General features: G+C 40.9%; 4 protein-coding genes across 9 annotated transcripts in view; 3 read left to right on the forward strand and 1 right to left on the reverse strand.

Moving 5' to 3' along the window:
• The window catches only part of QSER1 (glutamine and serine rich 1), a 44,247-nt gene extending 6,888 nt beyond the window's left edge, over positions 1 to 37,359 (forward strand). The window contains exons 2-13 of one of the 2 annotated variants that reach the window (XM_030239955.2): positions 9,471 to 9,580; positions 10,801 to 10,965; positions 14,270 to 17,968; positions 20,857 to 21,152; positions 22,194 to 22,310; positions 22,944 to 23,077; positions 24,385 to 24,596; positions 26,157 to 26,294; positions 27,565 to 27,662; positions 31,391 to 31,543; positions 32,635 to 32,730; positions 33,308 to 37,359. In XM_030239955.2, coding sequence (XP_030095815.2) covers positions 10,827 to 10,965; positions 14,270 to 17,968; positions 20,857 to 21,152; positions 22,194 to 22,310; positions 22,944 to 23,077; positions 24,385 to 24,596; positions 26,157 to 26,294; positions 27,565 to 27,662; positions 31,391 to 31,543; positions 32,635 to 32,730; positions 33,308 to 33,448 — 5,223 coding nt within the window. In that variant the 5' untranslated portion in view covers positions 9,471 to 9,580; positions 10,801 to 10,826 and the 3' untranslated portion in view covers positions 33,449 to 37,359. Of the gene's footprint in view, positions 1 to 9,470; positions 9,581 to 10,800; positions 10,966 to 14,269; positions 17,969 to 20,856; positions 21,153 to 22,193; positions 22,311 to 22,943; positions 23,078 to 24,384; positions 24,597 to 26,156; positions 26,295 to 27,564; positions 27,663 to 28,119; positions 28,244 to 31,390; positions 31,544 to 32,634; positions 32,731 to 33,307 lie in introns of those variants that run through there. The other variant, XM_030239957.2, reaches the window with a different exon arrangement.
• A 10,578-nt stretch (positions 37,360 to 47,937) lies between these two features.
• On the forward strand, positions 47,938 to 56,060 carry DEPDC7 (DEP domain containing 7). The gene is made up of 7 exons (XM_050975896.1): positions 47,938 to 48,047; positions 50,343 to 50,730; positions 52,266 to 52,396; positions 53,316 to 53,505; positions 54,269 to 54,483; positions 55,540 to 55,682; positions 55,872 to 56,060. Exons 1-7 carry the CDS (start codon positions 47,975 to 47,977, stop codon positions 56,058 to 56,060), a joined length of 1,329 nt encoding a protein of 442 aa, XP_050831853.1. The 5' UTR covers positions 47,938 to 47,974.
• Positions 56,061 to 58,601: 2,541 nt separating this feature from the next.
• On the forward strand, positions 58,602 to 70,180 carry TCP11L1 (t-complex 11 like 1). 5 transcript variants are annotated; one of them, XM_050975861.1, is made up of 11 exons: positions 58,629 to 58,658; positions 60,473 to 60,645; positions 61,859 to 62,024; positions 64,206 to 64,338; positions 65,559 to 65,679; positions 66,362 to 66,582; positions 67,604 to 67,740; positions 68,177 to 68,370; positions 68,679 to 68,860; positions 69,492 to 69,664; positions 69,869 to 70,180. In XM_050975861.1, exons 3-11 carry the CDS (start codon positions 61,871 to 61,873, stop codon positions 70,102 to 70,104), a joined length of 1,551 nt encoding a protein of 516 aa, XP_050831818.1. In that variant the 5' UTR covers positions 58,629 to 58,658; positions 60,473 to 60,645; positions 61,859 to 61,870; the 3' UTR covers positions 70,105 to 70,180. The 5 variants fall into 5 exon arrangements, with proteins under 5 accessions (XP_030095840.1, XP_050831818.1, XP_050831819.1 ...); XM_050975862.1 differs by lacking the exon at positions 58,629 to 58,658 and adding an exon at positions 61,340 to 61,422 and having other exon boundaries at positions 58,840 to 60,645; XM_030239980.2 differs by lacking the exon at positions 60,473 to 60,645 and having other exon boundaries at positions 58,602 to 58,658.
• Positions 70,181 to 73,294: 3,114 nt separating this feature from the next.
• Positions 73,295 to 121,325, reverse strand: CSTF3 (cleavage stimulation factor subunit 3). The gene is made up of 21 exons (XM_018921975.3): positions 121,143 to 121,325; positions 112,146 to 112,247; positions 111,921 to 112,016; positions 88,987 to 89,019; positions 88,511 to 88,608; positions 87,079 to 87,145; positions 86,948 to 86,982; positions 86,713 to 86,839; positions 84,189 to 84,266; positions 83,844 to 84,006; positions 83,275 to 83,384; positions 82,767 to 82,883; positions 81,574 to 81,648; positions 80,281 to 80,424; positions 80,082 to 80,184; positions 78,596 to 78,665; positions 77,212 to 77,407; positions 75,616 to 75,769; positions 75,133 to 75,227; positions 74,940 to 75,000; positions 73,295 to 74,001 (listed from the first exon to the last, which is right to left on the reverse strand). The coding sequence occupies exons 1-21, from the start codon at positions 121,170 to 121,172 to the stop codon at positions 73,799 to 73,801; spliced, it is 2,157 nt and encodes a 718-aa protein (XP_018777520.2). The 5' UTR covers positions 121,173 to 121,325; the 3' UTR covers positions 73,295 to 73,798.
• Between the last annotated feature and the right edge of the window lie 6,613 nt (positions 121,326 to 127,938).

Consider the following 127,938-nt stretch of genomic DNA (forward strand, 5'->3'; position numbering starts at 1 on the left):
ATTTTTTTTTAGGTCATGTGTGTATGCTGTTTTGATCTGGGTTAATACTTGGTTTTGTTTAGACATGATCATCATGAAAGCTCAAATCAGTATCAGGGGCATATTCAATGAATTTGTTTAATATAGTGTAGCTTTTCCTATCTCAAAGTAAATGCCATGGAGCTGTAACTATATTTCTACAGTTTGGAACAATGCACATTTTCTGGTTGAAGCATTCACAAGCAGCTGGGTTCATCTGGTACTTTCAGCTAAATAGTGACTTGTGGCAAATGAAATGATAGCCAGGGTCCCCTTTGTAAGGTTAAAAATGTAAATTTAAACTTGTTTTAGGATGAGGAGAGCACTTGTGAAGAGGTAGAAGATATAAATTCAAGAGCTATGCTAATTTTCCTTATAAACTTGGTTAATAACACCCTGTGGTGCTTCCTTTCATGTAAAGGACTCTTTGCTGCTGTGTTTTATGATGAACTGTGTTGTTAACACGTTAGATCTTTCCCGGGCACACCTCCTAAATTGGGATGGAAGTGGTGTTAGTCATAGGGATACTTCTTGTTATGAGGCTGAAGGAGCTCATATGAGCTGCTTAGCCCTTGTAGTGTGCTGTGGGATGTGGAAAACAGTGTGGACATGTGGATGTGCTGGGAGGCTTAGAGCCCATCTAATGGCCCTGAGTTTTTGGCTGTAGGGTGGCAGGATGTGTGACCTGAGATGTGGTCACTGAGGAGCTGCCCCATTCTATGCCAGTGGCTGTGGGCCATGTAAACCACTGCTCTTCACAGGGGTGCATTTTAACTTCCCAGAACCTGGAGAAACTGCCTTTTTTCAGTACTGGAGACTCAGTGGTGAGGGCTGTAAATCAGAGTGGGTTATTCCTTGTGCCTGGCTTTCCCTAGACTGAAGCACAAGGTATTCCATGGGTTCTGGAACTGGAAAGTGCTTCGAGGTTTGGTAATGAAGGGAACCCACTGACAGCATAAGATGGCTCTGTCAGTGTACAGCACACATGTATTTCACTTCTTACCTCTTTCTGTGACAAAAACCTCAGCTTCAGCATCATCCTTTCCATCCAAATGGAAAATAAAGGGCTTAGTTAGAAATGGGATATCAAGTATTCCTGTAGTACCCTAGAGGTAAGACTCGAGCTTGCCACAAAATACAATGCTGTAATAACTGGGAGGATGAGGGTTGAAAAGCTTTTCAATAGGTAAAATGAATTGTGATTTTATTAAGGCTCTGATGTGGCTAACCCACATCTTGAGATAACGCTCTGCTGATTTTTATATTTTGAAATAAAATTTGTTATTAAAAGTAATGGAATCTTTTTGTGTGTATCTCAGCTGTAATAGAGGATTGTGCTGTGTGTTCAACCATTAGTACTGGAATGATCTAGAGGAGAGTTTTGAATATGCCCCAAGTACACTTTTGACAACAGAATAGCATCACATATCAGAGAAAAAGTGTTAGATTTCCATTACTTCTTGTTGCAAAAATCTTTTGAATTTGTAAGTAAAACTCTAGGAGAGAAATATTTATAATTTAAAAAATCACAGCTATTCTCTCTATGCTGGGTAAAGCAAAAGTTCTTTCACAGAGAGAAGGTAAGAGAAGAAGATAAATAAATAAATGTAGTGACAAAATAATCCAGTGTCTCAAAAGGCAAGAAAATAAGATTGCAGATTTTAGAGTGGTGGAAGCTACACAGACCATAATGGGACTCCTGTTTCTGTAGGCACTGATCGAGTAGAAGCTGTCAGGGAAGATGTATGAATCCCCAAAACACTGCTTGGCAAACAAATGTCTTAAAATTATTTCTGACCCTGCCTTATCATGCAAATTGGGAGGAATGTGTTACAGTGTCTGTTTAAATGATACTTGTCTTAATAAGGACATCAATGTTAGTCTTGAATATTCAGAGCAGGAAAATACTGAAATCTCCTTTCCAGACCTTGAAATCTTCAAACGTGCATCAGGAGCTCTAGACTGACATTGCAGAGTAATTAAATTTTATTTTCTTTTTTGTAAGCTGCAGAGTTTCTCTTTTGGTTAAGTTATGAAGGTTTTTTTGTCAAAGCTAAGAGAAGCAGTTCCAAATTTACCAGTTCTGATTAAAAAAAAAAAATTTTGTTATATGTACTGCATTTCAGCCATAAATAACCTCATAAAGAAAGCTGGTTTAGATTACATGCATTAAAAAATGACATAAAGTAGTTTGTCCAGTCACTTGTTAGTAATTGAAGTTGAAGTTTATAAATAGCTCATTTTTATCTGAATATTAGTTTTCACATACATATTTTCAAGACCGAGTTTAACTGATTTTTTTTTTAAACATATTTATATTTTCTTTGTTGTTAAGAACTCTGCAGGTTACTTAATCAGACAAGCCAGCACTTGCACTCAGGTATTGAAGTCCCAGTAAGACTATTTGGGCTTTCCTGTTTTTCATTTTTAAAAGGATCAAGCAAGGAGTTCAGACATATTAACATGGGAATAAAAGGGAGATGGACCTTTTGTGTTGTAAAATCTCTTTATTCCCTTAAGATGTGATATACATTCAGGTGAAGAATCACAGGAACAGTGTGAACTTTTGCTTATTGAGGCAGCTCCCTGCATGTAATTTTCTACCTCAAAATCTATTTCTTAGAAGCTCCTTATCTCTGCTCCTAGAAAGCGAGGAAGTAATGAGAGTTTCCTCTCACAAGTACCTCCAGGCAATCCTTGGCCCATATTGTGGCAGTCTCAGCCATGCTCTTGGTGACTCTGCCTCTGAGTTGAACGGGAAAATTAACATTATAGCTTCATTTTTAATGAAAGAATGGAGGGTGATTGCCTTTGGTGTGGTAGGATGGGATATATTCTATACTGGCTCTGTAGTGTGTAATTGCATTAAAAGGGAGAATGTGCCATAACCAACAGGCAGTGGAGCTTGTCAGTAAAATGCTGCTCCTCTGTGCTTTGCTGACTTCCCTCAGTACTGCAGTCTGATTCTGTATTTTCCATCTTTCCAAAAGTCATCTACACTTAGTCATAATACTTAAAAATATTGATAACTATTTTTTCTTGCTATAATAGAAGAACAGGCTAGGCAAATGCTAAAGATGTATGCTGTTCTTAAAAGAATGCATTATGTACCTTGAGGTATTATTAGTCTGAGATTATTTTCTTTTGATTTTTCAGCAGTGGACTTTATTTTTCAAGTAGCAATTTTTTTTCTTTTGTTTCTTGCGGTGTGGGGCAAACATATCTGTGTGCAGACAATCTCTGTTTTTAAATACAGCTGCAAAAAAATTACACCCCTTTTCATTTTCCTTCTTTCACTCTCAGATCTAGGTTTAAAGGCAGAAAATTGATTTCTGGGCTAAACAGATGAATGGGGATACAATTCAGCATCATGGAGTCACCCCACAACATGTGGACACTGCAACTGTTCTGGATTGTTAAATATTCTTTCTCTTGATGCAAATATGATGTTAAGGTTTGCCTTGTCTTGTATAATCTAATGAGAGGATCAAGGGAATTAGATGCAGGGAGTAGGCTGGTTTCCTATTTTTCTTGAACCTGCCAACATTTTCAGGCTTCAACCCAAATTTGTGTTTGCACTGTCTTCCCCCTCCGTCCGGTATGTCTGTGGCTGGGAAATAGAAGTGAAAAATCACATATTGTATACATTTAAAAAATATTTTGCACTGAAATGGATTTCTGGGCTGAGAAGGCATTTGTTTTCCTTTGGAATTAATTATTGAGACATTCTCCATTTCTGTTTTCTGTTGTTTTTAAGGGCTTTCTGTGCTTTTAAACCTCCATAAGTGTGTTGGACAGGAGTGACTTGTTGTTACTAATGGTATTGAACTCATTTAAGCAGCAACTTTCTTCCTGGGTGACTCCCTCCTCTGCTTCTTAGGGTCATGGCTTTTTTAAAATACAAGATTAAACCTATTTCTGGATTGAAGTAATCTACCTGTAACATTGCTTTTAAATTTTAATTTTATTCTGAGCTGCAGATAACCCCTGGGTGCTGAATTACATTCTAGCTTGACTGTAGCAAACAGGGAACTCTTGCTGTTAGAATGAGCAGCTGAAGGGCCATTTACCCTCCATTTCATCTGTATTAAATTCAAGTGAAGTTTTCAACTAATGCTCTTCCATTCTTTCTCCAGGAGATGCTTGAGTAAAGGCAACATAACAAAGAGAAGGATTTTAAGAAAGTCATAAACATTGTATCTAATATTAAAGCTATTATTCTAATAATATATTAGAATATTCTATATATATACTGTATATATAGAATAGATGTTATAATATAGATATTGTAATTAGATATTATAGATATTAATATAGATATTATAATTAGCTATTATAATATCTAATATTAAAGGTATTAAATATTAATCCTAACTATGTACTTGCCAGCAGGTAATACAACCTGGAACTGCATTTTACACATCTAAAATCAAATGCAGTGGACAAAAAGAGATGAAGCTGTGTGTCAGTTTCTGTGTCTTCTCTTTTGGATGGCATTTTTAGTGTTTAGAAGTGCATTTGTCGGATTTATGGCTTTGCTTTCTGTCTCTGCATGGAATTTGCTATAGCACAGCTGAAGAGCTGGTTGGAGAGAGATTCCTTTGCCAAGTGTCTGAGCTTTGGGATAGAGAGGGAAGTTTTAGTGATATTCCCCTATTTCACATATATCTCAGGTATGATAAAATGCAAAGTGTGATTTCAGTGGTATTTGCTTGCCAGCACGAGGCTATCACTGCTCTTTTTCATCTCCTTTGTGGCCATTTCATTAGAAGGGGGCTGTGCCAAGTCATCCTCTCACAGGAGCTCTTGTTTTCAGTAAGGCAGAATGGGCAGACAAAAATGAGATCAAATTTCTGCTCTGCCTCAAATCTGCTGTCTTGTGTGCATGCTGGCTTGGTGACTTTTGTTGTTTGGCCTTGGTTGTTTTGGTCTCAGACTTGTGCTGGGGCACTGAGTTCCCTTCTCAGGGTACCGGCAGCACCTCTGGGGTCTCCTGGAGCCAGGAGTTCCCTGTGCACCCTCTTGCCTTGTAGGTGTCCAGGTTCACTTTGAGCACAGCTCTGAAAATGCTCTGGGATTTAACCTGGGGGTTCCTTTATGTGAGAGGCAGGAAGTACAAGTGCCTAAGGACAGGGGATTGCACCCTGAAGAGTTCTGGTCTGCTTTCCATGTAAGCATTGTGAGTTTCCCTAGTACTTGAATGATGGCTGTTACTGACCTAAACATTACCCAAACAACCCCCCCAGATGAGGCACCAAATGAGAAATAATCAATCAACCTTAAAACTTGATGAGCTGTAATGAAGTTTACCCAGAAAATAAAGTAAAAAAATGAAAAAAATTGCTTAATATTTAGTAAAAGGAGTATCATTACATGGAAAGGGTACAAAGATACTTACTTCAAGTGCTTGTTTTCTGTTTCTGCACTTTATTCTGTATGGATGCCTCAGAAAGCATGGTTATTTGAAGAAAGTAAAAGAAATAAAAATATTTACTTGTATGTCCAGTGTTTATTGCAGCTAAATTTTGCTTCCATGTAAAAATGATACTTTAATCTGAGTTTGAAGTTGGGAAATGCATCCCTCACTTGTGTGAAGCATAAACCTGATAATTGCCTTGGCAAGTGAGGAGGGTGGTGAGTGCAGTGGGACTCGATAACCTTTTGCAGATGGAGACCTGAATTTGTATGAAACCATTGGATTGAAGAATGCTTTGAAAAGAAATGATCGTGAGAATAGCAATGCAAACAGATGTGTGAAGGGTCAGTTCCTGACAGATTTAATCTGGGCTAACAAAAAGGAGTTGTAAATCAAGGTTGAGGTGTTTTAGTAACAATGAAGTGCAATGACTGTACCATTTTCTTCCAGAAATTTTTCTGGAGAAGTAAAAATCTTCAATTAGCCCAGCTGATGCAGCTGAAAAAAAACCAGATTAATACTTGAGTCATTTAACTTCCATTGTCATACACACTTTTTGATTGCATTATTACAGCAATGACAAATCATAATAACTCTTTACAGGAAATCTCTTACATTTAATTTCAGAGTAATATTCATCTTTTCAATGAAAAATACTTTGGGGGAACTATTTCCAAATTTGTGTGCCAAATTAATATTATTTCCTAGCAGTAATCACTCCATTGTGCAGTTCACTAAGACAGTGGAAGTGGGAAATCACTGAGATAATCAGTGATAAGGGCCAAGTGCTTTTGGAGCAGTGCATAGTAAAGTACCCAGTAATGTGAATGTTTCTTCAGTAACTTATCTGACATTTCAGGACAAGTAACAACTTGCACAATTGTAACAAACTTCCAAACAAGAGCGTGCAGAGCTCGGTAGCTATAAGGAAGTTTGCCATGCTGGATGTATTTTTGATATGTGAATTACATGCTGTGTAAATTCATCAGTTTAAAAGTCAAATTTTATAAAAAGAAACCTTAAGGCAGTAATCTCTCAGATTGCCACGCTTGTTTAGGATAAGCTTATGTAAACTGAAGGCATGTATGCAAGGCTTTTTGAGATAAGAATCTACATTCCAGCAAGCAGTAATTATACAATAAACAATTAACTGTTCAAATAAATACAATGTTTTTTATTGAAAGACAGATTCATTTTTGAGGTTGCGGTTGCATTAACTATGAGCTGAGAGTTTGTATTTAAAAAAAAAGCACCATCATATACTTAGAGTGTTCAAAGATAGCCAGCATTACTGGAATTTTGAGGTTCTAGTAATTAACAATGTTTCTGAGTGCTGAAGTCTAAGGGTTATTTTGTATCCCAGTGCTAATTCTAGCACCCTCCTTGTTACAAAGTCTTTGTCCAAGTTTGTTTTACAAGTTACTTTTATCTTCCTGAGAATTCTGCCTCTGGTCTGCAGGCTTGTGTTACGGTGTCTCCTGGTATTTGTGTGTACTGTGCCTGCCCTTTACAAAAAAAAAAAAGGTGTTTATTGTACAGGAGTGTACTGGGGAGAAATTAATCACAGTCTTGAACAATGAGAAGAAATAGAAATTGAAAATAAACAAACAAAAAACCCAAACAAACAAAAAAACCCTTGCAATAAATTATTTAATTTTCAGGTGATTAATTAAAGTTCATCCACTTTTTGCTGATGACCTTTTGTTTTTACAATTAAAGAGGAGGAATGAGGTGATACTGCTTGATGTACTGTACTGGGTTTGGGGTCTTGCCTCATCTGGAAGAGCTTTTGGTGCCAAATGTAGCCCCAGTTGCCTGAACACCACCAAAGTGCCTCTCACCCGAAATACAGAATGGGAAAAGGAAGCTGTGCTGCTGCAGGACTTTAGAGTTTGCCTTTAAAATGTGTATGAAAGAGAAGTCAGCACCACATACTTTTATATAGGTAAAAGCTTTAGGTAAACTTGCAAGAAAACCTAAATTCAATCTATTGCTGTTGCAGGAAAGTTTCCACAAGCTCAGCATTTTTGTGAGTGAAAATAATTCTTGTGAGCAATCTGCCATGCTTCAGTTTAGAAACTTATTTTCTCATGTAGTGCTTTTTTATTTCTTAAAAAGACCTGAAGAAAGCTTCATGTCCCTGAAGTTCTATGTTTGGGAGGTTTTTTTCCAAAGGTTTTTTTTTTGCAAGTTTGTTCAAAAACCCCCAACTACCTAAAGTTTAACATTTTATTCTTATGCAAATACTTGCACTTCAATTGGCTTTATTACTTACATAATGTTTTGTGTGTAGAAAACTGTTGCAATTTTTTTTTTGTCTGGAAATAATAGAAATTGTTTAATGCTGTAAATAAAAAAATTATCTACAGTGTCATGCAATCACGTCTGCCAGTTGTCCATAGCAGTGATGCAAATAGTTAGATTTCAGTCAGCATATAATAGAAATCAGTTGCTGATGCAGTGTTGAACTGCACAAAGATCTGTCCTCTACAGCATAAGCACAGGGATCTGCTGACTCTGAATTTAGGTTTGGCAATTCTCTAAATTGCAATTACTGCTGTGAAAGGTGTTAAAGTGCTAGACAATGAGCACAACTGAGAAAAGCAGTAGCTGAGGTTCTTTGTTTTTTCAAAGGATTTTGGTTCATTCTTTAGGCTTGTGCTGTAGCCTGGCATGCTGACTATAGAGCATTGCTGAAGTGGAAAATACATCCCCTGATAGTGCATCTCAGGCAGGAAAGTCCTGCACAGACAGGCTCTTGCTGGTTCATGATGTGTGCAGGTCACAATGCTCTAAGAGGCTCATCTGCCTCTTAATGAAAATGAAGCAAAGCCAGCAGTGTTGCCAGTTTTTATATGATTTGGTGTCTTCTATAAATGTTTCCCATGATGTCATGATTCCTGGCATGGAGAGTTTAATTTTTCCTGGTGCAGAGTGCCTGCCCCTCATCCCTGGGGATGAAAGATAAGGGAAGTCTCCCTCAGTGCAGGCAGCAGGGAGGGCTGTGGCTTTCCTTGTTTGGGTTGCTTTGGCATTTGTTTACACTTGAATTTTGAAATTGAAGCAGTCTCACATGTGCACTGGAGTAAGTAGCAGAAACCTATAAACTTGGTGTCCAAAAGCAAGAAGAGAAACAGGTAAATGGTTACTTGGTCATGCTGGCCTTCATTTTCTTCCATTTGACAGGTGCTATGGAGAGCTGAGTCTGGGGAAGCTTGAAAGTTTGGGGATTTTGTTTTGCTTCTCTCTCTGTTTTCTTTTTAAACTGGAAATCATTAGGGCTTTTGGCAAGTTCCTAAGGTTGCTTGGTGTTTAGATTGCATTTATTTCTTTTCTGCATTATTGGTTTTGCACAGACCCAGACAATGTATATTTTATGTGTGCTTCCATTAAGCCTGATTGAAACATCATGTTCATTTGGGTGACTCACTTAAAAATGTTAAATAAAAGCTGGGAATCATTAACTTGCATTTAATGCTAGGAGGTCTGAAGATGGATTTGTCACTTGGTAGTGCTTTCACTGTCAATTTTATTAAATTGTACCAAAAGTACCAAAACCTTTTTAAAAACTATTGCTCCTACAGCTTCCTAGTTATTTCAGCTTTTTAAGTAAATGATGTCCTGTAAGTTTCAATGGAATTAAAAATGGAAATGTTAAAGGGGGCATGTATTCATAGTTATCTGCCTTGCAGACTTGCTATCAGTAAATCATTACAAAAAGTGCCCAGTGAGTGTTTCTTACAGTTGAACTCTGTCTTTCTGACCTAGTCCTTTATAAACTTTTATGTGGTCAGCTTTGATTTTTGTAGGGTTTTTCTCCACCCTAAACCCTTTGGCTTTTTAGGTTTCAATAGTACATTTTTAATCTGCTTAACTTTTTTTTTTTTGTGATATTCTAGCAGAACTAGATCTGTCTGATCTTGGGCTTTAGTTTCCCTGTTTTTCTGTAACTTTTTGGCTTGTGATTGATACTTCATAATTGTTCTTTGTTTCTATAGGTGTACACTCTGTTTATAATGTTTAATTTCTTCCTTAGTTTAAGCTATGGAGGAGGACATTCATCACATTCAGAAACAGACCTTCACAGACAGACATACACAGCTTCTCATCAGCTTCCTGGATACTCAACTACCCAACATCCTGCTGGTAACTGTCCATATCATGAGAAGACTGCTTAAATAGCTACAGAGGAAAAAGAAAAAACAAACTAACTGTTATGTGATTTAGATTAAAGTCAATGAGTTTTATAATCAAAGGGAATTTGTCATATAAGTGGTGGCAACTGGTATTAGAGAAGCTGAGCGTGTAGCAGGGGGTTAACAGTTTTTAGCTTTTTATCAAAATGTTGTAAGTAGAAGGGAAAATATCAAGGGAGGGTTTGCTTGGTATGTTGTTTTTTGAAAAAGCTGCACTTATTTTTTAAAATACAGCTCTTCAGGATTTGGCCTATGCATGGGGGCAAACGTTGTGTGCCTCCAAGCCAGTGGCAGAAATGCTGGCAGCTCCTCCAGACTAAAGCAAACAGCAGAACTGATGTGAGCTGGAGCACTCTGCTGCTATACTGCCATGTGCACACTGAAACGCTGCTGGGGAAAAGTTAAAATTCATTTAAAATGTAGCAGTGGCTTAGGCTGTGTTACAGCTGCTTTGGGGTCTGTCTTTGATCCTGATGAAATCCTGTCTCTGGATCCCCCCAGAAGATGGGGCTTGACCTCTTCATGCTCACTTTGCAACCCAGCTTCCAAAGAAAGGTATTTGAGCTCAGGTGCTGACTGTATTCTGTATCTCCTGGCCAGGTCCTTGATCAGGGTGATGGAGGATTGGAATTGCAGTCTTGACATAATCTCAGTTACTCAATTCCCATCGAGCCTCCTGCTATGGAAAGGTCTGAGCAATGGGAAACACATGGAGGTGTTTGTTGAAACAGGGAATGCAGCCAAAACCCCTTTTCATGTGCCAGTCCTATAGATGTGTCCAAACTTCCATAAGCTGCCCAAAAGGGAGACCTGGATACAGAAAAGTTGGATGTGTTTCAGGAGGAATTCTGAATGTTTAACCAAGTGAAAATGGAACAGTGACTCTTCAGATAAGGAAGGCATTTTGCTGGTGTACCTAAATGCTGTTATAAGCATCCTATTTGACATACATTTAATAATAGGTTTTAAAATGTATATTGAAGTTTCAATTTACAGTTGTAACACTGCATAACAATTTAACACAGGAAATTCAATGTACTTTATTTTGCTAATGTTTCATAAGATGGGGGTTTTTAGTGAATTATGAACATATATCTGTTATTTGATTTTGCTTCTTTGAAGTTCATCTGACTTATCTGTTTTGTTTCTTTTCTCTCTGCTATCATCTAGGTCTTTCAGGAATATTTGATACCAGTATGCACAGTGCTGGAGGTAACACTAAAGAAACTTCTTCAGTTATGAATTTTCTCTCTGCTATTGAGTCTCGCACTGCTCAGGCAGTCTCTTCAGGATCTACCCTTTTACCACAATTCAGGGCTCCTTCCTGGCAGACAGGTGAACATTTTCTCTTTAAATAAATTTTGTCATTGTTGTATTGAATGTTTGGAAGAATTTGAAACAAAAATATTCTGACTAACTGAAAAGGCTGCATGTTATCTACCTCTTTTACATCTCCATATTTAAAAATTTCAAAATCAATGAAATTATGTTAGCAAAGGATTTATATGAGCAGAAGTTCTGGTTGTTTAGAAGGAATTTAGATACATAGGATATTATTCTGTCTGACAAGTCAAATTTATATCCCCAGCTTTGTTTGGAATTAGGCTCACTAACACTTTAAGCATTTTCAGGCACATTCCCTGTACCTCCTAACAAATCTTTCAGTCTCAAGCTCTGTTCCCTATGACAGTTCTTCTGTGCTATTAGTACTAAAATCTCTGGGTAGCTTTGGCCCCTTTGTACACAGAAGTAATGAACAAGGTGTTCCCAAAAGGGTCTGAGGTGCATGTCAGATAGAAATAAGGGATCTAATTTACAACTGAACAAACGTGCCATCTCTTCTGGCAGACTGACTGCCTTCCACAAACCTCCCCCATCTGTCAAGCCTTCTGTGCAGAGCAGGAAACTGCAGATTTTGAGCTTGTTGTAGATAGTCACACCAAGATAAGTGTTGCTACTGCATCTGTGGGTAGCTTCAAGTTCTAGTTAATCTTATGGAGTGATTGTGCAGCTGTGCAGTGAATTGGATCTATTCACTGATCTAGCAGAAAATGTTTGAGTGGCTTTTTTCCTTTGGTGGGATGGTTTTCCTCTGTATCAGCAGGCTTATCTGTGTCTCAGTGCAGCTGTATGATTGCTGTTCTGATTTGGGGAGGAGGCACAAGGTAACCAGAGTGGAGCAGTCCTTTTGTTGATAGTTTGCGCTCGTTCTGTTAAGGGTAAGGTGCAGCTGCATTCTGTGAAGAGCTGCTCAAAAAGTTGAGACTAGAGACTATGGCTTTTAACTCACCATTGACAAAAGCAGATGTGTGGGAGCACAGATGAAGATGCACACTGTAATCTGGGCAAACAACATTCAAATAAATCAGTTGTGAGTTTGGAGTTATGATGACCCATCCTCACATCAGAATGTCAGCTGGGAAGAAATCTTTTTTCTCTTTGTCCTAGCATTTTCTCCATTGCAGCCTGTCTAACAGTGAATTGTGAAGAAGGGGGAGACATGCTGTGGGTCAGGTTTGATGTTGGTACTGGTGATTGGGACACTTCTCAGTACTCATTACTAAGAACTCATTAGTAAGCCCATTTCTCAATACTATCAGTTCTCTGAGTTTTCTGTTGTCCTTTAATACTTTTGCTGCTTTTCTGTAACCCTTGATCCTCCCAAGTGTCTATTGAGAGCTTTATCTCCACAAACTTCTTTGAGGGAAAGCAAGAGCTCTTCACTCTGCAAGGTGACCTGTTTTCAGAAGGTTTCTTACTTTGGGGTTTTCTCCAAACCCCCCACTGCTGATTTTGGGGGGAAAAAGGAAGAACATTGTTATATTTGTCCTTCTAAGTGTTCCTTTGATCTGTGTTCTCAGGGTTCTGATTTCTTAAGGTAGTGAGGGTGTGTCTGTGCATGCAACTTAGTACCTTTGCCATGCCTTTTGTCTGCTCCTGAACAAATATTAGATTATAAAGCCCAGCAGTTCTGCCATAGTAGTGCTCCTGTGATAGGCTCTTGTCTGGTTTAAGAAGTTACGGGTATTTGGAAGGGTTTTGATTTATGGAAGAAAAAGGTAAAATACAGGTTAGATTAGAAATTACCATCTGCAGTTAACTGGTTTAAATTCTTCCCTTTCTTTGAGGCTTCCAGATGGCCCTTCCTCTGTGTTAGCAGTAGGGATCAGTAAAAGAGAACCCAGTTGTACATGATGTTGCAGTTTTTTAGAATGGGGGGGGGAAAAGTGCATTAAAACACTGATTATGCTTTCTCACTCAGAAAGACCTTATTGTTGAGTAAGGAAAAATACCTTGGCATTCCTTCACTATCACATCTCTTCATATCAGTTTGTCTTGGACTGAAAGGGAGAAACAAAGAATTTATTTCTCAGCTTCACCTGAAACTTCAAAAGCAATTGTATGATTAAGTTGCAATCAGCTTAAGATGACTTACTATATTGTAAAATGAAATATTTTTTTAACTGAAGTATTTGTTTCAAAACAAGCTTTATTTACTGGGAGTTTTTATTTTTTTCTTGAATGGTGCTAAGCTAAAAAGTGTTTTAAATGTGCAAGAAAAATCTAAAAAAAGTCAAATCATTTGACTGATTTTATTTTTTTCTGATTTGCATACCCTGGTAAATTTCCCAGAGGAAACTGATTCCTTTGCAAAAATTTTAACCTTCTCTGGGAATAAACTTGTATTCTTCACTTTTTTTGGTAGACTTTTGGAAACAGTACACAAACTTCACCAGTGTCTGCAAATTACAGGGTGAAAAGCAAGGTGAATGAATACAGGGTTACAGGGTGAATGATATGGATCACTGCTCTAAGCCTCAAAGCTTGCAAGGGAATTTCATACTCCTGCTTCATCTGGAGTAGTGCATTCTGTTGAGAAATTTTGTTTCAGCTAGGGTGTCATACCAATGGCTGGATGCAAATAAGAAATATGCTTTTCATTTGGGTAGTTGCTACTGCACCATGCAGATAATTGCTGTCTGAGGATATTTGGGACTCTGACTTCAGAAAGCTTACAAATTATATTTACTGCTTGTACTGAAAGTCAAACTCTTCCTTTAAGAAAATGAATTGCAGAGTGTATAGACCATTAGCTAATTCACCGCATGCTCTGAAATTTTTCCCATAAAGTAAGTGATAAAATTATTGGTGAGGGTAACTCCAGGAGATGGGATTCCTTTTTAAGCTGTGTATGTATGACAACAGCTAAGATGTAATTTTGCCTTTTTACTGTTTATTAAAGGTGGCCAGGGCTTTTGATCAGCTTACTGTGATGTTCTTTTTAAACTGAAATAAAAACTAATGAAGAGCCTTCCATTTCAAAGCAGAATTGATCTTGTACAATTTTTTAAATCAACAATTTGCATCTTAAGGATATGAAGTTTTCCCTCAGCAGTTCACTGCAGGTGTAGAGTTTGGCATTCTAAAAAAACCCTGCACTTCCATTTTGAAAATTACCCACGATAAGTGCCTCCCTATATGTTTGGGTTTTTTTAAAAGGGTGATGATTCTAAAGAACATTATATTTGTAAATGCTGTAAGAGCTTGCAGTTAAGTGACTTATAGAAATGCAATGTTGCTACTTTTAAAGCTCTCTTATACTCCTTTTTCCTCCTTGTTTTGTTTTTGTTTTTTCCAGGTATGCATTCCTCGACAGCCACAGAACTATTTGTTACTGGAGCTTTGCCAACCTCTGGAACATTTCCACCAACCTCTGCTTTGTCAGCGTATCAGCATCCCAACACCTTCAGCAGCAGAAACTTTGCTACTACCCCTTCTCTTACTCTTCAAGATGCCACTTTCAGTGCTACATCCAACGGTCTCTTAAGTGCCCACGATCCTTTATTACAGATTAAAACATCCCAAGGCACTGTTCCAACCGCTTTGACATTCGAGCGCCTGGGCAGCTCCGTTCTGAGTACCAGTGTACCCCCCCAGTCATCAACGTATCGTTCTGCTCAAGAATCTGCACCCCATCTTTTGCAGCCTCAGTTCAGTTTGTTGCCTTCGACCCTTGGAGGAGCCCAGCAGGTGTCTCAGGCCTACAGCACATCTGTCTTCACTGGTTCCACTGCTTCCATGGACAGAGCACTTCAGCGAGAATGTAGTGTTATTAAACACCACCAGCGGCCTTCAAGTACTCAGTCTGTCCAGCCTCAGCTGACTGTTTCACAGCATTCCTTACACAGCTATTTAACAAGTACAAGTGGAGTTAACTTTCAGGATACATCTAGGCACTCGGCGTTATCCTGCAGTCCAGTTGGAGATGTTACTCAGGTGAGCAATGGAGCACCACAGCAGAAGACTTCTCAAGTCACAGTGGAACTTGCTCAGTCGTACACATCTGCAATTCCATCGCCCGGTTTTCCCTCTGCTTCCAGTGCAAAAGTGAAAAACTGTTCCATGAAGCAGCCTCCGAGGTCAACAAAGACCCCCAAACCTCAGAGTGTAGCTCCCACTGTGCAGACACAAAGCTATGCCAAAACTGCACAAAACCAGAGTTCTGTCATTACAGGCCAAGCACAGATCTATTCTACAGCACAGCTCCCCAGCCTCTTGTCGGTCAGTCAGTCCCAAAATTATGTTTCATGCCAGGCTCAGAATGTGCCACCTGTCAGCCACTCACAGGATTTCTCATCCAGTAAGGTTGAGAAGCTGCCCTCACTGTATAAAACATTGACTTTTTCTGGCCAATCACAAGCTATTACTTCTGACAGTCAAACTCTAAGTTACTCCTCAGAGGAACAGGTTTTGACCTCAGTTCCAAATGAGAACTACTCTGGGCAACTGAGGGAACTCTCTTCAGTCAGCCAAGCTCAGAACTACTCTTCTAGTCACTCTCAGGGTTTATCTCCAGTTACCCAGTCCCAAGTTAATTTTTCATCTCAGTCACAAGTTTTAGCAGCTGTTAGTCCTTCAGAAAGCTATTCTTCAGGGCAGTCCTTAACATTAACGTCGCCTTCTCTTTCCTTTAATGCCTCTCCTCGGGTACAAACTCTTCCAGCCTCGAGCCCTAATCAAAGCTATATTTCTTTACATTCTTCTCAGAACTCTCAGTCACAAGAATCCTCCTCTCCGCAGTCTCAAAAGTTTTTGCCATCTGTCCAGTCTCCTTTTGCATCCCCAGCTCACTCCCAGACGCTGCAGAACAGCAGACCTTCCTCAGAAACAAAGTCCTATGTTAAAAGGAAGTCTGACTCTAACTTGTACGCCTCGGCGAAACAGGAGGAGGAGTTATCAATGCAGGACATGCAGGCATTGCAACAGCAAGCTAGTCTTGAATCTTCCACTCCAAGCCTAACAGAGGAGGAGATCAATGCTCAGGATGCATCCTACAGGGTCTCAAAAGCAAATGACAGATACTCTCAAAGTGTAATCAGAAGCAACTCTCGTCTTGAAGATCAGGTTGTTGGACTTACTCTTCAAGGAACAAAAAAAGATGAAAGAATGGTCAGTTCTGTGGAGCAGCTTTCCCAACACATTGGCCATATCAGCAGCCTAAGCCATGATATCAAAAAGACAGCAAATTTAATGAGACCAGCACAGGGAGCTGTGAGTGCTAAGGAACTAAACCAGCAGCATTCCCTTATGCATAAGGTACATGACAGTAAAGCTCAAGAGCAGCAGGGCCAAGTCATTAGCACGCCACCGCAGGTGCAGCCTCATGCTTTAAGACATGGTCATCAGCTGTGCTTGCCCAGTGCACAGGTACTGCTGGAGTCAACCTGTGACTTGCAGATTCTTCACCAGTCAATCCTGCAGTCGGGTTTGGGACAAGCAAAGGCGTCACCGCAAGTGCAAAGAATACAGAGTCCTCAGCAGGTGGCACATCCGTTCCTTCAGATGGATGGTCACATTGTTCAAAGTAATGGGGGACATTCTCAGCACCAGCTTCACAGTCAGAATTCAGAAGTAATGAAAATGGACATTTCTGAGTCTTCAAAACCACTACAGCAGCATTTGACAGCAAAAGATCATTTTACTCAGACAAATCAACATGATGCAAAAAATCAGTTTGTTTCTCTAAGTTCGATATGCTTCCCAGAATCTATGCTTCTCAGCGATGAGAGGAATATATTATCCAATGTGGATGACATCTTAGCAGCAACAGCAGCAGCCTGTGGAGTGACACCATCTGACTTTGCCAAATCAGCCTCTAATGAAGAGGAAATCCAAACTGTTGAAAATAGCGAGGAGTCTAAAACGCAGTTCCGATCGCTGGATTCCAGACACGTGTCTTCTGTTTTCAGTGCCTCACCTACTGTAGTTGGAAAGCCAGCAAGCAGAAATAATATTTCTCTGAATGGAGGCCAAATTACTCTAAATCTTACCCCAGTGTCAACAATACAGACAAAGGCTGTGAACCTGGATCAGCAGCACCTTGAAGCTTCTGATCAGACTGTTCCAATAAGAATGACCTCTCCCACCCTTGGTCCTGGTCAGGAAGAGCAGGAGGCTGTTCGAGTGAAGAAACAATCCAGCATCAGCCACGAGTCTGAAGAAGATAATGATGCTTCTGTTGATGGTACACTGAATGCAAAGGAGACAGAGTTTGTTTCGAGTGGTAGGAGCCTAAGTGAGGAAAGTGCTCCGTCGGAGAATGATTTTAATGTGGGTGGTGATGATGGTACAGTAGCAGGTAACCAGTCAAAGGTTCCATTGCAGCCGCTGTCTGTGCCCCAAAGTGCAGATGGAGCCATTAATAGAACTGAAGAAGAATGCCAAGACTTAACCCAAGGGAACCTTCAGAAGAAAAAAAGCAAAGGAAAAAGCCAAAACAAAAATGCTGCAGAAGATGACAGTGCAACTCAGAAACAGGTAAAAAGAAGTGGACAGTGTAAACGTCAAAATTCAAGAGGAAATGATGCATGTTTCACATACTCTTCTCCTGTTTCTGAAGGTTGTTATGATACTTACCAACATCAGGAAAGAATGAGGCAAAAAATTAAAGAAGTTGAAGAAAAACAGCCTGAAGTCAGAACAGGATTTATTGCATCTTTTTTAGACTTTCTAAAGTCTGGGCCTAGGCAACAGTTTTCCACTCCAGCTGTACGAATGCCAAACAGGACTAGGAGACCAGTCACACAAATAGTTCGTGCCCCTTGCCTGCAGCCCTCTGCAAAGCCTCAGCCAGCAGCAGCAGCACCTGTGGCTGCTGAGGTCAGTGGAGAAAGTCCAACCAAAAAAGCCGATGAGGAACTTAAGAAAAATTTAGAAACGCTGCCTTCATTTTCTTCTGATGAAGATGATTCTGTGGGTGGTAACCATGACCTTCAAAAGAGCATCTCTACTGCATTGTCAGCCCTGGATGAAACATCTGACAAAAAGATCAAATCAGGTAAAAGGGTTGCTACAGGTGCATATGTTGAAGGAGATTTTTGTAGCTGATGGGACAAAAAAAAAAAAATTTATCTCTCTTCAGGTAAAGGTTTTAATTTGGTTTGGTTTTGGCCACAATTAATAGTTTTCTTCAAAAGGTGTATTGACTATGGACTAAAATAGTGTTTTCCACAATTAGAAAATATGTAAATAAACTTTTTCATGATACTTAAATAGGACTAATGCCAAGAAGTTATTTTAGCCTGGAGTTGGAATAATGTGTATGTTCTCTTCGATTCTGGCTTGAAACACTAAATATGATTTTCATCTGGGAACATCAACAAAGCATGTCAGAGGTTCTAAACCTATTTTTAAAAAATTCTAGCAAGGGAATATATTAATAATTGCCATCAGCAGGAGATAAGTTGTTGCTAGGTAAACACACATTTTCTGTGACAATGAAGTTGCACTGGATACGTGTGTGAAACAATTTTTGCTCTTGTAAACTGCACTCATTTACTCCTTGTAAACTGCTACTCCTGGTCCACGGTAGGAGTCATTTGAGCCATAGTGATCAGGGGTGTTGTAGCTCCATGTGTTGATAGGTTACTAACAAAAGAGCAAAACCTGGGAAGGATTGGTTTGGGCAGGGAGGGGCAGGCAGCAACCACTGATCACAGTAGTAATTAGTTTTTCACACACTTTTCAGTTTCAGTTGTGTTATATCCATGCTGTACATCCATGTTCAGAGCTTTTAACTGATGGTGCTTTGTTTGAAGTATTTTCAGCATACAGAATATTTTTGCCTGGACAGGTCTCTTCAGTTAAGATTTTTTTTTCCCCCTCTGGTAAGCAATTAGAAACTATCCAGGCAATCATATAATTGTACTAATTCCAGAGGAATACCATTGTCTTCCAAAATAATCACAGGGAGAAAATGGAACATTTCTTCAACTCTTCTCAGGATTCAGAACCCGTGACCCATAAGCTGATTCTTAACAAGAGAGAATGAAGTAATGATTTCCCTTTTTAGATTAAAAAAGAAAAAAAATTCTCCCTTTCTCTAGGTGTGACATGATTTGCTGAAAAATACATAGCAAAATTAAACTTGAATTGTAATAATCACACCTAAGATACTGTGGGAAATCATTGCAGAGTATGTTGAGATGCTGAACAATGCTTTATCTTAATTACTATTCTGTTTTTTTTCTGTGGCTATTTCTATGTAATTATGTTAAGTGCATGCATTTCAAAAAGGCTCTTACAGAGAATGAACTTCCTTCTGTGTCTTTCAGTTGAATATATATTTCAAACAAGAAGCACTGATTGTTTTTCTTACCAGAAAGCTGAAATCTGGATAGTGCCAAGGCATGAGGCTCTTGCTGAAGTTTGTTAATTTTAGTAAGCCATTTCTGTGTACCATGTCCAAAGAAATATTTCAAATGTTTTTTTTTTTTGTTGTTGTTGTTGGGTGAGCATTTCCATTAGTGTTTTATTCTCAGTGATTTCTTTTATGATATTATTGTATCTTCTTTGGTATCCATAAGGATGTAATATTTGTCACCAATTTCTTGAATTCACCTTCCGGTTTTGTGACAAGATTGTTTGTAAAAGATGCTTAACAATGACATCTTCCTTTCTTGCTGGTGTTTTGCAGGTTTTCTGGTAATACCCTTTTCTGTCTGTTTTTGCAAATGAGTATAGACAAACAAATGCTAAAACATAGTCTTTTGTTGATAGTATTAAGTAGAACATGTACCTTTATCTGCTGTTCTGACAAATATGTAAATATACCTGAGCGACTCATAACGGTGTGGCTAATTAAGCTAGCTCTCTCCCACTGAAAAAATAGAACATATTTGCAATAATGTGAGGTGATGTATCTGGAATAGCACATTTCACATTCCAAATTAACAGTTTTATTGAGTGGATTTAATGAATCTTCACTTAGTTAGGTGTATAGCTTTTGTATTGACACATTCATGTGGCATTTAACTCATTTGTTTGGAGTTGCTTTTGTTAAAATATGTTACGTTATCCTTTGTATAATTTTTCAAGTGAAAAAGTCAACAATTAGCAGTGGTTGTAACAAAACTGTGAAGTGGTTTAAGTTTCCTGAGTGATATTAGTAATTGTGTTATAGTTAATATAACTTGATTTCTTTTAGATCAGCAAGTCGGTGTTAAAACTAAAATACATATAAGATTGTAAAGTAATATCTAAAAAGGATTCTAATTTTTTTCAGGTGGGAAAGAATAATTTTGAAAGGTGGGACTTCTCTTTGGCTCTTTGGAATAGAGGAGGAAAGGAATGTTCTTTTCCCTTCTTTGTTTTGTATCATCAGTTCTCATTGCTCACCTCTGTTAATATTAAAAATCATTAAAAATCATTAGGCTATTGCTAAAGTTTTAATCTGGAACTTCCAGTTACATTATCACAAGATATAAATTATAAATGTCCCAAAAGTCACACAGAAAATGTTTTCATATTTCAAGTGTATTTCTCCTTTTTGCAATCCAATGTCAAAAGATTTATCAGCAGATAACAAGATTCTGTGTTGTAACCTTTACTGCTGTTTTTGCTTATTGTCACAAAGTGCAGCAGTATTACCTGGTGATCATGTCTGTAACTATCAAATTGTTTTCCAAAGCATTCAGTTTTGTTAATTCCAGATGCTAACAGGTGCAGCAGTTTAATACAAACAGAGGTATATTAGTTACAGTATTCTGGTTTTGTGTAAGATTTAGTTGTGGTCAAATACTGCTTCTATTTTAATTCCTAGAACAGGTGTTTTTCCTAGAATAGTTGCTTTTAATATAAATTGTAACAGAAAAGAAGAGAAACCTAGCTCCATATTACATTGCTAATCCTTGACAATTTAACTGAAATTTGGATTTTTTTCTTCAGAAACTGAAAAAGTGACAGTTGTTACTGCTGCTGCCACCACCACCAGTGCTGTAGTAAAGCAGGAATCTGCACAGACAGCTGCTCCTGTAGGCAATGTGCAGGAGAAAATGAATCCAGCTGACCCCTTAAAAGTAGCTCAACAGGATGCTGTGACTTCAGAACAATTGGCAAAAAAGCAGGAGACTGTTGCAATAGAAGGATGTACTGATGAGGAGAATATGGACAGTGAAGGAGAGGGGATGTACAGAGAACGTGATGAATTTGTAGTGAAGATTGAAGATATAGAGACACTAAAGGTAATCTGAATATTTGCTGGGGGGGAAACACAGCACAAAACCCCTGCATATGAATTTAGCCTCAAGGAACTACCAGAGGAGGAAAGGCTGCAGATTAGTTTTCTCTTTCTATTCTAATATTCCCTGACTGCTGCCAAAATGCCTTAAAGGTGTCTTTCTAGTGCAGATTACAAACATGTTTTGAATGCACATGACCCATTTTATGCTACATACATAATAAAGTAAATCTGTGTGCTGGTAACCTCTGTTAGAACTTGGAATTACCTATTTGAATATTAAAAAGCATAAATTTTTCAAAGGCTCTTGACTACTTTTTCTTTTTTTTAAGCTAGGAGTAGACTTTCAAGTGAAACTTTGCAAAAGAACTTGAATGGAATTGGCTTCTGGTTCTTTGTAAGAGGTTCTGCTTTGTATTTCAACACGAAATTATTGCCATAAGCAACCAGTACAACTCTTCACATGAGTTTATGTGAATTTCCTTCTTGTCTTTGATTATTTGGTTTTGTTGCTTCACCATTTTAATTCTCTGCATGTTGACCTTTCCTTTTGTTGCTATCATAGCCAGCAATGTTCTTACTGTTAGAAAATGTCTAATATTTTTGATTATTTGTCTCTGTGCTCATCCTCTCAAGGTGCAGTTTTAAATTAAGTAATGCTGCTTTGTCACATAAGACAAGTGTTAACAGTTTGAAATATTCCCTTGTCACTTATGAAATGGATTAAGATACATTAGGAGATATTTTGAATTTCAAGTTTGTTAATTGAGGAGTCATGAAAAAGTAATCAGTGTTTGAGTACATTTTCCAAAAGGTTTATTTGAGTTAGTAGTTTGTGAGTAGGATCTACAGAAAATTCTCATTCAAGCTGATAATTACAAACTTGCCTTGATGCAAACAGGATTTAATAAGGACGGTGTTGGAATTTTGAATGACTTATTTACATTTTATCCTTGGCTTACTTCCTCAGAAATGTGATGCACAAACACATTTCTGGAAGAAAAATAAGCCCTGCCTTTAGCAAACAATTTTTCTGTTCTTCCAGGTTGCTTTGCAGACAGGAAAAGAGCCTCCAGCTATCTGGAAAGTCCAGAAGGCTTTATTGCAGAAGTTTGTTCCTGAAGTGCGTGACGGCCACAGAGAGTTTGCTGCTACTAACAGTGTGAGTCCTCAGAATTCCTTGGGAAGCCTCTTGGCAGCTGCTTCCCTTCATGCAAGGCTAAGAGACTAAATAAATAGAATGTGATTCTGGCATTCATTCGTAGCAATCATCCTAGAGGGGAAAAGCCCCTCTGACTCAAACTCTCCCTAAAGACATCCATGGACTGATTTTCTGCTTTCCAGCACGGGGTCTTTGATATCATTTTGAGATCACTTTGATATCTTTTGTAAAGGAACAAGTTTTCCTGACCAGAATAAAATCAGTGGAAAAAAGCTTGTGAACCAACTGCTTTCTGCAATAGGAGTGATACAGAGAGGATACAATTTTAACAGGCAGCCTTTTGCCAGGCAGATAATGCTTTTGGGATGACACATGTGGAGAATAAAATAAAGGGAAAAAAAAGAAGCCCAGAGTACCTCCCCTTACCTTATTTTCTTCAGTTTTAATTATTATCTGGAAATCTGATGGAGAATTTTGTTTAAATTATAACTGCTGTAGAGTGGCTTGTTGTATTTAAACATGGGGGAGTTTAAACTGATTTTTTTTTTCTTTAATATTAAAATTTTTACATGTTAAAACTGACAAATTTTGCTTAACAGAACCACTTGTGGTTTGGGTTTTTTCTCCTTTTAGTATCTTGGGTACTTTGGGGATGCAAAGACAAAATACAAACGAGTGTATGTGAAGTTTGTTGAAAATGCAAACAAAAAGGAATATGTCAGAGTATGCTCAAAAAAACCACGAATCAAGCCTGTGCAGTCAGCAAGGTATTTTATTTCAATTTTTTTTTCATTTTGCCATATTGTTTTCATATTAAGAACACACCTGTTGAAATAAACAGGAGTTATAATTTTCAGGTGTATTAATTGTGCTTTAATAGGGAAACTGAGAAGTGTCTGGTTTGCTTTAAGAAATTAAATATAAATTACTGCCTTGTCTTCCTTACTCTGTTCTGTTCCATAATCAGTTATTTTGGAGGTGTTAGGGTTCTACATGCTGTTTCTATGTCATCCTTTGCCCTACAAGCCTGCTAGTGTAATGATTTTAATTTTCTGTGTGTTGTTTTCTCATATCCTGTGGACTTTGCTAGTTAGGTAGTTTTTTCTGGATTGTTTTATTGCCCATTCTTGTCCTGCTGTACTGGAAGTAACATGCTTTCTTCACAATCCTGGGAAGTAAATTTAAAACCAGGTGTCCATGACAGTGCTCTTTATTCAGGAAAACACTGGAGTTTTAAGTCTAGTTTGCTCTCAAAGAAAGCAGTGCCATCAGATAATCAATTTTATGAAATAATCCTGTTCTCCTAAAAGTAGCTGTGATTTTGATGCTCCTTTTTTCTTGGGCTGTGGAAGGCTGTTCCAGTACCTGTTCTTGCAGGGCTCTGAAGCAACCCCCTCTTTTAACAAAACATGATTGTGATGAGCTCGTTGTGCTTCTGCTGTTCTCTCAACACTGCTTTTGGCTTTTCTTTCTGTTTGTACTGCATGTTGTATTTCTGGAGAAATCAGTCAGATCCCACCTCTGTGTGTGTTTCACTGAGCTCCATCAAGTGAGGTCTTTCAGCTTCCTCCTTTGGGGCAGGCTTTCCATTGTTCTCATCTTTCTACTGTCTGTTGTCTCCATGCATTTTGGTTTGAAATCTCCATTTCTGACAGATGTCTAGAATTATTCTCAGTGTTCCAGAAGATGTTCTGGCAATGTTTCTGCTGTACATATCACTGCTTTCCCATCTTGACAAAACTCTAACACTTCTCAAGATTGTATTCCCTGCCATGGTCTCAAAACTGTGTTGTGTTTTCAGTCCTAAAGTACAGAACTTTGTGTTTCTGGTATTAATATTCCTGTTTGTTTCCTGTTCTGAGGGGTGGGAAGAGAAAAACATTGTTTGGTCAAGTATTATTTCAAAAATACAGTAGTATATGAAATGGGTACAACCTAATACCCAGTTACAGTGAACTAAGTGTGTATAATCAGTGGGGAGTATATTCTGGTTAAATAAGATTATAGCTATTTTATTACTGCCAAAACTTGTGTGGTAATTATATTCATAAACATTCTCCTCATAACATTGCAGAACTATTCACTGCAAGCCTAGTAATAGCAACAGCAAACCCCCTGATCCACCAACACCAAAACCAGCAGCAACAAAAGTCTCTTCTGTGAAACCCAAAGCTAAACAGCCAAAGGTAAAGGCTGAACCACCACCAAAGAAAAGGAAAAAGTGGAAAGAAGAATTTTCATCTTCCCAGTCTGATTCTTCACCTGAGGCCCAGAGTGAAGAAGATGGTGAGTGAGATGCCATTGCTGGCTCCTAGGCCTTTTTGAACTTAACTGAGAAGAGTATTATAAAATTGCATTGTTTGATCTTGCACATTTTTCTGTGCAAGCCTCAGAAAGAAAATATAAAACCCAGCAGTGCCTTGCAAAATGAGTTTCTTAAAACTTTTCAGTTGCTGTTGGTGTTTAAGCAGATGTGTACAATTGAATTTATTTCAAATGTAGTTTATCTACACGAGTACATATTTTACCACTTGCTGTCTGTGATGGGTACAATTGTAGGAGGACAAGCCAATTTGTTTTTTGAATACATCTTAAGAATGAGATTCTTCCTTAGTTTTCCATTGCATCTGAATGTCATGTCTGAAAAACCATTCCTGTAGTGTTTGCCTGCGTGCAGATGTGGGCAGAAATCAGATGCTGCTGTTGTTTTTTCAGAAGCCAAGGAGAAAAAGCAGTTGACTTTTTGGCTTCTCCATTGCTTGTCTGAATGCCAGCTGTTCAAATGTAGCCTGCTGAGCAGATTTGCTATTAAGACATTGATAGAACATTGAGATTCAATGTTTGCAGGAACTCTCCAGGGAAAAAAAGGGATTTCTGAAGTTTACAATGTTTATAGGGGTTACCTGTGCTAGCAGATTTACAGTGCTTTTTGCAGGCTTCTATTTCCTGTATGCTTGAACAAAGCTGTGTATTGCTCCTACTTTATTATTGCTGCATTTCTAAAGCATCCTGGTGACTTTTCAATATAGCTACACTATCACTGGTGTACTGGCACACTGCCTCTGTGAGGACAGCACCTTTGAAATAATTTTCAAGCAAATTTGCCCAGGTAACACTCTCCATATTTAAGACCTCAAGTAACCTAGTAATGATGGTGGTCATCCCTGAGGGAGTTTAACAGCCTTGCACTGAATCACTGCAAAACCCTGGTGTCAGACATGGAGCCTATAGAAAGCTGCAGAATGCTTCCTAGTACTGATGTGCATGTTAAAATTGCTGACTATGAAAAAATAAAAGCTTCCTCAGAGTGAGCATAACTATGCCTGTATCTCTTCACTGATAATTTTTTTTTTACCTTTTTTTTTTTTTCTGAGTCTAAAAATGAGGTGTGATTGACTTCAGTGGTATGCAGGCTCCTAGGTGACATCATTAGTACTCAAAAATTCTTTTTCCTGTTGGATGACTTCAAATTTTGCAGTTTTGGGAGGTACTTACCTTGACATGAAAATTAGGGCACTTAGGGTACTTCACTTGACTGCAGTTATAAAATTATCCTGTTTCTCTGCACTTTCATCTACACTGTAGGGAAATGTTTTAATTCCTTGAAATAGAATCTAAATGCTGATAGTTAAAAATGCACAAATTAATATTTGTGCAATATTTGGTGTCTGCCCCTGTTTTTCACATGTAAGTAGTTTATTGAAATAGACTGCACTGAATTTTCCTCTCTTGGGGTACCAGTAGGGGTCACTTGTGTTTTAAGAGAGAAACCTTCTGTTTTGAAAAACACAAGTGTTTTTAGGATATTGAAGGGAAAAAAATCATTCTATGCTGTTGACTTTTCAGAGGTTGTACCTCCAGCTCCACTTGTTACTCGTTTTTTGAACACAAGAGCTATGAAAGAGACTTTCAAGAGCTACATGGAGTTGCTTGTGAGCATTGCCTTGGATCCAGACACAATGCAAGCCTTGGAAAAGAGCAATGGTACAGTATGTTTAACACTTATGTGTTCTTTCTAGACTTTAAGGTTAGCAATCAGTAAAGCAAGTGTTCTTTTTAAAAAAACCCACAAACATAACAAAATTTGAGTTACACAACCTCATCAGAAGAATCTACACGTTATGTGTGTATATATATATATTTGCATTATCTTTGAACAGTCAAAGTAACTTGGAAATATTGTTTTATCTTCTTTGCTGCATTAGAATTTTGCCATGAATGTCAGAATTGAGCTATTTGTTCCTACAGTTACTGTACTTCAAACCTTAGCAAAGATTTATTTAAAATTAGAGTTTCAAGTCTGCTTGCTTTCTTATGAAGAAATAGGCATATAAGTAGATATGATTCCTCCTACTATTAAAAATTCTGCTTTTTAAACTCTGAAATCTTGAAATCCTGATCAAAGAAAATTATATTAATGCACACTTTTTCTTTGAAGACAAAATATTTGGATTTGTTTATCCAAGTAGACTCCAGGATACAAGTCAAAACTCCTATTTCTCAAAATTTAGTAAAACATGTTCAAAGATAAAGGTTCCAAAAGATAAATCCTTTCATGTATTATTTAATTGCAAGCTGTTGTTTTGTACTATATTCTGTTTGCCTGTGTTTTAAAAAAATCTTTTCTAGCCTCTCCTCTCCTGCCTCTCTTGATCTCAAGATTTCAGACCCATGCATTATGTCAATAGTCCCACTAAAATCAAAGTAATTGACTTTATTTATAAAATGCTCCATATTGAGCTGTAAATTTTCATTCCTGGCCACATGCCTATGTTCAGCTGCATATTGTTCAATTCACAGTGGTTTATCAGATAACTTTTATCAGTATGCACTTTCCTCAATTTTTTTTTGTTGTTATAAATGCCAGCAGGACCATTCCTTAAAAATGGAATAACAAATATCAAAACCACCTACTTGTCTTAGTAAAACTGTCAGCTGTTTTACACAGAAGAGGATTATCTAGGAATTGGTGTAAAATTGTCTCTATCTTAATTTTTCCTTGCAGCAAGGGAAACTCAGAAAAGGAGCAGGATTGCAGTGAGCAATTAAACTTTTTACTGTCTACACCAGCTTAGTGGGCTGATCAAAAAAAAAAAATTTTTTTCTCTCACATTTGAAATTAGATTATTTCAATTGCTTTATTTTTTACTTTCCACATTGTATATTAATGGGTCAAAGTATGGAATGAATATGAATCTCATTATTGTGCATCTCTTAATAATCACCTGCTGTGGGTTTTTGATGTGTCTTTTAGATGAGCTGCTTTTGCCTCACATGAGAAAGATTGATGGAATGCTGAATGACAACAGGAAAAGGCTGCTGTCCAAATTGCGCTTGGATCACGCTTTCAAGGTACTCTCTGTCAAATTCTAGGCCTTTAAAAGTGCTGTTCTGGGTAAATCACTGGATTCATACCATGCAGGCACAGCTTAAAACTCATTTGGAACAGAAGTGAATGTGCATTTGAAAGAGATACTATGAATTTAGTGCTTGCATGTGGCATTTGGAGAACGTTTTGGGATGGAGGAGTTCATGCTGCAGAGGTGAAGTTCTAGTTTTACTCCCCATGCTTTCTGGTTCGTTCTCAAGCATTTTTTCCTTTAAGCTTTTCAAGTTTGCCAAAAGAAAATCTGTTTCCTGTCCTTCTAGAGCTTTTGGTTAAGTGATTGTGTTGCCTAAAAATAAACTTTTACGTGAAATAGCTGTGCTGTGGAGCAGATGTCTGAACCTCTTTGAAGTAGAGGAGTTTAAAACCAGGACAGAGGGATGCAAGAACAACTCATTTGTGTGCTCTTTCATGTATCTTCAGCATGGAAGGTTGAGAAAAGTGTGGATAACAAGCCCATATTACAGCAGCTTTGGCGTGGTAATAAAAAAACAGGTCTGGATGTGGCCAGGGAAGAGAGAAGCCGTACCATCTCAGTAGAGAGAAGGTAAACAGGAGGATAATCACTGTGCTTCCCACTGTTCCCACCCACCCTCCAAGCAATAATGCAGAGCTTGCAAGTGCAGGAAGGTGATGTTCACTCTTGTAGGTTAGAAAAGATCAGTTCCAGCTGTTAACCCAGCATTGCCAAGTCCACCACTAAACCCTGCCCCAAAGTGCCACCACATCTGCTGCACATGTTTCAGAGACCTCCAGGGATGGTGACTCCACCATTTCCCTGGGCAGCCTGTTCTAGTACTTCATAACCCTCCTGGTGAAGAAATCTTTTGTAATATCCACTCTAAATCTGCCATTTCCTCTTGTCTTGCTGCTTGGGAATGAGACATCCTTTTGTCAGTATCTGTAATCAGACTAATGATTTGTTCTTGTAACAGTTTTGAGGCCAACAACAGTAAAGCAGGCCTGGCTATGAACACCATCACCAAACTTGTTCTTTGCCTCAGTTTCCTGTCCCCCTTTCCTCTGTACTGTCCCACAGCACAGAGACACTTGGAGAAGGAGTGCTGTTCTTTTTCTGCTGTGAGCTTATATCTGACAACTAGGTGAGGAGGGAGATAATAACAGACTTGAAAGTTCTGCTCTTTTCCATCATGAAACCTTTTCCCCCATTCCATGTCTGGTAAATTCTGTGGGACATAGGGTGGCTTTGTTTCAGGGAGAAGACCACCATCAACCAGAGAAACAGCTGCAATTCACATGATTCTTGAACTTTTTAATGTTAGTTATGGTGTTTTCCCAACAGCTGAGCAATTTGTACCTCCTTGAACAGAATTGCTTATGGCTTCCTCCTTACTGTAAAAAGGCCTGGGGAGGGCTGTGTAATTTCAAATGCACAGAGCCTCAGAGGTAGCATGTGTTAACCCTCCATTTCTGTTTTTTTGTCATGGTAAGAATTTTGTGTTAATAGTTATTAATATAGATACCTCTTTTTTGACCTGTCTGTGCAGAGAGGATAGACCCGTTAAGGGAAGATACAAATTTGTAGAATTTCAGTTACTTTCACAGTACACAAAAAGTGAGAGGTCACACTTGATTTTTTTTCCCAGTTTAAGGGGGAAAAGCTATTATAATTCTCTGTAATACCAACATGAACTCCAACATGTAATTAAGCTGGAGTTCATAGTGAATACAATAGCTTTGCTGTGTGTTCACTTAGCAGCAGATTATGTATCACATCTCTGAAGTTAACTTCAGACTGTATTCCATCATGTCATCTGCAAGATGTTAATGGATGTAAGGAAGGGATCTGCTTGTGATGTCATCTGCAGGACAGAAAACCTTTTCTGTTTTTCTTCTGATGTGACAATGCCAACTTGTGACATCGTCGGGTCAATGTCTTGGATAAAAAAAAAATGCCTACTTGTTAAGAGAGTGCTTGTGTTGGTTAGGAAAATGTGTTTGATGCTCTTTAAGATACAGAAGGTTTCTGCTCCACCTTTAATGAAATAATCAGTTCAGATATTAGAGTTGAATGAGGCACTGAAGAAAGCAGTAGGTTAAAAGTATCATTTGTCATTCACTGATACCATTCAGTTTGAATGTTGTTACTGTTTTGTATTGATAGGCATGGATGAATTTAATACTGTTTTTCCACTGGATACAGTTAATATGGAATATGTTAGCACTGTATTCCAAACCAAAGCAGACACTGAAGTTAGCAGTCAGTGTTTGGTAGTTTTGCCTGTAACATTTTTTGTTCTAACAGTTCATTGCATCATTTGGGTAATAGTTGTTACAAACAAAATTATGAAATATTATTGTTGCTTTAGTTGAAGATCAATATGTGAAGCATCTCAGCTGAAATGTGTAAATTTCATCTGAAAATAATAATGGGGAATTTGGAGAACATTTTGGGATGTTCATCCAAAAGATGCAGTAATCACTAGTATTTACTTCATTCCAGTTCACATTTGTCTGGTGTAGGTCAGTGGTGTGGCCATGGAACTCTTCTCGTTCTTAGGAATTCTCCAGAGGAGGCCAGAAGTGGCCAGAGCCCCTTGACACTCCAAATCATCCTTGAGGAAGGCTATTATAGTGGATAGCAAAACTAAATAATTCAAACCTGTGCAAGTTGTTTCACTTTGGAAGTATTGCAAGGAAGACTGGATATGGACAGATTGGCTGGTCAAGGTTCCTGCTACCACTGTGCAGATGATTTAGTAGCTGTTTACTGAGAGGTTTGCTTAATAAAGTAAAAAATGGCTGGTATAGATAAAAAGCTAATAAATTATAGGCAGGGGAGGTTGTTGTAGTCAGGTACTGTTTATTAAAAGAAAATATAAAAATGGAGTCAAGCTCATATTTTAACCCAATAGTCCTAGTAAGGTCCTTAAGCTGCATTGATTCATTTTTCCATATGTGTATTTTTCTGCCTCATAGTGGAGTGTAATACAAAGATGTATGTTTATTTAATGTGAAACATATTTTTCAGGGCCAGATTAGGTAGCATAGCAAGACTAGTTGAAAGCAGCTGCTAACATAATGCTGTATTTGTTCAACAAAATTGTATTCAAATTTACTCATGCAAATAATGTAGAATTGAACCTGACAGAAATGCAGTTCACTCTCATGAGTTAAAATGTCTTCAACTTGGACTTTTTTGGAACCAGCCTTCTACTTCACTGTGCATAAGCTTTTCTGCCTTACAGATCTGATGACTTGCAATTAGTTTGTAATTTGCAAAATCTGGGACAAAACCTATGAAGATATTTAGGCATCCAATCCCCACGTGCCTGACTATGCATTAAATACTTAGAGATCTTCAAATAACTTAGCCTTAGAAATTCTTGGGTAGAAATGGAATGGAAAGCAATTTAGAAGTTAAAAGTTGCCCTGTGGAGCTTTTTTCCCCCCTCTCTTTCTAGTGAGAACATCACAGATATTTATTTGACATACAGTGAAAGGATCTGCTGGTCTTGAAAAATTACAGTAGTCAGGAGCAGGTGGTCATGCTTTCCAAACCAGATTTGGTTGTATAATCTGACAAAGACACTTTATCAGGTCCTTGTGGAAGAATAAAATTTTTCCTAATAGGCTGCACTCTAATCTTTTCAAAGAAGAAAGGCCAATTTATCAGCAATGTGGCCATTCTTGATTTTTTCATAATCCTTTGTCTTTATGTGCTCTGTTCAAGAATGCTTTGGAAAACTTTCCTGAACTGACAGTGGTCACTCGGGATTCCAAGACAAAGTGTGGAGGGACATCTGTGTCTAAGATCAAAATGAATGGTAAAGCTTACAACAAGAAAACACTGAGGGCTTCTAAATCAACCACTAAATCAGCACAGGTGAGTGTTCACAGGGTTTGTTGCTGCCACCATCTGACCTGTGCTGTGATAACCATGTTCATATCAAACACTGCTTCATGTGTTAGCTGCTTTGGTTGGCTGATCAAAATATAAAATCTTTGAGAGAAGTGCTTTTTCTGTAATGAGGGAATGTTAAAAACCAACATTTAAAGGAGTACATTAAATCATTATTATAACTCATATGTGAAACATGGTTTGTCAGCTCCCTGGGCTGTTGCTGGAGCAGCAACAATTTGCCTTCACCATTGTTGCTGTAGATCATAATAATAGGTCATATTATAATAATAACATGTATAGTAATCATGATAACAGTTTCTTACACTTGCTGCAGAGTAAATGATACAGTGGCTTCTAGATCAAAAATTTAATAAAAATAGTGTTAAGTCTGTAAAATCTGAGATCAGATAATACTTCTTAAAAATTGAGCTCTGTCTTGTTCCATTCCTCATTTTCAATGGTGGAATGAAGCTGTGTATCATAAATTTAAAAAAAAAATAAAATAACAAAACAACTACATGGAAGAAATTTGAGCAGCACATATTGTTTATTTCCATAGAATTCCTGGGGAACACTCTAACTAGATTTGGCTTGCTTAGCTTCATCTCCCTGCAGTAAATAGTGGCTTAACCAATGACCTGTACATATAGCTCACACTCATATTTCCTGCCAAATTAACCTAATTTTTAGGTAAGCACAAATCAGCTTTCTCAAGCACAAAGTCTATGTCTTTTGCAGTGATAGCCATCAATCTGGTAGAATAGTGGTTAAACTTTGGTAGTTCTTGGAGTACTTCTTGAGAAGGGGGTGTCTGACCCATTTTGGGTTTGCAGTGCATTCAGGATGGCTGAAAGCATTCTCACACCTGGTTTTGATAAAACCACATGGGAAGTGGAGATAGGAGATAATTATGATATAAGGGGAATCACAGTTTGCTGGGTATATCACAATAATGATTGGAATGAAGAGCTCAATTTCTGAATTGCTGAAAAAAATTGTTTACAGAAGAAAATGTCTGTCATGTCTCCTGGTAAATAACATGAATTTTCCTAAAATAATTGTTCTTTTTGCAGGAGTTTACAGTAGACCCAGAAAAAATACAGTTGTATTCTTTGTATCACTCACTCCATCATTACAAATATCACATATATCTAACATGTAAAGAAGAGGTAGGTATTGCTCTCATTCTTTGCATTCATTGAGGGAATTGAGTCCAACTTGAGAGTTTGTTCTCTCATTCTTGGTAAATGAGTATGGATTGAGGCCTCCTATTTTAATTAATTCTTTATGGCAAGCAAAGGCTTCACTGACCACATGGGTTGCCCCTAATGGGAGCTGCTGCTTAGAACATTCAGATGTGAGGCTTGCAAGATTTGTGGGATTCCCTGAAGTGTTCTTCTTTGTTTGTTATCCAAAATAAATGGAACAAATGTTATCAATGTATTTAACTCCTTGGATCTAAAAAGGTTTTTTTGGTCTTAGAATGCCATGCCTTTATTTCTTCTGCAAATCCTTGCTGGAAATATTTCAGGGAGCAGAAATACAAGAGTTGAGCTCTGGCTTAGTTGTTAAGAAATGCATTTTGGGGGGCATTACCCTTGTTTTTAAAACTTAAAGATTTTCTGGCAGAGAAGTTTCATATTTAACTGCAGACTTCTATAAAAATGAGAATTCTCCAATTCTGGCAGCCTAATGTGTGTGTGCATCTCTCTCATCTCTCTCTCCCTCCTTCTCTTTTTTAAATAGATTTCTTCTGTTCAGAAGACGAGTGCAGATCTAGGCCAGGAAGAGATCGTGCAGCTGTGCATGAAAAACATAAAATGGGTGGAGGATCTTTTTGAAAAGTTTGGTGAACTCTTGAATCGTGTCCAGCAGAAATGCTCCTAACAGAAATGTGTCCCAAATCCCACATTTTTCTACGGCACTAACCTGATGGAACAGAAAGCTCAGAGAGAGGCTCTGATTTCTTTCACAATGCCAGACTGCATTCTTGCTCGTAGCCATTTTTATTTCTCTTTATGGAACTCTGTGCCTTGGCTCCTGCTAAGGAAAAGTGATGCTGCCAAGGAAATCAGTCCTTTGGAGATGGAACTAAACATAAACCTAACCACATTTTTAACCTGAAGAGTTATTTTCGATTTTGTAAACTATTGGATAACTTAGTTTTATTTTCAGATATGTTTTTGACAAGTGATGAAGCATGCACTACATATACTTTTTTTTTTTTTAATTGCTCAACAGATAACAACACTTATAATACTACAGATTTTTCCATCCCTGACTAAGTGAGAGAAAAGTCAGCGTTGGTGCGAACTAATTTTTACATGTCTGGCCACCAAATTTAGAGTTTTGTACTTTTTGTGAACAGAGCTGGAGTGACATCAGTTTCTGCATACGTATATTGCCATCATAAAATCCAGAAATTTCATTATGCTTTATGGACTCCTTTTACTATTGTCATGTTTGGGAGACCGAACATGGAGTTGGTGCAATCCTATGACTGCTTTTGTGTCAAATTATATTGTAATGAAAGACAATGACCTTAACTATTTTCCCTGTTTTGAAGAAAAAAATATTTTCCTTTATACTGTGTTTTTTTTTTCTTTTGGAAAAAAAAATCAATTGTACATTTTATCTCACTAATAGTTGTATTTTTCACAGAGGAAATATTGTGGTTTAAAATTGTTACATGTATCTTTGTAATACACTTTCCATTGTTTTCAGTAAATCCTATTCATTTATATGTTGATTTTATATTGTAAACTATGTATCTCGAGGTAACCCTTTTGTTTATACAGGTTTGCTTCAGTGTTAACCAGAATAATGCATAATGCATACTAGACTAGTTTTGCTTTAAGTGTAGTTGTGTTAGACACTGCAATTATTTTCTGGTATGTGAAAATAAATTTCTTACTAAACTAGCACTTGATTAACTGAGAGTTTAAATGAAGAGCTACAACACTTTATCTTGGTCAACAAAGATTGTTGATTGAAAATAGACTATATGCAGTGTTAAACACAGCTTACATAATTGTTTGTAGAACTGGCAGTTGCAGAGCTGTTCTCTTTTTGGTGCCTTTCAAGTCTTCAGACATCTTTGTAGCTTTTCTCCCCCCTCCAGGTTGTTAACACTTCGTAGTGCCACTAGTCACACTCAGACAATGAATGTAATGGGCTCTGATCAGGAGAACATTTTCTTTGAATTTGCCAATAGAATGCCTTACTGAGTCATTCGGAATGGAGATGTACTCTGCTGGCGTCCTAAAAAAAAAGTCATGTTGGTCTTTTTTCAGAAAATGTCAAAAAAAAAAAAAACTTCATTCCTTTATCCTTTTACTGCCACTTAGTGCCTTAATTTCAGCCAAGAGAGCAGGGTTCACTATTCATTGGCCAAATGAAGTAATGTTCATTGCCATGTGACCTTTCCCCCATGTTTTGATCCTATTTAGTTGTTAAATATTCATTAGACTGTAGAACTATAAAGAGTTTAATGAATAGATGTGAAAATGAAATTATTTGATCTTGAGTAAGCAAATAGAGGTTTGAATATTAAAGTATGTACAGAATTTTAGCTGATTAGATTTAGAACCTTGTAGGATATTTACCATATTTCCAAAGCTTTTCACCTTAAAAAGCAATAATTCTCCTTTACAATTTGTGTGCAGACTACGATGAACAGAAATGGGTATGTGCCCTTGCCTTTTTTAAAGCCTCTTCCTCGTGGTTTTGCTTTAAAAAGGGAGGTCACTGTCGTGTTAATGACACATTGTGCTACTGCTGTGTCTGCAATTATCAAGGAGAGGAGGTGGGTTTGGGGTTAGGCAGAATGCTCAGATTGTTAGAGCAGTCATGGAGCTAATGAATTCCCACGGTGAAAAGAGGGGTAGCTGTGGGGGTAAGGAATTTCTATGGTTTCAGTCCCGTGAGTTTAGAGGGTGAAACCAAACAGCAGAGTTACCAGCCTTGGCAGCAATCAGACAAAGTGATTTAAATGTAAATGTGCACACTGGAGTAGAAATGTGCCTGGTACACTCTTCAATCACGAGTGGGCATTCCCAAATTTCCATCCCCCACTGGGATGGCTGGCAGAGGCTGGAGGTTCATGACAGGGAGTTACTTGCCCAGGTGGAGTTCTGTGGTCACGTTACAGTTTGGGAATTCCCAGTTTGTGGGTTTAAAAATCATGAGGATACAGACTGAGGGAACAGTGGAATCAGCTCCTTGATGGTGTAGCAAAGAGCTGGTCAGACTTTATCTCTCTCTCACACCCCTTCCTAATGAAGCAGAGAGTTGAGAGAGTTCTCTGTGCTTTTTAGATTACCACTACTGTGTACTTACTCTGGATTTTCTAATCTAGAAGTAGCTTTAGAAAGCTGCTTTCAGTCCTTAGAAGCTGAAAAAAAAGAAATGAGAGGCTTTTGGAGTAGCTTGTCCCTGTTTAAAAAGGAAGTAATTTTAGCAACAACCATTAAAACAAAAAAAGGGGGTGGGGGGGCAGGATGCTCTGCACTGCCATAGAAAGTGACCTGGCTAATTTTTGGCTGTTTTGTTCCCAAGGCCAGTTAAACAAGCACTGTGCCTGTGGAAAACAGGAAAAACTTGCCTTGAATAAAAGTAATTGCCCCAGACTATTAAAGATTAATATAATGGAGCTTCCATCTTTGTCTTGGGGTGCAGAAATGGTGGCTGGATTGTTAATTTACCAAACCAGAATAAGGAAAACCATGAAACTCTTGAGTGTGTTGAAGGGTCATAAATCAAAGCAAAGCTTTGTTAGTAGGATTGAACAGGTTTTTTTATACTGAAGCAAACTTAATGAAAAAGTCAATGTACAAATTACTTTTTTTGCACAAATACTTTGTTTTGTTGCATTTTAGATAATGAAGTCTGCACCCACACCTCGGATTTTTTCCCCTTGGAGTAACAGTGAGGTCTTCATCCCTTGATATGACAGTGGAAATTGAGCACTGATTTGACTGCAAGATAAGATGCACTGGGAAGGAACAAAGCCCTCCTTAGACTATGAATTAGCTGAACAGGAATGAAACAAATTGCATAATCATTTATTTGGCTTTTAATTCCACTGTTCTTTCCTTTAGTGTGGCATCCCAATTTACACTGGGTTTGGGTTTATTCAAATACAACATTGCTCTTAAAGGCAGGTTTGCTTTGAGATGCTACTCCTAAAGTTTTGCTAGCAAAAAATCAGACACAAATTGGATTGAGAAATTGTTTCTGAAAACAGCTGAGGACTTTAGGGTCTTTGAGGTTCTGTGGCATGTAATGTATTCATATATTGTCAAAATGAAATACTACTTTTTAAAAAGTCAGATCTTACAGGCTGTCTTCCAAGTAAATGATTCCCATAGGAAATATATTTTAAATATTATTTAAATATTTACTACTATTTAAAACAATTTTAAAGCAGGAAAGCTAATACTATGGTCACAAAATGTCAGTGTGTCACCAACCATTTCTTATTTCGTTGCCAGCACTTGACATTTGGTCTCTCTTACCCTATTATGAACCTGTGCATTTCACAGTGCACATTCTGCCATATTTTATTATTTAAGCTAATATTAACATGTCATTGGTAATAAATGCATGTTTTTCTGCATATCTGTTCTACATATGGCAAAAATGAAGCTAGGGCTAATTAAGAGACACTATGCATTCTTAGTCCAGGTTTTCAGGTGGTCCATAATACAATGTATGGAAATGTGAAAAAGGACAGTTTTGTACCATTCATGATGTTATTAACTAAACCCATTAAAGTGAAAACACTTTTTAAACAAAAACCTTATAATGCTTAGTCATTTGTTATTAAAATAATGAGTCTTGAAAAGTTAAGATTGTTGGAAGCAAATTGGCAATTTGGAATTTTTCGTTTATTTTCTGCTTGCAACATGGAGAAATACAGTTCTGTGGTTGGGTTTTTTTTTTTTTTTTCCATTATGTTGCCTGAACTGAGCATGCCTGGTTGATCTGGATTTTTTAGTTCTGGGTTCTAAATGTTCTGAATTAATTTGTGCAATGCAGCTGCCAGATCTTCCACTGCTGTGGTGAGCGAGGAGCCAGACTGTTGGGGCAAGAGAGAATCTGCTGCTGTGATTCAGGTGGGGTTTACCTGAACCTCAGACTTTTCATTTGTTCGCTTTCCTGCTGGACTAGAATGTCATCTCTGTGTACCATAGGGGAAGAAAAGGTGCTCCACAGAGTTTTGGGATTTTTGCCACAAGGAATTACCCTGGATATTCTTAGCACTGTTTTTCCCTCACACAGAGGGCTGAACCCCCATCCCATGCTGTGGATGTTGTCCATAAGATCCACAGCAACCCTTCTCTGAGCAACTTGTTTGCAGAAAAAAGAGGTTCTGGAGGCTGGAATTTTTTTTTTAATGGCCCTCTGTATAAGCTTCTTTCCAAACCAAGATGAATATAAAATGAGTTATTTTCCCATGAAATTAATTGTTGTTTTCTCCAAAAAATACTTTGAGAAGCAGGTAGGCAGAGAATGTCATGTTGTAATCCTGAAGACTTCAATGCTGTGTTTCAGATACAGCTTTTAATTTCTGAAGGGTTTTTTGGATTTTTTTTTTATTTTAATAAAGAAAAAGCTGAATGCACACAGCTTTTTAAAAAGGGAAAGCAGCTCTTACTATCAGCAGTTTGTGGGTAAGTGTCTTAGGCAATCAAAATTACTTGCTCTGCATTAGCTATTTGCCTTTTCCAGAGATAACCTAACAAATCTTTGTTTCATTTCTAGAAACTGAAGAAGAGAAAACTGTATTAAAATTCTTTTCATTTGATTTCTTACAAGAATACAGCACTAAATACAGAGAACAAGCTTTTTATAAATGAGGCAAAATAAATGGTGAGTCAGGGAAAACAGCAAAAAACATTTCAGGGCTGTACTCTCATTTGTCCTGAGTATGTCTTGGGTTCTTGCTTTTAAAAGTTCTACTGGGCATTTTCTTTTCTTTTTGTGTGTGCTTAATTTTGGTTGGTTTTGTTGGGGTTTTTTTAGTTACCTGATTTCCAGAGGGTAGAGGGAAGCAGCAGAGCCCCTAAGCAGGACTGAAAGAGCAGCTAAGGTCCTTCATTTTAGTTTTCAGTTCAATTTATGAATAAATGAAGTCTTTATTTACATGTGTTATTTGAAATTGTAAACTATATAATTGGGAATACATTTTGTAGCCTTTTCAGACTCCCAGAACACGTGATAGAAAGGTATTTTAAGTAAAATTATGTTGGTTTGCATCATCCTTTCCTTTCTAACTGTGGTGGCTGCTAGTGTGATTTGTCTGTGCATTATTTATGTATCAGATATTTTTGCTGTGGCAACAGAAGGTAAGTGATATGATAATTGAATAAAAGCTGGAGCATCAATGTTTTATTATGTGGTTAGGTCAAATGGGCAGCCTGTTCAAAGCTCTGGTAGAATGAGGATTTAGAGCTCTTCCCTAAGTAAAGCAGCTTTGGTGGCTTCTGAAACCTCCCAGATTTTTGTTGTTGGACAGAATGCAGAAATTCCTGTCCCTACAGCTTTCCTAACAAACAGTAAGGGAACACTTACTTGTTTCAGTGAGCATCCAGCAGCTTGGTTTAGAGGCAGTGTGACCAGTCACTGGACTTTGCACTGAAGGAGTTGAAGAGAGTGCTCACATGTTCTGTGAGAACCCAAGTGTTGCAGTTCTGGGACCAGCTGCCTTAAATAAACCCCAGACACCAGGTAACAAGAAATGCTCAGCCAGGGACTGTCACTTTCTCTTTGACATGAACTGTACAAGTTCCCTTTGAGTTTAGTGGGGTAATAAAATTCTGCAGAATGCTTCTGAGGACATTTTCCTATCCTAAACCATGGGCCTGGCAAAATATGGCATAATTGAGTTAGCTGGCCTCAGCACATTGTACAATATTATAAAAGGTGAATTATAGAGTCCTGCTTCTAACATACATAAACAATAAGCCTGATTCTCTTCCCTAGAGCATATGGGATATGCAGCTGTTTTCTAACAAAATCCAAATGGTCAAAATCAGGAATTCAGTTTTGCTCAGCAAATCCATTTAGAGTTCTTACTTTTCTCCCCCCTCACCCACTAGCTCCTGCTATCCCATGAAGCTGGTGCCACTAGTGAGTGCTTGTGGGGTTGTGCCTTTTACTGACCCAGAGATGGAGCAACTGAGAGCTGTTTTAAAAACTTTTATTCCATTTTCAGTCTCCTGTGCAGGGTGAAACAATACAAATGTTATCATTCACATCATCACAATCAGAAATTAACTACTTCCTAATTAAAATACATCATAAGTGTTTCTTAACTTATCAACTTTTACTACACCATGCTATAAATACCTTAAAACCAATAATCTAAAATTATCTCTCCTAACTCCCGCTACAATATGTGATGGTGTTCACAGGGGTCTTAGGATGAGGGAAGAGATGAGAAAGTTGACTCCATGTTTCAGAAGGCTGATTTATTATTTTATCATATATATTATAATAAAAACTATACTAAAAGAATAGAAGAAAGGATTTCATCAGAAGGAAGCTAAGAATAGAAAAGGAATGAATAACAAAGATTTGTCTGTGACCAAGGCAGTCTGGACAGCTGGACTGGGATTGGCCATTAATGAGAAACAACCACAGAGACCAATCCCAGATCCACCTGGTGCATTCCACAGCAGCAGAGAATCATTGTTTGCATTTTGTTCCTGAGGCCTCTCAGCTTCTCAGGAGGAAAAATCCTAAGGAAAGGATTTTTTTCATAAACATGTCGGTGACAACAATACATCTTTCATAGTTTCATAGTTCTATTTCTCTAAAATATCTAATCTTATTTATAAAACCATTTTTCAAAACTTGTTTCTTGTTCCATTTCTCTCTCAACAATGTCTGTCCTATTCCATAACGCTTCTAAGTCAGCATTTCTTATCTCCAAGTTTGCATACAATACATTCTATGTAAACCTTCTGTCAAACTTGAAGAATTCTCTACAATTTCTTACAAGAGCTCACTGGGGAGGAGGAATATGGAATTTGTCCCACAGTGAAGTGGTAACTTCACTGCTTCATGTGGACATCACTGCTCCCTCTGGCTCTGCACAGCTGTGACCTAGTGAGAGCTGCTCCCCTAATTCTGAACTCACCCAGAGCCCCTTCCCGTACTAACACGGGTTAGCGTTTTGTGATGCAAAATAGCGGACAGGAACGAAAGGGCCCCTCCCAGCTGGGCACAGAGTGACTTCTGCTACCTGAATTATTCACAGTGTCTGACTGCACTTCTGGCTGAGCAGGTTTCTGGCGTGCAGAGGACTCTAAGCCTTCACTGTTCTGAGAGGAGTCTTTGCATACTAAATATTTTTCTTTACCAGCCAGGTTCATGGCTTGATCAGGGCTATAAAATTGGTTGTGAGAGGTTTTCTGTATAGTGCAAAAAAATTTTTTAACATTAACAACTTAGGAATAATTAAAGAAATATAGGTATTTAAATTTTCTAGTTAATATGTGTCATAGTTTGACAACATGGTATCAGTGTAAGTAATATAATTTTCCTAGAAGTTAGAAATTTGTTATTGATTTTAGTAGGTGAATTTTAGGTTTTTAAAATGCTGACAGGTGCAAATTCTTAGTTAAATGACTTTGCAGCTGAAATTTCCTTATGATATTAATAAATTAATGTCCTATGTATGCTTTGGACCTAGAATGTTAGGATGATTATATTCTTTGAATCTTCTAGGTCGATCTAGACATATTACAAGTAGAAATACTAAGAGAAAACTTATTAACATACATTCCAGGATCTCTTTAATACACAGTAGCCCATACCTGAGACAGAAGTGTAATGTTTTCTTAGGAACTGTGATCCAGGCAGCAGTGCCAGGACTCATTTAGAGACAGCGGGGTCAGTCTCTGGTTACAGCATCTAACTGTGCTTGAAGTCCCAGGAAACCTCCACTAGAGGGAAAAGCGGGAAAATCCACTTAAGGCAAAATCTTTTCTCTTTATTAAGACTTGGAAATGGGGGCTTGTGACATCACAAGTGTGGTGAGGTTGCTCCATTCCCACTTCCTTGTGAGCCACCTGGAGGACCAGTGTGTGCCAGCTGCTGTGGCTCCTCCTGGAGTGTGGGAAATGGATTTGTAGTGAGCTCTAGGTCAAGAAAAGAGTATTGTCCAAAAAATTGGACAGTATTCTTTTCTTAACCTAGAGATGCGGCAACTGAGATGTGTTTTAAAAACTTTTATTCTATTTTTAGTCCTATGAGAAAAGTGAGACAATACAGATGTTGTAATTCACGCTATCACAATTAGAAGCTATTTTCTAATTACAAAACATTTAAAAGTGTTTATATCAGTTTTTTACTACACCATGCTCTATGTCTTAAAACTAATAATCTAAAACTACTCCTCCTGAGTCTTACTACAACACATCTTTCATAGTCCTATTTCTCTAAAGTATCTAGTCTTATTTGTAAAACCATCTTTTGAAACTCTTTTCTAACTCCATTTCTCTCTCAACAACATCTGTCCTAATTCCATAGGACAACATTCTAAGGTCAACATTTCTTATCTCCAAGTTTACATACAAATCCATAAGCCTTCTATCAAGCCCTAAAAGCTCAGTACAAAAGCAGCCCATGTTCCAGCGGGGGTCAGTGTGCAGCAGAGCGGCTCCGCCTACCCTGCCCTGCCCTGCCCTGCCCTGCCCGCCGTGCTCCCGCAGACACATCGCTATTCCAGCCAGGCAGTGGAAGGATGGCGCTCCCGGACAATGCTCCCATTGTCACCAGAACCTTCTGTCCTGGCAGCTTGTTCATTGTTCCAGGCTCTTCAGAAAGGCCAGGGTGGAATCCTTACAGATTTCACTTCATCCTAACGCTCCAGAGCTGCCCTTGAGGAGTGAGTGGTGAGTGCTCTCACCCAGGCCAGGTGTGCTCTGGAGCAGCCTCTCCGTGGTGGGGCAGGAGCTGTGGTTACTGTGGCTTCAGCGTGGCCAGATGGAATCACTGTATCCCACAGAACCTGCACCTATCCATGCAGGATGACCACAATGTAGGGAATAAAGTGCTCTGACTCCGTGGTTCAGGAGGCTGAACAATTGCTTTATTAAGCTATGCTATATTACACTAATACTATACTAAATTACACACTAAAGAGATAGAATACCAAAAAAACCCCCATGACTGTCTCCAGACAGTCACGAAACACTTGGATCCAATTGGCCAATCAGTCAAAACAACCCTCAGCAGAATCCAATTAACAAATCACTTTGGGCAAACAATCTCCATAACACATTCCACATGTGCAAAACAACAGGAGCAGCAAGTAGAGATAAGAGTTGTTTTCTCTTCTCTGAGTTTCTCACTGCTTTTCCCCTAGGAGAAATCCTTGGGAACTTGTGCCTGCTGCTCTCTGTGAGGAGAGCTGTGGCCACACTGCGCCGCCCTCTTTTGTAATTCCTGTGTAGATGGGAAATGGGACTAAGCAGAGTGAGTTTGTGAGTAACCTGCTCTGCATCCCAAGGGATGAGTGTCTGTCCTCTGCAGCCCGTGGAGCTCAGCCCCAGGCAATGCTCTGAGCTGCAAAAAGGCAGAACCTGTTAGTCAGTACTAAGGGAGATTCCCTGTGCCAGCTCTGTAATCCACCCTCGGATCTGTCCAGCTTGTCAAACAGCCCTTTGCAATCTGACATTGTGGGAATAGCTGTTCATGTTCTTAAACCCGAGATTACCAGAGAAGAGTTTTCCCATTTTTATAGGTCCCTTTCATTACTGAAAACCTTTTCCACTTGGCCTTTGGATCCTCAGGCATTGAAGTAGAGCAGATTTGATAATGCCCTGATAATTGTAGCAATTTCTGTAACAGAAGCTGTTGATTTTCCTTTCCATGAGGATCTCTGTGCGACAGTGAACCACATGCTGAACTTTAATTTGTCTCGACATTTGTCAATGGAATGGAGCAACATTTTAAGGGTTACTCTTTATAATGTACTCCTTTCATCAACTTCACCACTGTAGTGAATACAGGCATTGTTGATATTTAAGTGGGGAAAAAACAGAAGTGTAACTGTTCTAAATAACTGGAATATTTTTCTGAATTTTTATGGTAATTATTAATTGCTTTGCTTTTTCAGAAACAGAAACCATTGGGTTCAACAGATCCTGTTGACAATGGCAATAAATTTTATGTACATATACATTTAAGCTGTGTTGATCTTTAAAGCTTTATTGAAATCTAAAGAATAAAGTTTGCTATAGAAGAGAGAGCCTTCTGATGTGCTTGAGATGTAAGAGAGGCATTTGAAATGCAGAGTTCTATGTTAACCATTCAAAAAAGTGGGATCTAAATTCATTTGAAAATAAGAAATTGGATGGTATTGTTCTGCAAAAATCCCTCTTTATTTCCTAGTCAATTTTCAGTGATAAGTCACTATCTATTTTGGCATTTAAAATTTGAATAATAATTGGAACACTGAACAATTCTGGGTTTTAGAACAGCTTATGTTCCAGCTTTGGTGTCCTTCCAGGTTTTTTGAAGATATGAAATTAAAACTTTTTCCTGTGTTTTTTTCAAGAACACATAACATTTCCCAGTCACTTAACCAAGCGTTGATCTGTTGCAGATAAAACAGCAGCACCCCTATAGAACAGAATAGAACAGCACCCCTATAAAATAGAATTTTTTTCTATTGATGTGCCTCTTGTGTTTTTACTTTGTAAGGTCATATATCCAATTATTTCTCCTTTGTTATCTGGAAGATTAGTGCTCAGAATATCTGGAAATTGCAGGTGCTGCCACTTCCCCATCCTGGTTGGCAGCCCAGATTCCAGGTTCATGATGGGAAAAGCTTTTTGCATTTTGCATGCAGGTGTGCATCATTGCTCCCTTTGTGAGCTGCAGGTTATCATTTTGCCTTCTCTCCCTCCATCATCAGACAAGACCTGAACGTGGGTCTTTATCCTTTACCATCTTTATCCTTGAGCAAACACTTAATTGACATGAGGAAGTTAATCAACAGACATGCCTGAAATTGTGCCTGTTGAATTTAAATACTCTGTTTCTGCTTTATGCTTCTAATTAAACCCTACAGGTCTTACATGAGACTCAGAAATTCTTGAAAACTGAAGTTTTTAAGTTCTTCAAAACATAATCACTCTCTTGATCCTTTTGTAGCTGGTAGGAATATTTCTAGATGACCTGGAAATAAATGAAAATAGATTTTTATTTTACTGTTCCTTGCTATAAAAGTCCTTTATAACAGTTGAAAAGAATTTGACAAAAGAATTTGTGGAGTTTTGTTGGGGCTAGGACTTCTGTTAAAAATACATTGGTCTCTATTTTATGAAATAAAACGATTTTATGAAATAAAACTATTTTATTAATAAATTATATTAATTGTGTCTTTGTAATTGGCACTCTCTTGTGCATCCTTTGTTCAGCTTTATGGAGGTTAATTAGGGGAATCTGCTGTGGAAGGGGACACCAGTTACAGTGAGTTGTACTTTTATCCTGAGCTCTTTCCACCAGCCAAAACCATCCTGGCTGCACTATTTAAAGTAACTAAATAAAACTATAAACAAATTATTATATTGCCAATAATTATGTATATATTAATAATTGCATAAAAGTTTAACTGTACTTTAGGAAAGCATTTTATTATGATATTATTTTAAGAAATAGCAAAAGATGGCATTTCTGAGATACTGCCTGACCAGCCAGTATCTGCTGCCTGCCCCTGTCAAAACTGGAGTGTCAGGGCTGTGCTCACAGGCACAAAACATGAAGGCAAAGGCAGAAATCCAGGGTAGGCTGTTGATCCCCTGATGATAAAACACAAGAATAAAACCTTACAAACTTGTCAATGAGCAGCCCTCAGTGCTGTGGCTGTGGCTTGCTCTGTTCCCTGCAAGCAGTGTTTGACAAATCATTCTCCAAGGTAAGGTGCAAGGTTCTGATTGCTGCACCTCCTACTCCAAAATGTTTGTGGGTTTGAATTCTCTCAAGATTAGGTGAACCACAGCAGGATGATTGACTGCTTTACTTTATTTCAACAACTGTGCAGCGCACTGCAGCAGTTTTTAAAATAAAAATTAATACAGTATTTATTGTTTTGCAGTTATATTTTGGCAATGCATAAAAAATTCTAGCATCAAACTGTTGCAAAAGCAGGGAATAATTAAACAGTGCATTGTATGTTATTTTATTGGGTTCCTACTGGCACCTGTGAATCAGGACTACTTTTATTTAAACATCTTCCCTCCTTTCCCCAACAAAATCACTTCCTGTTAATCACTTCCTATTGTTCAGGAATCAAGATGAACTTTAATTTTTTTCCTACAGCTTGAATAGGTTCCTTTCTCAGTGCCCAGAGACTTAAGCCTTCCTTATCTGAGAAATTTCACAAAAACTTCCATTTTTAGAACTCCCTTTATCAAATACTGTACTCAGGCAATGAAACATGAAGAAATGTTTGTCTGCCACAAGTCTGTGGTACCCAGTTGCCTGTAGTAATTTTTCACAGCTTCAAATGCAGTGCATTGTCTGTTTATTTGCATACAATGCACAAACTTTCAGTGCCCTACCTGTAAGTGTGACAAATGAGGATAGAAGAAGGCTGCCCTGAGCTTCAGTGGGTAGCAAACATCCTGCATTTCCACCAGCTAGCACAGAATTTGATGTAGAACAGGCTAAAGTTCAATAATCTGATGACTCAAAGTGAATTTTTGAATCACTTGTAACATGGTATTATTTGGTCTTTAATGTGCATTACATTCTTCCGAGTCTGTGTACCATGGAGATCAGTTTGGCTTGTTCTGTTCCTATGGAAATCAATCCAAAAACCATGAATTATTGTATGTTGTTCTAATACACTTCCATTGAGTAAGAATATGAAAATACATGATTGTTAATAGAAAATTATACTTTATACAGAGTAGAAAATTATGTTGGATCTCTCAGCAGTTTGCTGCAGGCAGTAGAAAAAACCCCACTTATTACTCTGAAAATGAATTTATTTTTTCATTTCATTGCAATGAGAAATGCCAGCTGCCACAATGAACAGCTCATGGAAGACATCACAAGAAAAGTTCAACTACATGTGCTGCTCAAGCTGTGAGTCCTACAGGAAGAGCCAAGGACAGCATTCAGGTGTTCAGCCATGGTCATGGACAAGGCCTGTGCTCAGTTAACCCACAGAAATAGATCTGGGTTTTACAAGGAGAGGCAGAGGGAGCTGGGCCTGTTCAGCCTAGAGAAGAGAACAGAGAGGGCATCTCATCCATGTGCATAAATATCTGCAGCCAAGAGGAGGGAGCCAGGCACTTCTCAGTGGTGCCAAGCAATGGGACAAAAATAGGCAGAAAGTGATCCACAGAAAGCTCCGCCTGCACCTGAAGAAGAACTTCTTCACTGTGCAGTGATCACACCCTGAACAGATTGCCCAGAGGGGCTGTGGAATCTCCCTCACAGAGATATTCCAGACCCATCTGGCCACAATCCTGTGCCATGTGCTCTGGGATGGCCCTGCTTGGGCAGGGAGCCTGGACCAGGTGTCCACTGTGGGCCCACCTGGGATGTTGTGAATTCCAGCATTTTGTGCTCTGTCACCAGGGACAGATGTCCTGCTGCCAGGAGTGCAGATGGTGCTCCCAGGGCTGCAGGAGGTGTCAGGGCTGCTCTCACCTGTGTCAGTTCCCCATCCAGGACCTGGGGTGCTCTCACACCAGGCCCATGACCTGCAGCACCAGCTCTGTGCAGCATTCCCACCCTTCCCACAGCAGCCACTTTCCTGTGGACACTGCCAGTCTTATCTGGAGTCATGTGTCCAGTTCTGGGCTCCTCAGTACAAAACAGACATGGAACTATCAGAGAGGGTCCAGTGGAAGGTCACAAAGATGGCCAGGGCTCTGGAGCATCTCTCTTAAAGGAGAAACTGCAGGAGCTGGACCTGTTCAGTCTAGAGAAGACTGAGAGGGGATCTCATCAATGCACATAAACATCTCAAAGACAGGTGACAAGAGGATGGTACCAGGCTCTTTTTGGTCATGCTGAGGGACCAGATGAGAAGCACCGGCCATAAACTAAAACACCAGAAGTTCCACCTCGGTACGAGGAAGAGCTTCTTTCCACTGAAAGCGGCAGCGCACTGCAGCAGACATTCCTGTGCCACCTGCTCCGGGTGACCTCGCTGGGGGGAATTAGACCGGACGGTCTCCAGAGGTCCCTTCTACCCATGACCATCAGGCCGCGGCAGCTCCGAGGAACGAAGCCGCGCTCGGGCAGTGTCGGGACGGTCTCTGCCCTTTCAGCCCCGGGCCCGGGCACCGCCCCGGGGCGGGGGCGCGGCAGCTCCGCCCCCGCGGGTCCGAGAGCCGCGGGCGCGTCCGGCGCGGCAGATGCGCGGAGCCGGCGCTCGCCATGGCCACGGTGCGGGAGAAGGTGGCGGCTCTGAGCCTCAGCGCGGTCTGCAGGCCCGCCGCCAGGCCGCCGGGTATGGCCGAGCACCGGCACCGGGGGCGGGGCAGGCAGTGGGAGCGGGACAGGGAATGGGAGCGGGATCGGTGGTCCGGGCGGGGTGGATGGAAGGGGTGGCTCTGCTCGCCGTGGGATGCAGCTCCCCGGCGGCGGCAGTTGCGCTCGGCGCCTTCTCCGGCTCCGAGAGGTTCAAAATTTGGCCGCGCTCCGGCACCGGGAGCCGCTTCCGCGGGAACCCCGTCCTGGCTGCGCGCCTGCCCCGCCAGCGGCAGCGGCTGCTTCGGTCCGGGCGGCAGCGCCGGGGACCCACAGGACCTTGCCCTGCCTTGCCCTCCTCTGCCTTGCTCTTCCTTGCCCTGCCCTGCCCGCGGAGCTGCAGCCGGGGTGGGTGCCAGGGAGGCTTGGGCAACTCCGTGGCCCCAGCGCGGCTTAGGAGCAGGTGCCTCGGTAGCGCACCGAGCGGTGAAAGGACGCTCTCTGGGAAGTGGTTTTGCCCTTTTTCTTTCCCTACCTTGAGCGCCTTAACTTTGTGGAGACTTGTTGTCTTAGTGCCACACTTCATACAGCTTCCCTCAGAAAAGATCCGAAGGCTCTGTGTGTGTAAGGAAGGGCTGATAAGGCTGCGAGTAGTAGTTAAAGCATTGCAGGTTGTACGTGTTTGTGTTTATTCTAGCGACAGAAACCAGTGTGGCTGTATGTTTGGTGGTGTCGGGTTTGGGGTTCTTCCCTCCCAAAGAGCATAGCTGGCTATTGGAATGTAGGGCTGGAAGCAAATTCTGTGTTCGTTGTGTTTGTTCTGCCTTTCCGAAGGTGTCATCGGGTTAAAGTGTCAGCAGTTGTGTACCTTGTCCGTCTTGTACTTTTAAAGCTTTGGAAACTGGAAGTACTGGGAGATTTCTACCTTGGCTGGTTCAATGCTGTGTGTTAAAGAGCTGCTGATGCTGCCTTTCTTTTCTTTTCTCTCTCTCTCTTTTTTTTTTTTTTTTTTCTTCCCCTCCTTATTCTTTTCAGAAAGAAAAGATGCTGTGTTGGTGCGTTCCTTGCTTTCTCTCTCTCTTCCCAGTCTTCACTGCCCCTCTACCTTTCCTTTTCCCCTTGCTTATTTGCCAGTCTGGGCTTTCTTGCAGCTGGGGATCAGCTGAAAACTGACTGGTGATTTGGTGCCCCAAACTGGAAAACACCTCTCTAACTAAAGCCGCTTCAGACTAAACAGAGCAGGAAAAAACCACCTCCTGCATCTCTGTGGAAAACGCTGGTGGTAATATGTTCCAGAAGGAGTTGCATGTTGTTGTTTTTTTCAAACACTGCCTTGCACTGTTAATTCATTTGGTTTGAGGTCTGTCACAATCCCAGCTGGCTTTCTGTAGGATTGCTGCCAACTCCTCCTTCCATATTTTGTCCTTCAGCTTTTGATTTCTCTCTTCTTCCTCTGCTTTCACTCTTAGTAAATTATTCATCTGACTTACTGAGAAACGTGTTCTAATTCTAGCCTCCCTGGTGGCTGCAGCTCTCCCCATTTGGGTGCCACCTGCTTAAAAACAAACTTGGTGTGTTTTTGAGTCCTTGTGGAGGCTGAGTGTAGCCTCGGGTCAAACTGTTGGCTGCTGGCATTTTGTTCTAATCAGACTGGTAAATGAGTAATAGTTCAGTGGTTTCACTGGGGGAGGGAGGACGGGGCTGGCTGGCACGGAAGTGGCGTTGGGTGACCCAGCTGAGGTCTCTGCTGGCAAAGGGCTGTCTGGTGGGATCGCTGTGGAGTCAGTGCCATCTCCAGGGAATCCATGGACTTGTTCGTGGTGTGCTCAGCACTGATGTTAGGTAGCTTGTGTGTGTGCACAGTCCTGCAGCAAGCAGGGTTCTGAGGTGTCTCTTCATCCCTGCTTCCTTCTTCCCTGCCCAGCTGTGTTCCTCTGGTGGTGTTGTGGAGGAACTGGGGTGTTACCAGTGCATGCAGCTAGTTTGTGGTTGTGGGACTGGTGTGCTTAGCAGTGGTTCTGCAAGGGTGACCATTAGGTGACCGAGGGACACACAAAAGGACAAAGCGGGAGGCTGAAGAAACAGGAACTCCTGGTTGCAAAGCTTTAGGCTGGTGTAGCGAGGGGAACCACCAAAGAGAGAGAGGGAGACAGTGGCGCAGATCAGGCAGACTTGCTGAGCAAGTAACACAGTGTTAATGCCCGAGCAACCCGAGCCAAAGTGGAAGTCTCAAAGATTTTCAAATCCTTACGAGGCTGACGAAAGCTAGAAGCCAGGAAGGGGGCTGTTCTCTGTGGCTGCAGCATGAATTCAGGCTTTGTGTGTGTGTTCTCAGGCTTCAGCCTGGCGCAGAAGCCGTTCGGAGCGACCTTTGTCTGGAGCAGCATTATCAGCGCTCTCCAAACTCAAGTGGAAGTGAAGAAGCGCCGCCAGAACCTCAAGAGTTACCACGACTGCTTCATTGGCTCGGATGCAGTGGATGTTGTCTTTGCCCATCTCCTGCAGAACAAGTATTTTGGGGAGGTGGATATCTCCCGGGCTAAGGTGGTGCGTGTGTGCCAAGCGCTGATGGACTGCAAAGTGTTCGAGGCCGTCTCAACGAGGGTCTTTGGCAAAGACAAACGCTCCGTGTTCGAGGACAGCAGCTGCAGCCTCTACAGGTTCACAAACGCCTCCAACCCGCCAGAGCTTGAGAAAGATTACCAGCAGTGTGCCCCGCAGAGGTTAGTGCGTGGAGGTGAAGAGACATTTTTTACAAGAGGAAAATACTATGTGTTCCTGGGGAGAGAAAAGAAAACTTGTACATTTAAGGGGTAAAAATAGACAGTGCATAGATATTTGTGAAGATGTGGGTGGAAGACAGGTAGGAAAGAGCAATTTGAAGAGAGTAAACCACACAGCCTACGTGGTTGCTTGTTTTCTCTGTCTGTTATCACCTTGCCTTGGGGGAGGGAGGTGAGAGGGTAGAAATTAGGTGCATTTACATACTGATCTAAATCAATATAACCAGCTGGAATTCAGGTGCATCAAGCAGGCTAATGCAACAGGGCAGTCTTTAGTCACTGTACATCTAGGTCTGGCATAAACCAGTAATCCATGCACCTTCTAGGGAAAAAAAAAAGTTTTTTCCTTTCCATCTTTTCTTTGCTACACTTCCAAATAATTTCCTTTTTTAGCTGTTTCTTTATGCATGTATGACTTGTTCCCAGGGTGGGTAGCAGGCTCTTCTGCACTCCATCCTAGAACCAGAGGGAAGTGCAATGGTGAGGTTTTTTTGTTTCCCTGTCTCTTTAGGAGTGGGCAAGGAAATCCCTGGTGCTAGCTAACCCCACACCAAGCAGGACATGTAGATGCCACTTTGCCAAGTAACTTCACTTTAACAGTTCTTGTGAAGTGTTCATCTCTTCACCTACTCTGACATATTCTTACAAGAAACTATGTGGGTGTATTTAATGCAGTAGTTTTAGCAATGTGCACTTCTGGAAATCCTAAATGGTATTGACCCAAAATTCTTTATTTGACTGACATGTTCATGTGAGTAGCAAATGTGAACTTGAGTGCATCAACTCTGATGAAAAAAGTAGAGGAACAGAGATTAAAAGTATTTCCTTTGTCCTGCTTCTCCCCTCTCTCCCACTAGCTCTTGTTCTGTCCTAAAGCATACTGTCCCAAGTCTTTATTTAAAAAGAGAATACATGAGAAATGAAAACCTCTTTAATTAAATGTGGTGTTCAAAAATATTTCCATCAGAAGAGCTGTTAAAGTAAGACTTAGAATATATTGAACAAACAGTCATTAGACAGGATTATCCCTGTTTTATTAGTGTAGAATGAAGGTGTTTTTTTTCTGGGCAGGGCACAGATCCATCGAGTTACATTTCTTCATTTAGTCAAAGGAACAGCTCTATCAATACATGCATATCCGTGTCAAAGACAGTGGACATCAAAAAGATTTTGCAGTGCCCTAAAACAAAGAAGAGTTGGGAATTGAAATCTCCAAGCACAGCTTGGAGAAACAGTAATTTTGTGGCTGGAGTGGTTCTGTTACATGCAAATAATTTTTGCAGGTATGATACATTCTCCTGGGTGCCTTGGACAGGGGAAGTGTCAGGCAGGGGAGACAAGGGGGATTATGTAAATATCTCATGTTTGATCATGGGACATTTACCCATATCTGTGTGTTGCATAATATATTTGGTTATGCATATATATGATTTTATATATATATATATATATATATAAACTGGTTTTAATCTCAGATATGAGAGCAGCATGTTGCTCTACTCTACCCCATTCAAACCAGAAAGCTTGGAGGATCTTTGGGAAAACCTAAGCCTAAAGCCTGCAAGCAGCTCTCAAGTAAACATCTCGGACAGCTTGTCCCGTCAAGGTAAGCCAAATAATGTCTGTGTCAAGTAATGTCAAATAAGCCCTTTGTCTGTGGGAGAAGGGAAGTCCATCTGCAGGACTGGGAAGACTTGTGCCCCTCAGGTTGGACAGGGAGGCAAACTGACACTCACAGGATTTTGGTTTGAACACCATGTCACGAAAAGGCAAATTATATTTGTTGCAAGCTTGCCTTTTGCCTTTTTATTTCATTAGATAAGTGGCATTATCTCTTGGTTGAAGTAAATCACTTTTGAGGAGAAGAATACCCAATGGGCTTGATTTGAGTTAGAAATATTCAAATACTCGGTTACCTGCACTACTTGTGCTGGTTTTAGTCAGGGCACATAGTCTGCTGTTAGCTGGAAGTGAATCCAGCACTCCTCTAGTATTGTGTGAAACTATTCTTGACAATTCACTGCTGGTCTTTCAGACCAAAGGATGATCTAATGTGTTTTTTCTTTTGGTTAAAAGTGCTAATGCATCCTAGAACCTGCGGTTTCATCATGGGGAAATATTCAAGGAAGCTGTGATGAGGAGAGTGTCACTGTTGTTCTTTTTTTTTTTAATCCCTTATCTAGAACAAAGATTGTTTGCAAATTAGAGCACAAAGAGTGTAAGGCACTTCAGACTTACTCGAAAAGCAGTTCTCCCACACTTGTAGCTAACTAAACAAATGGGTAATTCTTGCCTTTTTGTGGTGATAAAAGGCACTCTAAACAAATGGGTAATTCTTGCCTTTTTGTGGTGATAAAAGGCACTTCAAGCTGATAAGAGCCACATGCTTTGCTACGGCAAGTCTCTACTTTGGTAAAATCAATCTGTTAGGTTAGGCCTGATGGGAGGAAGGGGAGTTATCTTCCTTGGGATCAGTTTTTGCACATGCTGAGTATCCCTGTGATTTGTGTATCCACCCTTCCCAGTTATTAATGAAGTGTGGCAAGAACAAACAATCGCTCGCCTGCTGCAGCTGGTCGACCTCCCTCTCCTGGAGTCTCTGCTGGAGCACCAGGAGATCAGACCTCAGCTGCCAGAGCCCAGGAAGGCACCTGGATATGTCATCACCAGCAACTACCTGGACAGAGAGATCCTCAAGGCTTTCAGTGACTCTCAGTAAGTAATCATTGCTGTCCTCTGCAGCTCTGACAAACTTTCTGCTTTCAGGGGAATGTAAAGCACAGTTGGTCTTTGGGGGGATGTAGCAAATGTAGCAGTCTCAGTACTGCAGAAAGGATGTGAGCAGGTGCTTTTTCCCCTGTTGGAATAACTGGTAAATAACAATTGCTTAGTGAGAATGTCTGCTGAACACTGGGATGGGTTTTGAATGCAATGACAGTAGTTGATGGTATTCAGAGGGGAAATTCTCTGCTGCATTGAGGGAAGAATAGAGGGTTTGTAATCATCATGAAAGTTTTTCCTGGAGACATGGCTTGTGAGGAACCAGTTTAGTTTCTCCTACTGTATTCGAAGAGCTAAGAATGTTGAGCTTGAAACTGTGCATAGAGTTGAAAACATTCTCAGAAAAACTTGTACCAGTCTGAATCAGATCAAGGTTCATGTTTCTGTTTATCTAGCGATAATTGTGTCCTTATCTAACAGTAGAGGACATGATTGACTTTGGGTTTTACTGCTTGGGACTGTTTACTTGTGGGTTACTAATTTTTCATCTTGATTAAATACATAACAAGGAGGCTTATGACTGTGATCTGCCCGAGTGTGTCAGGTGAAGTGTCTTGTGCGTGAATTTCCAATGGGTTTTAGTGCCTACACACGCAGATTTCAGTGTGATGGAGGAACCAGTCTGCCTGCTCTCTGTGGAAAGCATTGCAGCCAGCTCTGAAGGGCTTCCACAACCCCAAACCCCTCTGTCTTCCAGGACAGATGAGTGGCTCTCAGCAGCAATTGATTGCTTGGAATATCTTCCTGATCATATGGTGGTGGATATTAGTAGGAACCTGCCTGATCAGCCAGACAAAGCAGATTCCTGGAAACTGCTGCTGTTTGAAAACATTGGGAGATACTACAGCCAAAAAAAGGAGCCACTCTTAAGCCATGCACCTGAAATTCATTTAGGAATTGCAGAACTATTAGGTAAGTAAAATAGAGCTGTGTTCCAGTGCTTATGTATTGAGAAACTGAGTGTTTACCTCAGGAGCTGAGATTAAAAGCTGACTTCTACAAGTGCTGCTTTGTTTTGGTTTGGTTTTGTTTGTTTGGGGGTTTTATGTATGGTTGGGTTTTTTTATAAATTTCTAGTCATTAAGACTGTTCTTTGACATTTTGGTTCTTACTGTTTGCAGTTCTGTAATCATTGTTCACGTCTGTGTATAATGGCTGTGAAACCAGAGTGCTGTAATTTGATGCTAACTGGTATCCATGGAAGTCAGATATCCATGGGAAATGAAATATAAATATATATATAGATGCTTGGTGCCCCATTGCCAACTTTTAGTTTTTTTCTTCTTTACTTGTTTTTAAAATTTTGTTTGGACAGCATTTTAGAAAGCTTTTGATGTTTTAGTTCTCAACATTTTATCCAGATCTCCTTATTTTTCATAAGTTCTCTGCCTTGATTATTCTCCTTTTTTCATGTTAACTGGAATACTTTGCATTTATATCCCATTCTTCCTCTCTACATGATAGAGGATATTAGTGCAACCTACTTAATTTAAACAGTTCACAACTCTAAAATGACTATTCTGCATAGTGAAGCAAATTAAAACTTAGCAAAGTTCTACAAAGTAACTTGCAGTTAATTCATCAAACTAGCCCATGTGTCTAGGACATATTCCTCAGTTTTTGTGAGGTCTTTATTGCCACAAGCAGAGGTAGTTTTTTTTTAATTTATTTTTTTAATAGAACCATTTTCCTTTTTCAGTATTTCTCACCCCCTTTAAGATGGCTGAACTGTAATTGAACTTAATTACAAGGGAGCTTTAATGCCAGGCTGAAGGCCCTGTGTGTGGGATGTTGTCAGAGGCTCTGCAAGCAGCTCTCCTCAGCCTGGGAGAGGTTTTTGTGAGAATGGATTGCTGTGTTTGGCTGGCTCTGTTCAGAAATGGGCATTTCTTTAGTGACTAATTCAGGTGTTTTATGGTAGCATTTATTGAAATGAATATGGCAATGGATCCCTTTCTCTCTCCCCAGTGAATGGGAAGATGGAACAGTCTTTAGAAGCTGTTCAGCTCTATTTGAAGCTCCTAGACAGCCAAGTCAGGGAGGAGTTCAGGAGACTGCTGTACTTCATGGCTGTTGCAGCACATAATTCTGAGCTCAAGCTACAAAAGGAGGTAAATCTGCATTCTTGACAGTTGTTTAACTCTTTCTGAAATCCAGACTGCCCAGGTACTGGTCAGAAAACACCTCTGTAGTTTAAATTTGTGAGTACAGGAAAAACAATGTCTCAGAAAAACAAAGGGGGTGCCCTTCTTATTGGGGGACACCAACTCTCCCGGTCATTATTTCCCTTTGTTCTTTAGAGTGACAACAGGATGGTTGTGAAAAGGACATTCTCTAAAGCTATTATCAACAATAAAAACCTATCCAGAGGGAAAACTGACCTCCTGATCTTGTTCCTTGTGGACAACCAGAGAGATGTGTTAAAGGTAGGAGCTGGGAAATGGCCAGGTTTTGTTTATCTGGTGTGTTCATGGGGAACTGCCTTCTAAGCGGCTGTTTTGCATATCCTCTCGTTCTGATCAACGGTCACAGGGGGCGCTGCAACAAAATGGTCAGCAATAAAAAAACTGCGGGCCCTGCAGAAAGGCCAGGTCCCAGCAAGATATCAAGGGCACTATTCCCAGTGAGCTTGTAAAAAAAATTTGAAAATCCTCCCGTCATGCCTCAAAGAGAATGCGTGGTGGCAAAAGAGTTTGTAACAAAGCGGATGTCGATATCTAAAGGAGGGGGGTCCTGGAATCTCCAGGGTGGGGGAGGTGGTGATAATCCTCTGAGTGTTCACCGTTCCTTTCAGGTTAACTTTGCCAAAAGGCTGGATGGAGGAGTATCGCTCCACCACAGCGAAGACACAAACAAAGGATTGAATGTTGTCCTTTTGAAAGCTATTGATGATGAAGATTCAAAGCTCGCTGACAAAGAGAGAAAGAGGCTGCTAGATCAGTTTCATAGTAGTAATCCCAAGTATTTTTATGCAGTATTTGGAGGGACAGAGTTACTAATTCTGTGTAAAATATGATTACTTGTTATGACACAGCAGTGCAAAAACACTAAGTAGTTGTAAATATTTTATATTTCATTTGTATCTGGCAATAAGTTATTTGTGGTGGAAGGAAATTGATGGAATTAGGTAATTATTACCAATGCCAACAGTAAACTGAGTTTGACCTTATTTTAGTTTAGTTTTCTCATTGTAAATTGCCATTTATAGGACCCCCCAAAAATACCACTTCCTTTTCCTCCCCAAAAGCCATGTACACCCTCTGTTTAAGTATCAAAATCACTGAGATGAAAAGCATCATGAATGAAATCTCTCTGCCACTTTTTGCCCCAGCACTGAATTTTATGTTTTGTTGTTTTTCTTTTCCCTAATTTGCCTTGGATTATGTGAGAATGACATAACATTGATCTTTGACTTGCTGGGTGCTGAGAAGAGCTAAAGAACATGTTCTGCTTGATACTGCACAGCTTTTCTTCAGGCTTGCCAGCCAGCTAACCCATGTGTGTGACAAATTACTGTGCTGTTTTAAGCTCAAATGGCACCATATTGAGGACTTGGCTCTCCTGGGGTGGTAAAGTCAGCCTGGATTTTTAAGTCAGTCTGGCTTTGGTTGCCACAGGATGTACTGTTGCTGGTTATCTTCATCCCTGCAGGGTTTTGCTCTGTCTGTAACTTTTACTGATGGCACCAGCTGTAATTAGCAAAGTGCTGGAGCAAATGAAGAGCCTTTGGCTTTTCTTGTGGCATTTCTTCATCATGGCTGGTCTACAGTGGAAATACCAAGATTTGCAACTCAGGCAACTGCAATCATGTGAGTGTGTATATATATAACATGATCAAAAATCTAATTTTGACTCTTGTGGAGTTATCTTTGGAATGATATCACCAAAACTTCATTACAGCTGCTGTTGGAAAAAAAAATGCCAACCAAATTTTATTCCATTTAAAGTGTTGAGCTCTGTTCTTTTATTTAGGAGCAAAAACTAATTTAATTACGTTACAGTCACATGTGGTGAGCTGTTCTTAAAGAGCATCATCTTGTGTCAGACTCATGTCTCACTAACTAATGCTTCAGTGATTACTGGTGTCTGCTGCCAGGGGCCAGAGTGTTTCTCTGAAATGGAGCTGAAGGACTTGGCATGCAACAGGAAACAGGACAATGTTTTACTGTGCCCTGATGGGGGACAGCAGACAAAAATGTCAAAAGCTCCTTCTAGTTAATTAGAAAGGACTTCTAAAAATAATCATTTCCTGAAACCTAGCAGGGAGGCACAAGCCTTTTTAGTAGTAATAGTTCTTAGTTTTAACTGAAAGGTTTTTATTATGAATGTACTTCCTCAGAAAAATTGTCTTAGCTCATACTTTAAAATGTGGGAGTGGAAATCCTAAGTTAGTGGTGGTGTTGGATTGGTTTGCTCTTCAGCAGAAGTATTTTCCTTTTCACCTCCTGCCTGCTGTAACATCTCGGTCAGGAGGATGAGATTCCTGTCTGGGAACTGAGCTGCTGCCGGTGGGCATCGCCTGCTGCAGAGTCCCGAGTCACGGATCCCCTGCCCTGGGAGTCACCGGGCTGGCCCTGCCGCCAGGCTTGCTCGGGCTACGGAAAAGCAGCCCGGGGCACTTAAAGGTGGGCACAGGGCAGGGTCAGCAGCTCCTTCCTCTTTTTAGGGTGATTTAGGGAATCTGAGTGCCTCAGACTCCTCTTTGGAGGAACTGGCGGTCACTCCGTGACCTGTATGAGGTGCCTAAGGACAATCCCGGACTGCGTTCCCTGGTTGCTGGGGGGTTGATCTGAACCAGCGCTGTGTGATGGGGCAGACCCCGGTCTATCCATGCACCCATCGGTGTCCGGCCGCGGGGCTCTGCCTGGGCTCGGGACCAGCTCCTCACTCGGCCGCCCCGAGGCCGTTGGCGCCCCCGGTCCCGGCAGCGGCCCCTCAGCCGCTCGGCCGCGGGGCCCTCGCTCCGCCCCGGAGCCGCCGCGGCCCGCCCAGCGCTGGGGCTGCGGCGCCGGCCCAGCCCCGCTCCGCGGCCGCAGGAGGGGCCGGGCCCGTCCGAGCCGGCGGCCGCGGCGGCTGCTCCGAGGGCGGTAAGGCGGGGCGGCCCTGCCGGGGGCGGCCCGGGGCGGAGGGCGGCTGCGGGGCCGGGGGCGGCGGGCAGGGCCCGGGCCCGGCAGCGCCGAGCGGGCGGCGTGGAGGCTCCGGGCCCGGGCGGGCAGCGCAGCCCAGCGCCGGGGCCCCGGGCGGGCTCAGCACTGCATCTCCCCCGCCCCCCGCTCGGCCCAGCAAGCCACGGGCCCCCCGGGCTCGTTCTCCCCCTTCGCCCATTGATGGAGCCCGGATCTCCCGGGCCTTGCGAAGGGAAAATGTGGCGGGAGCGGCGGCGCTGCTGCAGGGCCGGTGGGGATGGGGACGGTGCGGTGTGAGCCGCCGGTAGTGATGGGCTGGCAGGGCCTCACACGGAACGGGCGGCGGAGGAAACAGTGGGATTCCACAGCATCCCTTCTAATTGGGACGGCGGACAGGCTGCGGCTTGCCTGCTAGCGGGTTATGAGGGAAAGCAGCTGTGGTGCGGCAGGGGAACCGAGGAAGGGCAGAGTTCGGCGCTGGGAAAGGCAGCCGGGAGTGCTGGGCCGGGGCTCAGCGCGGCTCTCAGGGCCGGCTCGGACGGTGGGACAGCGCTGGGAGCCAGGAGCTGCTGCTCCAACCCTGTGTGTGCTCCAGGGCTGCACAGTGAAGTTTATTTAGTGCCGACCCTGTGTGTGCTCCAGGGCAGCACAGTGAAGTTTATTTCGTGCAGGTGCCCATCACGTAATGAAATGAAGCTGTGGAAAATGTTGTGTTTAGATTTTAATTTGTTGCGTTTTTCTTCTTGCGTTTCTGTTCTCATTAAAAATAAATGCAAGGGGAGTGCCAAGAAGTAGAGTTTGCTCTATTATGAGGCGGAATTGTTTCTGTGAAAGGAGGGGTGATGGTCATGCTTCTGGAAGAAGTATTGTCAAGCTTATTTACCCAGTGGAAAGAGGATATGTTCTAGATGTGTTCTGGCAATAATAGCAGTAATCCATCAGAAAAGAGCAGACTATTGCAAACTAAACAACTAAACCAACAAGTGTGCCTGTTTACATCATCTGCTGAACAGTCATTTGGTAGAATGGCCCAGGAGTTCTAATACCTGCCCTCCATAGCTGAAATAGGATTTTTCTGAAACAAATGGTAATTAAATGAAATTTGGGCTGGGTTTGAAACTGTGGCTCTTGAGGTGCCATTTTATGGAAGGCAACACTTTAGGGTGTAGTCTGTGTGGTAGGAATGATGGATGGTCTGCTGGGCAAAGCTGGGGCTAGGAAGCATCAGACTGATGCTCTTATCCCTGTCATTTATCTTCTGTTAGTCCTCAAGCAGCTGAAGTCAAACCCCAGCTTCCCCTCTATGAAATTTACTGTTTTTCTCTGCTTTTCTCAGGGCAGTGAGGATAAAGTGCAGTGAGAGATTGCAAGGCACTGGGATTGTTGTGTGCATTAAAGACTTAAGTGGGGCTCGGTTGAGTCATCCTTGTGGTTCAAATTTGACTTCAGGAGGATGCTTTGTGGAAGAGAATGGATGGGAAGAACGACCATCTAGTCTGGAATGAGTGTGGAAGCCTTTATGATAATGCTTTTATCCTAGCCAAATTCAACAACAGGTTTTTCCCACCCTCTCTTTAACCAGTGCTGTTTGTATTTTATATTGCAGTGGTTGCTATGCTCTGTTCTGTGAACAGCCCCTCTATTAACAGAGCTCCTCCTCCTCCATCTAGAGGTGGAGTGAGTCTAACAGTACCTGTGCTGCTGCCTGTGTGCCAGGGGTCTTCTCCTGTGTTGTTCCTCCCAAGCTTCTCATGCTGTTTTCTCTTCTAAAATAGAAATGACACAGTGCTGTGGGCAATGTGTTGCATGCTGTTGTCTCTCATGCATCAAGCAAGATGATGATCCTGAGTCATTGCTGTAGAGCAAAGCTGTTCCTTACATGCCCTGAGCTTTCCAGCTGTCCTGAGGAATCACATTGTGCAATCAATTTAAGCACTGCTGGAGCAGGGTTAGTTATTACAGCTGTTGTATGAAAATAATTCTCAGTGCTGCATTTTATATTTCTGCACTGTTGCTTGCTTCTGCTGCGTCCTCTTCAGTGTAGTTTTTGATGCTGTATTTTCTCTCAGTGGCTGTGAGGTGCCTCTGGAGAGTGCCTCTCTTGCTGAGAACTTGGTTTATTTCAAAATGTGAAAGTGGGGATGGTGGGCTACTAGGGGAAAGAGGAAGTTGCTGTTTTTCCAGGAGCTTTCTTGTATTTTAGAGCAGACTCTTCCGGACTCCCACTTCACAGAACATCTAAGTTATTTAATTTAGAGACATCATATGCTGTGTGAGAGATTTCTGTGAAATCAAAGCCTGAGCAGCACTTCCTGTGTGATAGTTTTCAATGGTGGATGTAGAAATTACATTATTGATAGGGAAATCTGAGAATGGAATAAGTGAAGATAAGGAACCAAGTGAGACTTGGCTTTCTACTGGTAATTTTTTCAGTGTAACTTTGGGTACCCTGCAGGTGTCTACAGTGTGATATAAATATCCTTTAATATGTAATGTCTAATAAACCAGGATTTTAATTACAAAAGCTATTCTTTACTGTCTTAATTTAAAAATCCAAACAACTGTGATATTTTATGCATAAATCAGGACTCTTGAATGTAATGAAAATATGGGAATAGAATTTTACATTAATTTCTTTCTAGTTCTTTTCCTGCTTCTTAGTGCTTTTGGATGGCTCAGAGGGAAGTTTTTAAGCTGTGAGCAGTTGGGGCAGACCATAGTTCAGGTATATGTTATGTTCAGGAAGATTTATTGTTGTGTAGTAAGGAAATGTTGCCTCATAATCTTTTGTAAAACATGTTTGTGATGGTGTTTTTTGTTGTTATCTTAAAAGCAGTGCTAGGAAAGAAAACAGTGTCTTTTTCTCTCATCTCTATCATTATGGCAAAGGAACAGTTTGAGATTTTTGAGAACTGACTAGGACTGCAGAGTAAATAAATGGTAGCTGTGTTGAAAGCATCCCATTTAGTGGGAGATGGGAAGTGAGTCACTGAGTCCAGGTCCCCTGCCATTATGGGGATGACTTCATATAACTCCTCATAAGAATTCTTTCATTCTTAATTTTTTTCTTAATCAAGAGGACGCCTGGTGATGTTAACTCTCTCAGCCATGTCAGAAAATGCTTATTCATTCCCCTTTTCATATTTTTTCTTTTTACAAAGAACCAACTGAAAATGTCTCAGAATCCTGACAAACTAAATTCAAGTGAAGAAAAGTTGAGTGCTTTGGAGGATGATGAGGAGGAGAGCTTGGACAACTCGGATCGGTCTGTCCGAAAGAGAATACGACAGAGTGCTCCAGGGTCACACAGAGATGATACACCCAAGTGTAAGCAAAACTGCTTTATGAAATACACCCAAAAAAAGTCAGTTCTGTAATTGTTGTTGGGGGCAATCCTAGTCTTTTATAGCATTCTGTGCAAGTCTGACTCTCTTGCAATGAAATACAGTGGGACTCTTGATGTTATGCCTTGAAACTGTAACACTTTTCTCCCTGTTTTCTTTTTATCTCCCTAATTGTACACAGAGTGTTTAAATTTTCTTAATTGTACACAATGACCACGTTGCTCTGAGCCACATGTATCCTAAATATCCTGGTGTGTTTGTGCTCTGGGAATGGATGAACACCACCCCAGTGTGTTCCAGCTAAACTGACTCTGCTGTTTGCCTTATCAGCTGAACCTGCTGCATTGCTGCAGCCCCTGCTCCCACTGCAGGGCAGAAAAGGCTGTTATCAACAAAGGGATGTCCTGTCAGCCCCCTCACAAGATAGATGGAAAGTTGTATATTTAATCCTAATGCTGCTTCCATATAAGCAGGACTGCATATTTTTCCTAAGGCATATTTTTCTTTGCCATTCTGCTTTTAACATGAAGGTCTGGATGCAATATGGGAGCCAATATTTCTGGCAAATCTGTAGATAAAACCAAGGGGATGTTTTTTGGCTCCTGAGATTCAATTCAAAGAAGCAGAAGTGCTCAGGCTTCTATATTTCTGGAGGGAGTAACATTTTGTTTGTTGCATTCTTTTTATTTTTTGATTGTGTTCAGTGTGGTGGTAGAGGAGATGTTCTGAGGGAGTTTCTGTTCCCATGCCTTGCTGTTTGCCTGGTGGGAAAGGGGGTTTTTGTATGAAGAGAGGCCCTGAACACATGGAAGGAAAAAGCATGGCACAGTCTAGCACTGCACTGTACCACAAAGAGGTGGTTTGATCTCAGCCCTTCCCTCATGTCAGGGAGCAGGTATGAGAATGAAGTGATGTGATTTAGGAGTAATCTTTGGCCAGTGGAAGAGTCTTAGCTCTTAGAGCCCCCAGTGCTGGAGTGAAGTCATTTGGCTCTTGGACAACAGCACTGTGAACTTTGCTGTCTGCTGGTTCTTCTCAGAATAGCAATCCTTGCTATGTTCCCAGAGTCACTAGGCAAGGTTAAGCTCCAAGCAGAAGGAAATAAGGATTTAGGAGAGCTGCATGAAAAGAGCAAGATATTGATGAAAAGCAAGCACATTGGAACCCAATTGTATGAACTCAGAAGAGCTCTGCATGGCAGACAAGTGATGGACACTCCTTTTGAAGGACCTTTTCTGTGTAATTACTGAAGTCCATCAACATGGTTTATCAAATGAGATGGTCATAGTTTGCCTGAAACATTTCTCAGGGAGCCCAGCCTATGAAGATCCCTGCTTGGTTTCTTTCTCTTTCGGGATTAATATGTGGGATGGGATTAGCTAGTCTGGGATTAGCTCCTGTGCCTGGACTGTAGCTGAAGTGAATGAACTATAGAATGGAATGGATCAGGGCACCAACCCTGTCACTTATTCAGGGCCCAGTCTGAGGCTGCTGGCCCATCCTGCTCAGTCCCACATGCCTGCCAGGGAAAGAGCTCTTAAGCATTGATGCTGCCACTGCTGCTGTCCTCTGTTGTTTGAGTAATGGCCTCTGGGGGGGAAAAAAAGAGTTTGGAGGAGTGCCCTTTGCATTGGAAGTAATGAGAATAATTAGCTACTGGTGTGCTGCTGCTTAACAGTGATGGTGATTGTTTGTTGAGTGCTTTAATGATGAAATCACTTCCTTGAAAAATGTAAAACTGAAATGGCAATATCTGCACAATATTTGTGGGAGTAGTATGGTGAAAATGCTGCTGTTTGTAATTATTTCTTCCTACAATGTGGAGAAAGATGCCAAGATGCTATTAAGCCATCCTAAAGAAGTATTGGTTTGTGTGGGGGGTTTTGTTTGGAGGTGTTTTTTAAAAGAGCTTGATAGAAGCAATTGACATAAGCAATTGACATACTGAGCCTAGAATATCAACTGGGATCCACTCCTTGGTGTTTTGAAATACTCCAGACTTGTGTCATCCACCAGATGGGAGAGGAAGGGAAGGAAAGGAGGAATATCTTCAGCTGATGCTGTCATTTGACCCTCTGTACTGTCAATAAGGTGGAAAGGGTCCAAAAGACTCTTTCTGCAGGCTTTTGTTGAGAAGTGTCTGACAGTGTAATTGATGTTGCAGCCAGTCCCTCTCGGCCTGTGTCCATAGAAGAGCTCATGGAGACAGCAAAGGGAGTCACCAACATGGCACTGGCACATGAAATTGTGGTGAATGGAGACTTCCAGATAAAACCAGCTGAATTGCCAGAACACAGGTAAGGTTGGTACCAAATACTAAATAAAATTGTGTTTGTAGAACTGCAGAGCAGCTCTGGGGGTTCAGGTAAAGGCTCTGGCTGGTGTCTTGTCTGGAAGTGCCTGGGAGGAAGTAGGAAAGAATATAAGAAGAAGGTGGTAACTGTGCAGTTCTGCTTCCCCAGATGTGTGTGTGTGAAAGGAGAACCTCTTGGATTAATTGGAGATGTGTGGTGCAAACCCCAGAGAGCTGTGGTTTCTGTTGTGTCCCCTTGTCCCAGGACTCAGAGCCTTTCCAGTACCCCAGGCTGGCTGCAGATGTAGGTAGTGCTTTTAGCAATTGTTAAGCTTTCATTGCCTGTGGGAGTAAGAGGAAACTGGTTATTTTAGCTTTTCCTGTCTGTTTCTTCAGGGATATTTTGGGAAGAGATTCCTGTGTTTTATTTGCTCCTTTCAAGTTGGAAGCCTTTCCTTCTCTGTGAGAGTCTGCAGTAATTGTGGGCCCTGCTGAGAGGGGAGAGGGAGAACAGAAGAAGCTTCATCTTCTGTTTTTCTGTCTCACACACACAGTGAGGTGTGGCTGACAGCCTCCTGGCTGGATTTGGAACAGGGGGAGCATATTTCATGGAGGGAACTTGGTCTCCACCGGGGCCAGTGTTGAAGTTACACCTGGTATGAACAGGAACTGTCAATATTTTGAATTAGGAATTGGTACTGAAGCAGTGGAATTCATATATTTTTTGTATACAAACTGATCTGGTCCCTTATCCCAGAGTAGGGGCAATACTTATGTAGTGAAACTGAAGATTTTGTGTCAGGGAAGTTACTTAATTTCTGTTAGGTTTACTACTGAATTTTATGTGGTGGAATTGATTTTACTTAGTGGGGCCTTTAAAAGGAACATGAATACTGGTCTTTGGAAGACAAAATGTAATTTTTGCTATTTTTGTTTTGGTCCAGTTTTCTAGATGTAGCATGTGATAAATACTTTGAAGGGTTTTACTTTGTAGCCACCTTTGCTGGTGTGTCACCTTGTATTAGGACATAAACCATTCCAAATCCTGTGTCCAGTTTTTCTTGCTTTTCTGAGTAACTTTAAATGATGGATCTTTGTTAATCATCATATCATTACTACTACATTATGTTCATATTCTTACATGCTGTGCTTCAGGAGCTGCAGGTTATCTTTGTAAGGTGGTGCAGAGACCAGTATCATTCTTTTAAACATGTTTATTCACAGCTTAGAGAAGAAAGTCAGAGATATTGTGCATAAAGCTTTCTGGGACTGTCTGGAAGCTCAGCTGAAGGAAGACCCCCCAACATATGATCATGCAATTAAGTTATTGGGAGAAATTAAAGAGGTAAGATGATGTGATTTGAAGGGAATTGATTGAATTTGAGTAGCTGCACTGATATGAATGAGCAAAAGTGGTTGGAGTTAGGCCTTTCATAAAAAATCCTCTTGTTCTTTTTCATTACTGTATCACTGTGAACATCTACAAGCCGTATAATCCTAGAGGAAAAATTTGAATGTACAACCAAATGCAAAACCATGTCAGGTGATTAACAGGTAAACAATACCAGTTCCATAGTTCCAAGCTTCCTTCACGTTATGGCACTGGTATTAGTTATGGAATCAGTGAGATGCTCCAACACTGGGCTGATAAAACCAAGCACAACAGTGTGAAGTATGATCTGTGCCACAGAGGGTTTACCACTTAGTAACTTCAGTATCACACAGTGTGAGGTGAAACACTTGGAGTTGGTGAGTGGTTGGTTTAAAAATAAAAAATCAATTATTTATGGTTTAGTTAAGAATCCCTGGTAGTCTTCAAGGCCAAGTTGGATGGGGCATTAAACAAACTGGTTTAGTGGGAGGTGACCCTGCCCCTGGCAGGCTTTTGGAACCGGATAGTCTTTAAGGTCTCTCCTGACCCAAACCATGTTATGATTCTATAATTCTTTTGAGAGGTGGTTTAGTAACTGTTTGGATCCTTGTAGTCTTTGATGTAGAACTAATGCACTGTTAACTTTCCATTTCAGAGCCTTCTGTCGTTCTTGTTGCCTGGACATACTAGACTGAGAAGCCAGATTACAGAAGTTCTTGACCTGGATTTGATAAAACAGGAGGCAGAGAATGGGGCCCTTGACATTTCTAAGTTGGTCAAATTTGTTATTGGGATGATGGGGACTCTCTGTGCTCCAGCTCGAGATGAAGACATTAAGAAACTGAAAGATATTAATGAAATAGTTCCTCTTTTCAGGTACTGAAATGTATTTATTAGTCATGTTCAGAGTCCCTTAAATAATTTGAGAAGTGGAGGGGGCGACTTGAAACTCCTAGAAAGAAAAGAGTAATAGGGAAATGGTGGGTGTGAAGGGGAGAGTTGCTCCAGGAGTCATTAACAAGGGCCATCTCTGATCTGGTGAGTTGGAGTATTTGTCTGGCTCCTGCATGTCACTGAAGGACATTTGCTTAAATGTCAAATGCAAATAAGCTGTAAGGTAGCAGATGAATTTGTATCAGAATTGAATGTCAGCAGCGGAAGGTGAAATAAGCACACAGGGGCTTAGAGGAAAAGCATTACTGGTTTCCAGCCAGTTTGTCCTTTCCTCTCAGTTTGAGCTCTCTTTACCCCAGTGTCATTCCCTGTCAGTTCTAAAGGGAGTGTGTGTTCCACATCTGGGAGCATCCAGGCTTCTGCTTTGCCACCATGTTCTCAGTGGAACAGCTCAAGGTCTCAGTAGTTGGGAAGAAGCTTCTTTTCAAATTAGCTGTTTTCTAATTTGAAAAGATTCCAGGAGTTCAGGATTGACTTGGCAGAAATATTGCCAGCAGGAATTAGGTTGCTTTGAAACTCAGGTGTTTTTCTTTGGTGTTTGTTTGTTTTTTTATTTTTTGCCCCTTGGGTCTGATTATTCACTTCCCACTGAGGCTGGCTTTCCAGGCTGCCAACAGCCATGGCATGCAAGCTTGGAAACCCAGATATCTTTTCATATACAATACTGCACATCCTGGGAGATAAAATCTATGGAGCTAGTGAAGTTAATTCCATGGAAGCTTTTGTACAGGAGGTCAAGATTTGTTTCCCATTTGGAAGAGGCACATGCATGCATGTAAATGCTTGCTCCAGCTTTCTCTGTCTCATGCTCTGAAGTTGTTAAGCTGTTACTGTTTCCCATGCATGTTTTTGCTCTTTCTTTAGACAACCTGTAATAAATCTTGTAAACAGCACCTCTGAAACATATGCAGCCTTGAATAACTTTTTCTGTTTGTTTGTTTAGAGCAATTTTCTCTGTATTAGACCTAATGAAAATGGATATGGCAAACTTCGCTGTCAGTAGTATTAGGCCAAAATTAATGCAGCAGTCTGCTGAATATGAAAGAAAGAAGTTTCAGGAGTTTCTTGAGAAACAGCCAAGTATGACTTTGTTCCTTTCTTTCTTCCCCCCTGACTTCCCAGTAAACTGCGTGTCTTTGCTTGTAGATGATGAAAAGAACTCAGATATTTTTATAAGTTCTAGAATTCGTATGGTAAATGACATTTTGGGGCTTGTGCCCCAAAACCGTGGTTAGAAAAAGTCTGCCAGAACAATGGTTGTGCCCTTGGTACATTCAGTTTTATTTCAGTACAGTGTAGGGCATGATTACCCAGCATCATCTCACCTCTGATTTCCTGTAGCTGTGTGGTTTTGTTTTAGATGTTCTGCTTGATGCAATAAATGAAATGCATGTCATACCTGATATCACGGGCATTAGTCATAGTAACTAATGGGATTGTTTGGAAATTATTGCTGGAAGAACCTAACTGTGAAAAGGAATTTTTTCAACAAGTGTTTTTTGCCCTGTTCTTCTAGATTCTTTAGACCTTGTCACAAAGTGGTTGCAAGAAGCAGCAGATGATCTTGCAAAGCTGGGACATGAAGTGTTGCCTCCTCACTGTAACGATGGTGCCACTGGTGGAGCTTCTGCCTTGTGCTTCACTGCTGTACAAAACCAGGCCTATCTGAAGCTTCTGAAGTGGGATCACGTGAACAGGCCTTTTCCAGAAGTAGGTATTTAACAGAAAAATTGCTTCTGTGCTTGTTCCACACCTCTGTTCCCAGCAGACAGCAGAAGCTGTTTGGATTTGTAGCCTGGCAACACATACAGTGCCAAACCATTGATCCCTGAATGGGAGATGGGGCAGCTCTAACAGGTGCTGGTCTCTCAGTGCTGAAACCTCCTTAGCTGGGCGAGAGGAGCCAGTGCTTTTCACTGTGCTCCTGATGCTGGCCTGCTATTCCCTGGGCCTTTGCTGCTGCACCCAGTGACCCTTCCCAGCCCTGCAGACTGACTCCCTGCTGTGCTGGCTCCTAGACGCTGCTCATGGACCAAACACGCTTCCTGGAGATGCAGCTGGAGCTGGAGCAGCTCCTGGTGGTGGGGACAGTGCTGCTGGTCACGTTCAGTGCAGCAGGCCCAGCTCTCATCGACGTGCCTGGATTCGCCGACAGAATCAAAACCATCGTCAAGGTGCTGCTGACAGGAATGCATCTCCCGTGAGTACAGCACAGCCCTGCTCTCAGGGCAGCTGGAGCTCTCTTGTCACCCTGGGAAATGATCAGGTTAAGCCACTTTCTGGCTGGGGATTACAGGAAATGCAGAGGAAGTGATGAGGGCTTTCTATGAGTCCAGTTTTTCTTCAGCTAACTCACGCAGAGCTGTCTTTCCTTGCTCTGCTCTTTCATGGTTTGTACAAGCTGCTCTTTTTAGAGTGTGTTTTTCGTGGTGCCAGACTGGCACAGGAGAGTGCCAGCAGCTGCCCCTGCTCAGAGTTTGGGCCAGGCTCCCCAAAAACCTGAGTGGCACAGTGAGCTGCCTGCAGAGTCAGTGATTACAACCTCCAGGTTTTGCTTTAGTCAGAGCTGTCCTCAGGCAGAAAGTCAGCTCTTATGTGTATGGATTGTTCAGGCTTGAAGTCTTGAATGTTCTCCTACTTCCTTGCTTTAGATCTCAGCTTTATTTTTCATGTATATATAATTGTATTTATCTTTGTAATTGGCTTTATCTGCATTATGCTTTTCCCACTACATTTGATAAGTAAGGCAACTCTAATTGAATCATTTCTTTTTAAAAAGTGGGAAAACAGTGAGTAACTAATACAGTTATGTTGTACCTCATGTTTTCTAGCTCCTTTAACCTGAAGGAGTCCCTGGCCACCGTGGGTGAGAAGGTGTGTGCTGAGGTGAACAGCTGCCTTTCCCAGCATGGCTTTACCCCGTTCTCAGCTGAGAGAGAGGCTGTGCTGAAAGGGCAGATCCAGGCAGTGGCCAGCCCTGATAACTCCATCTCCAAGCTCATAGGTAGGTCTGGAGAGTTCTCTGCTCTGTCTGCCTGTGGGCAGGGGGATGGGGCTGGGGGATGTGCAGGGCTCCTCTTTCTTTGTTGTTTCCACATTGTCTTTCCAACTTGCTGACCACATTCAGGCTTGTTGCATTTCACATGAGGTGATGCTGTTTCTAATTCACCATCTCTTTTACAAACAAACCAAACCCTTTTTTTTCCAGATTCTCGAATTCAAAAGTTTCTGGAGAATTATCTTGCATCCAGTCACCAGAAGTCATTGCCTGCCATTCCTGGAGGATTAGGCCCTATTCAGAGGGAGCTGGAGGAGATTGCTGCCAAGTACATTCGTCTTGTCAACTACAACAGAATGGTCTTCAGCCCTTACTATGATGCAGTCCTTGGCAAAATACTGACTAAGGAAGAATCTCAAATTGTAGGGAAGTCAGAAGAATCATAAAACCAGTCTGTGTGCTATCAATACAGTATTGTCAGCTATTAAATAAAACTTGTACCAATATTTGTCTAGGAAAACAGCTTTCCGTGTAAATACTGGTTCCTTTTAACCCACGAGTGCTGACTGGTGAGGGAAACACAGGAGATGCCAAAAAGGTTCTGAGGTGAAAGATGAGAGATGCATTTCTAATATAATTATGCAACCTGGGGAAGGGGATATCATGGGAGTTTTCTGGCTGCAATTTTTAGATTTTTGAGCTTGTGATAGGTAGGGCAAGTTTAAGAATCAAACTTTGTGTTTAAGTGGCTCATTTGAGGGCATTTAACTCTTAACTTACAGGGAACTTTGTTTAATTTATCCAGAGCTGATTAGCAATGGTTCTTCCCAGAAGGGGTGATTCGGTTTTTTTTTTTTTTTAAATCTTACTTTAAAGAATTAATTAAGTTAAAATTCTAAGATGAACTTTACCAGACAAAACACCAAGCCAAGCAGCACTTTACTGTAACATTATGGTGAGTATGGTAGGCTTACTAGTTTTTTCTGTATTTTACTGCATTTTTAATAGCATTTTTTTGCTGTTTACCTGCAGATGTTACAAAACATAATATATTTTTGTAGCAAATTTTCTGGTTATTGGGTAACTGTCCTCTGCTATGTACAGTACTCCCAGAGGTGGCAATCTTATAGATTGCAGCTGTATTTATATCTTGTAAAGATTTCAGAAAGGGCAGAGCTAAAACATTTTGATAAAAGTGGCATTTCTTACCTTTTTTTTTTTTTTTTTTGCTAGTAATTTACTCCTTTTTAGGTGAAATACTGATTTTAAAGTAAATTCTCGTTTGCAGAAGGTGGATTTAAAGTGTGTGAAACTTCAGGTTGAAAATTTTGGGCTTTTTTAAAAACTACAACGGGATGGTTGCATATTCAATGATGTCTTCAAAAATGTCATGTGCAGAGCACTGTGGGCAGTATAAGTAATTTTCATGTACTGTGAGAGGTGAATGGTTTGATGTTAGTTTGAATATACAGGGAATATTTTAGTAGATTTTTTTCACTTTCTAGATGTGTTCTTGAAACTTAGAATATTTGTAGGTCTCGAATTTAATAAGCTACATGTTGTATAGAGGAGAAGAGCCCAGTGATCTTACATTGCAATCTCAGGCTCAGCTGAGAGGTAAGTGAAATTTTCCTCTGGTTGAGCACAACTGTGTATTACAGTAATCAATATTTGATGGTTTTGTGAAAGCAAAGTTTGTAGTTACTCACAGTAAGTGGCCCAAGTATGAGGTTGTCCAAACCAGAACGTGCTGTCTTTCAAAAAAACAAGGTATGTTGGATAAATGAGTGAAGGGCCCTTGTATTGCCAACAGGCAGGTTAATTTAGGAGTCAGCCAAACAGAACTTGCAGAAGCACTTGATGTGATCTTGTTGATGCTTCCCTTTCCAGTTTCCTTTGAATGTCAGTGTGGATAAAGCTGCATCAACTTTGTGTTTGGAGGGGGATGGAAGAAATAAGACCTTTTTTCCTATATTAGCCTATGCAACTCTAAACCAAATCTTTTCTCATTCATTACAAAGCCCCTTCCCCAAGGGAAAAACCCAGCAAAACCCTGTGAGAGTTCATCAGCTCAGACATGTGATTTTTCTCTTGGCCAAATGAATGTCCAAATCCTTCTTTGAGAACTCAAAAATGAGGTTGGTTAGCCAAAAGAAAAGGTTTCTGAGTAGGGTCTATTTCATTGTTTGGATCAGCAAAGGATTCTACAGAGGCCTTCAAGGCTGCTGCCTCAGCTTGCTGGGCTTTGCCATTAGAGCAGGCTCTGCTCCCATCACAGCCTAAAGCTCTGCAGCTGCACCAACTCCCTCAGCCTGTGCTCAGTGAGCTACCAGAGCCATCACTGCTGGAGCTGGCACCTGGACAGATAACCCAGGCACAGCTGTTTGCAGCTTTCCTGCATGAGAGCTGCACAAGTGAGAAATTGCTGCTGTTGTGTTATTAGTCCTGCCTGGGAGCTGCCTTTAGAGGCACAGGGTTAGATAAGGCACAGGACGAGCTCAAGGCTGTGGGGAGGAGCATCATGGTGGACCAGGTACCCAGAAAAGTCCTTGAAAGGTGTGTGACTGGTGGCAGGGTGCAGGGCACTGCTTTAGCAGTGGATAAAAGCCGAACTGAGATGGCTGCTCCCAGGGTGGGATTCAAGGGTCAGGGCCCAGGAGTGCCTGCTCCTGCCATGGCAGCAGAGACTGTGCTGCCAGCAGTGCTTGTACTGCTCACAGGGCCCACACAGGGAATCCCAGCTCTCCTCACAGGATGGGTTTGATCCTAAGCCTTCGTGTAGCAGAAAGATCCTAGAATGAGGGAACAGAGTGCAGTACTCACCTGGCTCCACTCTCACCTCCAGGGCCCACAGAAAGGAACAAATGCCCCTGGCACAGGTGCTGGGGGCCTTTCAACAGGAACGATCTAAAGGAACTGCAGCAACTTCCCACAAGGGCAAGGTAATGATTGTCCCAGGTTGTTATATTTAAGGAGAGTGTTTGACAAACAGTTTCTCTACATCCTCTCTAAAAGAAACTGGGAGCTGCAACTGAGTGGCAGAGCAAGGAGGACATTCCAGGATGGCTAAAGCCAGCCCCATCTCCATGGGTAGGTGCTGCTTCCCCCTTGCCCTGGCAGAGAGGAGCCCTGAGGCAGCTGTGCTGGGGTGGGAATGGCTTTCATCTGCCCCAGGCTCTGACTGTCCTCCAGTCCAGGGGGTTCTTAGATCTTATCAATCTTATCACAGCCAATTCCAAGTTAAAAGCTGAAATAGGCATAGAAACTGCTTGGAAAGCTCACACAGTGTTGCTTTAGCTTGTTTGAAGATTACAAGTGCAACGATGTAGCTGATTATTAACATTTAGCTTTGTACATTATAGAAGAGCAATGCAGGTATCCAGGGCCAGGCTGTGTGAGCCAGTGCTCCTGGACTACCCACACGGAACTGAGTTAGTCTTATGATGCTGTCTTCTTCAAACAGTCCTGGAATTACAAGCCAAAGTGTGCTGTATCCTCTAGAAAATGGAAACCAAGCTCCATTCTAATATGTATGCTCTGAATTTCCTGTGATGGTATAATTAGCATTGCTTTTGAAGTGGCTGAGTAATATTTAAGAAGTACCTTGTTGTGTTTGAATAAAACCAGAATGAGGCATGATGTTATGGATATCCTTTTATTTTAAAGGAATGGTCTTTTGTTGTCGTTTTATTTTTAAATTTTCAACTACAAAACAGATTCCTTACATTCTGCCATAAATAAAAACGAACAATAAGGCAGGACACTACATGAACAAACTGAGAACAACTGTTTTCCAGAAAATGTGAATTAAAAATGCTTCACAAGTATAAGCCATCCAGTTTTTAAAATAAAACTGTTGAAAACCCACAAGAGTTCAAGTGGTAGATGTATACACCCTCGAAGAACAAAATACAGTTTTGACATTTTGCACTTATGGTTTTGAAAACCGAGTTTTGTTCAGAGCACATTCTAAGGTTGTTCGGGCTGTTTTCAGATCAAGAACCATATGGGATAAGAGGCACCACAGTAACAAAACCATGTTCAAGGATTTTTTTGTTTGCAGCTGTCCCCTTTAAATGCTTGACTTTTAAGAGACTGATTCAATGCAAGTCTTTGTCACAGCAGAACTCCAAACTCGTTTCACCGGATTCTCTTTTGCTGTCGTGCTCTGTAAATGTCATGTACAGGGGGAACTACAGATCCTTTCTCCTCATCATCATCAGAATCCTCATGTGATCTCTTGACAGCCTTATTGAGAATGGTGTTGTTTTCCACAGGTCCATTGCCTTCCACAGCTATTTCAGGCAGGCCACCCGTGATTATCCGTACAGCTTCGTCAACAGCTTCAGGGAGAGACACACAGAGCCACTCAGTGGGGGAAACTCAGAGCCTGCCCAGCAACCAGCACCCAGCAGGGACACCCACAGACACCTTGGGGACACTTCTGCAACATGAGACATTTTCTTGCCCTGTTTTACAAAGACTAAGGCTTGGCTGTCTGGAACTCTGAGCTGTGGTGAACACCAGTTATAAAGGAAATGCTGCTCCAGCTCGAGCCCTCCCTTTACACAGGAATGGAGGTCATTTGAGAGCTGCAATAAAACAGGAAGGCCTTTTGGGAATCAGGGGAACTAGTTCATGATTCACCAGAGAGGCTGCAGAGCAAGTCAGTTTCTGCTTCTCAACAGAGGAAGCCACAAAAATACCCTGCATAATTTAAATAGATATTTTAGTTTCACTCAAAGAAATGAAATCCTACATTTCTTTCTCTACGATAATTTTTTTCCTTAAAGTAACAAGGAGGATGAAGAGTAGCATAGTATCATCTGCTGTAGGATCTGTGCTGTTTCTCTGTTCCAGAACCTTCCTTTCCTTCTTTGCAGGGGCTCAGAAAGCACTGCCTGCAGCTTGTGCCCAGGCACTGCAACAATGTGCACTCAGAGTTATCCCTCACCATGCTGCAAAATTGGAATTTTATGTTACAGCTGCAATGCTGCTGAAAATGCTGCCTTTAAAGTGTATCCTCAAAATCTTAATTTCTTTCTTTCAGTTGATACCACCAACATATTAAAGAGCAGCTGGTGATTTGCAGTTTTTTTGACTTTTTGTTGCCTCCCTCCAGGTAAAAGTGCAAACATCTTTTTGCAGATTCCAGTGCAATCTCCTCTGCTCTTAAACACTAATTACAATCTGTAAATGAGGTCTGGGACAGAAATATCCATATGTAAACCCAAGTCTTATGCAGCACTAGTTCAGCCTCCACAGAGGACAAGTAACTTACTGTCTGGCAGTTTGCATCTTCTGAATATCTCCATGAGCTCATCCACTTGAACAAAGGGACCCTGATTTGTTACCAAAGGGGAAAAAAAAACGTTTAGAAGGTTATTTTCAATGGAGTGATACACACTGTGGTTCTGTCATGACAGAACGTCTTCCACAGCTTTCTGAAACGTTCAGAGTTCTTTAAAACAAACCTGAAAACAAATAGGAGGTGGCAGGAGCTTCATGAGAACTACAGCTGCTGGTGGAACAGGAAATACCCCGCCTGGGACAGGATGTAAACCTGGAGCTGTGGGGAGAAAAGCTGGGTGAAGCCAGTGCAAGACAGCTGGGCCAGAGCTGCTTTTGCACTGCATTGTTATTTGATACAAATAATTAGTAGCCTGTCCCTTTTGCCTCTACTAATTCCACATTGTTCACTCAGCCATCTGCTCTGTGATGTGTGTAACAGCTTATTACCACTTACCAGACCCCAAACTCCTTGTAGTTATTTCCATGTGACCTTGGCATTAATTAAAACACATGTGCCTTTAGCAAGCCAGTGAAATGACAGCCTAGGAGTTAAGTACAGGTTTAGATGGCTGAGGAGTAGGAAAGCCTCTGATTAGGCTGGCTGAACAGCCAGGTTCCTAACTCGCCACAGGTGAAACACAACCACTTCCCAAAGCCTGACTTACGTGCTAAATGTCTTGGCTGAAATGGAATCATCTGCTGGGTGTCTGGTTTGGGATATTCAGGTTTCCTGTCTACTTCATCCTTGAGGACAGGCACGATGGAAGGTGCAACCACAGGGTCTGGAATTATTGCTGCTAGCTTGGCACGGGAGACATCCTGTGAAAGCCAATTAGAGAGTGCTGAACTTGGCAGGATCACATTGCTAGCTTCAATTACAGAACAAAACCTCGCTTTGCACCAGTTGCTTTTTCTCACTTTGTCTTCATTATCATCTCAGATGGCCTCTTACAAGACCATCTGGGCAAAACTTGCATGGTTTCATTAAAGATTTTAATCCTACAGCGACCCAGTGGAATGGAATGGAAACACTTGGTTCTGCTCCTGAACGTGTGTTTGTCATTTTGGAGCAGCTCCTTTTTTAGGTTAAGAGGATTTAGGTGAACAGGTGCAGACCACTAGGCCTTCACAACTATCATTTCTCCCTCATTTCATTCCCTAGATTGCTTTAGCTGGAAAAGAAGTAAAGCATAAGGCAGTCAGCAGGCATGCAAAGCATCAGTTCAAACAGGATTATGTTTTGGCATGTTCCAAGCAGCAGGACTGCACCATCTTAGGTACACGCTGCCCTGCAAGCACTTAGCAAAATGTCCTTGTTTGTAAGCTCACATCTAACCTCAAAACAACTTTGCCCCCATTGCATTCAAAGTATTCAGTGGCTCAATGTGAATCTGATTTCCACCTATCAGATTATTTTACAGCTCTGTGATGGTCAAATGCAGCTGCTGTGATGGCATCTGTATCTTTCATACATTACTTTTCTGTGTAAGAAGTAAGTGGAAGCTGAGGCACTGTTTTAGAAGCATGGATCGAGGGTTCTCTTCCTGTCCATGCAATGGCAATCAGCTGTTTCTGCTTCTCTGGCAGCCTTAATAAAAATGTAAACCAACATCCTGTTCTGTTCTAATGATTCCCCACAGTGTTAAATGACAGAAATAGTAAAAAGACATGTGCTTAGAAACAAAACAGGAGACCACCAGATAGAGGGGTCTAGACTTTGAACTCCACATGGCAGCAAAAGCACTTTAGCCCTAAGAAACTGAAAAGACCCCTGCCAAGAGCTTTCCTCAGCCATTCCCAACAAACATTGGCACTGCAGCATGTGGGGTTTGATGCAGCTCCCAGTGAAGTTAGGGGAGCTCTGCCACCTCAGAGCAGAAGGACAGCCAGCCATATTTCCTAAAGATGACCTGATCCTACAAATTTCCCACAGGATTCTGGTTTTTGAAGAGCTCAGATGTGGGGTGGAGGCCTGTAGCTCAAGGTGATGGCATTAACACATTGACCTTTCCATGGGAAGATGGGAGGTAACCAGGAATACCCAAAATTGCAGCTGCTACTGATGGTCCTGGCTCCTTTCTGCCCTCTGGCACTTTACTGCCCAATGAGACCAGGAGGAGGAGGAGGAAGAGGAAGAGGCCTATTTTACCTGCTTTTCTAGCAAGGGGAAGGACTATAAAGCAAGTCCTAAACAAGGAATTGCCCAAGATTCTTAAGACTGAGAAGAACAACAATGAACTGAAGTGTTCTTACCCACTCACCTTATAACCAAGGGCCTTCAGCTCGCTGGCAGAGCAAGGGTACAGATCCATGAACTTGTACCTGTCCACCAGCAGAGCTGTTTCTTTGCCCTCATATTCTTCCTTGAAGGCTGTAAACCTCCGTTTTTCCACTTTCAGGATGCTGGCCAGATCCCCAATGTTACTTTCAAAGGCTAAAAACCGAGCCCAGATCTCCCTGGAACAGAACAGGACACAGAGAGTTACTGAAGGAGGAAAGATTACTGAGCACAACCCAGTTAAAACCCACAAGAGGACAGATCCAGAGGAGGCCATCTGGGAGTGCATGGCCATTTCTGCTATTTGCTTTAGGTGCATCTAAAACAGGCATTGCCCTCCCAGTGCCTTCTGTATTTCTGTAAGAGCTCTCAGTCTGGTGGACTGCAAAGGAATTTGTTACAGAAAGGAAAGGAATTCTGGTGTCAAGGACTTCAGCATTTGAGGTGAGCTTTTATCAAACACTCTGCTCATCCTCTACACACAGCTTCACTCTGATGCTGACATAGGAAGGACTCTTTACCATGAATTATGATCTAGTTCCTCTGAACAGACCAGCACATTCTAACTGGCAAGAACATAACAGGCAGCGCTTCAGAATTTATACAGCCTAAAATATATATAGTTACTGCTGATTTCTCCATGGAAAATCTCATCTATAACTTAAGCAACATCTGACCATATTTCTGGACTTGATTCAACTTTCATTTTAGCTTTTGAGTTCACCTTTGAAAAAGGTTCAGCTTTTAAGCTCTTGTGTTTTGTCACTTTTAAATTGGGTATAAAAATATTTCTCCCAAAAGATCAGAACTGAAGTGCAGAACAAATGTGCAGAGCAGTGCCATATTTGATTCCTTAGTTTTGATGCTTTTGTCTACCAGAGTACTAATGGTGAAATGAACCCTCAGACTGCAAGGCTTTGGTGAGCATTTTTTTTTGAGAAAGAAACTTAAAAAGTAGTAATGAAAATATGGGAGTGAGTGGTTAATCCAAGTCCTTTCTGGTTCTTTTCCTATTTTATTTTCATGGCTAGGAGATGCTCAGCACCCTCCTTAACAAACTCCTGACTCACTTTCTCAGCTCAGACCACTGAATCCTTACTGTACAGGAGGATTTTGCACTCTATCCTCAACAATCCTGCATCAGTGAGGTTTCAAAGTCAATAAATTAATGAATTTCCCTAGAAGTGGGATAGGGACTTTCCCAAATCTGTCACAGCTGTTTGTACTTTGGACAGCATGCAAAGGAGAAGGAACATCTGTACCTAATTTTGTCCTGCTGTTCATGTTTCTAATTTCTTTGGGATATTTATGGTTGAAAGAGGTTATGTATCTTTTCCAGAGCAGTGAAACTGCTTTTGCAGACATACCCAGATTTCTCAGGTGGAAGGCTCCCTGAAGTTAAAACACGTTCAAACAAAACTCTTGTATTGTTGTCCTCTTTAAAAACAGAAAGAAAAAAAAATCACACTGAGTAAAATATATTAAAGACAAGTCAAAATATGTCCATTCAAAGAGATGTGTACTTTGAATTAAGCACAAGGCTGACTTTCATGGATTTGAATTTCAGTAAGAATAAAGAGATCTGAGTGCCCACATAAAACTTTCCTGATGTTAAATTCCAATGTGAATTTATTCTTTGGGAGTCTGTATTTATTGATAGTGACAAACTTATCCTACTACAGGTTCTTTTATAGGAGCACAGCTATTGCTTGGCATCTCTCCAGGATTTCTGGGGGTTTTATCGATTTTCTTGAATTATCTCAGTAGCATATTGTGGTAAATTTAAATTTGGCCTCTCGATTCATTATTTCCCTTTTAAATCAGGGCAATATTAATATGCTTGTATAGTCCTCAGAGCCCTCCCAAAATTATTAGACCTGCTTCTCAGCAAGCAGTCAGTCTTTGCACATTGCCAGCTGGGGGGATGGAGAGCTTGGTGGGTTTGTTCCTAAAACTGCCAACTCCTGCTCTGTGCATTGCACCACCTCCTACCCTTACAGTTCAGAGATCAGTTCTCCTGGATCTCAGGAGTTCTGCTGGGTTATTAAAATAGACCAATAAACTAGGGAGTTCTAAGATAATTTTTTTTCATGGCAACTTATAGAAAGGTATTGTCAATATTTATGTAGACCCTCAGTAACTTAGAGCAAAATTAAATATCCTTTAACTTAGATAAAATCTCTCATTTTACAGCTCACAGGAGAAAACACCCTCGAAATCTTTAAACTCCCAGTGCCTGAAAAACCCAGGAACTGCGGTCTGACAGATGAATGAATGGTGCCTGGTGCTGCAGAATCCACACAGCAGCTTGGGTTTCCTTTTCAAGAAGTCCATTCAGCCCCTGCCCCAGGGAATCCCAGCCAGAGCCCTGCCACCACCACCACCTCCACCTCCTGCCCAGGTCTCCCCAGCCCCTGTGTCCTGCTCTTTCCATTGCAGCTCCCCAGCACCTTGCAAGCATGACTGACATGCCCAGCACTGATTTTACATCCTGCTCATCTCTGGGGAGAACGAGTTTAAATTCATCCTAGTCAGGGCCAGCTAATCCCTCCCTCCTCTCATGCTGACTGTAAACTGCTTTAAATCTTTGGATTTAAATTCCTCAGTGTACTTCTCACTGTTCCCAGCAGATGCTGTAAAACTCCTGCACTGCCAGTGAGTGACAATTTGGAAAGTTCACTCTCCTCCCTTCAGCAGAATCAAGATTTAATGTCACCAGAATTCTGGAGCTTTGGTTCAGACACACCAGCAGGTTTTATGTTGAGATTAACTGCTGAGCTTCATGAAGAATTTAAACACCGAGAACCTGGCCTGAGTAATGCTTCATTAGACCTCTCAAAGCTCAAAGCTTACCATTAAGGTGGGAAAGGTAGTCGATATATGCCAGTACATATTCTGGAATGTCCCCATATTTTTTCAGCCCTAGCTCAAAAATCTTAAAGGCCACAGACTTATCCTGCAAACATGGGGGGGAAAAAAAAAAGTTATTAGCTTCAGTGAGCTGTGCAGCCTCCTGCCACTTGTTTAGGATCAGGGTAGCAGCTGTGGTTACCTTACTACAATAATACTCCATTAAAGCTGCAGTAACATAGACATGGTGGCGGGTCCGGGCATCCTCTCTCGCTTTCTTAAATATCGTCCTTCCGGATTTAATGCCTTCTGCTCGCCTTGCAAATTTCATGTACTGGATATAAACCTGAGGTGCACATTAATATTTAAATAGCATCAGTGCTAACAAAGAACACCAGCATATCATTAAGGTTTTTGCTATGTCTGAAGTAATCATGACTCACAAAATACAGCAGATGAATCCTAATAGAAACAAGGCTCTCTTGTGCCTCTGTGTTGTTTTGCTTTAAATACCGAGGCAAACCTTTTAATAGATTTTTTTTTTTAATAAAAAATGGAATACACCTAAGACTGATCCCATGAAAAGACAGTAGTTAATACACAGATTTTTCAAGGAAGGGGAGGTAAGGAGATGAATGTCACTGACATTAGCTGGTGCCTTCAGAGAACTCAAGGCTTGTTGTAAAAATAACTTTCCAGTAAAGTTAAGACGTCCATAAAGCCAAGGAACAGCCAAAAGGCCTGATGAAGCATTTTACTGTACATGATACAATCCAAGATACAAACCCTCCTGCCTGCAAGTATTTATACCTGATCAAGGAAATAATGAATGTGCTACTTAATTCAGCAGCCAATTTGTGATTTGCATTTCTTTGGGATTCAACCCTTCTTCACTCTGAATTAGGTCACGAATAGCAGCATTCCTTAGCAGGAGGAACTGGCACATGGTTTCCCATAAAATGTGCCTTTGGGAAGCATTAGGATCTGTCTCTAAAGAATGGCAAGTGTCAGTAAATGGATACCTCTCCTCTGACACTGACCTGTTGTTTAGTGTTAGGCTTCACACCTTCTTTTGCCTCCTTCATGCTTTGTTGTGTCTGTTTATAATAAACTAAATAACCTTTTGAGGGCAGGTTACTGCTGACACCACTTGTTCAGCACCACCACAGCTGGCACATGGACAGTGCTCACTGTGTCACTGCAGAAAAGGTACAGCAACACTCTGCTACCTACGTGGTAAATTGCAGATTTATTTGCAAACTACATGGCCACAGGATGCTTGTGAAATATTTTATATCTTTTCTCTTCATTACTTGTAAAAGAGACAGAGGAGCAGAGTGCACATCCTAGCGTATTTCAATGGATTAAAGGTTGTGATTCTGCCACCTCAGTACTCCATCCCTGCGACCCAAGGAATCCTGCAAGTGCTGCCCCACTCTGTGCATGCACTGGGTGCCAGTCCATGGGGATGTGCAGGCACTAAGGATGATCTTACCAGCGTGGGGTCGATGTCCTCGATGGCCAGGAGCCGGTTGTAGATGCTGTGCACTTTCTCGTACTTCATCCGGCTCTGGGGGAAGGCAAACACTGCTCACTAACTCCCTTCAGATCACCTCCCAGAAGGCAACACTCAAGCTGAAGACAAACTAGAATTTTCCTGTTCCCATTTTTCCCTGGCTGAACCCTGTGTATGTCAGTCCCTTTGCCCAGATGCATATTCTGTCTGGCGCAGACATTTTTCACTTCCCACTCTAATTTCCCACTAATGGTTACCTACATGCTTTTCAGGAGTCCCTGAAGTCTTTTTCTAATGTAGTAATGCTGCAGCAGAACTGCCATTGGAGGTGTTTGGCATACAAAGACTGCATCCTTTACCTCTGTCTAAAAGCAATGTGCAGATAGGTGGGAACACCATCTTCTTAACTCTCCAGCCTACACATTTCCAACAGTCCATTCTGTTCCCTGCCAGCTGCAGCCCTCCAGGCTGTATTGTGCAGCCTTGAAAAACCAGGACACAGCATAAGGAGGCTGCACTGAAAACCAAGGAAGGATTTTTCTTTTAAAGGCAAAGGCTTTTTTTCCCCCCCTCTGTTGTCCTGAAGTTCTTCCTGGAAAGATTCTTTCATGATAAAATAAGTGGGCAAACTATGCCCCACAGAGGACTCCACACTCCACAACTGACCACTGGGAAACAGTTTTTATTCCTGGTGGAATAAACACCACTGGGGCACTGCTCCTTGTGGAGGCTGCACAGTGAGGTGCTGGCCTGGGGAAAGAGATTTCTCCAGAGAGTTGCAGCAAAGGTGGCTCCCATCTTCTGTCACAGCCAACAAAAACATCATCTCCCCAAGAATCAGACAGGAAAGGTGCCCTTGATGCCCATTTTAAAAGTGAAGAAGCTGATACTCTGGGAAATGGAAATTTTTAAGCATTTCACCCTTATGATAATTTCAGAAATATAGTCAATATTGGAATGGAAAGAGAGTGGATTTTCTTAGTTCATACTATGGGCTTTCCCTCTCCATTTTGTCAGCTCCATCTCAGAAACACTGAATGAGAATAAGGCTAGAAGAATCAGTAAATTAATTCTACAGAACTTTTTGTAGTCAGTATGTTTCAAATAAATGACAGCATTAATGAGAGATGTTATTTGGATTTTAATGTCAGTACATCGCTATTTTTGCTCACCTCTTCATAATCTGCATATGCAAAATAAAGAAGCATATTCTTCTTTAATAAAGTGCTGATCGCTCTTTCATAAATATTAGCAGCCTCATCACTGAAAAGTTTAGCATTGTTCATGTCCTGTTATAAAATAAGTATAATAATATAAGTGTTCAGCATCTGTGACAACGAAGGCCAATTTATGGAATATTTTCTGTGTGTGACAAGCCCCAGTGAATTTCCATTCAGTGCTCCAACAAAGAGATAATCATCTCCCCAGTACTTAAGGAATCACAAAATCAGGCCCAAAAAATCCCCCAAACCTAAAACTGGCCAAGATTGAAACAACTGTTTACAATTCTTGTCGAAAATGCAGACATTTTTATTTCTTAAAATTTTTAGTTTCCCCATTTGAAAATTCTGAACATGTCACAACTGTTTTCCACACCCCCCTCCTTGATTCTGAGGAAAAACTGAGAGTACACCATGTCAGAGCAAGGAAATAAGAGAAAGCCAGTGGCAAGCTGCTTACCCCTTTCTCAGCCAGCAGCTTGCTGGACTGCTCAAGGTACTGAGCTGCTTCATACCAGATGTCTGGGTGATGGCCCAGCACCAGGAGACACTGTTCATAGGCAAACATCACTGTGGGCAGAACATGAGAGAAACACTCCTTGGAAATGGTACCACCATTGTACAACCCAAGTATGGAATGCAAAATTCATCAAATAAATCAGACAAGATCAACACTAATTGGTTTTGAATACAATGCTCACTGCTGCAGTTCTTTTATACTGCCAGGAACTTCATGAACCACAACCAGCAGTTAAATCTGCCTTGTACACTGAGGAACAAGCAGAGCTCACTCAAAATCAGCCACAAAATCAGGCTGCAATCTACTGTTCCCTGTCTCCCAAAATCCGTTTCTTACTTTCAGCTTGGCTTTAGCAAAATGGAGATTGTTTTTTTATCAGAAACCACCCACACAATTCAAGAAACTCCATCAACATCCACTCCAGCACGATCCCTGAACACCAAATCACGCCGTGGCTTCTGCTGGAGCTGAGAAATCCAATTCTCCACGCCCTAGAGACATCTGATTACCTCTTTTTGTTATCAGAGTTTGATCTTCTGTTCGTAGAGGGTTGCTCTTTTCCCACTGGATGTACTTCTTCCACATGTCCACCTGCTGAGCCTCCTGGGGGGTGTTCTGTGGGGGCACGGAGGGAGCGTTGCGGTCCAGGCCCTTCATCACCGTCTCATATTCCTGAAACAGGAGCAAGGCTTTGAGTTTAAACACATTGAACCCTTACTTCAGGTTATGCTTCCTAAAACAAATGGAAATAATTTAGCACTAGTCTGTGCACACTTTTATTTGATGTAAGAACCAACTTTAATGCTGGTTTGTGGAGTTCAATAGAACAAAGAAAAGTCAACAGAAGGCTGTACCTTTGCCACACGTCGTGCATTCATATAATCTCTACTCCTGTCCTCGATCATCTTCTTGGCTAAGTGAATATTGATGCCCTGGAGAAGGGTGAAAAAAGGAATTGGCAATGTGCAATTTCCCTTTGGACATACTGAATCTTATTTTATACAGGAAAGAGCTTGAAAGGGGGTGCAAAAGTGAGCAAAGACAAAGTTATTTTAAGATACCAATCTCAAAAGATTTATTTCACCTAATAAATATATGGGCAAGAACTTATATCAGAGGATGAACTCATTACTAAAATTCAAGCAACTCAAAGCACCTCAGCTTATGTTTAATCACTTTCAAAAATGGAATGAGCTTCACATGAACTGTTGTGGGTGAAGTGGGAAGAACCTATTTGTGATTTACAATTTTGCTCTTGAATGACAGTCAGGGACAGTTCCCAGACTAAGAGCACATGAGCAATTTGAATTTCTGGTACAAGGAGTAGCAGGGATTGACCTCCAGGCCCAGAGCTCTGCTTTCGCCTGTTCCTGAAGTAACTGGCAGCTCTTAGAAGAGGTTCCATGCAACAATCATCCTGCCTTTGTCAGCAGGGGCCTGAGATGTGCCTGACACTCTCCAGGACTGCACACAAGTCACACATGTGCAGAGATCTCTGCTGTGCTGCCCTGCAAAAGCACAGGGGCTGGGGGCAGCCAGGCCCTGGGCACAGGGTCCTGGCAAGAACAAAACCTTGAAGAACTGCTCTTGGGCAGGAGAAGCAGCCCTTTGGCTGTGCCTGTGTCTGGGGGGATTTTGCTGTTGTTGTTGCCAGGACTGTGCAGAAGATGGGCACAGCTTTCAGTCCAAGTGCAAAGAGGCACCTGGGCTGGGAAGCAAAGGAAGCTTTGCCCTCACTGCAGAAGCAAAGGCACTGTCTGGGATGGCAAACTGGGCCACGTGGCACACCAACCCAACAATGCCCCAGGTAAGCCAGGACAGGCTGAGGGTACAGCAGGACTCTCCCAGGATGCACTCCCAGCTCAGGAGCCGTGCAGGTTTGTGAGTCAGATTGTCACTTTGTCACTGAGCCACGTCTCCCTGAAAGCTCTACCACTTTTGACCATTCAGTTAATTAAAGGCTGGTGACTGACAGGCTGGTATTGTTACCTGGTGGCTACAGCTGAGCTGAAGGAAAGCTCAAATTACAGCAAATGGCCATTACCTTTCCATACTGAGACCTGCATGAAGTCTCTGTGCTGTTGGGCTGCTGACATGAGCAATCAGCTCCCCCTCCAAGAGCCCTTCTGGTGAGGAGCATTTATTTCCCTTTGCCAGGACACCCGTGAACAGCAGCCCTGTCCCTGAGGTCAGTGTAGCCACCACAGGACAGGGAGATCCCTGTGCCCCAGCAGAGCACTAGCCCTCAGCTCCCAGCAGCTCAAACAGCCTGAGGGAGCTCCAGGTGTCAGCCAGAGCTGCCTCAGCTGGGACCTGCACAGCTCTGAGCCTTGGCAGCCTCCCCTTGTACAATGAGAGCAGGAGGAACAGCAGTGAGAGCCTTTGCTTGCTGGGTGGGAGGGGAAGGGATGGTGCATGGGGAAGTTGTGTTGGGGATTTCCCTACACTGGAGAAGCTGTGTCCTGGGCATCCTCCCTGGGGACAGCAGTGGTGTCCCCCAAAACCTATGGGGCAGTGAGCTGCCATGGTGCACGCTTGGGCTGGGGATGCCTGGAGTTCTCCCAGCCAGAGGTTCTCCCAGCCAGAGGTTCTCCCAGCAGCTCAGCACCACGGCCTCATAAATGTGAGAGGGCACCAAGCTCACCACTTGCACAATTAGCAACAAAGAAAGAGGAACTGGCCCTTCTGTGCTGCTCAGGGCAGGGGCCCACAGCAACCACGCCTGTGCACAACCAGCAGGACCAGTGCTGTATGAGCATCCCTGCTGGGCAGTGCTGAGCACCAGGGCAGCCACATCAGCTTTGCAGTCAAACTGCTGCTGACTGGGGCTGCTTGGTCACCAGATGTGTTTAAAAATACACTCTAAAGGTGCAGCTACAAACTGGCCTGAAAGGGCAGAGAGCTGAGCTGAAGGCAGTGTGGGAGCAGACTCACCTGAAGGGGTGCTGGAATGGCTTCAGGTGGAGGATGGTGAGGAACATTTTTAAGCACTGAGATCACGTAATTTAATGCTGTGGAGGAAGTCCAAACCATCCCAGCTGAATGCCATTTGCTCTGAGTGAAAGGAGGGCAGTGCCTCCTTGGGGACACCAGTTCTCACTGCCAGCTGAGCTGCTCCAGTGATGTCTCACTCACTCAGCCAACTGGGAAATGGGACAGTCAAATGAATCTCATGGAGGGTCTTTGAAAGAAATTTAAAAATCACTCAGGACTGATTTTTTGCTACAGGAGCTGGTACATACTGCACACAAAAAATGTGTTGATACTGCTGGTCACCTCTTTTATACACACATGTTCAGTGGATATGGCTTGGGCAGCATATTTGATTACAGGACAATTACTTCTTTCTGAATGTCACAAAGAATCAGTTATTGTTACCTCTTCATATTTGTTATAATCTCTCCAGAGCTGCTCTATGTTTATCATGGGGTTGACACAACCACGCTGGTAAACCCTACGGACAGCTGTGATCCTCTGGTTTTCTGCATAAGATCCTACTGCTTCTCTAAACAGTGGGGAGAGAGAGCAAGGTCAGCTATGACAGGTCACATCTGGCAGGAACATCAGCATTGCATCAACTGAGCTTCAAAAAAGTGAATTTTCAGGTACTTACACGCCTTTCAAAAAATTGATGTAATCCACCCAGATCTAGGTGAGAAAAAATATTACATATGGTGAAACCAATGGTTAGCTGTACTTGTCATAAAGTTAGAAATAAAATGTGTTTTGATTAAGAAAACATACCTGGTATGACATGATTTCCATGCCAATCTTATCCAGAGCAAAATCATATGCCTGAGCCATTTTTTCTCTGAGGAAAAGAACCACAAAGACCATAAAGCAAGTGTTTAGTATTTTAAAAATTCTTTATTTAAGAGTATTCTTTTGTGCAGCAAGTTCTAACCAAACATCAAGGAATCAGAAATATTCAACAGGTGAGAGCAAAAATCAGTATTCAGATAGCTTTAAGTTCCTTATTCAGATTCTGTTGGGGTTTTGGTTGTTTGTTTTATTCAAGAATTATAAATTCACTGGTGGCAATCCAGCATTTTAACAGCTCCTGGCACACCCCAAGCCAGTAGAAATCCATGAAACTGAGAAGAAACCAACTGCTCTCCACATCTTCTCAGCTGACAGATGCACCCATGGTTTCTTATTTTTTCCCCTCAGAGTTCCCCAAACCTTTTTGTAATTCTCCAGGAGCCCCAAAAGGCTGGGACAATTAGGAGTAACTCCCTTGTGTGGAAACTGCCCAGAATACTTCACACTATTTACTTTCCCCAAATTCCAAGTATTTTCCCTCAGATTTAAAATGTTTACAGAATTTCCTTGGTTAAGTTACAGTGAAAGCTCTTTTTTTCTCTCCCCAACTTTTCTCCTAGTTTCCTTTACTCAAACACACTTCAGTACCTTATTGCTTCCTTGACCCCATTAACAGGAGAAACAGAGGAAAGGCAAACTGAATAAACTGACACTTCTAAAACTGTTTCAAAACAGTCATGTAAAAATAAATTAAAACCCCTTGCTTATTTTCTTTATTAATGCATTACTCATTTTGCCAATTATAGTGCAAAGAAATTATGGTGGGCTGGGGAAGAAACAGTTTACAGATGCTGGAAGTCACTGGTATTTTTTGAAACTCAACCCACAGGAATATAAATAAGCAAAATGTAATAACTGAAAAGGGATGAAGATTAACATACCCCAAAATTCTGACACCCTAAATTTTATGACTTTTTTTTTTATGCCTTCCAAAAGTTCCTCCAATTCCTGAACTCTTTACTGCTACTGGTCTCAGCTGGAACCAGTGATAACTTTTGTGGAGACTAAACAGGACATGGAGGGCAAGGACAAAGAAGAAGAAATGTGTTTCAGGTGTTTCAGGTTTTTGGCTTAAGCACAATCCCATCTGCAGGGAACTGGCATTGCTACACCAGCTCCTCCACTGCTCCTATCCCATCCTGTTAGAGGAATCCAGACTAAGGAACCAGTTCTACCCAGCAAGCTCAATTAGAGACTTGAATGTTTTCTAAACACAGATTATATATATTAACCCCCCCCAACAGAAAATCCCCAGACAGATTTGTCACCCAGGTTCTTCCCCATCCCCTGGTCAAAAATCAAGAAGAGATCCACCATAAAACTAGAATAATTCAGAGCAACTCTGGGAACTTACTTGTAACTAGGTAGCTTCCCCTTGGTTTCTCGTACATAGGAAAGGTAACATTTCCATAAATCAATGTGTAAAACCTTCATAAGGCAGCGCTGAAATAACTGTGCAATACAGCAAGAAGATGTGATCAGGATTCCAGACACAGAAATTAGGTTTCTACTTTTAAAGCTATACAAAATGAATTTAAATAGCCCTTCTAATTATGATGGAGATTTATAAGGAAGAAGAAGTTAAACTACTCATTCTTTTGTTTAAGGCATCTCCATGCTATGCAAGGGAACTGGAGAGAATTAAGCAGAGGAATCCCCCTGCACATTTGACTGATTAGAGCTTGGCAGCAACAAGTCAACTCTAGTGCTACTTTTTATCTGTGTTTCACATTCAATGACAGCTACAGAGTTTTTTCAGTCTGATTTAGCCCAATCACCAGGTACTCGTTCTTGCTATAGAGATATATTACATATATTAATATGACTCACCTTTTCCACCTTGTCATAATTTTTTGCTTTAATCTACAGGGAAGCAGAAAAGAAACAAATCACTTAAGAAACTATTTCAGAATAGTAGGAATATATTCTTCATACAGTACTACTACAGCATTCCAGTTTGTACTTTGTCTGCCTAAACTAATTACACCAAAACACCACATAACGTTGAAAAATATAATTAGACATACAGAAGGCATGTACTTTGCTGCAAAATTAGCAGATTTTTTATTTTTATTTTTAATTCTTCAATTCCAAAATGTAGGTACCAGTAGGCAAATTTGCTTTCTGCTTTGAACACCCAGACTTAGCCTTTTATTTCAAGGAACCTGATGCATTCAGTGCAGATAGGGATGTAGAGCTTCTAGACCAAGATTTAGTAAAGGGTGAAATACTTATGTACAAAACTACTAGGCTAATAAATGTATTATACTTGAATATTGATTTCTCAAGGTGCACTTTGCTCCAATCTGCTGATGCTGAATAAGGGAATAATACCCCTGGATAACCTGTTTTTCCCAGCCCCTGTGCTTCCTGGGAGGAGGGAGCAAAGCACACTCACTTGCCAGCAGCACTTTCATTCATTCAGACACACACCACAAGGGCAGGGGGTGAAATTCAGACCCCAGCTCACAGGCTGCCTTTCAGACAGGACAAAGGAAAGCACAAGACTGAGGAGGAGGGCACAGTTGCATCCTGGATGGATTTGTTAGCTCCAGCTATGGAAGCAGGCTAAGCAATCTCTACAGACACACCCTGATGACACAAGGGAAATCAACAACACCCTTAAAAGAGGCCTTGAAATGAAGTGCCCTGAATGAAATAAGCATTTGTTATGCTGTGCTGCATTTTTGTAAAGCATCACACTCCCCTTTTAAATCTCACTGCTCTTTGTTCAATTCGAGGATTCCCAGCCTTTATTGTAGTGTGAAACACAAGCACCTCAATCTCCCCAAGGAGCACAGTGTAGCAAACAGCACCCTTTGCACCAGGGGTTCATGATTTCAGTTTATAGCATTCCCCCTCTAGAGCACAGCAGGATTTTCAAAGGATGCATCAGGAGACAGGGACTGCAGGAGATCTAAAATAAGTACACTCCGCCTCTGCTTCCCTGAGTGTCTCTACTTCTGCAGCACCCCAGGACTGAGTGGATTCGAAGAGCCATCCCCATCTCTCTCACTCCCCAAAAAAAGATCAGTGAAAAAGGAGAGAACTGAAAAAATACTGAAAAAAACCTTCATTGGCACACAAGGCAGACTGGACCCTTGTGTCTGTACCATACTTGAACTGGAGCAGTATCCCACCCAGGCTGAAAGAATTCCACACAATCCAGGATGGCAGGAAGGTAAACCTAATTGTGTCTTGCAAAGAGTCAAAACCAAAATTTTAAAAAAGACATTTTTACTTCATCCTTCTTCTCTGACTCCCTAAAAATCTCCTGCTATCCTTGGCTGAGTGAAAAAGAACACATGAATCTTTGGTTCTATGCCTTAGCACACAGGACAGCTGCCTGCACCTTCTTTCCCTTGTACTTAAGTTAAACCTTCAACAAGATATGCAGGATTAATTATCTATTTTAAACAGTGTGAGATAGGAGATGGTATGAATTCTTTTGTGAAAATTAAATAATTAATTCATGGCTCTGCCACTGACAAAAGGCATCACTCTCTGGTTATTCAGTAACAAGATGAAAAATAATTTTTAAGAGCTCAGAAGGAAAAGCTGTAAGCAGACAGGGCAAAAAAATGAGTTTGCCTGCCAGGTGCAGCCAGGAAAACAGTGTCAGCAAGTTTAGTAGCTCCTGGCAGCACTGTCACCAGGCAACATCAAAGGATGGAGCACAAGGAATACCTATCAATTACACTGCTTGCACTTCCCAGGAACAAAGACCTTGAAAAGAAAACTACTTTGCTAAGAAAAGGAGGTATATTCTTTATTTGCATGGGTTATGACTCAAAGCAAAATGTTTGCTATGTGATTATCATATATATGAAAACTGCTGACCACATCTGGACTTCAAGTCAGCGTTCTATCTTTGTTAAATGCACACAAGTGGTTTGGTATCTAAAAATTCAGAAACCATGGTACCAGTGAAGTTAGGAGGCTGGCAAGCAGGATTTAAGAAAAAAAGCAAAGCAATACTGGCCAAAGCTTACTGGATCTCTCAATGGGAAAGTGTGGAAGAGGTTTTGCAGTGACTTCTGTGAGCCAGAGAGAAGTTTGATAAGAGAATCCATGTTTACTCCTGAAAGAATTTCCTACCAAGGCCATTGACATAGAAACCAAGAAAGAAAGAAGGATAAATAAGAGAACCTGCAACTGCATATTCCAGTAAGCACTTCATTTGTCTTTCCTGACCTGTGAATAAAGTGGAAACTCAGGAGTTTTGTAAGAATGGATAAAAAGCATTCATGCTACAATAAAAACAGGTTTGAATCCTTCTGAAAATGGGACTGTGTGGCTTTGTATTGTGACTGTCTCAACTAGGACAGAAAAGCATCTCTCCTGCAGGAATCTGCATTTCTTGGCTCACCACTCCCATGCAAACAGCCCTGCAGCCCTGGCTCATGGAAAGCCCAGCACCACCCCCAGCAGGGACCCATCACACATTTCCTGGTTCTCCTATGACAGACACTGCAACAGGCACTGATGAGATGTGGGAAAGCATTAAAGAACTGACATTAATACTGTGATTTTGTCCTTAAAAGACAAACTGTGAAGACATTTACAGCAGTTTATACTCCAGTTTCTAAGGCTGCCAGGATTCCTATCCTGACTGCTTTAATTCAAGGGGCAGGTCTAACCCTCACAAGCTGACACCAAGGAGTGGCTCCACCACAAATCCATCTCCTACGCAACGAGAGGAGGGATATCCTCATTCCAAGGTAAAATCCATGTAATGAATGTCTCCCCTCCATCCTTGAGGACTTCACACCACCACCCAGTCTGACCAGCTATGCTTGGACATTCCTGTAGCAAAACACACCTGAACCTGCCCTCCTCTGCCCGTGACAAGGAGAAATTTCACCTGCTTTGCTAGAAGAGTAACTTTAGATTTGATGCTCCAATAAGATACTGTATCATCTTTGTACAAGGTGAATTTGTAACATAAGCCAAATTTCTTCCCAGAATACACAATGTAATTCCCTATAACAAGCTTCACAAGCATTGAAGGGCAAAACTTAATCCATAAATTACACAGCACTTCATCCTTTTAAACACACTTTTACAAGCCACATGAATCATTTATGATTATGCAAGGCAAGTGATTTTACTAATCTAGAGACTTAATACTAGTTCTAGTTGTCTGGCAACATGCAACACAAGCCTAAAAAGCATCCCTGCTTTATTTTAACCTCTTCAGCTTTCCATCAAGCTCCTAAGGAAGCACAGTTAGTAAATGATAATTAAGGACCAGCATGGTTTCATTTATTTCTATATCCCAACTCCATTTTCTTTCTAGAAATTGTTACTTTCCAGGGGAAAAAATTATTTTCTCCAGCAGAAAATTTGATGTTCCCTTATTCACTCCCTGCAGCTCTTCCCTTGGTGAGGTGGATCCTCTTGCTTTCTTTGCTGCTCCCACTGCCCCTGCACTACTCTCCAAAATTTTTTAGAGTTTTTTTGGACCTGAAGAGAAACACTGCACCCCTGAGAGTGAAGCAACTGCTGAGAGACAAACTGGGAGAGAAGAAACACCACAGCTACACAGGTGTTACCTTTTCGAGGATTTTCCTAAAATCTAGTTTTGTTACAAACACTAAAAGGAATGCACCATCCTTATTGTTTGGGGTTTTTAAAAAAAATACACAAATTCTGTTTCACAGTATACAAAATTACAACCAGAATCTAAAAAGAAGTATTTGGAAATATTGCTTCTGTTTGTTAACTGAAGGGAACTCATTGTGAGAGACCTATATTCATTGACAGTTACACAACTGGGTGTTAGATAAATAAAACTAACATTTTAAAAATAAGATCAGACTACACAAAATTTATCACCACTGAATCCATTTGTGTTGACCATTTGCCTTTTTTATTTTTTTTTTTTAACATCTTGATTGTTAGGGTGAAATAACTCCCCACTGTCAAGCACAGTGCAGTTTGGGTCTCCAGCAGTACAGAACTGTGGGTGTAACAAAATACACCCACATTTCTCTATTTCCAAAGTACAGGCTAGGAACCACAGCAGTTCAAACTCTTCAGACCACCTCAAAGGAGTGGGATTTGAAAGGATGGAGATGCTAATTCTCTGTTCTACCTTCAGCACATTCAGCCTTTTGCTTTTTGCTGAGGCTCCCAGTCAGTGACTAATTATGGGAGCACCTAAAGTGACAAACTCTTTTTGCTCCAGCTCAGGGAACAACAATGGCCTTTGCAAACAGCAACCCAAGCTCTGCCCAGGCACATGAAATGCAGAAAAAAGGCAGGGCTAGCACTGCACTTCCCTGTGGTCATTAAGTCAAGGAAACTGGACTATCACTGTCTAAAGAACTGGATGCAAAACTTATTTTATGTATGCTGAACAAAGCATATATTTCATTTGTGCCAGATATTCCAAATCCTTTCTTTAAAAGCATTAGAATGTGATTGCAGATGCAATTTCTGTAAGATATTGTTTTGCTACAATTTGCACCAGATAAAGCTTGAATTATTAGGTATTTCTGCTGTCTTCATTCAGAGTTTTAATATTCCCTGGGAAAATACAGCTTTTATCTTGCTATTAGTAAAGCCTGCAAGGAAGAGATAGAGTGCACTGACAATGGGAAAACTCATTTTCTCAAAAGGCAGCAAGATGAGATTCTACATATTTTCATTCAGAACTGTAATTTTTCACATTCACCTGGTTATATGTTTCAATTTCAAAGTCTGCCATTAAAGTTCCTTAAAATTATTCCAAAACAAATGCCTCCAATTACTATTTACCAGGACTATTTCTAGAGCTTCCAGAACCATGGCATCAAAATTTAAAAATCATGTTGTTTCCACTAGATATAGCACATGAAAAACAGAATTCACTCACAGCTGCCAAAAAACCCCATCTGTAATGCAGAGGGGGGAAAATCCCCACTATTTTGCAATCTGCTTCTGAGGAAACCTAAGAACAGGATATTTCAGTGGGAGCCTACCCTGGTCACCCAGTCCAACTTCAGGGCTGACAAGAGGCTCAAGGATGTTCTTAAGGGCTAAATGACACTTAAATGTAATTTGCATGTCCAAATGACACTCAAATCCCAGCAGGCTCTGGGCACTGGCCACCTCTCTGGGAAGCCTGTGTTCCACCAGCTCCCTGATCCCCATCATCCTTGAGCTGTCCCATATGCTATATTTATACTTAGGTACACTTTCAATTTGCTCACACTATTTAAGAATAAAAAATATTACAGTATCTGAGAATACTGGCTCTGCTAATGAAGCAAAGCTGCAGTTCTGTAAATCCAATTACCAGTTCATATCCTGCACACAAAAATAGCTGAACAGGCACTTACTGAACAGATAGTGAGAAAGCTGACTTTTAATAGCAAAATTCTGAGCCACATTACCATTTTCAACAGAAAAAAGTGGTCATGACTACAGGAAAAATGATAATTAGGAAATGAAGGGCAGCAATTTTCATAGGGAGCTAAGTGGCAGCAGGAAATGGGGACAGGGCACTGGCAGAGACAGAGCCACTGCATGAATGATCAGTAATATGTAAGACTGCTCCTCACTCTCTTAATTTCTTGAAAAGTCTCATTACAGCTTCATCACCCCAAGCCCTTAATAAAATCTGCAACAGCCTTGAGAAACAATTAAGCACAGCATATCAAATTAACACATTCTGCCAACATCTCTCCTCTCAGAGGCAGCAGCCTGGAGAATCTCTGCCTGAACATTTCCCTCACTGACTAACTGCAAAAACTAGACTGAAGACTTGAAAAGGCTTTTTCTGAAACCACCAACATAAAACTAGATTGATCTGGAAGTCTGGGACAGAAAGGAATCAAGGGGGCTGAGGGGGGTGAGGGAGCAGCTCAGAGCAGCAGGCTTTGGAAAAGGGTGCAAAGGAAGAACTTGTGAAATGCCCTTCTGCAGACAGAGTAACATTCCCCAGTTTAAGAGTCATTCTTAATTAGAAAAACTATGTAAACAAATAATTATAAATTAAAAAACCTGCAAGTGGAAGATGTCTTTTTGCTTAATCTATTAGACTGAAAGACCCAGTACCTTTAATTTTCAGATGCATCAGGAAAGGAGCCAATCCGTACAAATACTTGAATAGAAAATGCTTAGGTATGAGCCAACTGCATTTCAGAAGTGCAGGAATACAAGGCCTGAGGATATGGACAGCCTATTTGTTACTTACAGCAAACATTGATCTAGAAGTGATGAAGGATTAATGCACTGCAGTAAATAAACTTTGCTACTAATAATATAGTTTGGAATAGTAAAGAACTACCTATCTGTCTAATTCCTAAAGACCTACTCTAGTGTAAAGGGCAAATGCTTCACTAACAAATAAGAGCTCAGAGACAGAGCTACTAAAACTAGCAATTGTACTTTGGTTTACACCTCAGTGCAATTTGATTAATTTTCTTTTAAACAGAACATTAGAAATAGAAATAGGAATTAGTCTACTTCTATTAAACAGACAAATCTGCAGGAGTAGCATCTGCCCCTACCCCCTCACAAAAACTGCTGGCCTCTTGGTCCTGCAGGGAGGGCTTTCCTTCATGGTAATATTTTGAAAAGAATGCATAATTTTCAGGCACCACTCTCAAGAGACTAGACAGAGGTTGTACAGAGAAATATTTATTTATAGGCTACCTTAAAAAAAAAATTGCAGTGACAAAACTCTTCAGTGATTTTTCTGATTGGAGAATGACTGCAATCACTGATTCACTCCCTACTTCATTTATTTCAGACATCAAATCTCTTTTGTTTTTAATCTGATTATAAAAAAGAAGCAATTTCTCATGTGTCTTTTCTCTTTCTTCCTATCTACAGCGTTTTACTGTTATCTCTTCTCATTTTGGAATTTTACTTTCTTTCCAGAACACACTTTCATTACAAAAACCCCAAACACACCCCCCACCCCAACTGGGAGTTGTTTAAACACCAAACGAATCTGTTATTACTTGCACTGCTGTTCTTACTAACTGAGTCCCAGTACTGCAAACACCTCTCACAGATTAGGAGTGAGGTGAAGCTGCAAAAACAGCCCTTTTAAGTCATGATGAAAAGCTCAGTCTATGCTCTTCCAAACAAAAAGACAGTGTCACTTCTCTTTTATTTTAGCACCCTACAGCTCTGACATTTCTGCCCAGAAACTGGGGGTGAAGAAGAGAACTGCTCCATGCCCAAGTTTTCCTGTGAGTCTGCTGCTCTTTGATGAAGCTCCCAGATACACATCAGCACTGCCAGCTTTTTTCCCTTGCTCTGTTTCTACCCACTCTTTAATATGTTCTCCAACTCAGGAAAGCCATTCCCTTTTTTATTTAGGCAATCTGCCCGTTATGAAATGGAATGTAATATTAGCTGTATGAAGTAATTTACAAATGCTAAGCACCCACTACATTCTAGCCAGATTCTACTTCATACCCAGACTCTCAATCTCATTTTAATGAAAAGTCAATTTTCAATATGCCCTGTGGCTTGTAATTTCCTCTTCAATTTCACACTCCCTTTAAGCCACAGTGGAAAACACCACCCCACATTCACAGCCCTGCAAACTTGCTTCCTTCCCAACTTAGGCATTTTGGTTTTTCCTGCGTGCTTTAGCTCACTTCTGAACTAAAGCACGCAGGAAAAACCAAAATGCTGCTGCTCACCCCTTTCTCAAGGTCTCTTGTACTTTACAGAAGCAGTGGGATGTTCTAGGATGTGTTTTTTGTGTAGCTAACGTCCCCACATCTACTGGGATCCTCTGCAGTTCTTAGGAAGTATGCAAAGCAGCAGTGATTTTCCTCCTAGAATTTACTTTTTATCATTTAACTGTCAAATTATAGGACTCAAAAGCACATCTAGCACCCATGGACTGCACAATAATATCTATCTAACATGACAAAATGCAATGAGATAAATTAAAGATTTGCAGTCTCAGCTGTTGGCCAGATCACTGAAGTTTAAAAGTTTCATTCAGAGGGAAGCCTAAAGCCAAGGTATTTGGCCCATCTCATTGGGCTACAGAGCCCTAATTTGTAAAATCAGACAAATTACACCATTTGTCTACTTCAATTGCTTTTCAAAAGAGAACAGTCCCTCAGCAGGGCCCACTGCAGTTGAACACAGGCACTCCTCTAATGCTTTTTCCAGCTGATTTAATAAGATAATAGGCACCAGTGCCTGTTATCTGAGGAGCACAGACCCACTGCAGTCTGCCAGGGCCATCAGACAGGCTCTACCCCAAGAGAGCTGGAATAATAATAATAAGCACCCACTACGTTCTAGCCAGATTCTACTTCATACCCAGATTCTCAATCTCATTTTAATAAAAAGTCAATTTTCATAATAATTTAATCCAAACTGGATAACAATCCAAGCTGGAAATTCCTTCCTACAATCAGACCTAAAAAGCAAGGCAGGGATGAGACCACTGGAACAGATTACATGGAATAAAGGGTATGTGAGGAATCACTACCTAGGGGAAAAAAGCCAATTGTTCCTCTCACACTTTACAAGGCTGTGACCTAAGATGTAATTTATTAAGACTCTTAGTTTGAAATCATTGTGTTTTCTCATGTCTATAGTGCTCATTACGGTAATGTACAGCTATTTAAAAAATCATTCCTGCTTTTATTCTGCTATCCTCAAATTCTTTAAGAAAATGGCAGTTTACTATGTCATTTGAGCTGGGGAAAATTTAGTGTTTTAGGGGGCACAGAGTTCCCCATTAGGTTTATAGTTTTATAATTTCTCACTGTACTCATCACATGCCTACAGCTTTGACACATTCTTTTCAGATGAAAAGGGTTTGCATAAAAGGGCAGAAAGGAGTAAGTGTGATAAGCATATTTTTTTCCAAACTGTCAATTATAGTATTTCAGACAATCTGTTTTAGTAAAATATGGCTATCAAATAATAATAATTTTTATGGAAGAAATCTCTGTTCATTCACCAAGCATATGTTAAAAGTACACCTGAGCAATTTACAATTTCAAAGAGATCTCACTTCTTAAAGAGATCCTAGAATACAAAAATTTTAAAAAGCTACACATCTGTAAGGCAGCCTCCACAGGGACTTAGCAAAAAGGGCTGATAACCCAAATGAAGATATCTTAAGACCAGAAAGAACTGCTGCCCTTTTGAGTGGTCAGATTCATTCAGTGTCCATGCATTCATGGCTCACATTTTCTAGCATGCAATTGGTCTCAGAAAGGCTCTCCCCAGTAAATCCAGCCAAACCAGCAATTCTCCTAAGGAAAAGGAATACAGGTTATTCAAGGAGTTAAAAATAGTACTAGAAGATGTAATTATGTCATAGAGCATAATCTTCTTACTCTTGTAATATTAGCACAAGACCAGCTTGGCCTGTTAGCAGAGAACAAATTGTTCTTAATATTTTGCCTCTGTTCTTAGATCATAAAGAGCCATTTTCCAATAATTTGTAGCAAAAATGGCCCAGAGAATGGTTCTCAAAACCATTAGACTGATGCTCAGCCTGCAAAAGTGCCTGAGGGCTCTCATGTCTGACCACAGAAGCCACTGTCTCATCACAGGAACCCATCAATCAGAAATTTCAAAGTTAATAGCGCAGAATAATGCTCAGGCACAAGCAACTCCTGCAACTGCATCCCAGCATCGATTTGCAGCTGACAAGATGTTGTATGCTGTACATTGCATTACAAAATAAACCCTAGCAAAGGTAACCCACTAATCCCCAACCAAGCACACTTCAACTGGAGTGCCATGAGATGAATCTTTAAAAGAAGGGATGTGGTTCCTGGCTTTGCCATGGATTTCCTATAAAATCATTAACAGGATAATGATTTAGGATAATAATCTGCCTCAGATGATGATTGAGCTGCTTTTGGTTTACATGAATGAAGTATTCCTGCTGAGGTTCAGGGAAGTAATTTTTCTAACATAGGCAAAAACCTTTCATATGCCTGTCAGAAATGAAGGAATTTGCCCAATGTCTTTTCTGAAAATGCACATTCTTAATCATAATTACTGGGAAATCTCATCTATAATATTAATTTTATATTGGAAAAGGAAAGATTATATCTGAGGAGTCAATCACAGAATTAAACACCCAGATTTCTGTATTTTGGCTATGAAGAGAAAACAGACTTCATTATAAAAACAGCATTCAGTGGTAAAACAGTTTCCTTCAAGATACGAGTTTTACTGCAGGGTCCTCTCAGTATCTAGCAACCACACCTGGACTGATCACCAACAGCCTCATCTGAAACCACATGAACAATGCAAATCTTTTGGGTAAAAACTTGATCCAAAAACTTTCCATGGATAGGTTCTGCGTAACCATTCTGGATCCTCTTTCCAAAATAGTTGAATTTGAGTGTAATTACTGTCCTAGCTGATGAGACTGCTTGTATTACAAACCCCTCAAGTTTCTAGAATATTTAAATGCTATACTGCTTTTCCCCTTAAACACAGTACAAATTGAGTTTTAAAAGTGGGTTCCTCTTCTCCTTCCCTAAATTTCAGCTTCATGCCCTCAAAGGTTAAAGCTAAGCCTACTCAAGTTCCATTCACAGGAATTTAGTCAAAAAACAGGATCAAGGCAAAAATATTTCTATAGCTACTTTTAAATCTGTGAGTTGATGTTAGAGTTTGATAACTTAATAAGTGACTTCACACTTGAATACCTGGTTATGTAGAGATGCACTGAAGTTGGGAGATAAAACCACAGATCACACATTTCCATGCTTAGGTGACACTGCCACTGAAAGGTGAGAGGGGATAGCTCTACACTGAAGTCTTTTAATTTTACAGGTCGACTCAAAATGACTGACACTTTATGTGAGGTTCCTGTTTGCTTGTGGGCTTTTCCCTATACACTGTTCTATCAGAATTATAGGATTAAAACCCCTTTAAGTCAGCTGCACTTCTAAGACAAAAGACTTGCAAAGACATTTCATGATGCTGTTCCTATCTGAAATTCACTGGTGTTGAGGTAGCAGAGAGAAGAGCTGCTCAGATGTCAGATTTCAATATCACAGTGGTGCTAACATTCATTTCCCATGCAGCCTAGGTAGGTGCACTTGCAGCTTATTTCACCTCTTAGGAGGAAGATGAAATGCAGAAACCCATCATGGAAGCAGTACAGAAACTCACAGCCCTTGTAGCCTAAACAAGAGAGCTGGAACACCACTGACCTCCCAGCTTCCTCCCACCCATTCCCTCTCAATATATTGAGAAGAAATACCAGGCGTTAGGGTCACATATTTAAGGAAAAGATTCTGATTTTGGGGTCATGAAGAGAAACTGGCACAGGTAAACCCCTAGCCTTGCCAAAGGTCAGCCTTGACCCACATGCTAGAAAGAACACCTGCCTACTGACCAGAAATGTGCTACTTTTACATACACCTGTGCACAACAAGTTCTGCCCCCCCACTAGAGAACACTCAGAACAATTATGGCTTCTTTGCAGTAAAGCCCTGTTTGGTCCTAATAATCTCATTTTTTTTGTTGCTTTTCTCAGGGAAAAGTGTATTTTCTTCTGCACCCCACCACCACCAAGTGCTGGCCATGCTGAATGAGGCACATAATAGGGAACTGCTGTTTTGAGAGAGCAGAACATCTGTTCAGTTTGATACTTCTCTCCCCTACCCCTCTAACCAAACATTTTGGGGCTTTTCTGCTATAACTGATCATTCAGAAGCCCACGGTAAAGTGTTCTAAAACTTTCTACAGAAAAGAGACTTTTCAGTAGATGAACAGCAGGCAATTATTTGATTCAGGACTTGACTTTGACTCCTAGGTTAGATGCATTGTTATGTAAATCCAGAATACATTCAGACAGCACTTGCATTACAGAATGCTGCAAATGCCTGCAAAGAGAAAATTAAAGCATAGCGTTAAAAATGGTACGTGGGCTCCCAGCTAATTTAATTTGCATAGAAGCACAGAAGGGATCTCAGAAATCCCAAAATAGCTCTTTTTTCTTCTATTTTGCTGCTTTAAGCTAGGATACCAAGAGCAGGTTGGATATAAAAACACCAAGCACACGTCAATACCAAAGCACTCTGTAAAAGGGACACGTAACTAACACAGCAGCTTAACTGGGAGAATTTGCTAAATACAAAACAGAGACCTGCCACAAAACATAATGTAAGCCCTCGAAATTGAGAAGGTGCAGCTCCCAGCAAGGCAGCCAAGGCTCCCAAGATAAGATGTGGATCTCCCCAGGTCCAAACTTGAGGCCAGTTCTAGAAGAGAATGGGCTTGGCAATGGTGCTTGGCTCGGTTTGGGCACGTGTCATCAGGGTGATGCAGCAGCCTTAAAAATCCACTCTGAAGGCTCAGCAACATGGTGAAGCACCACCACAAAACCTCTGTGATGGACTAAGTCAGGCAGCACCTGAGAACTGACTTCCAGTACTGACTGCAGCAGGAATCTCTGCTCACAGGTGAAAACCAGCATTTTCTAGACAGTTCCAGCAACTCTGCCAGCCTGGGAGGCAAACACAGCTACCAGCACAAGGTTCAAGTAGCTGCAGCAACTCAGCAGATGCTCAACATTTCTGTGCATTACAGGCAAAAAGGCACACTCCAAAAGCAGTAAAAAACATATGACTGTGAAGGTTGTGCAGAAATGACAGACTGCTAGAAGTCTAAGGACACCTCCTCAGTGCAGGGTCTTCATTTGAGCCAGACAGAAGATCAACCAGAATTAACAAACTTAATTATTTGAAAACACCAGTGCTTTTCTCATTGGCAAATTAAAAAACCCACAGCTGACCTTATTCACAAGTTTTCTGGAGGTAAACCCAAACTTTGGGAGCATCAGTAAAATGACAAATGAATATGTCATCTCTAACTTCGTGCCTCTTTTCCTTTGTACATAGCTGATAATGCAACAGTAATTTTTTTAACAGCTAAGACGACTAGCATGAAACTTACCTCCATTTGCTTAGTGCCAGAAAAAATATTCCTCAATTCAAGCCTGTCAGCTAATTTTAAAGTTCTACAGTATTACCCTTTTAATACTCATCCTGTACACATGCAAAAAAGCATGTGCTTTTGTGTATCAATCTGAAATTGAATTCCACCCCCACCAAAAAAAGTGAGGCCTGAATTTAGCTTAGTCACATCTGGGAGAACCTAAATTTTTATCCTGTAACAATAAATCATACAGTCTGTTTCCTGCTCAGGCTTACAAGCACTGATATTTTATCAGGAGGAAATACTGTGGAATATTCTGAGGTGCTTGCCCATCCTGCTCAAGGACTTCTGTGCAGAATTTCAGGTGAGCTACATTTATTGATAACACTGCCCTGGAATGGTAATTGGTAGACAACAATCATGGGCAAGTAAGGTACCAGGGCAGTAATTTCTTTCTTAGTGGGTGGGGTAGGGATGGGGACCCAGCTCTGCATTTATCTTGCACCCACTGAACTTCTTTGGGTGTCTTGGACCAATAAGTCACGCATTTGGGACTATTTTAAGAGTGCATTTTTACAAAAAAAACCCCAAACCTTTATAGCTAGAAGGGTTTCCTAGGGCATCTATGTGTGCTTTTAAATATTTATCCTGTCTATTTAGAACCAGTCCATTTGAACTTTGCATTCTTTATTATAAATGAAGTGTATTTTCTCCTAGTCACTTTTTATCCAACTACTGGCCATCACCACATGGAGTAAGAATATCTAGCACAATCCTGCAACTAGGCAGAACTTAAAATTCCCAAAGGCACAGTCAGTCAGAACCAGAATGACAAAATTCCCCCAGTGAAATGCAACCTGCCAGACTAAGGCTCTCAGTGTAGGGCCTGCTACTCTGATCTGGTATGAACGAAATGTTTCCTCATGGAGGAACCTGGCTGCACTGTCAGGCTGAGCAGGGACACTTCCAAAGCACACTGCTGGGAACTAAAACTATTAATTACTGCAGCACCATGGAAAAATCTTGGGAAGGGGTCAATTGACAAAGCTGGTGAAAGGAAAACTGCAAGCTAAACTTCCAAAAGCAAATGTGTTACAAAAGCAATTTTTTGTGAACTTATTCACTGTCACTCATGTTCAGCTTGTATAAATTGTATATTAGAAATGCTTAATACCTTTAAGTAGCTGCAAGCCTAAATATATATGTATTAAATTCCCATCATTCTATTTAACATCATTAGCAAGGCTGCTTGTACCTCAAGCTCCTGCACGCTGTAATGCAATTTTCTAAGTACCCGTGATACGAGATGAAAGAGTAACCTACAGAGACTAACTAACTAAACCCTGTTTCAGGGAAAGCTTAAAAGAAATTAATTCAGAACTGTTCCTACAATATAGTGCTCATCACAGGCTGTTAAGTGTGCTTGCACACTTTACAAATGCAATGCCATTACTAACCAGCAGCTATTCAACTGCATAAGCATAATTTAGAGATAGCAAGAATGCCAGATTTCTTCTGCAGTAATGACAATGTTAAAAAGTCTGTCAGGAGATTACTTTGAGATTTATTTTTTAGATCAAATAAATTGCATTTCATTACTAGATAATCTCCCCCCTAGTCCCCTTTGCTGCCCCATCTGAAATGGTCAGTACAATTGTGGCACTGAAAGAACACATCTGAGCTGTGCAGTGACAGCTTCTTGCCAAGGCCTCCTGGGACCTCCTCATCCTCTGAAAGATGAACTGCAAGCACACATTGGAAGATAAAGCACCCAGCAATACCTGAGACTCACAATTCTTACACTGAATATACTCCTGCATCTGCCCATAAAAACACACAGAGACAGTACTGTGATGGGTGGGTAGGAATGGAGAAAAGGCAGGCCAGTACTGGGTTCAAGACAACAAAAATGAAGATGTTCCCACGCCTTTACACACAGCACCAAGGCATGTTTTTGCACTCAGACTGAAGCTGCAGATAATAAAATCCTTTTCACTGAAATTCTAAATATATTCTACATACACTATCTTTTTAAGTGCCTATACACTTTTAGGTACCTGAGTAAATTACCTGTAGACAATTTGCACTGATAAGCTCACCCACTCCTATTCCTACTCTATGATTTAAAAAGAACATTATGCTGTGATCTTATAATCTAACCATATATACACACACATGAACACTGATGCATATGCATAGTCTGAGAGATTCCCCAGGAATCCACAGGCACACAACCTACAGTAAGTCTTCATTTAACCATAAAAATTAAAATAATCAAAATCCTAAATTAAGAGAATGTTTTAAACATAGTTTGATGTTTAAATGCAGCTCCACTGAACACAATGAAGTTAGCTAACATGCTAACTTCATATCTGTTTTATCTGCAGGACAGCACATATACAACTACACACCTGCTATCCCATTTTTATAAATCTAAATTTCAAACTGAGAGTTCATTTTTATTTTGTTTAAACAGTAAAAACTGTGTTTGAAAACCCAGACTTCAAGGGTGAACAACACCTAAAGGAAGTTGACTTTGTTGCAGTCTGGACACAGAAAATACTATAAAATGAACAGCTAGGCATTATTTTAGTCCAATTGCAAGACCTGAAATGTATTTTAAGCAATGTATTTATTCTCACAAAAACCAATACAGAAGTATCAGATTGTTTATAGCAAGAATGTACAGTCATTTCTTGTTCTAATTTCACACACTGGTTATTTCTGACTCTATTTCAATCACTAATGCAAACCATAAAGAACTGGACTGAGTATCTTGTGCTCATTAGACTCTCAGAGTTTCAGATATATTACAGGACTTGAAGGAGGTAGGACACTAGAGCCTCCATCACAATATTAAACTTTCCAAATTAGCTGATTTAGAGGAATAGTTTGAATTAAAGATAAAAACTATGAAATTTAAACATATGTACAAACTGCTTTGCTGGAACTCAGAGCAAGTAAAATTAGCACACATCCTCAGCATACTAACTCTTTTCCTTTTGGAGTATGTCAGAAATGTTGGGGTTCTGAAAGCCTTGAGCCTAGCAATCTACAAGAGCACTGGGTACAGCACCTGCCAACAGATCAGCACTGTGTGCTCACTGGAACTGGTGCAAGCTAGGACTAATGCACAGCCCCTGTCACAGGGCTTGTCCAATCTGCTTTTAAGGGAACAGAGACAGCCCAGCCGTTTACACTTCAGATTAACAGTGAGGTCTTGTCTCAAGGGGCAACAGGACTCCACTCTAGAGAAGTTATTACTGAAAACTGTGAACAAACTCAATTAAAAAAGAAAACCTTTCTACTTATCTGCCTATCCTCAAAATGTAACATTTATGATGATCCAATGAACCCTGGAAATGCTCCCATGCTTTTGTATTATATTTGTCATTACCAAACCAGCTATACCCCCCAGATGAGATTCAAATTACTTAGCTTATTAGAAATAATAGAATGAGAAAAATTCTATAGAAATAATAGAAAAAATTCTAATTAGAAATTATTTAATTACAAATTAAGATTTCCTCATGTGTAGTTAACTACATGTACATAATGTGCACAAAGCAAATGCTACCTGTGCAATGTTATACAGTTAAGGACCAAAGCATATTCCTTCTTGTCACTTTTGAACTGCTTTATGTAAGAAACAAACAAACAAAAAAAAAAGACACAAGATGTTAGGCACACATGTCATTGGAGAAATCCAAAACTGTCACTGGATATGGAGCACCCATCACTCTGAATCCACTGGTGAGAAAAATCAGGAATAAAACAAGGAGGAAACCCAATGGACTCTTGTAAACAAAGACCACTGGTACTAATAGGACACAGGAATGCCATGAGGAAGGACTTGCTTCCTCAGACCTTCCAGCTAGGAAAAGTCACTGGATTTCATCCCAGCCATGACTCAAAGCCTTCCCACAGTCTGTAAAGACATTCTGCAGCAAACAGTCACACATTATTTTATGTAGTAGCAGTAGGAGAGAAGGTTTAACAGAAACTGTTCCCACAACCATCATGTTTCTCAAAATCGGAATAAAGATCAGGAAACTCAACCAGCTGGCAGCTGGAAGAGATACAGAAAAGAATCAAAGATTACAATTACAGTTTCCTCTCCCAGGCAGATGGAGAGCCAATTCATAGCAAATACAGCATATACAAGAAACCTGTTTTAACTTCTGGTTCTTTCAGGTTCACACATAAGAAGCGCAAGTTTGTGCCTGACCTGACACAGATTCCCCCCTGAAAATATCAAAGAATCCACAAATGACTTCAACAGAAGAAAGCACACAAAAAGTTTTCACTGTCCTTGTTACATTTGAAAGTGAGACTTCAGAAATGTTGTGAACAAGAGCACATAGCTAACATGGCTAACAGGGATATATTTCTGTTGCCCCACATGGAAAGAATACAACAGAACAGGAAGTAGTTTGTGTTTATTCAGGTGTAAATAGCAACACACTACAGAAGAGGGTTCAGAGTAATCTCTTCATTAGGCAGCTCTTCCACTTCCAAAATGTCCTAAAACTTCCCCACAGTATTTTTAATGATCAAATACAGCAAACAGAATTATGAAGAAACCCACTAGTGTTGTACTGCATGCATCTTCTCAAACTACAAATGTCAGTATGTGGGCAATTTTCTGATATTACACAGCTTGTAGGACCAGGGGAGCTATGCAAGATGTAGACACACCTGTATTGACACTTTGAGCAGAAGAGACAGGAAAAAAGTGCATTCACTTTCTAGTGCAAGTCTACAATAATCACACAGACAGAACAACATTTATTAACAGGAATGGAACAAGTCCACACATGAATAAGAAAAGATCATAAATAATACAGTTGTAAAAAAGATTGAAAATCTCAGACTGAGGCAGTCAAGACTGTGCAGTATGGGTATTTGTACAGAGCACCTGTACAGCAGTTTCTCAAAGCAGAAGCTTACCATGAGAAATGTGGCTGGCAAGGGAGGGGGGCATGGATTATCATGGGGATGCCTTCCATTAAGAAATTCACTAAGCTGGTGATACACACAATATATTCAGTTGAAAGTACCACTAAACAGAATCTCAGGCAAGAAATCTATTCTACTTTGACTTCTGATCACTCCAACTTCATCCTGACAGAAGTCAGTTCCCATTTTTCCCCAAGCAGAATAATTTTGGTGATTGGTACAACATTCTCCTTTCTGAATTCATAACCAGACTAAAGTAAAACAGGGGAAGAAAATGCTTTGAAGAAACACAGACATTTTGAACAAAAACAATCATTTTTCTAAATTGTTTTATTTACATTTTTCATATACAAGTACGTTAAATGATACATTCTGACTAGTATCCACACCAGTGTGAATTACATGGATTAAAGATACTGATGTATTGCATATGATGAAATGCAAAACAATCAACCCTAAGCTGTGGTCCCACCCCCTGAATGTGAGATGCCTCACACAGCATCTGTTTGTTACCAAGACATTTAAAATTCAAAATGTCCATATGAAATAGAAGTTGTCTAAACAAATGTATCTGGTTGCATTTCTTTAGGACAAGCAATAACACAGGAGTCTTGCAAAATTCTCAAGACAAAAAATACATATTAACAGCCAAACCTTCAACATATATGTTATCAGCTTTGTATTTATTGTTTCTAGACTTGGGCTACTTGTCACAACTGTCTTCTGGATATGATTTTTATGTCTTTAATTATGGCAACTTTTCAACCCCTATTAATAATGTTCAAAGTGACCAGGATATAATGCTGTACCACTCAATAAAAAAGGTAAAAGCTGCAGTGTGAACTGGCCTGAAGCATTCAGGACAATTACAGAGGAAAGTTTCCATTCAGAGTAACTGGAACTAAAAATTCCTTATATCATTTTAAAAAATGTTGAAAGTATGTGAATACAATTTAATAAATGTGCCTAAGAGGATTTTCGACCTGGTGATTGCTCAAAGGAAGCCCAGCAGAAAAAAAAAAAAGGCAACTTCAAAAGCTTGCTTCAGAACTACTGAAGTATTTACAAGACAGGTAAAGTAAATGTTCTTTCATGAGCATGAAAAGCATTATCAGATCTTTCTGTATCTAAAAGATGGTTCAATCAGTCAAAGTGACAAAGGAAATAGTGACAGCTGGGCCTATGGGATCATAGGGTAATAAACTGGATTTATTTTCACATTTCTGTAGCACCTTTTAGGCAGGTGCCAAAAGCACTTTAATCACTAAAGCAGCCTCACAACAACCCTGTGAGGTAGGTAGGTATCTGTTTCATAATGGCAAACAGGTTAAATAACTTACCCAAGGAGACACAGCACATCAGCAGAGCAGGCTAGAGTCCAGATCGTGTGATCTATGGATTTAATATTATGGCACAGTGGGGCTGAGACTCAGACACTCCTTTATACAACTGTGAAAGAGGCACTGCCACATCAATTGAGTCAAGTTTTCTGAGAGGAGGTTTTATGAGAAAGGGATCAGAAGAAAAGTGTACTTTAAGGAACTAAAGGAAACAAGAGTTTGGGAAGAATAGCACTACTGTTCCACTTCCTAAATTTTAAGAGATGCAGAATAGCAAGTTAACTATTTTACTTGCTTAAATACTTATCAAATCCAAAACTCTACTTAGATGTTCAAATAATATGACCCAAAACCAGCTGTGAACTGGGAGTTGTTTCATCCACTTATATTATTTCTAAGTCCTGTAATTCTTCTTTGAAGGTCAGAAGAAATAAGAACCAGTGCAAAAATCCAAACTTTTTTCATCAATTTCAACTTTAATAGTGTAATTCCCATTAACAAACTGTCAAAGCATGCTCTTCCTAACTAATTTCCATGTTCTACTGATTACCTAACCCAGTCACAATGCAGAGAGCAGAGCATATAAATCAGTGCTTGGCACACAAAATGCTAAATGTGAAGTATTTGGTTACTTTAGCATGCTCTTTGTATCACTTGTGGTGAGCTGGATGATACACTGAGTGCTGAGCACAGCTCTGCACTATATTCCACTAGGGAACACAGTCACACACAAAAAGCACAACAGTCAGCGAGCTGAACAAACACAGTCATAAAACCAAGAGGTAATCACAGTAGTAAGGCCTGCACTTACAAGTTATACATTACAAAAAGAACTGGCACATGCAGTTTTTGTTCAGATAGTTTATCAACAATTTCTACTGAAGACTGGAAGTGACTAAAGAGAACACATTTGTTAATCAGACAAAGGGGAATTTAAAGATCTCTAACAACTTCGAGAGCACAGCTGTTAAAGGGCTAATTTCTTTTTCATAAGGCCCTTTTCATAACCCTCACCCTGGCTCATCTTCCAACACACCACGACTAAGTAATATTTTTCAGCTCTGATTTATGTCTTTCTGAGGGCAAAATTCTCTAGTGAAAGACAACCTGCCAGAATAGAACCCCCATTTCCCTCCCCCTTTCTGTCTTTCTGGGATGCAAAGAGAAAATGTTTCCACGTTAAAGAGTAAAATACTTTTTTGACATCAGAAGAAATGCAGGTAACAGATGACTAAAGATTTTATAATTTTCCAATTTCAATAATGAGGAAGCAAAAGTAAACTGAAAACAGTGCTGGAGATCTACCACAGGTTTATTTTACTAAGTCATGGCTAGAAAGTTATATACTTCTGAACAGCCCAAGAAAAGTTTTCTAGCAGAAGGAGACTACTAAAATTGCCAAGGAAAAAAGCTTTTGGAAAATACTTTCCTTATATTCCTTGTACATCTTAAGGCTGCAATAAAAAGAAGCCTGAACAGAGTTCCTCTAGTCAGCCTTCAAAAATTAATTGAAGTCTTAATTTAACCACAGGGTTTAAAGAACATTTGATAAAGCATTTTGATTTGAATTCACCCAGATAGACTGCACAAATGATATAAACTGAAAACAACACTGACAACGATGCTCAAGTGTGTGGGCATTCCTTTTTTAGAGAGGAATTTGGAAATAAGTTATTTCAACTTATAGCTATGTATGCTCATATATGCTTAAAAAAACCAGAGAAAAGCATATTGCTTCATTTGTAAATTGGTCACTATCAGTTGTAATATGTCACTGTAACCAGGAAAGCTGAAAATTAAGTCATAACTGGGTTTTTAAAAAGTTGGCTGTTAAGATAAAAGATAAATTTCTGAAAATCACCTTCTTATATTTCTTTCAAATATAACCCTCTTCAGGTGTAGCCTCTACAGGAAATCTGCAGTTCCTATTTTTCCATTGTTGTGAACAACAGAACTATATATTCCATTTCTCTAATATTTGAAGTGTATTAATAAGCAGACACACAAGAACTACTGATGCTTATGACAACTCTTTCCTTCTCAGTTTTACCTTGTGTTCCCTGGTACCCATAACTGCTGAGGTGCTGATCTGCCCTCCTCGAAGGAACAGGTAAAAAATTCTGCCCTAGACTGTTCCAAGTTTGCCACTGTTAAGGTTTCTAAATGCTCTTAGATTATAAATTAGGGGAGGTGACATCTGTCAGTTCATCTCTGAAGGTGCTTTAAGACAAGGAGCTTTACACTGACAAAGGGACTTTCTGCTGAAGGATGTACAGCATAGTACTGGCTTTCTGAGATGGCCTTACTCAACCCTTAAATTTGAGGCACGAGAAAGGTAAAGGTTTTAAAAAAGCACAGAAATCAGGCAATTTAATGAAATTATGAAGTAAGATTAGATTCTAAAAACTAGAACCTGTGGCAAAAATTTCAGGATACAAGGCTAATAATGGATTTGGCTGCAGGGTCCGAAAAGGAAAAATATGTATTTGTATGTTAGTCCATTTGCAATCTCCCAAACATGAATAAACATCAACATTCTAACTACTGCTACAAACAAGATAGTGAAAACTCTATACATTTAATTTAGTAGCATTCAATTTAGATGGCACTATTTTGCACTGTAGCATCTTACTATAAACTGCAATATAAAAATTTCTGCTTGATTCCCATGATCCAAATTTTCCTTATCTTCAAAATTTACTGCCAGACATTTCTGGTTAAGTAATTTAATGTAAAATAAGATATGATAACAATGCAATGAAATTTCACAGCAAATGGAAGAAAAGGAGAGCTCATTTCTCATCTACAGAACACAGGTCCCCAGCCCTGAAGTTTAGCATATAGAAAATCTGTCTCAAGGAAAATGTGCAGCCAGAAGATGCCCACAGAAACCATGTGTATTAGTATTAAATACCAGCTACAGAAAGGAATCAAACCAAAATGAACACCACCACCCGCGCCCCATGATTATCCAGGGAATTTCATGCCATGTCATTAGAGACAGTTCACTGACCAATGCACTTAGTGATAAGTCTCACCCAGTTATGGAAACAATCACAATTTGTTGGGATTTTTAAAAGCTAATGAGTTGGGCTAATGCATTTTCATTCCAGAAATTAGCTTCCATCCCCACACCCTCCCTGCAAACACTGTTCACAGAAACATTCAATTCCCTAAGAAAGCAAAAAAAAAAAAAAAACCAAAAAAACCAAATATTCAGAGAAAGTCACTCAAATAAGTTTGTATGTGTAAATAAAAAAAAAAATCCTCTAAGTAAATGACACGGGAGGCAATAAATTGACACGACAAGCAAATAAAAGGCTAAAGCACTCCAATACCATTGAAACAGTTTTAATGTTGTTGCAATTCCATAATGCAACAATCATCAACTCATGAAAGACCCAATACTTTAGAATTCATTTTAATCATTCCTTTGTACCTATTTTACAAAATAAAGGCAAGGCATATTTAAAGTCCCCTTTCCCCTAGATATTATGTGCCTATCTTATTCATGCTTATAAGAATATAAACTTAAAATCCTATGAAATGTTATGTAAGAAAAAATGTAAAAATATTAACCTCTGCTTCAATGTACAGTTTCCAGAATCTGCCAGAACTGGGGAACTGGGCAACAAGGCGTTCATAGGTCTTCCGTGCTTTGTCTATAGGCTGATTCTAAAAATTGAAAATCAAAACAGCATTTACAGTATTATGATTTATGTAAATGAATATGCTGATTTTACTCCAGAACCAAATAGTGTGAGTGGACCATAGATAAGGAAATGTAATCCTATATCACTAAACCTGTGCCTCTCGAATGAGAATGCTCCAAGCGTCAAGGTCATATGGATTTTCTTCTAGTTTCTTTTCAGCTTTCTTCACTTTTTCTGGGACATATTCAGCAGTCTAGAAAAATTAAAAAGAAGACATGAGACATCACAAGCAGTGTTTGAAAAGTTCCGTCCCACCTACACAGTCGAGCTAAAGATAACATTTCAACAGTGTAACATGCCACAGCTCAACTTTTAAAATGCAGTCTCTAAACTGGAATTCAGCTGGAAAACCAGTTGTCCCAGGAAAATAAGGCACACTAAGCACATGTTATGGACACCAACCAAGATGTCCAACCAAGATTTTAGACCAAACCACCTCAACGTCTCTAAAACATGAAAACAAATTTGAGTTTGCTGGAATATTTACTGCACTATGAATTTTAAACATTTTTACCAACCTGGAACTTTAAGATGCAAAAAGTAAATTCAGCCCAATATTTCTACTACAGAGCCCAGGCAAACAAATCCAGTTTATCCAGGAGTCATTGTGGACTTGGAGAACAGAAGGTATTTGGTATCACAGATTTAACAAGAAAACCAGGAGATGATGGTTTAGCAGGAACAGATACACACTATCCAAGCACAATTTCTTTGTTCACTTTCTGATCTCCCAGATGCCTTCCTGTAGTTTTGGCAGTAATACCATCTATTTTTTTAAAACACTCAGAAATTCCTATTGCAGTTTGAAAGCTTTTTTTCAGGCTAAAAGCTGTACCAAATTGAATGCAAACTTTTTAACATAGTTACTTTCAAACACTTTTGGAAATAACTTGCTTTATGATTTTCAGGGTTTTTTTCTAGATCTAACATTGTTAACAAATAGAATAAAAAATTACAGTGTGAAGATCCCATACAGACACCCCTAAAATACATGCTTGTTACAACCCTGAACTGAAGTTTATTTATTAAGCCTGAAATATTGTTCTGACCTGTACTCCAAACCACTTATTCACTAACTTTGAAAACCTGGCTCATTTTTAGGCAGGTAACAGCAATACAAAAATCACACCAACTAAATTCTTGCCTTTGTGAGATGTAGCAATAGTAACCCTTAAACCATTACTATAAGACCTTGCTGGTGAAATTTTACAATTTACCTACATAATTGAGAATATTCATCTCTAATGTACAGTGTAGTGTGACTGATTTATTAAAAAAAAAATTCTAAAACTTGCAGAAAATTCTACAAAAAACCCCAAATCCTGTCATTTGCTAAAAGATTATTTCAAGGAGTTTGTTTTAATTCTTAATATTGGGTTTAGGTCTCAGAATCCCAGCATGGGGCGGGCTGGAAGGGATCACACTGGGTTACTTGGTCCAAGCTCCCTGCCCCAGCAGGTCAGTGCATCCTTCTGAAGCTGAAAAAGACAAACAGCACAGAGAAAACCAACACTCCTCTCTCTCAGAGGTGCCATCACTCTTTAGCATAAGAAGTAGATGGTAACTACACTAGTTCTGAATATTTTTCAGCATTAACAGCTTTTGTGTCAGTCCTACTAGCAGGATATAATTCAAAGCATATCCCATAAGTAAATATATTACTTAAAAAAACTACTTATAAAATGGAAAAAGGTTCAAAAATATTGCAGAACTGTTAAATGGATATATCTGATATTGCAGATATGCACTAAATGGGGAAAAAAAAATCAGTAGGCTGGGCTTTATAGGAGTCTAAAGACCATTACTCCTTTTGACTCACTTCTCAAACAATTCAAGCAATTCTTAACACTAATGCAAAGCAGTGTAGCTTGGAAGGCAAATATCAAATCCCACATTAAACTATTATAAAATTAACTTGATTAAAAAATTAAAGTAGCACAAAGCTGTAAACTCTAAAGTAGTAAATTTATAAACTGCCATATGAATAGTTTTACATCCCTAAGTCTATCAAAATTTTGATTCTGTAGTAGTTCAACTGACACAGGCTTAAGATGTAAAACTTAAAAAAGTATAAAATGATCTAGTGGTTTTATTTCTATCCAATTGACAGGCATAAACATTAGTCAGCTTCCAGAAGCAGCACTAAAGCTGAAATTTCTGAACTTGAAAACTATTTCTATAAGCTACCCCTACAGGTGACCAAAACCTAAAATGTTGCTTTTTCAATAAAGCACTAATTCAAATACACCAACATCAGAGGGAAGCACTGCTTCTGACTATAACCAACCAGTGAAATTCACTTGTCTCAAATAAATTCTTCTGGACACATTAGACAAAAGGGTCTGGCAGATGTACCATTAGTGTCGGCTACAACAAAAAGGACCCCACCCTACAAAAGCACAAGGTCCTGCCCTCTAAGTACTGACTTTTAAACAATATTAAGTAGAATGAGCCACTGAAGCATCTTTCAACTACTGTATCAGTAAAGTTTTATTTCCTCAAATCTTTCCAGGTGACACAAAAATAGGCATTTCGTTAAGATTTCCAGGAATTTCATTCACCTATGCAGATACAGGTTCATAAACTCAAACTCAGAAAGGCAGAAACAGCTCAGGAAAAAATTGATGGGCATAAGATGCACAGCCACAGCAATCCTAAATTAATTTTGTGTATTTGATACATGAATCAAACTATGCAAGAAGCACAATTATTTTACTGGAAAATAAAAAGGACTGATTTTTTAAGTTGGCAAATAATTGTTTAGCAGCAGCAGATAAAGTTCTCCATTCAGTTATACAAGACCAATTATAGGCACCCTACAGAATGGAAAATAACTCTAGGATGATCAGTTTTGAACTGGACTGCCTGGACTTGCTTGTACCTTAGGTCACATAGAAGAAAACACTCAACTTCTCAGAGGCAGTGAGAACTTCTTCTCCTGTCCCTCTCCACCTTCAGCATTGAACAAAGCCATACACATCTCAGGACACACTGCACTGCAGGAAAATCCATGGCCTGTTTCTACCTGAGCTTAAATGAGACCTCACTGCATCTTCACAAATAATCCCTCCTAACACCCTGCAGGAATCAACACTTAGGATTTTCTGGACCATTTTGCCAGAACTGGGTGTGTGAACAAACACCTATTGTGAGGACTAACATCTACAGCAAGCACACAGCAAAACGGAACCATGAGCTGGAAAACATGTGATCCTAGTTTTGAGAACTTTATGTTAACTGCAATTTGTGCTTACAGCTGCTGCTATCACAGTTCAAAGGCATACAGCTTCTGATTATGTATTTCTCATTGTAGTGCTTGCACAACAGCCAACACCCAAAACTGTGAACATATAATTCTTGGGTGTTCACGGCCATTATCCTGCCCCTGATAAGCATTTCCAGGTAAGCTCATCCTGTAGCAAGCCACTTCAGGGAGTTAAATCAGCAGAAAAATAATCCTGTTGGAAAAGGGATTAATCTAATGGTTCAACTCCCTGGTTTCAGGATCAGATGCAGCAAAAAGAATGCAAAACCACTCAGGACTCTAGCAGCCCCAACTCAGACCAGCTCAAATACCATCAAACTGAACCTAATCAGATACTGGCTTTTAACTTTTCTTCACTACCTGAAAAAAGTATTGCCCACAGACTGCAAAAACACTTTTTCCCTCTGCTTTTGTTAACTATGTGCAGTAGATCTCTACACCATCAGGATCCTATCCCATGAACAACTCTTTGCAGGTCACGGAATTACTTTAGCATTTAGGGTTTTCTACAGATTACCACCACCTAGTCCAGTTCACAATTACCCTTTTATTATTTACACACTGACAAACAGCAACTGAACTGAAGTTTCACAGATACTAGAAGTATAAAAAGATCTTTCCAAAATCACAAGAGACCTAAACCCACATTTTCTAGGAAGGTATCTAGGAGCCCCTTCCCACAAAATACATCAGCTGCACAAAATCCAATTCTGAATTCATAAAGAATGTCTGAAGGAACAAAACCAGAGGAAATAAAGTTCCCTTTTAGTATTTGCTTATTTATTAATTACCTCCAAGGGAATATTCTTGGTTTGTACCATATTCCTAAAATCAACAGTTTCCTCAGGTCTCTCAAATAAATCTTCACGATGCCAAAGTGTCTACGAAAATACCTAAATACCTTCAAATAATTTGCAAGACTAAATACATCCAGTTGTTTAAGGCATCCTCCTGTTTCCACAAAAGGATCCTCTGCAGTGAAAAGTAAATAAATATGTTTACAACAGCTGCTACATCCAGGAAGATGCCAGTTCAAGATGCTGTAAAAAAACTGCCACTAAATATGAAGTAAGAACTTCTACAAACCAAAGAAAATTTTTCTTGCAGGACTGTGTGGGTTTAACGTCACAGGAGGAGCTGTTGAATACAAAAAGGCAGGAATTGTAATGGCTACTTGAGTCAAATTGCTTGAATATCCAAAAGGAGGTTTCTGGCCATTAAGACAGAAGCTATTTTGGTGATTTTGGCTAGGTGCTGCACACTTTAGCACAGCCTGGCCTGTAACAGACAGAGTGAATGGAATGTCAAATATATTAACATGCAACTTGACAAGCACTGTTAGTGGTCCAGTTTGCTAAATTTACAGGTTGGTTTAGTCCAAGGCTTTTCCCTTTAGTTTATTTAAAGCTGCATGTGTAGAGAAGAACAAGTTTTAAAAGCCTTTCCTCAGTAACACATCCCTTCGCTAGGGGAACTGTAGTTTCAGCTTACCAAAACTTGCACTTTCTTAAATGTTTTTCAATGCCTTGACTTCTTCTATTCTACACTAAGCCACTTCAACTGTCAACAGCCTTGGAAAAAATGTGTCCTTTAAGACTGGAGCAGACATAGCCCAGCATATTCATTTTGACCAAAAAAAGGTATTTCTCTAAGTACTGCCCCATCCCAACATAATCTGGGCTCAAAACTCCAAATAAATTGGAAATTTAAGATTAGTAATGATTACCATTCTTCTCTCACAGGACTATTTCCCAAATGTTGGACTGACACATTTTTCACTTGAACTTCTTACTTGCATACCTGGAACTTACTGACTCTGGAAATACATCTAAATTATAACTTATTTACAACTGTGTAAGAACTGTCATTAAATCACTCCATTACAAACTGAGCAGCTTTCCTTCACCAATACTTGTACTTATTCTGTCTACTCTTAAAATGGTTTCTCTAGAATGGCTCCTCCTGTGATGGTAAACCCACACAATCCTGCAAGAAAAGTCTTCTTTCAGCAGTGCATTCAGTGACATCTATTTTTAAAATATTACACTGAAGTAAACTACAACATTTACTACTGTCTTTAGCACGCAGAAACTTTTATGCTGTACCACATCAAACAGACACAAGACAAAGAGAGGAAGGAATTAAAGGGACAAAAGTACTAGAACAAACTGGTTTTGAGGTATTTTCTATAGTCACAGACACAATACAGACATCTTCTTTTCCACAGCTCAGTCTTAGACCAGATCCATATTCACGTAACATAAAAAAATGCATCTCAGGGGTAGTATCTTAGAAACACTAACTGGGAGTGTGAAATGCATGTTCTACCCTTGAAAGATTGGAAGGCAACTAATGCAGGGGCAAAGCAAAGGCTATATGATTTTCAGATGAAGGTGATGCCTGGCAAGTATTTATAAAGTAGGGGTGAAAAAGTGGGGAATTTAGGTTTTGGTTAACATGCACATGAAACAAGCACCATGACTGAAATGAAACTAGATGTGTACAAAGAGGACCACAAAAATGTCAAGACACCCACAGGTGCAAGCATGGGCTCTATGTAACCCTGACCCATCAGGCTGGGAAGAGCCTGTCATGGAATTTTCTGGCAAACAGTGGCAGATGCAGCAGCCTGAGTCTACAAAAGTGCATTTCTGTGATACAGACAGGGCTGAGTGGTTGGTATTCCAGAAACTGACCCTGGAAATTCTGGTTTGTAAACATCATGGAGGCCTCGCCAGAGGGGCTTGACAGATTTTAACTCCTCCTATGTTTCAACTGGTTCTTCAGGACTAATTTGGGCCCAGCACATTTAACACAGAGCAAGAATTTAAAATACACTCCAAGAGTTGTGGCTGCATTGTATTTCTTTGTCCTCCTGCTCCAGGTTGTTCTAGAGTAACATAATAAGGAGATAACCTACATTACACAGATTAGGCTCCTGATCCACACAGTAAGCTGCCCAAAAACTCCTGGAGCTAAGCTTGGCCTAAAGGTGGTAAAGCCACGTTTCAACAGCACAGCATCTGGTACAATAAAGCCTCCTAAAGCCCACCTGTGTCTTAAACTTTACACCCCTTTTTCCCTCCCTCTCTTCCTACAATCAGCATTCCACTCTGTTCCTCCTTCCTGCACCACCACAGCTCTGTACTGGCTGCAGACAGCGTGGCAATTTATTATACACCTGACTGCTTTTTGGCAGTGCCTTCCAAAAGCTGGGATCTGGGAATCAAGATGAAGAACCCCCTGCCTGAGAGTGGGCTCTGCCTTGTCAAAGGTTTCTCACTCTCACATTTTTAGATCTAATGCACAGCACAGATGCAAATTAACTGTGCAGTCCCCGTTTCACACTGATCCCTGTATGGCACCCCAAACCTCAGAGCTGGGAGCAGCACATGAAACCTGAAACTGGGAAGGCAGCTGCAAACCCAGCTCTGCCCAGCTTCAGTTCCTACAGCAAGGCACATTCAGAACCCTCAGAACCCTGTGCAGGTAAGCTCCAGGCCTGGCAGCCAGCCCCAGGCTGGCCTAGAGCAGCTGCAGTGTGGGTGTCCCAGGCACCAGGCTCTGCTGCTCCTCCCTCCAGGGCTCTGGATTGGGATCCCTCAAGCCATGTCAGGCTCCCTGCAGGGACTGAGTGGGAGCCTCTGTGCTGAAAGCTCCATGGCAGTGTTGCTAAAGAGACTGGGAGCTGGATGTGGCCTGTGGCAACAGTCAGAGTCAGAAACACGAGTCTGCCACTGAGAAAAAAGCTGTTACTGAAAGTGAAGAACACTGATGGAAGGAAGGTAATTGACCACAACAAAATTAGACTTTTAGGAAATCAGAATCCAGAAGCTTTCATTAGGAGGATGGGGCAATATAAACTAAAAAAAAAAAATAAATTAACCCAACCTATATGAGCAGGTTTTTTAATCTGAAGTATGAACACAGAAATAATAATGGGCAAAAAAAAAGGAACCTTATTATGGCCCAAAGGCCAAGTCACAGGTTGGACTATGTGCTTTACACAGGCTGCAAATATCAATTTACAGGTTTGGGAATGCTAAACCCCTCTGAGATGTAGCATTACAGTATTACAGCTACCACTTTTATGCAGTATACAGACAGTAACTCAACCTTTTGCTTATCAAATCCTGCCTTGCAACAGAATATAAAGCCTAAAGTCAGTATGGTTGAAGTTAAATGGTAACACTTTACAAGCTATAGAAACACACATGTCCTTTTAACAAACAGCTGAATTAAGCCATGAAACATCTATGTATTCTTGAAAACATTCTGGAGTGGGGAGATGAGATCTGGGAACAGGCCACACACCAGCATTAACAAAATTTTGCTGTGGCACATTCTAACTTCTCTGCAGCCATGCATCTCATGATGAAGGGAATCATTCTGAAGAATGCTCAAACATACTCCAATCCAAGTACACTGACCAGCCTGAGCAACTTGGAGCACACACAGGGAATTTTGAGACATTACCCTAATGAGGCAGAAAGTGAGTATTTTACACTCTGAGCATTACATTTCCTATACCCACCCCATCCACCAAAACAGTGATATAAAATTTACACTCCACCCTTTATGGGTACAGGCCCAGACACACAGAAATTCACCAGTTTTGTAAGAAACTAACATTCTACAAAGAAAAAGCCACTTCAAGAAGCACTACGGCATCAGCTTGATTTCAAGTATTTCTAAAGGTTACACTGGCCACTAAGACACGTGACTGCTATCAATAACTCTTCCCTCAATCAGGAATTTTCATCCCCACCCCTCCAGTTTATACCGATTTTAAATATAATCCCAACTACTAAAAAAAAACATTTTGGAGAAACTCTGCCAGTAAGTCAGAAATCGTTCATAGTAATACTAGATTTAAAAAAGTGACATACAGCACCTTGGTAGCTCCCAATGAATTAAGAGATTAGAGAAAATACAGGCTTTAGCGTATTTAAAAAAAAAAAAAAAAAAAAAAAAAAAGAAGCCAAACGAACCAAGCCAAATTCCAATAGCTGAAACTGCAGCTATTTCACAGAATCCCACAAGGATAAGGTTTGGAAGGGACCTCTGGAGATCCCCTAGTCCAACCCTCTTGTCCAGTCAAGGTCACTTGCTGGAGTAGGCTAGCTACACAGGAATGCGTCCAGGTGGGTTTTGGATGCGTCCCGAGAGGGAGACTCCGCGCCTTCCCTGGGCAGCCGTCCCAGTGCTCTGCAAGGCTGAACGTAAAGAAGTTCTTCCTCATGCTGAGGTGGCACTTCTGGGGTTTTAGTTAGCTTTCCTACTAAACGCAACGAGCGCTGTACTACAAAGACGACCCTTTATCAAATAAACTCGTGTTTATCGTTTCTAGTTTAAGGATCAAGAGTATTTTAGCAATGCTTTATTCTGGAAGCAGATGATGTCGTTAGAGGCCTTCTCCATTGAACGCCTGAGTTCGGCCAACGCTCACTTTATATAACACTGCAAACTGCCTCTGTAAACAGCCTGTCCGGGCTGCAATTTTCTCCCCGAGTGCGCCGCGTTCAGCGACGACGACCGAGCGAGACCACGACTGGGCCGCCCATTGTCCAGCTCGGCCTGAGCCGGGAAGGCGAGGACTGAGAGCCGGAGCTCCCGGCGCGTCACCGGCCGGGCCGGGCCGCGCTCCGCTCCCCGCTTGCCTACGGGGCACACGGAGCTCCTTCCGACGAACGGCAGGGCAGGGGAGCCCCGGCCAGGCTCAGGGCCGCGCTCCGCTGGGCCCCGCCGCACGCCCGCCCTCGCCGAGCCCACACCGCACCGCTCCCTCAGGGCGCGGCCTGCGCTCACCCGGCCCCGGCTCACCTGGTCGCCGGCGGTTCCCTCTCCGGACATGGCGCGTTCAAACCGGGCTGGGGCGCGGGGCCCCGAGCGGGTTAAAGCTCCTTAAAAACGTTCGTCCGGCCACAGCCGCCGCGCCCGGTGAGCGGCAGCGAGAGAGCGGCAAAATGGCGGCGGCACCTCCGGCCCGGGGGCGGGGGAGCAGGGCTGGCGGGAGGAAGTGCGTCATCGAGGCGCGCGGGGGCGGCCGGAAGGGGCGGGGCGCTGAGGGCGGGAGGCCGAGGGCGGGAGGCTGCGCTGCGGAGGCGCTTCGTCTTCGCGCTCCTCTTCCTCTTCCCGCTCCTTTTCCTCTCTTTTTCTCTGCCCTTTCCCTGTCCCTTCCTTCCCTCGCCGCGTTGTGGGGGCAGAGCTGGTTCCCTGCAGCCGCTCCCGCCCCACATGGGCCGGATGGAGCCGCGATGCCCGGCCCGGTCCTGAGGGTGGCCGCGGGAGCCGCTGTCGCCGCGCTCATGGCGCCCGCCAGAGGGATGGAGGGAGCTGCGGGAGTTGCGTGACTTCCAGCCGGTGCTTTGACTTCGCTGAGGCAGCGCCAGAGGCGGCTGCCAGCCGCAGAGCTGTCCCTTGCACCTCACAAGAGCTCTTGCCAGTCGAGGCAAGTTCAAAACACAGGCTGAGATCCCGGTCACAAAAGATGTCGAAGGCACAGGAAGGAGCTCCCCCTAAAGCTACTTAATTTTGTTTATGAAATACCCACCAGCCAGAGAAAAGGGCCTTGAGTCAGCCACTGCAGGGAAACGGCTATATTAAAAAAAAAAAAAAAAAAACAACCAAACCAAAAAACTCTGGGAGGAGGCTTGGCACGTACCAAGGTGATTTAGCTGCCTTCACAACAGCAGTGTAAGTGATCTCAAAATTGTGTAATACAGAAATACATGAAGTAACTCGGTGTTAGTACTGGGGTTTCCTTTCTTCCTCATCTTCCAGAAGTCACTATCTTAAACCACAGAAATGTGTGGCAATGGGACATAAGGAAAAGAAAATATGCAACCTTCTGAAGCTTCACCTGGGAAAAAAAAAAGGGAGCAGAGAGTGGAGAGCTACTTGACTAATTGTGCAGTAATGTTTCTCAGAATTTTGATTCTTCAAAAGTGTAATACAAACGTGTCTTGGCTGATAAGCTGTCCCGTCCTTGGAGAACAGGGACTTTGTGATATGAGCCTAATCTGTTGAAAATATTTGGGAAATAAATACAACTCCTACTCAAAACCCCTGCAGTTTTCCAAGTCGTTCTTGTAATGTTTTTCCACTTCCTATACAGGAACTATTTCCTTCAAAGTAATTGCTTGAAGCAATGCTGGTAAAACTTGTAATTAGACAATACTTGTGTTATTCCAGGGCTGCAGAGTGTCAGCTGCCTCCCTGGCCTGGCTGAATCTTTTTTTCTGGTTCTTCAGGTTCCCATTTTGTTGTGAATGTCAGGGCTCCCAGCCTGAGGTAACTGGGGCAGCGAGGACATGATTACAGGCCTGGAAGGTCTGCACTTCAATTTTGGGGTGGTTTGTGATATCAAAGCAGGAGGATGTTGTTGATGCCTGCTGTGCTGTGGTGATTCATGCTCAGCTCAGTCATTGATGTGGAACTTAATGAATTAACAAGGAAACTGTGTGGGTTATACTGCTCTGGGAGGGAATGGGGCAGAAATCAAAAATCCAAAGCTACTCAGGAGTTAGAGGCTGCTGTACCTACAGGGAGTTGGAACTGGAAGAAAATGAGACTCTAAATAGATGTTGAACCTTGAAGGCTGCCAGGCCAGGATCTTGGTGGACTGTAAGCAAAGCAAATTTGAAAGGAAGCTGCTTTCAGAGAGCTAGGGCAGTGCTTATCAAACAGACCTGACATACCTGTCTCCCAAGGCATTCTAGCAGCTTATTTTTAATGCTGGGTATGAAATCAAGGGTTTTGTGCAACTAAAACCACTAAAAACATTGTTTGCAACCTTATTCTCAGAAGGAATCAATCACAGATGTACTTATGTTGGTTGTGTCTGCTCAGTGCTGGAGAGACAGTTGAAGGCCCTCAGATTTGCCCTGTTAATTTCTGTGTATTAGTGCTGAATCTCACAAAAGTGCAGAGGATGCTGAGGAGTGTCACCAGTGTCACCACACTTGTTGGAGGCTGTGGGCCATCTCCCCTCCTCTGAGATGGATTTCAGACACAGGGTGAAGGTAAGGACCTGAAAACTGAGAGACCCCATCCTCCTCTTGGCCAGGGGCATGGTAGGGCCTGGTATTTGCTCAGGTGAGACTTCTGCAGTGCCTGGGACCCCTACAGAATCCATAATCACCCCTTTGGTGTTTCTAAATGGACAACACCGTGGGGATTCTGTGATGTAAAAAAGGGAAAGCAGCCTAAATTTACATTCTCATAGGTCATAATTAAGAATGAATCCTTCCATCCTTCTGATGAATCAATCCATCCTTCTGATGGATCAATCCAGACTGGTGTTGCTCCCCATTTTACCTCCAGTGAGCTGGATCTCACTAATCAGGTGCATCAATGTCACACATGAGGGAGGAGGCAAAACCCAAACAGGCTTTGCTGAGTTTGTTTTCTTGGGCTTTGCACTGGCACTGCTGGGGTTTGTCAAGAAGGAAGGAAGCATCTGGGGGAGATTTGGGCAGTGAGGAGGAGAAGGCAGCAACAGGATTTAAAAGAGTGTAGAAATTTAGTGTATAAGCAAGAAAACAAAGCTGAATGGACCAGTGAACAGCTAGGGTGATCAGTAAAAGATAATTACAGCAGATTACATAGTTGCAGTAATGTATTTTAATAGTGTAATAAGATGTTAAAATTCAGGGTTGAATTTTAGCCTCATCACCATCAATTCATTTGCTTGAATTGCCTATCACTTAATGCTATTTATTACAGTATTGCCTCATTTATTTTTTGTAAGCAGCTTTTTCAGTTTTTCTAAGGAAAGTATAAATAATCATCATGTCAACTAAATCCCGTTCTGTTTTCAATGCAGAATTCTTTCCCAGTGCATGTGGTTGTTGCCTTTCTATAACACTTCTTGTTGTGGAGCATTATTAGTATTCATCAATGTTTATTTATATTGCCTTGTGGATTCTTTGGGAAATTTACCATAATGAGATTAAATCTGAAGCTGGATTTGTGTGCATCTCTCTCTCTCTCTGGTCAAAGCTGTATTTTAAGGATGAAACACTAAGGAGTGAGCATAGAGCAGTAAATCGTTTAAGCCAGCAACTGGGTATCCTCATGGGCAGGGTAACTGGTTTTCCCTCCTGAGATTTGTGGTCAGATATTTATGGATGTACCCTTTATAGTGTACATACAGTGGGTCTAACACGTCCCAAATGCTTTGGGTGTACAGTCTGTGAGCAGGTCAACTCCCCAGGACAGGCACAGTCAGACCCACATGCCCAGCAGCTATTTTCCTCGGGCATTCTTGCCTGTCCACTGCCAGGCTGCAGCAGTGTCCAAGGCTCTGAAAATCACTGAGAGGCCAATACCCACCAGCTCTGCCCAGCCCAAATTCATAAGAGAAAAAGAAAAAGAGTAGAAATCTAGAAAACCTCAAATTACACAACAGAGTTTAGAAAAACAACACACAGAACACCCCGAACCAAAACAACCACAACAACAAAATAAACCCGACCAAGCCAGTAGCAACAACAACAAAAGAAAACCAGCTGAAAAATGCTATTCTGGGTGAAAGTGGAATCCAAATGAAGCCTTGCAGCTGGAGGGAGAAAGATGAGGTAATGTATACAAATAGCAGCGCAGTTCACTGATTGCAATGTTCTCAAACTTTTGAGTGTTTGTAACCTAAGTATTTTAGAAGTCGTGAAGATGCACTAACGACCACGGGCATGTTCACACGTGTTCCTGTGGCTTGTGGCTGTCGGGCTGTGGCCGCTCGGTGTCCCGGCGCTGTGACTCACCCGGGAGGTGGCAGACAAACACCGCCGCGGCTCGGCTGGAAGCGGAGCCAGGGGACGAGCTGCACGTACCTGGCAGCCACCCAGCAGGGAAAATGGCACGGCACCAACTCAGGGGGTTTTATGTCTGGATTACAGGATTTTTTCCTGCCACATGGCTGTCGGACTTCACGAGTGTCTTTCTGTGAATCTTGCTGTCGAGTCAGCTTGCAAAGATGAATTATTTTTAAATTACCTTATTTTAGGAGAAAGTCACGGACATTTTGGATGTAAAGGTTTTAACAGTTAATTAGAAGGGCAGAAAGTAGCAGCATATGGAAGAAAAATAGAGTCATCAAGGGATGATTGGAAATCAAAGAGGGAACTTGCCAGTAGGCAGCATAGAGATCATCCAACAAATAAAAGGGAGAACAAAATGAGGTGGGGCAGAACATACTTACTTGTAATTGGTTTATGCCTTTGCATACCAGCATTTAGCCTCAGGTGTTTTCTAGTGTATGCTTGCTTACTCTGGTTGCAAATACACAGACAAAGCCCTGTAAAAAACATAGTGGTGATTGCAGTTATTTCCCACTTAAAGCCAGTGATACAAAATTAGTGTTCATTGTGATTGGTAAATATAGTACTTCCAAAAAATGCTACTGATTAACAGTAAATGATTGACTATCTAAGCATAATGTTGCTTGCACTCAAATGCCTTCTACTTAGCTGAATAATCCAATCAACATAAGATGATGTGTAAGAGTCAGTTTATAAGACATTACATGCTGTTCATCTTCATAATGTACTGGAGAACATGAACACAGAACATCACAGGTTTCCACCTCGGGGTGTTTTGGGCAGAACTCTTGTTTTCTTGAACACAAGTTGTCCACAGCCAGGAAGCTCACCCTGCCCACATAAATCCTACCTGTGCAAGCACTGTGTTTGTGCAGCCTGGAGAAACAGGAAAGGTGGAACTGGCCACCCGGTCCACCTGTAATGGGGGTGGGGAGGTTGCTATGCAACTTTAGTATTTGATGTTTTGCTTGAAAGCTCAGCTCCAGGAAACAAGGGTTTACATAAGAATCAATCTTTCTTTCTTCTAAGTTTGTTTCCTTCTATTATGAAACAAAGCTTGTTTGTGTGATTCAAGTACATCACAAGCTTCCAGAAACCTGGAAGCAATGTGATAGAAACCAAAGTTTGGGATTGTTTCAATCTCCTGTTTTAGGCAAACTTGATGTACAAATTGTGGAAATGCCAGTGTAATGGCATAGTAACCACCCCCTCCTCCTGCATTCACGGTGTACAGCTTGATCCACAAGATACCCCTTGCTTCAGTTCATCTTCAAAACCCATGGTGACTATGCTCTGTGTCCCACCTTGAGCTACATTTATGTCTCTAATGCCATTATTATTCTCCAAGCTAATTTTGAAGAATTGATGTTCCTGACCTCTGTGTGAATCTCCTGCACTGCTGATGTCACCTCACCCAGACCTGCATGTGAAATCCCAGCCCCCTACGAGTTTGTGTGAATTTACCTTGACAGATTGCATGCACTTTGAATTAAGGACTGTGTTTTCATATTTATCTCTAAAGCATCTGGCTACCATGGTGATCACACCAGACAAGCAGACAGATACACTTGTGCTTAATGGTAACTGCAATGCTGGGGTCCTTTCCTGTAGGAAGCTGGGATTCATGTTAACAGAGCTGTCTTCTGTAGTTAAACAGTGATTCCAAGTTTCCTTGTGTGCCATTTTTTAGTAAATTAATAAGGACACAAAGCTAAGGAGGTGCTTTTATGTTCTGTTTATTGGCTAAGCTTATACTGCATTTGAACCTGTAATGATACCTCAGCCCAATCACCACATGCTATACTAGAATTTGCTTTGTTGAATTTCTGAAATAGTATAGCACTGCACTTTGAAATCTCATTTAAGAGAAATGTCTCAGCCTAAATATAAGAAAAAGCACCCTTCAGGTCAACAGTCTGAAAAGTATTGCCACTTCCAGGCAGCTCTAATTATGTATTGATTGTACTTAAATCTTGCATTACAGTTCATTTCATGTTACATGCGTGCATTTGTTATTTTTTTCCTTGTGTTGTTTTGACAGTTTTTAAATAATAATACATGGGTGAATGTTTACTCTGGAACAGCCATTTCATTTTATTATCATACAGAGGGCAATGAGGCAGAAAGGGGAATGTAATGCTTATATATTAGTTAGTACTTGTTCCATGTAGCATCTTTCCAAAGACTGGGGACAATTCCTGGGGAAATGACTCAAAATGTAATGATCCTGCAGTGATTTAACATGAAAAAATGAGGTGCCTTGGATTTTTATTATATTTGTTTGCTCCTTGACCAGAAATGATGTGTCTTTATTTCTCATCATTCAGGCTTTCCGTTGTCACTCTCATTGCAGTTGTTTGTCTTGGTTTTGTTCCTTGGAGCAAAGAACTAGAGCTGCTTTATATCAGAAGTATGCATCCATTATGTGAAAAACAGATTTTCAGTGCAAATTTGGTCGAAAATGAATGAATCCCACAACTTTCCTTCTTTTTTTTTTTCCCCTCCTTTTTTCCCCCCTGTAATTCGTTAGAATCCATGAGCACAGAAGGACGTGTGTATCCCAGCACAGTTTGAAAGTGCCATCCACTCAGACATGACAGTAGTTTTGGGAACACTGTCAACACTAATTACCTTGTAAATCCAGGCGCCCATTGCAAGAACTGCAGCTTTCCCAGTTACAAACATATTGCTGGGAGATTTGGAGCAATTGAGCAGCAATTGCTCTTACAGGATGGGAAAAACAAGGCTCTGGGCTGTAGTTTGGATGCTGAAAGGACCAGGGCACTTTCTCCCAACGC

The sequence above is a fragment of the Serinus canaria genome, chromosome 5 (genome assembly GCF_022539315.1).
Source record: "Serinus canaria isolate serCan28SL12 chromosome 5, serCan2020, whole genome shotgun sequence".
NCBI lineage: Eukaryota > Metazoa > Chordata > Aves > Passeriformes > Fringillidae > Serinus > Serinus canaria.

Excerpts from the sequence above, each read along its gene's own strand:
- DEPDC7 (XM_050975896.1), top strand. The coding sequence starts at position 47,975 with ATGGCCACGGTGCGGGAGAAGGTGGCGGCTCTGAGCCTCAGCGCGGTC. Across the intron at positions 50,731-52,265 it reads CAGCAGTGTGCCCCGCAGAG|ATATGAGAGCAGCATGTTGC; the intron begins GTTAGTGCGTGG and ends TTTTAATCTCAG. Across the intron at positions 53,506-54,268 it reads AAGGCTTTCAGTGACTCTCA|GACAGATGAGTGGCTCTCAG; the intron begins GTAAGTAATCAT and ends TCTGTCTTCCAG.
- TCP11L1 (XM_018921977.3), top strand. The coding sequence starts at position 61,306 with ATGGGAATAGAATTTTACATTAATTTCTTTCTAGTTCTTTTCCTGCTT. Across the intron at positions 68,371-68,678 it reads TGAACAGGCCTTTTCCAGAA|ACGCTGCTCATGGACCAAAC; the intron begins GTAGGTATTTAA and ends GCTGGCTCCTAG. Across the intron at positions 68,861-69,491 it reads CTGACAGGAATGCATCTCCC|CTCCTTTAACCTGAAGGAGT; the intron begins GTGAGTACAGCA and ends CATGTTTTCTAG.
- CSTF3 (XM_018921975.3), bottom strand. The coding sequence starts at position 121,172 with ATGTCCGGAGAGGGAACCGCCGGCGACCAG. Across the intron at positions 83,385-83,843 it reads AACTCTGATAACAAAAAGAG|TGATGTTTGCCTATGAACAG; the intron begins GTAATCAGATGT and ends TTCTGCCCACAG. Across the intron at positions 80,425-81,573 it reads AGGACATCGACCCCACGCTG|GTTTATATCCAGTACATGAA; the intron begins GTAAGATCATCC and ends TGTGCACCTCAG.